Source organism: Heloderma suspectum, chromosome 1 (genome assembly GCF_057233095.1).
Source record: "Heloderma suspectum isolate Gila_16-S chromosome 1, 16-S_ref, whole genome shotgun sequence".
Taxonomy (NCBI): domain Eukaryota; kingdom Metazoa; phylum Chordata; class Lepidosauria; order Squamata; family Helodermatidae; genus Heloderma; species Heloderma suspectum.
In genome coordinates, this window is record NC_139458.1 from 243,044,738 (window position 1) to 243,188,916 (window position 144,179).

General features: G+C 45.3%; 3 protein-coding genes and 2 long non-coding RNA genes across 7 annotated transcripts in view; 2 read left to right on the plus strand and 3 right to left on the minus strand.

Annotated features, from left to right (window-relative positions):
• Positions 1-12,668: 12,668 nt before the first annotated feature.
• On the minus strand, positions 12,669-39,461 carry RHAG (Rh associated glycoprotein). 3 transcript variants are annotated; one of them, XM_084822519.1, is made up of 10 exons: positions 39,275-39,461; positions 32,988-33,171; positions 28,695-28,845; positions 25,474-25,621; positions 24,042-24,208; positions 21,572-21,709; positions 20,582-20,703; positions 17,222-17,295; positions 16,720-16,793; positions 12,669-12,878 (listed from the first exon to the last, which is right to left on the minus strand). In XM_084822519.1, the coding sequence occupies exons 1-10, from the start codon at positions 39,435-39,437 to the stop codon at positions 12,801-12,803; spliced, it is 1,299 nt and encodes a 432-aa protein (XP_084678645.1). In that variant the 5' UTR covers positions 39,438-39,461; the 3' UTR covers positions 12,669-12,800. The 3 variants fall into 3 exon arrangements, with proteins under 3 accessions (XP_084678645.1, XP_084678653.1, XP_084678662.1); XM_084822527.1 differs by lacking the exon at positions 39,275-39,461 and adding an exon at positions 38,906-39,042; XM_084822536.1 differs by lacking the exon at positions 17,222-17,295.
• Positions 37,937-39,721, plus strand: LOC146358880 (uncharacterized). Its single transcript, XR_014786111.1, has 2 exons — positions 37,937-38,136; positions 38,617-39,721. It is a non-coding gene; the product is annotated as an uncharacterized LOC146358880 (long non-coding RNA).
• A 16,090-nt stretch (positions 39,722-55,811) lies between these two features.
• On the plus strand, positions 55,812-58,169 carry LOC146358881 (uncharacterized). The gene is made up of 2 exons (XR_014786112.1): positions 55,812-55,899; positions 58,103-58,169. It is a non-coding gene; the product is annotated as an uncharacterized LOC146358881 (long non-coding RNA).
• A 5,418-nt stretch (positions 58,170-63,587) lies between these two features.
• Positions 63,588-87,936, minus strand: LOC146358882 (cysteine-rich venom protein Cau1-like). Its single transcript, XM_084808360.1, has 4 exons — positions 87,859-87,936; positions 73,620-73,714; positions 64,448-64,536; positions 63,588-63,760 (listed from the first exon to the last, which is right to left on the minus strand). Exons 1-4 carry the CDS (start codon positions 87,934-87,936, stop codon positions 63,588-63,590), a joined length of 435 nt encoding a protein of 144 aa, XP_084664486.1.
• Positions 87,937-98,769: 10,833 nt separating this feature from the next.
• The window catches only part of LOC146358883 (cysteine-rich venom protein TEL1-like), a 54,789-nt gene continuing 9,379 nt past the window's right edge, over positions 98,770-144,179 (minus strand). The window contains exons 6-11 of the mRNA XM_084808467.1: positions 129,496-129,609; positions 123,681-123,771; positions 121,998-122,143; positions 114,199-114,293; positions 113,343-113,431; positions 98,770-98,834 (exon numbers count right to left, since the gene is read on the minus strand). Of these exons, the coding sequence (XP_084664593.1) occupies positions 98,770-98,834; positions 113,343-113,431; positions 114,199-114,293; positions 121,998-122,143; positions 123,681-123,771; positions 129,496-129,609 (600 nt within the window). The remainder of the gene's footprint in view (positions 98,835-113,342; positions 113,432-114,198; positions 114,294-121,997; positions 122,144-123,680; positions 123,772-129,495; positions 129,610-144,179) is intronic.

Here is a 144,179-nt window from a genome sequence, read left to right on the forward strand (position 1 = left end):
GGGTCTCAGCTGCACACGTTCTCTGACCTGCAGCAACACAGAGACAGTAGGGGCACTAGGATTATTAATTCCTTAAGAACATTTTATACTGCTTTTCCCGACGCATTGCCTGAAACAGTTTTCCATTAAAAAAAAAAGCAATGACGAAAATCAAACACGTGAAAACAGATTAAAATGAAACAATAGTGGTTAACAACATAATGGAGTAAAACTAATCTTGAATGAATTATGAATTCCCAGCAAGGACCTTCTGACAGTGCTGGAAACAACGTGTGTTGAACATCTCTTTACAGTGATGAATGATGCCTACAAATACTTCCATTTTCTAGAGTGGGCAATGGTCCTCTGTAATGGTTTTCTTCCAAGAAAATGTTCTTAGGATGGCCTACTAACAAAGCCCACATTGGATACATGCAGATGTCAAGGCAGACGTTACCACTGAAACAGCTATACCTCAGCAGTAGCAACATCTCAGGTCTGACAAGTGGACATTTTCCATCCTCATTTCCTCCATAAGAGCATTTATGAGTAAACACTGCCTGTTTTTAAAAAGCTATGATGTGTTGTTAAGTATTCATTCTCACATCGTCAGCCACCTTGGAGGCCTGTTGTCAGGCAGAAGGGTAGACAATACATTTTTAAATCAATCAATTGATATTTTACCTGCAGAGAAAGGCATAAATGCATCTCTCTTTACAAATGTTCCTTCAGAGTCGTGAAAATGCTCAGGGTAGAATTTATATGGCTTCTCCCATTGAGATGCATCATGGAGTACAGAAAACAGTAATGGTATGATGTGAGTTCCCGGCAAAGTCAAAGGAAACTGGGATTTATAATTGAGCATAGTCCATTATGCCCATGACAATGGTCTAATCCTAAAATATAATTTTAAAATTCCACTCCAAATACTGATATGAGAATTCCCATATAGGGAAGATGAGATTTGAGTTTCTCAGGCAGAGAAATGTTGAAATTTAAAATTCTTTAAGGCAAAGATATTTGGTTTTTTTTCTGAATTACCTTTCAAGGGTCCCTTATACCCCAGTGCCTATGTCTGCAAAGAGATTCAGGATCTCTTCCAACTATGTAATCATATACTCTGATATTTCTGTAACTAAGGCTAACCCTATGGGTGCCTTAACACAATGGGCTGGTTTGCATGATCAGACAGCCCACTGTGGCTCATTTAAGCCATGGTGGGCTGTGGGCAGCCATTTTGAATATTCAATGCCTGGCTGCAGCTTGTCATGTCATGCAAACCCAGGGACTGTGGTTATGCAAGGGTTAAACAACCCATGCTCTGTTGTAGGTTATGCAAGGGTTCTTTAAATCACATAACCAATGGTCCCCAGGTTTGCATGACATGAGCCGTGGCCGGGAGTTGAATATACAAACCCCACCTGGCATGTGCCACAACCCACTGTGGCTTAAACAACCCATGTTGGCTGTTTTGATCATGCAGCGTTTTGATCCTGTCAATGGGTAGCCAGTACCATTCTAGCAATGTGTTTCAATGGGAGCTAGCGCGGTTCAAGAAGGCACTGGTGACTGACAGAGAGTACTCGCCTTTCCCCCACCCCCACTAGACAAGGGTGGGGGGCATGTGAGTGCTCTGTGTGGAGCAGGATGTCCGTCTATGCAGGAACTCAAAACAAAAAGGAGGCAAAGAGCTGACTTTGCTCTCTGTGGGAAATCCTATGGTGCTATGGGCTCCCCTAGACATCTGAGGGGCAGCAGGAATCTGTTGGGGTGTTAATTTTGGGAACCCACATCTTATGCTCAGCCTGCACGTATGTGTGAATAAACCTTATATCACAGAAATGCCATTAATCTCCAGTGATCTTCTAAGGAGACTGAATTCTGGGAAAGTGCCGGATCCTCTGAAACATGTCATTGCTCTAAAATGGCTGCACATGTGTAACAATGGGAAGCAAATCAATAAGGGTTAGCCAGTGCTAAACTGGCTGGAACTGATGCTCAACAGTTTCTGAAAAGTAAATTGCTTAATGTGTTATATCATAGGAAATAGGTGCATCATAGGCAGCTGAGCAAAGACTGGGAAGCATACAATGCAGTTAAATCAAGTTGATCACTTGTGGAACACAGTAGCCTTTAAGAGTAACCATCTACAGTGGTTGTGCGTGGCAAATTTGTTGGGATAATACTGGCGAATCTTTGAACTTTGCGAATTACTGCATGACATTTTTGTTCTGCATTGACATTTTTGTTCTGTGTTCTATCCTTGGCTGAGCAGACCCAACAACCTTCGTAATTTCTTCTTGGACAAACAACCCTTTAACCCTTTCCCAGAACCCTTATCTGGGAAAACAAACAACCCTTTAACAAAGATAAACTCCATGGGTTTGGATTTTGCAGTACTTTCTGAAAATATTAAACTCTGAAGCATATGGCTGCCATGAACGCAGTTCCCTAGATTTCTTAGGGGAACCAGGGCCAGAATGTGCAGTGGGACTCCCCCATACATTCACCTTTCAGTTGAGAGGGCAGCTTTTGGTGCACAAAGCTCTCCTTTCCATAGAAGAAAAGTAGGAGCTGTAGAGGGCTCTGGATCCATTAGTGAATAAATATACTTCACTGTTTTATAAACAGTGACAAGTAGTTTAAACTCACAATGTACTACAAAGGCAGGGAAAATACTAATGTTATGTCAGTTTCTAAAGATGGTAAGGATTCAGTAGGGAAGTTGCTAACTTGCCTAAACATGCCTCTACACAAGCAATTTACTGCATGCTTGTGGTTGGCCACTCACAGAAGTTTGCGGGTCCTTTACGTGACATCGTCAACCTCCGGGATGTCTCCTGCACCTTTCCCCATTTATCCCGCTATCGAAAAGATCAGAGATAAACTGGAATATTTAAAAAACACAGCCTATCGGCAGTGTGAAATGGCGCATGCTGGTGTAGCAGTATGAACTTGCCAAGGAAGGACTTTCCATGATTCAAACCATGTGTCTGCCATGTAAATGCTTGATTACATTTCTTGATCGGAGGGAGCACAGGGTAAAATGCCTCCCTGCAACGAAGGGAGACAGATCTTATCCCCCACCCCACCAAGCTGAGAATTAGGGGTGTACGAAACCCCGCTTACCTGGCTCCGCCAGGTTCTGCAGGTGGGGGGAGGCACTCCATCCCTCCCCCTCCGGAATCCTCGACATGGGGGGAGGTGCTCCATGCCTCCCCCCGGAATCCTGGCTGGCCGGCTCCGCTCCGCGGCCAAGCCACGGAGCCGCCGGCCGGCTCCAGCCACCTGCAGCCGGACATCTGGCTGCTGGGCAGTCCTGCAGGGACACAAATGGTGGCTGCCGTAGCCGCCGTCATTTGCGTCCCTGTAGTGAGCTGTGATGGGCTACATAAATATTTACGTAGCCTATCACGGCAGGGGGAAAACTCCCCCAGCGTACGCAAATGGTGGTAGCCACCGCCATTTGCGTACACTGGGGTTCCCCCCCCCGCCATGATAGGCTACGTAAATACTTACGTAGCCTATCACAGCCTCCGCAGGGACGCAAATGGTGTCCCTGTGTTAGCCGTGATAGGCTACGTAAGTATTTATATAGCCTATCACGGCTGTTAGAGGAAGACTCGGGGTGGGGACGGCGGGCACTTTGTCCCACATGCCTTTCGTGGGTTTGGGGGGCGGGGGCTTCGTTCTGTGATGTTTTTCGGGGGCCGAATGCACTGGCATTCAGCCTCACTGAGATCTGTCGCGGAATTCTGTGACATCCCTACTCAGAATCAACATCCTCTGTTGATTCAGAGCGCCCCATCAAGTTCAGTGGGGCTTATCCCCAAGTAAGTATGTTGAGGGCTGCAGAATTACAGCACAATCTTACATCTACTCAGAAGTAAGTTGTTGCTTACCTGGGAGCTGCAAGGAAATAGTACAGCACAAGTTAAGCGATGAAAACAAGTCTCCACTCTCCCACTCCTTTGCACAAATGCGAGGGAGGGAGGCGCTCCCACGATTCAAATCATGTGTTTGCCATGTAAAGGAGCCCCTCCTAATCCCGCAAAGAAACCCAAAGCAGAAAGCCCTGGTAAAGATGCAGAGGGTTTGTAGGGGGTTTGTTAATGCAGAGACACCATAAGAATTATTAGAACATACCTTAGTCTGGGCTGTGGGAAAACTAATTTTGCAGTAGAGATTTGGTGGTGCATAGCCATGGCCTTCCATTTCCTGTTTTTAATACCTACCAGGCCTTCTTCTTCTTCTTTTTTTTTTTTTTACAGTTTTTTAAATTGAATTTCAGTAATATTAACAAAGCAAAATAAGACAAAGCCTTACCACAATCAAAACTAAACTAAAACAAATTCCATCAGGATTACATCTTCTTACCATGCACTTATATTTTAATGGGTAAACAGAGGTCACATGTAATTCTTATCGGTGCTACTAGATATTTTATCAGAGGGACTCAGGATTATTCTTCATCTATTTTCTTCCTTATAGGAGCCATAGGGTTTTATAGTGTGAGGGAATCAAATATTGATGTTCTATTCTGTTCGTATATGCAATAAAGTCAAACCATATCACATAGAATAAATCATGTTTACTTTGACCCCTGGCCACCTTCAACTTGTGTGATATTTTTTCCATTATGGCAGTTTGCCAGACCATGGGACACCAATAATCCCTGGTAGGTGAATCCGTTCCCAAATCTAGCTATCGTGGATCTGGCAGCTACAAATAAATGAGTAATCAGCTCCTTACTATTTAAATCACTGGCCTCCCCTATACACAAATGTAATACTGCTAGAATTGGTATATGTGGGATATTTTGGTTTGTGATGTGGCCAATCTCTGCGGCCACTGCCCGCCAGAATGGTTGGACTTCTGCACAATCCCACCATATGTGCCGGTACATTCCTAACTCCTAGCACCCCCTCCAACACTGAAGAGAAATTGAGTGTGTCATAAGTGAGAGATGCCTTGGAGTCAGATACCACCCATGAACTATTTTCAGTGACATCTCTCTAGTTCAGGCTGATATTGATTTATACAGAGGCTTGTTCCATAGTTGTTGCCAGTCATAATCATCTACTTTAAAGTTCCAGGTTGTTTCCCACCAAGTTTTTTGTGGAGTAGTTAAATTGAATGTGAAGTAGGGGTGTACGAAGTACGACGTACTGTCAGAAAAAAGAGAAAGGGGGAATGAGTTGGCTGACAGAGGGGGTATGTCCAGAGCAGTTTCTCAAATTTCCAAATGTGCCCATGAGCCCCAAAAGGTATCCAACCTCTACCTTAGACACTGGGCTATTCAACATGAAGCTTTTAAGCCACCACTTTACTGAGGCTTCTGCTTCCAGATTCTTTGCAGGATTAAGATTGGTTCCTTTACACATTTTTGTCCAGGGTTTTTTCTTTCTCTGCCTTTCTATATGTCCTATTATTCAACCACTAGGTGGTGCTGTGGTGTAGTGGAATTGCTCAATTACACAAGATTTCTATGGTGTTACAGAGGCCATTGAGAAAATAATACCAGACTTTCCCTGTTAAGGAAAAAAAATGCAACAATAGTCACAAAGCACAGGAGAGGTCCTGGAGGATTATCACATCATGTAAAGGACCATGAGTGAGCATTCACAATAAAAGCCTCATGTAGAAAGGCTGATTTGTCTAAGGCAGGGGTGGACAGCCTGTGAGCTGCACGTGGTCCTCAAAGGTCACCTTTGTGGCCCATTGCGGGTGCCCTGTCCCCCAATTCCCCTGTCTGTGCCACTGCCAGCCAATTCTGCTGAGAAACAGGGTGCAGAAGGATGGTTCACCCCATGAGTCCTGTTTCCCAGCAGAATCAGCCTCCTACCAGCCCACCAACAACTGTGCTTTCCTCCTGCACCCTATTTCTCAGCAGCAGTCCTGATCAAGATTGCTGGGGGAGGGTGGAGAGGCTTTAACTCCCCCCACCGCCAATGATCCTGATCAAGATCGTTGTTTCCTGATCCTGAACAGAAATCCTGATCACTGGGGAGGAGGCAAGGTCCTTCTCCCCTCTATTATCCTGTCTGTGTGTGTCTGTGGTGTGTGAATGTGTGTGTCGTGTCATAGCCCCACACACCAGCCCTGCCCACTTGTGCAGCCCCTGAAGGATTTGCAGCAGCCAATGCAGCCCCCAACCCCCAAAGGTTGTCCACCCCTGGTCTAGGGTATTGCCTCAAGTGAATCACTTGAACTATCCAATTTATGGACTGTGTCCTACTATCCCCCCATCCCCTGGACACCAATGTTCTGTCTCCTACTCTCCTGTCTTTGTAAAGCAGGTTTAAACTTTTCTGAACCTAGCTGGAGGTTAGGAATAGCTGCAAGATTAGCTTCCTTACTGATAGTGGGTAGAAAAATTGGCATTGCAAAATCCACTTGGGTTATCATTTAACTACAACAAGTAAGAGATTTTTGAAAGTGTATCAGAATTTCCTGAACTCTTCTCCTGTTGAACCCCTTACAGATATGTTGCTACTAATGTAAGGAATTTTCTCCACATGAGCCAATCCAGACACTCAGATGGAGGAGAGTGTGCACTTTTGTGTAGCTTCATTTTCTTTCCTGAGCCGTGTGGAACCATGCACTCTGCAGATACCTTTCTCTGATGCATTCCACCACCCTATATGCCACATATGGATCTCTTTACATCCAGAACTTGCTCCATCACTGAGGCTGTTCTGTAAAGGTTTTCACTTTGTGACATGTGCTGCTTCTTGGTTACTTAGCAAATAGGGAAACCTACTGAATCTCACGTCAGCTGGCCTCAAAATGGGATACTGACTGCGAGAGGGGCCAAGGGCCTTGTTGCTACCAGTGCTCAGAGTCAGTGATCTCTATGTGGACAATACACTTATGGCTTTGTAATGTCTAACTGGCTAGCCCATGTTCAGTCATGTAACAAGGAGTCTCATGAAGGCTTCTGTGGAGCCAAGCAATGGCCTCCTTTGTTTGACCACAGCCAAAGCATGCCCAGACATGACCGCTTTTGAGTTCTTTGCCTGTACCCTATAACCCAGGTCCTCAGTGTGATCACAGGACTCAGCTACACAGAAGTGTCACATTGGCCTGCGATTCTCCCAGGGAGTTGGGCACGTTGCCTGTTCCTCGTGATCTACTCCTGACGCTGTCTCTCGCTCTAGGGCCAAACCCAAGCTTCCAGGCCCAGAACTTTCCTCTTGTTTGTGTTAATTACTGCCTTGTCTGCCCAGATACAGCTTCACTCCCTGTGAAATGCCCATTGCTGCATTTAGACAACTTCAGTGGAGCTCAGCTATCTGCCTGGGGTGCTTGGAGTGGGCTTCCACTTAATGCATGCAGCCACAATATTGGGGCTGCAGACCCTTGTGGGCTGATCCTCTTGGATCTACAGGGAGGCCTGTGTCTCACAGTGGGTATAAATAGCCGGACTATGATGTGCCATGGGCTTATCTCTCATATGGCCAAACTAAGCCAAGGGCCATTTGCTAAGGCATTGCTGGACACCCTCTGTAAAGCCCTCTGTTTTCTCGCTTCTCTGAAACACACAGATATGTCCACGGACTGTCTTTATCCCGATATCACTAAATCTGTTCATTCTGTCCATCACATGGCCAATCCTGTGTCACTGAAAGTTGAATTTTCTCCACTGTGAATAGGCCTTCCGCTGCTGCTTGGCCATTTCCCAAGCGCCCTCTCTGCTCCTTATTTGGCACACTGTAATTTATCACCTCCATCTTTCTTTGCTCTCGTGTTCCTGCTAGGGACCATAAGGGAATATGTTGCTGGTCCATGACTAAGGCTAGTGAACGACTAATCCTTTATTTATGAAAATAATTTTTGCATAAGAAAATGTTTACACTTAAGATTTATCTTTGCTCACCAGCTGGTTTGCCAACTGCTGAGTTATCTAGAGCAGTGGTGGGCAGAAAGTAGATCCTCCGATGCTTGGGACTTCAACTTCTAGCATTCTTTACCCTTATCCACATTGGCAGGGGCTTCTGGGAGTTGAAGTCCAAAGAATCTGGAAAACTACCTTCTGCCCACCCCTGATCTACAGAAGGCAGAACTCATCTCATTGATACATGCATTGGTTACAACCAGGCTGGATTACTGTAATGCACTCTATGTGGGACTGCCCTTAAAGCTGATCATGCATCCTCTGAGTGATTACTGCATGGCAGAGTCATGATGGCGGGTGGGTAGAGTCAGCACTGGCTGTGTAGTACTGTAGATTTTGCTGCCTCTAGATGCCTTGTCTTGCCTGGAATGTACTTTGTTCAGAGATATTTCTAGAAGTGAGGGGTGGGAAAAGGTTGGGTTTGCCATAGTTCCCCATTTCCAAAGATCAGTTGTGGGGAGTCTTGCTCTCAGAACAGCCCGCCCAAATTGATTTAGTGGAGAATGTAAGGTGTGGATAAACTAAAAAAGATACTGGAGATGCAATACCTATACATGTTCCTAACTTCTGAACTTAAAATCAAAGCACACTTGCAATGAGAATTTCAAAGTACAAGAGCATCTCAGGGCTAAAGTACATGCTACGCTGAATGTATAGCATGCAGTTGATCCTCACTGTTTTGTTAAACTTAGTGTAAGTGCGTGGGGCCCTGATCTGGATTGGGACTACTGTGTACAGGTAGGGGAGATTTAAACCTACCCATCCAGCCACTTTTCCTGCAAAATTCACCCCCTCCACACACACACACAACTTCAAAGAAAAAACTCCAGAATGTAGTCCCTGTGTGTGTGTGTGAAATTTGGGAGAAATGTAGCTGGATGGGAAGGTTAAAATCTCCCCTACCTGTGCATGGTAGTCCAAATCCACATTGGGGCCCTGCCCACTCAAACTAAGATAAACAAAATGGTGATGGTTAGATGCATGCTATGTATTTAACATAATGTGTAGTTTAGCCCTGAAGTTACATAAGAAATGGAACAGTAAGTGTACTAATAGTTAAAAGTAAAAGTTTTAAAACATTAAGGGTGTGATCCTATGGATGCTAGTCAGTGGCTAGAAGGCCATAGAATAGGTCGGTTCCCAGGAACTAACCTCAAAGCCCGGGCTCCGGGGTTGGTTCCCTGAGAACCAACTTTCACCCCCTCCCACACTGCCTCGCAGGCTTTGCACTTGGAAGAGGAGAATGCAGCGGCGAAAACGGGGCGTTCCTGGGGACGTGCCAGGGCGAGGAACTCAGAAATGCCGGTACAACACATCCAATGTGTCATCCGGCCGCCGCTTCCCCCACTCCGACTTCCTGCAGCTAGACAGCTGAAATTGGCTGTCTAGCCGCAAATGCAGGGCGGCTGAAGCACAGAGGGGACGATTCCATCCACACTTCTCTTGCCCTGCATTAGATAGGCAGTCGCCTCTGAGTTCGGAGGCAGCCACCTATCCTGGTAGGATTGCTCCCTAAGGCACACAGCATTTCAAACCATCACTAGATTACAGGCAATTTTGGAATATATTCAATCTAGAGAGGCTATAGACATTTTATGCCTAATCTAGGCATAAACAAGAGCAATAATCAAAAAACCTGAAAAACACAAGTTAGCAGATAACAATTTGAATTTACAAATAATGTTGCTTGTATAAAGATGCAGTCAGGAAATGTGTTCTTCAAGGCAAGAGGATACAAGTCCTAGTGATTCAGCAGTAGCAGAGATTTGAAGCTGTCTGCTCTGCTGAAACCAGCTCAGTGAAAAAATGGCAGTGCTTGGCGGAACAGAGAACAAAGGAAAAAGGGGAAGATCCCATAGGAGCTTTTTGGCCTTGCTTCATCACAGCTTTAGTTCAGCCCCACTCTTTTGGAAATGCAGTGTTTTGAGACAAGAGGGGTTGGGGAGAGGTTGACTTGCCCATTCAGCAGTTATTACATGGAACAAATGAGAAAAATCTGGACTCACAGCAAGATGCCAGCTTCTAAGTAACACAAGTCCCCGGTTGCTCTGCATGCTAGCAAGGTCTAGGGATGGGTGTATCTGTCAGTTTTGCTTTCTCTCACGTTTGAATTGTTTAAATCTCAAGGGTTTTTTGCCCAAAATATGGAAAAATTTGTGAATTTTGGCAAATTCTTATCAAAACCAAACTGAAACAAAATTCTTACCCACCCCTAACAAGTCCAGGATGTCTCCAATTCGAGCAGGACTTTTCTCAAGCAGTAAACCAGAGTTCCTTAGCAAAGTCTCTAGTTGGATTTGGGGCAAAGATCTTGGAAGCTTTTTAACTTAGATATGGTTGAAGCTGTTTAGCTTTGAAAACTGAGTAAAGTGGGGCATCATAGAGGTATGTAAAATCATGCATGGTTTGGAGAAAGTAGATAGTATCTCATAATACTAGAAACTGGAGTCATCCACAGAAACAGAGATTCAGGATAGATAAAAGGAAGTACTTTTTGACACAGCACTTAGCCCTCATCTACACAGGGGATGTACTCTGGCTCTACTGTGCCCCACAAATGATAATGGCATATGATATATGCCCCTCTCCATAGCAAGTGCAGGTATTCATGTTGTAAAACCGACTTTTTTTCAAACTCATTTTGTGACAGATTTTCCCATTGTGGTGGCTTCAGTGCAGTTTTGGAGTCTGTGTGATTTCACCTGTCTTCAGTGTGGGCTGGGGGTGGGGAGCAGCACTGATTGGCGGGAGGGAGTTTTGTCATGAAAGGGTGGATACAAGGAGAGGAGTGGGCTAAACATGCCTATGCGGAAGTAACCCATTGCCTTCCATTGCACTTCACAGGCAGAGAGGGGTTGCCTGCTAATTCCTTTGCCTGCTCTTTTTTAAATCTCCAGACCTGCGAATGTGTGCATAAGTTTAATGAGTTTAAAAGGTGATCACCCCCCAAGTGACCCTTACTCCCACCAAGAAAGGGTGGACACAAGGAGAGTGGGCTAAACATGCCTATGTGGAAGTAACTCATTTCCTTCAATTGATGACATTCGCTCTATTCATGGGATTCCGCCAACCCAGCCCCAAAGTTATGTGGTTTCAGCTGCCGTTTGCCCCATGAAAGCGGGTTTGTAAAAATATATACACTACTTCACTGGCTATGTATGCCACTGTAGGAGCAAATTCGAATTCATGAAAATCCAGCTTTAAATGGAGTCACATCATGAAGCGTCTCTGTGTAGTTCAACTATGGAATTTGCTAACACAAAATATAGTGATGGATTAGACAAATTCATGGGAAATAAGGCTATCAATGGCTACTAGTTACTGTATGATGTCTATATATTATGGCCATTATCAGAGGCAGTATCCTTTCTGCATTAGTTGTCCTACTCTGGACTTTTGAAAGGCATTTGGTTGGCCAGTAGTTGAACAGAATGCTGGATGAGATAAGCCTTTGGTCTGATCCAGCATGGCTCTTCTTACATTCTTATGGGAAGGTGAGCATACTGTGGGAAGACAGGATTGTTCTCTATGAGAAGACAGGGTTGTTGATATAAGTCATATGAACAAGACAGCTTGACTAGAAAAAGAAAGCCTATTTATTAAAAGGGTACACAACGGTATTTCCAGAACTTAGCTTTCCTATAAAACAATGTAAACATAAAACAATATGCACAGCATTTGCCATTTTATGATATATAATAGTGGATGCTTAAGAATATATGAAACTATCAATCAAATATGCTTTGGAGGTAATTTCCAGACTGGCAGGTCAAAGCCCTATAGGAAGATGGTCCATTTTCTTGGTAACCTCTTTGTGAAATCATTCTTTAACCACTTTTGTCATCTTAATCCTGAAGAAATGGCTTTAACAACACTTGACTCTACAGTGCTGGCTGATTCATATGTTAGTGATGTAAAAAGGAGGCTGATAGAAATGCTTTGGTGGCAAAGACAATGGAACCAATTACCTAGGGAGGTGGTGGGCTCTCCCACGCCTGGAGGCGTTCAAGACGAGGCTGGACAGCCATCTGTCAGGGATGCTCTGACTTGGATTCCTGCACTGAGCAGGGGGTTGGACTCGATGGCCTTGTAGGCCCCTTCCAACCCTACTATTCTATGATTCTATGACTCTACATGACAGCTGTGTGGTATTTGAAAGCCAGTCTCCCTGTGCACACTGACTGTAACTTCCCTTTTAAATAACATTTTGCTCAAGTCCCCAACTGACTTAGTCATTCAGTAGTTTGCAGGTTCTGTAAGGGGAATGGCTAAAAGGGAAAGTCTAATAAAATATGGGTATAAGCACTCCTTTGGACTTCAGGTTTATGCAAAATTATGCTTATACATAAACCTGATTGTCACAAATAGCCTGTTTCATGATTAGAATGCCTTACACACATTCTAGTACTGTTTCTGCTGTTATAACCACTATGACTACTCTGATATATTTCCATTTACTCTCACCATCACTGTTTTTTGTGACAATTGATGCAAAGATATGGTGGACAGGGATTAATTAAATTCAGTATTTTTTTAAAAAGAGGACAGTTAATTGCACCTTCTGGCTTCCTTTTAGGCTCTGTCTGATCTGCTCCAGTAGGTTATGGGTTAGGTTTTGGATTTATTGGTGATTCAGCATGTTTCTTATCAATGAGCCTTCTTTCAAAGTACTTTACTGCCAGGTTATGAGTGCATTAGAAGCTCATACTACAAGTAGGTTATGTACTGTGTCCTGTAAAGTCATTCTGCATATGTGTAATATTCAGAACACTTACCAAGAAAAAAAGCTAGATTACATTTTGCAGTAGTTTTATTTTTGCTGTAAGTCAACACAGATATAGATAGAACAATAATGTATGGTCCCGTTATTTCATCAGATATGTAAAATACCGCAAAGAAAAGAACAAATTGTGGAAAGTTCCTTCTATACTTCAACAGTGAGTTTATTTTGAACTTCCTGGTAGTGAGGATTACATTTCTGTGACATTTCTTCAATGGGAATCTAGGAGGGAAAAAGTTGAGACGTTTATTTGAGCAAATGACATTTCACCGGCTTTCACGCTATAGCAGTTATGTGTGTTAGCAGAAACATTTGTCCCTTGGGCAGGGAAATTAATTGGTAACAGAACAAAACTGCCTGGAATTAGTCAGCATTTCTGAGCTTGGTTTTTGGCCAGTTGTCTGTGCCAACTCAAAAGCTCCCTCCTCTAACAGCAATTATTCAGGGGGCTGGTGCTGACAGAATTGGAGCACAAAGGCCACTGAGAAACAGAGCGAAGTATCTGGTAAGCCAGACACAGTAAGCCAGACACTGAGAAACAGAGCGAAGTATAGGTAAGCCCTGGGCTATGCAATGATACAAAAAAAGGGAACAACCACCCATAAAATAGCCCATGGAGGAGTGAGCATGCTCAGTAGCCATGCGGCATTGAGTGTCAGTTGGAAAAGAAAAAGGGGAAAGAAAAACTGTGACCAGGGGTGGGGGAAGTGGAAAGCCTGCTTGAGCTCCAACAGTATCCTAACGGACAGCATGGTTGTCTGGCTGGAACCTTGAACAGCAGCACTCCTGAAACGGAATTTGCTGCAGGTCCCACTTGTGTTATTCTTACCTTCTTACTTGCTGAATGATTACAGACTGCAGTACACCAAGTCATAATAGTAGTTTTGACTTTCTGAGATGCTCTATCCAGAATTTACAAAGACACATAAAGGATTACTTTTGTCCCCTAAGGAAACATACTTGGCATAATATTGTCTCTATGATCTGCTCCTTTATCTATTGTATTTATTTGAACAGCTCTATTGACCTCAAGGGGGCTACCCAGAACCACAAAAGGAATACAACACACATGACACATTGAGAAAGAAAGGTTCCCCTCATACGTAGGAAAACCAAGAAGCAGGCATTTGTCTGGCTCCAATAATTATTCACCTAACGTAATTGAAACTTCTGGGTTCCTTTAAACAGACATCACCATTCCACTGGGCACAATTCTTCTCCACAAGCCAGGTGGGGCTGCAAAACCCCCTTCCTGAAACCTTAGAGAGCCACCGCCAATCAGTGTTGACAATACTGGGCTAGATGGACCAACAGTCTGATTCAGTATAAGGCAGCTTCCCGTGATCCTAGGCCCAAATTAAATGAATGGGAGTCTGCACAGGAAAATACCCAGTCAGTTAATAGCCCCTTATGTCAAAGTAGCCCTACATGTTTCAAAGGTTATGATTAATTTACATGGCTTTGATCAGCCCTTAAACCACTGAGATAAATGAGATCAGATGCCTCTGACTTTCAAGTGCAGTTCAGATACTGCTGAAATCTGTAAAAGTAGGTGATAGCAGTGGTGATGGATTAATGACTTCAGGGTGTTCTACAGCAGGAAATAATAATATGTCATTGCCTCCTGACTTCCACTAGTTTCTGACAGCAGGATTTCAAAAGAGAAAGCCATTTCAAAAGTAAAACGAACAACCACTTGCATAAAGCTGTATTCATAAACTGTGTATACAGATTTTCTTAAATGCAACTTGTAGTTTCTGTCAGTTTCCTGCTGTACAACGTGATATATGGAAGAGGTCTGATGCAATGCAGGAGTGGGCTAATGGCAGCCCACTCCCTGACTGTTTTGGCCCCCTTGAGGAATTCCAGATACCCACTATATGCTGTTCTTTTCCACCTGACTGAGGCAACATCTCTTTTTATTGGATCTTTAGAAAGAAAGATAAATTAACTTGTACATTTGGGGGAACATCTAGGGTGGTCTTCTTGAACCTGTTGCCTTCCAAATGTTTTGGACTTCAACTCCCATCAAACCCCAGCCAGTATGGCCTATAGTCAGGAATGCTGGGAATTGTCATCCAAACCATCCGGAGGGCACCAGGTTGGGGAAGGCTGATGTAGGGCCTGCCTAGGCCCCCTGAATTTGATGGTGGGAATGGAAGGAATAAACTAATCTTATAAACTAAGATCATGGCATCTGGCCCCATCACTTCCTGGCATATAGAAGGGGAAGAAATGGAAGCAGTGACAGATTTTACTTTCTTGGGTTCCAAGATCACCGCAGACGGTGACTGTAGCCATGAAATTAAAAGACGCTTGCTCCTTGGGAGGAAAGCTATGGCCAACCTAGACAGCATAGTAAGAAGCAGAGACATCACCTTGCCGACAAAGGTCCGTCTAATCAAAGCTATGGTTTTCCCAGTAGTAATGTATGGCTGTGAGAGCTGGACTATAAGGAAGGCTGAGCGGCGAAGAATTGATGCTTTCCAACTGTGGTGCTGGAGAAGACTCTTACGAGTCCCCTGGACTGCAAGGAGGTCAAATCAGTCCATCCTAAAGGAAATCAACCCTGACTGCTCATTGGAAGGACAGATAATGAAGCTGAAGCTCCAATATTTTGGCCACCTAATGCGAAGAGAAAACTCCCTGGAAAAGACCCTGATGCTGGGAAAGACTGAAGGCAAAAGGAGAAGGGGACGGCAGAGGATGAGATGGCTAGATAGCATCACGGATGCAATGAATATGAACTTGAGCAAGCTCCGGGAGAGAGCGCAGGACAGGAAGGCCTGGCGTGCTATGGTCCATGGGGTCACGAAGAGTCGGACACGACTGAACGACTGAACAACAACAAATGGAAGGAATGCCTGTGTCACTCTGTCTGCATTGCTCCTCTTCTCCTGAGATTCAGAGGCATGTGGTGGAGTTGACAACATGGCGCCAGATTTCTCCAGCCTGTTGCAGCCAAGCACGCTGGATACCCCACCTGCATTTGAGACTCCTTTTGTGTTGCTGCTGAATTCAGAAAGTAAAGATGGGGGAGGGGAGGATGGGGAGAGAAACAGAACCAGAAGGGGGGGGGGCAATTCCACATCACATTGAGTATGAGATCATATTTAAGGTGTCTCTAAAAAAGAAAGGGGGGCACTCAGGATTTGGACCATGGTGTATAGTCAAGGAGGGTTTAACCCTTCCCCCCTTTGCTGCAATTAAAATTCCCACACACTAAAATTGCAGTTTGCTGTGGGGTGGGTGGGAAGCAGGGTTTTTTTTTAACCCACATGTTAAAAGCAATCTTTAAAATTCAGTGTGTGAGAGAGATCTAAGAAAGAAAGGGGGAGCTGAGAAATGAGTTGTAGAGAGCTTTGTGGGTTGGGAAAGAAGAAACAGGAAGGTAACAAGTTGGGTGCAGAAAGACAAGAGAGCAGTATGTATGCACTATGAAGTGCAGAGGGGGAAGGGATAATGGAACGCAGTGAGACCTGTGGGATGGGAAAATAAAGAAAGGGGCTGGGAACTGAGAAATGGGGTGCAGACATGGGATGATGCAAACAAAAAGGAAGAGAGAGAAAGAAAAAAGCATGCACTGTGGGATCTAGAGTGGGAATAAGAAAGAGCAGTATGAGGTGCAGAAAGAAAAGGTGGGTAAATAGAGAAGGGGGTTAAAAGGAAAACAGTGTTAAAATGTTAAGAAAAGAGCTTTTCCATAGTTAACATAACAATGGAGGAGTGCAAAAGACAAAGTGACCTTCAGAGCAATTTGAGTTGTACACCCCTGCTTCTCACTAAAGCTCAACTACCATGTGGGATCTGCAGAACTCAAAGCGGAAGGATGCACATAGCAGATCACAATGCAGCTTACTATGTTCCAGGATTCTCACTGAGAACAATGAAATCTGTTAAGAAATTGGAAGCTCTTGATTGGTCTGGCTGGAAGGATGGACCAGAAGTAGAAATTGGTACTGAACTCCCAGTATTGCCCTCTAACTGTGCTGTACCATAAATCTTCAATCCCATGAAAGAAAAAACACATTTTTGCACCCTCCGCTTTATGATTATGTCTTACCTCCCAGTACACTGAGTCATCATAGCAGTTCTGATCAGGTGGCTGTCCCAAGAAAGGCAACTGTAGAATTAATCCTGCAGTGGGGAATAATAGTAAGTTATAAGTGGGAAAACCTCCTATAACAGATGCTATATAAAAACAATAAAATGGGATGCTGGAAAAGGAGGAGCTATTGTCTCTTTCCATTTCTGTAAAGGTAATGGGTGATAAAAATAGTGGTGATTAAAAATCACTATTAACAGTGTGATTTTTTTTTAAAAAGGCTACAGAAGCCCAAAAAACTTGTTATTTCATTAATTAGCACCTAAAAAGTAAAATATATGCTTAACATTAATTTATGTGGATGTTTTGTGTGTTCTTATGCATTTTTCAAAAGGAGGATGAAAATGCTCCTTCCTTTTTCTACCTAGTGCATTAAAAATCTTTTTTTCTACAAGACATTATCATTTCACACAGTGTTTTAAGATGACATTGATATGATATGGGGCTTTGTTTTACTGACCTGTGAATGCCCCTCCTACCAAAGCAATTGCAAGGGAGCATCCCAGAGCGGCAGCCTGCATCCCAGTAGATATACTGTAAGGTGGGGAAATAAAACGCAAATTGCATCACCTTTGTCTCTGCTGAACAGAGTTAGTTAGGTGCATTCTTTTATACATACAATCAAATTGGAGCAATGTGGCATATGGGAATTTCATTACAAAAGACATGAAACATTTTATAGTGGGTGAGGAACATGCACATTGGAAGTACCCTCTCCATGACTAGGACTTGTCCAATATTCAAAGGTCCCTCAAAGTTTTTTAGCTGCCAGTGATCTGTGGCCCTTTCCCCTGTCTTCATGACTTTACTGGTGCACCAAGTCTTGGGCCTTGACAGGAAAAAGGAAGCCCACAGTCAGTGGTAGTCAGCTCCTCTTGTCTTTCTGAGAAGTACTTGGCAGGGCAAAGGGCAATACAGGGAAATCTTCAACCTGTAGAAGCCCTTAGTAGCCTATATGATTTGTGAAAGGACCTATTATATCCAAAAGGGCACTGCGCAAGCCAATGGACTGCAATTTACTTTCCAGCAAAAAAAGATCAGGACATTTTCCTTCAAAAAATGCATTTCATCTCAGTCAGCTCATAAATTTTATGGTCTTAAGATTTGTTTTGTGAACTGCCCAGGGAGCTTCAGCTATTGGGTGGTATAGAAATGAAATGGAATGGAATGGAATGGAATAAATGAATGAATGAATGAATGAATGAATAAATAAATGGCAGACACTTATGTGTGATTCTCTCTCTATTAGTAGAGACTCTCTTGGCTCACAGTCTAAGGGGCAGCCTGATTCTATGCTGCCCTAGGCATCAAGTGAACACAAGTGGCTCCATTGCATCCCTATTCTCCCCGGCTCTCTTCACACCTGGCATTTTATCCCACTACAAACTGGTCCTTTTGATTCCAGATCCTTTCCGGGATTTACAGTAGGGATGTACGAAACACTTACCTGGCTCTGCGCTGGGGCATCCGCGGTGGGGGGGCTCCCCAGCCGGGTCCGCGTGGCTGCCTTTACTTTACGTAAATACTTATGTAGCCTATCATGACTGCCTGCAAGGACGCAAATGGCGGCTGCTACGACCGCTGCCATTTGCGGCCGCAGCAGCCCGGCCGCAGCCGGCCGGGAAACCAGCCGGAGCCGCCGCCAGAGCCACTCGAGGTAACCTCCGTCCCAGGGGGCTTCCGCGGGGGGGGGGGAGGCCATTCCACCACGGATTCCAGGGGGGGCAGATTCTAAAGAATCCGGCCTCACTGGAGTCCGTGGCGGAATTCTCTGACATCCCTAATTTATAGTGGCCGTGTATACAGGCATCTCTTATAGCACATCCCTCTGCTTTATACCTTTTCATGGCTGGGCGGAGCTGCACGGAACAATCAGGACAGAAGGGGGGTGCTGGCCCCATGCCCCTCCCCTCCCCTGATCATTGGTTCCTGTAACATGATTGATGGCTCCGCCCGTCCCTCCACTCCTCCACAGCAGGAGGGAAGTTGGAAGCAGTTCTAGTGGCCTGGATAGGGGGCCATGGAAGCTGGTCCCCTCCTTGAGAGAGTCTTCTTGGTGGCTTACTCTGAAGTTGCTGGCACTGCTAGTCTTTCTCTGCTAAATATGTCAGTGTGTGATGGAATTAAATGCAGTATATTGCTTGCACTACTGAGTTTGGAGGGTATACCGATTTCCGGGTTCCCAACTACAGAAGCTGGGAAATCCACAAATGAACTTCTATATGGTCAATACACCAAGCCATCCCTAGCAGCCCCCCACCCCAGGTGACCGCTTCACGGGGGACACCTTCTTTGTTAGACCCAGCTTGCTTCCCCCCTGCCTGCACTGTTGTTGCTCTTCCCCATTATTCTGGCTTCCCAACGACCTTGTAAGGTGGACTAGGAAAAGAGATAGTGGCTGGCTTTCTCTCTCTCAATCTCTCTCTCCCCCCCCCCATGCTGTTGTTGCTGTTCCCCCTTATTCTGGCTTCCCAACGACCCTGCAAGGTCGGTTAGGAGAGAGCGACTGGCTAGGTGGGAGGGAGTACTATGGAAAACCTCCTCAGCATTACTGCCACATCTAAAACAACTCCACACCCAAAAAGGAAACGATTAAAAATGACAATTCAAAGCTCTGCGTGATGAATTTATTCAGGGGAGGAGAAAAGGCACTTTTAATTCCCATTGAAATCCTAACCGTCAAGCTTTTCTCCAGCGTGGCTGAGAAGAGAGACTCCCCCATCCACCCTGGGAGGAAAAAAGCCCATTAATCTGGTGAGCAAAAAGGAGAAGCAGCAGTCAGTGAAGTCAATGGGAGGGGGAGGTTCAAAGTAAATGCATTGAAGGGGATGGGAGACTTTAGGACTGCTGCTCTAAGTAGACTTACAATGCACTCCTGTGCATGCCTACTCAGAAGCAAGCCACACAGATTTCAATGGCACTTACTCCCAGGAAAGGAAAGCCTTACAGACAATGGGTTAACTCAGAAGGGGATCTTGGAGAAGCATTTAGGATGTTTAACCACTTTACAGTTCAAGCGCCCGTAGTGGAATGGGAGAGAGGCAGAAACGGTTACTGGAAGTGTGGTCAGAGGCCTCCCCCCCACACACCAATTTGTTGTCATGACAATGTTATTCAACACTGCCCAGCAGCACCCCCTAGCACACGCCCACACAAAGCACAATAAAGTGCTAAAGGGGAAATAATACACAGGGGGGAAATGGCGATTTCAATCGCAAGCACAGAAAATGCTGGGTTTTCCCCGTTCTCAGATAACACGGGAAGAGGAAGGCGAAGTTGTGAGATAGCAGCAGGACAGCAGCATCATCATTTAATGCTCCTGTGAAAACCAGTGATTAAAGAAGAATGATCCTGCTAAAAAACCAAGGTGTGTAGAGAGCCCACATCTCTAGTGTTTCATGCTCTCCCAAAACCGCCTGTGTGATGCAATGGTGCCTAAGAGGTGTTTTCCCGAACAGTCTCATATCAGAAACACAGATGGCTACTGCTGATGTCCTAGCTCAGGGAATGGAGCCAGCTCCTGCTCTGCTGTAGCATTATTGGCCTAGTGTCTGATCCATGCAATAATGCTGCTGCTGATACTGCTGTGTGGGAGAGACCATAGGTTCAGGCTGAAAAATGAACAGGAAATCAAAAACAAAAATGGTTTCATGCATTCTTGGTGGACTGGTTGTTTTGTCTTTTGTCAAAATATAGATTAAAATCCAGTTAAAGCATCATTTTATAAGCATGTAAGAACTATCAGAGATTCTATGCCTAAGTAAAACATTTTTGCAATCCACTTTGTGGGGGTTTAAAATTTAATAAAATGAAAACTCACCGGGGGTTGACCTGTATCGCAGCTGCAATGATACTTGCAATGCCCCCCAAAACACCAGGTAAGCCATGCAGGTTATGGACGCCACAAGTGTCTTGAATCTTCAACTTTGAGGCAAAGAATGGCTATATGGCAGGGAAAGATTTTTCTGAGTCACTTTAAAATGGACTATCTATTAAAAATATATATAGATTGCTCTTCCTTCTTCTCCATATCCTTGTTATACTATAAAAAGACCATGTCTTATACAATGTACAAATGACACTGCTATATTTTGGGGTATCATCTGTATTAATGATTCATTTGGAGTTGTGCTCCTGCTGAGGAATGAGGATAGGCTACAGCTATCGGTTCCCCTAAACAATAAGAGTACTGACTCGGAATCCAACACTGTCTTGCTGGCTAGGCTATGGACCCGGGCTACCCATGCACCTCATCCTGGTCAGAAACACAGGTTGTACCAGGTCTGTGTTTTTGCAATAAGGCAAATCCCCAACATGGTCTGAAGGACATTTTCTTCTCAACTCCAAATACAGAAATCATTCTAAGTGATCGCTAAGTGTGAGCATAATCTATCCCACAAATCTTGTCAAGGATATTTGAAAACGTTTTCAACTCCTAATCTCCCCACACAACAATGTGTCCCTAAGCGTGGCTATCCCTGAGGCCCCAGAGGAAATGAAGAGAAACCCTTCTCAATCTAACAGGTGACAACTGAGATACCAAAATGGTCCAAATTGGTCCTGCTGAACTTTCCCTGACCCAGTTCTAATCATTTTTATATATAACCAGTCTCTGCCTGCCATAAAGCAGGAGAACCCTTGCAGCATGCGCTACAGCAATAATCAAATAAACTAACAAGCGTGGCTCTGATCTTAGGTATCCTAACATAAAATTAATAAAGCCTACTCACAAAGTCAGTGTAGCATATACAACAAGCATATCAAAGCTGGGATCCATTGTATTGACATTACTTTAACAAATAATACTCACAGTCACGTATTTGAATCCGATAACTGAGATTATTCCAGCTATGCTGCCAATTAACATGGCGCCAAAGGGCAAGATGTTCAAGTCAGCACAGGAACCCACAGCGACTCCTCCTGCTAGGGTAGCATTTTGGATGTGCACCTGTCGGAGGCATGCAATATTGACAAGTGGGGGCTAAGCTACCCTGTTAAACATGTAGCATGCAACTTAGCCTCTCTTTTTGACTTACAAGTAAGTGCATGGGGCTCTGATCCAGATCGGGACCATCGTGCACGTGCAGGGGAGATTTCTTCTCCTCAACTGCTTGTTTTCTTAACACCATCACCACCACCACCACCCTGCCCTGTACACAGAGGCTAAAGAAATAAATAACGCTTCCATTGGAAGATAAGACCAGTAAAACTGAGAATCAATTTGCTTTTAATTGGCTATTCCTGCATTCAGAGTAGGGCTTTCTGTTGAGGCCAAAGAAGGCAATTTCCAAAAATGGCACTAAAGTATACAGTAGAAATAATGCACAAGCTGGACTTGGCATCCTCACATTACCCAGGGCAGGACATATGAGGCATATGAAAGCTGCCGTATATATAGCCACACCAATCAACAGATCTCTGGAAACAAAGTTCTATGCTAGAACTACTACTAGAGCTCCATTTTTCGGAGATGCAACCTGAAGCCTTATACAGACAAAGCATACAGCCTGCCACAGATTAGGCAATCATTTTTTCAGTAACAGTGCACCTAGACCAATATTGTCAGCTTTGCCCTTTGGCACCCTTATAACTAGAAGGGACTGGTTTGAAAGTGGGAGTTTCACACTTGCTAAATATGCACTCTGCCTGGGGTGACCAGAGGGAAAGGAGGACAGGGCTGCTGTACCTCTAAGAGTTGAGGAGAAGTGGCATCTTCAACATGTGTAGCTTTTCTTACTCCTCCATGACAAGCAGCACCTGCCAAATTACCTCTTCTACACAATGGTATAGGGGCCCTGTCTTTGGGGGAATCTGGTCACCCAAATGCTATCTTTGAGCTATCGCCCCTGATTATCTGGGAGCAGCAGTGCTAGAACGGTGCCATTCCTATGCCTGTGACTTCAGTGTGGTGGCCACTGCTTTCTTATCTGCTCTGTTACTGCAGTACAGTAATGTATTGGGTGACATCAGGAACGTGAGAAAATCATTCCTTTTTATTTAGTTATTTAAATTATTTATATCCCCTTTTGAAAAACATTTTTCTAAGAGCCTTAACAAACTCTCTTTAATAATAAGAGAGGGTGTGTGTCTGTCTGTCTATCAGAGCCATAACACCAAGCTAGACGCCTGAAATGCAAGCATACCAAGGGGATCCTATGGGTGTGCCTCTCAGAGTTGTTTTGTTTATAAAACAAATTAATTGTAATTAATTTAAATATGTCCATGTGGTTGAAGCCAGCAATAACATTTTCAGCCTCTGGGGGCAGACTTCTGTACCCAGAACATAGTTTTGCTATGTTTGAAGCCAGGGGAGATTAGTAGGCTGAGGGACAGAGTTATACAGCTGCTCCCTCCCACTGCTGTAGGGTAGCCCCCATCCCCTGAGTAATGGCGTGGATAGACCTCTCCCTTAAGGAACTACAGAGATGCACCAAGGCAGGAGCGATGCCTGCAGGTGCCTGCAGACATGGCTTCACTCAGAAGGGTGGGTGCAATGTGTCCAACTCTGACAGCTGTGTAAAAGTTTACTTACAGCCTTCACAGTATCAAGTTAAGGGCTATTCCCACCCATGTGAAACCAGGTCCATTTGCTAGTAATACTAATATAATGTGGCTTAAAGTGAATATCCACAGATTAATGCAGAAATGCTAAGGAATGAACACATATAAAAGGGACATGGAATAGAAATAGACTGATTCATCCATCCCTAGTCCTAGGCCACTTAGTGGTTTAAAGGTTAATACCAGCACTTTAAACTGAGCGTGAAAACAAATTGGCACCAATGTAGGATTGGTGTAATATGACCACTTTGCTCCTGCAAGCATCCTGGGGGATGCCTTTCAACCAGCCTGAGTTCTAAACTGTCCTTAAGGGCAGCCCCGTGCAGTCAGCATTGCAGAACTCCATTCTGAACGTAACTTGTCCACACAGTTATCCACTCTGAGCTGAAACTAGCAGTGCTACATCCCACAAGCAACTTGTATCAAGAGTTCAAGAGTTCAAAAAACTGGTACTTCCAATTTATTTGTTGATATGCAACCTTTATCTCTCCAGCAAGGTGTGTCACACCTTGACACAATGACACAAACATCTGTGGAAAACATGAATCCTTATGCCCATTTTTAAAACTCACTTAAATCGATGCAAAACAACCCCTGACTTGTGAGGCTACAGCTGAGCTTCTGAGAAACCCAACTGAACCCCTATATAAAGAACTCCAGTTAATTGTGATTGATATGCATGGATTAACTGAATCTCTGGAGTTCAAGATGAAGCTTACCATGTCCAGTTTGCCTCTGTGTTCAACCAGGATGGAGGTGGCAAATGTTGTGAGTGTGCATGCTGCCAAAGAGAAGTATGTATTGATGATGGCTCTTTGCTGGGCATCTCCTGGTTCTGCAATTGCTGAGTTAAAACTGGGCCAAAACAGCCAAAGAAAAAGGGTACCTATAAAAATACATTTTAAAAATCAGAAAACAAAATGCCACTAACTTCCCCTCATATTTTTAAAAGGACATAGCAGCAGAGGAAACTGGCTTAAAACCAATTGGACAGTTTCCATATAGCACAATATTGTCTACTCTGACTGGTAGGGGCTCTCCAGGGTCCCAGAGAGAGAACCTTCCCATAACTTGCTACTGGATCCGTTTAAGTAGAGGTGTTAGGGATTGAACCTGAGATCTTCTGCATGTAAAACATGTCCTCTACCACTGAGCTGAGGTCCTTTCCCATAATTGTTTTCCAACTCCAGATATCATACATCTACTTCCCCCACCATGTGGCCTTAATGAAGCCTTAGTTGACACAAACCTCTATGCCAATGTAACCACCTGAAATTCCATTGTACCAGTATGCCAAAATTGGTGTAACCTCATATTTAGTGAATTATGTCAGCCTAGCACTTACACTTAATCCCAATACTTATTGACTACTACTGCACACCTTAGAATTATGCCACGTGTCCCTATTGGAATCCGGCATTCCATCATTAGATAGAGAGGTGAGACAACTGAGAGCCAGCTAGTGCTATAACTATTAAAGCCCTGGATAGTTTTTAAATGTTAAAAGCGCTTGTGGATAGTTGAAAAGTAGCAAGCTTTTCACATTATAAACCACCCTTTTAATCTTTAACACATCATCAACATGTAAATGAATAAAAATCTCGAACAAAATTATTCCAAAATCACTTATTAACTGCTGATAAACTGAAGTATGTCATCAAAGTATAGTAAGAAGCAAGGAGAGGGGCAGAAGATAACACTAATTTTAGGGGGAAGCTGGATGAAACGAATTTACTAGAAATAGGAATCTGGGGGGAAAATATTTTCAGCACATGTGGGGCACTGGATTGATGGTTCAGAGTTTGCTGATGTCTCAGGTAGGGCGCCATACAGCTGAAGTTAATTATTCTAAAGTCCCACCAATGTTGATGGAAGAATTAAGTGCATGCCTAAATTCCTCCTATCAAAATCAGTGGGACTTAAAAGGCATGCCCTGGGCCCATACAGTTCCTTTGTACTGGCCTAATTACTTGATTCTCCTGACTAATTGGTTCAGAACAGTGACCAGACAGAAAAAAATATACGAAACAGAGTATGACATTGCTTATGAAAACAGAGAGATTTTGCTGCTCATCTTCATGATGTGGCACTGTCATTCAGAAGTGGTGTCATGAAAATTGACCTATAATAGATGCCAAGCCTCTTACTCACCAATCATAGCAAATAAGTCTGAGTGGTAAGAAGAGCCTTCATTTTCATGTCCATTTTTCAGATTGGGCCGGTATAGGACTCGGGCTACAGCCAGACCAAAGTAGGCTCCAAAAGCATGAATGACCATGGATGCTCCGGTATCAGTGGCCTGCAAAATGACAGAATTAGCCTCAATGGTTAGTTGCAAATTCTGATATAAAGCATGAACCCCCATCTTAAGGCCAACCCGCCCCGAGTAAATATTACAATTGCCATCTTAATGGCATCAGTAAAAATGACTGTGTATACATGGGACTCATCTTTTAAAAAATGAGGTTTTTACAATTCTGCTGCTGAGGTAAGTAATCTGGTTCCCTCCAGATGCTTTGGACAAAAACTCCCAGAATCCTCAACCAGCATCACCAAAGGTCAGGGATTATGAGAATTGTCATTCAGAACACCTAGAGGGCACCAAGTTGCCTTCCTCTGTTCTAAGGCCATGGTGCCACTGCACCAGTATAGGTATGCAAAGGGGTCTACAGCAGTTGCTCCCCCCCTGTTGCTACAGATGATGCCAGCACAGGCCTGCATAGTGGAGGGGTGAGTACATCAAACCCCCTAGGGGGTTGGACTAAATGGCCTTCAAGTCCTCTTCCAATTGGCTGCTGATTGTACTGCAGCCCATATATATATAACATTGCACCTCCATAGTCTTTCTTTAAACTGGAGGAAGAGGTTGCTGAGAAGTGTTTTGTTCTGTTGCATTAGGCTCCTGGAAGTAAAAACTGAAGGGGAGTTAGGTCTCAATGATATTATTTTTGGATTTTAAAAAAAATGTTTTTAGTGCAAAGTTGTTTTTAGTTATATGTTGCTTGTATATACTGTCCGTATGCTTTTATGTAAATGGTTTTTAAACTTTGTATATTGTATTTTAATGTTTTAACTTTTGTAAACTGCCCAGAGTTTGTAAACTGCTATGGGGCGGTATAGAAATGTAATTAATAAGGAGGAGGAGGAGGAAAATGCGCCTTTTTCTTTCTTTGGGGGCTAGGAGAAAATTGGTTTTTGGTAAATTATGGGCAGGAAAAAATAAAACTAATTTTGGGGGAATCTGGATGAAATGCATTTTTTAGAAGGGGGAATCTGTGTGGGGGTGGGGGAATATTTTCAATACATGTGGGGCACTGGAGTGACAATTCAGAGTTTGGTCGTTGCATCAGAACATAAGAAGATCCTTGCTGGGTCAAACAAAGTGGATCTAGGCCTGCACTGTGTTTTTGTAAGTGGCCCGTCAGATGCCTCTAAGTTCACCAGCAGGGTATGAAAACTATGCCCTTCCCCTTGTGTGTGTGTCCCGACCACCTGGAATTCAGAGGTAAACTGTTTTGTAGCATGGAGGTTGTTGGCTGTGAGCTTCAGTTATTTAATTTAGATAGCTCTGCTGTCTTTGCCATGAGGAAATTTAGGCTTTTCTCTCTCTGGGCATCTCTACAACAACCTAAAATCCTGCATTTAAAACAGTGCTTTCTTAAATGCAGTATCACAACGACTCCCTTTTTCATGTGCTTCCTTTCCCCCCACCCCTTCCCCCTCCTTCTCCCCATATCTGAGTCTTCCATTATCTGTCATTGATCTCACTCCTCTTCTTGCCGCTTTTACTCTTTTCACAGAGGAAACTGAAGGGGAACACAACGGGGTAATTTGATACCCCATTGGACTCGATGGTCTTATAGGCCCCTTCCAACCCTATTATTCTATGATAGCTCACTATCTGAGATCTATTTAAAAATGGAACAAAGGACTTGGATAATCACGGTGTCATGTAAAGAGCCCGCAAACTTCTGTGAAGGAGCAATCTCAATCGCAGGATAAAAGCTCAGTGTGAAGGAGCTCTCTGACTCTCAAAATGGATTCTAGACTAAACCACTTTGTCACTTTGGATACGGAGAACAATTCTTGAATGATCTGACTCCAACAATGGAAAAGAAAATACAAAAGAGTTAGCTATTTAGTGTCAGCATTCTGAGGAAAACCAACTTTTTACAGAACTTTTACAGAACTTAATCTTAACCAATCTGATACAAGCTTTGAAAGATCAGGTGTTCACATAAGAGATTCATGACAGAAACACCAGCACCATCTTCAGGACACTATTCAAATCACTGGAATAACCATAATGCCCAGATGCTCATTTCTATTTAGACGGGATGTTTTGGATCCCTGAAGAAGGCCCAGTTATATGATACAGGGCGGAAACACTACTTCAAAGAATATATTTCAACATCCTGAGACTTTGACTCTTCATTCCGTTGGGATATAAATTTAATAATAAATTTAAAAACAACAACGAAACATCAGATTTGGGCATCAGGTGAACTAAAATTCAAACTATTAATTTGAGGTTTGGGTCTTTAAAAGAACTCTCCCTGGGAATGTCATTTAGTCACAGCAGAGTGGGCACATCTGTTTGCCTAAGTCCATCAGATTTTGGAAATGCTAGACTGGGTCTCAAAATGTTCTTCTGGGTAGTACATGAATAAATCTTGGATGTGAATACTTTCCTGTGATATATACAGAATGGGTGCAACCCCAGCCCAAAGTTTAGCATAAGTTATTGATTAAAACTGAACATTAAAATGTTAATCTGGATAGTACTGGATTGTACACACTGCTTGGATTCAAATACAACTGCATGTGCAGCTTGGTTCTGTTGTTACCAAGACCTTGTGCTGTTGCTGACAGCAAGCAATTCCACATAGCCAATAGTGAGAAAAAGGAAACCCAGCTGAGCTCATGGTACATACTGATTCATTGATGGCCTCTGTCTTTTGATATATCATAGCACAGACTATCAAAGGCTCAAACTACACATGACAAAGCATTACACATTTCCCCCACCATTAAAAACACCCACAACCATATCAACCTCAGAAGAATGTAAGTTAGGGTGGAGCAGGGCAAATGTTCAACTCGACCACTCTCCCACATATCTTCCCTACTGTGAGTCTTCCTTATAGAAAAACTACTATACACCACTGAAGCCAAAATATTCCACAAGGACAGGGCAGACGGAAAGGGAGCAAGTGTAAGCAGAAAGTCTTGTGGCACACCAGACCAGACCAAACCGATAAAGCTGACAGACACAGAGGAGAGGTTCCCCCTATAAAGCAGCATTTTGATGTGGGTAGAATAGAAGTGAACAGCTTTTCTTCCTGAATATATATGTCTCAGAAAATCCCTACCTCTAGTATTGACACAACAAGATGTTCATTGCAAGCAAAGATGGTAATTTCCAAAATGGCCATGATCAGCATCTGGACTGGACTTGTTTTTCCCAGGAGAGCTCCAAATGATATCAGGACAGTTGCTGTGCTGAAGTCTGCATTGATCATACTTCCAATGTGAAGAGGGAAAGAACACAAATAAAGGCAGGTTAACTATGAGGTCATGGATGTGCCTGGGCCCTGAGAATGGAATGAAAGCACACGATGATACTCTTCTACAAGGGAGCCTAAGAATCACAGCTCTGTAAGCTGCCTGGATGGTTGACTATGTGGGACTGTATGAAAGGGCCAAACTACACATTACATTATTCATGCTTTTTCAACCATGCAGTGGTTGTAAAAAATACACACAAACATGTTTGTGGGGCATTTTACTACCCCAAGCCATTTTTCAGTGTATCCTGGGGTGGTAGTTGCCCCCACAAACAAACATGCATCTGTGGTATCAGAAGAAGTATATTACAAATGAAAAATATTAGAAACATATCACAAGCTGTCAAGGTAAAATTTTAGCTAAATTTTTTATTGCTAATAACGAACATGTTTAGACATTGTGGGGTATTTTTCTACCCCATAACGAATTTGTCTCTGGTAAGGTAAATGTTCCCCAATAAAATCCCAAGGTTGGTTCCAACTTACTGGGTTCCTTCACACGGAGTTTTTATCCTGTGATTGAGATTGCTCTTTCACGGACGTTTGTGGGCTCTTTACATGATGCCGTGACCCTCCAGGGCATCTCCTGCACAGCTGCACTAAATGCCCTTTGTTCCATTTTTAAATAGATCACAGTTAATGAGCTATCAAATTACCCCGTTGTGTTCCGCTTGAGTTCCCTCCGTGAAAAGAGTAAAAATGGCAAGAAGAGGAGCGAGATCAATGAAAGATAATGGAAGACTCAGATATGGGGACGGGGGTGTGTGTGTGTGGAGAGGAAGCGCTTGTAAAGGGAGTCAGTGGTGATCCTGCATTTAAAATGGAAGCAGAAAGCCCCGTTTTAAATGCAGGATTTTAGGCTGGTGTAGAGATGCCCACTGACTCCCAAAGTATTTAAAACTGCTTCCCAGTTTTCTTTGCAAAATCCATGGGACATTTTTATACACTCCGTATGTTGCATGGTTTGGGGGATATAAAGATACCCCAGTGGCAGAATCAATTGATTCTGGGAATATTTTATGCTCCGCATTGAGGTTTTTTTTAATTTTTTTCCCCAGAAAAAGAACACTGGCAAGTGGCAAGAGGCTGAACATTGGGGGCAATATGCAGGTGATAGAAAACAACAATGTTGTGGGAGGATGATATTGTAGGTCTACTTCTGTGTAAATTCTGCAATGAAAAGTGCATTTGGGGTAACCTCTTTAGGCACCCCATTTTAGAAGGGTAAAAATAGTGTGCTTAAGCTGAAGGCTACCTTTTAGCTGACGAAAAGGCAGGCGTGGGCCACCAAAGCAGGGCCCCAGGGCTCCTTTTGCTTCAAACTAAACAGTGCCCTTAACTTAAAGTATATCTGCCCCAAGTGCCAAACCAGATGTTATAAGAAATACAGAACTGGACTCACTCTGTTTCTTGACCCTCTCTTTCTCCCTTATAACATCTGAAACACACAGCATGATCTGGCATAGTTGTATAATTCATCACCCTGCAACTTCCTGTCATTGTTGGCTGCTGTTATCTTTATTAGATGCTACAAGGAAGAGAGGGAGAAGAGACAAGGAGCAGCTGCAAGTAGCTCTTTGTGTTTTATAATGTCTAGCCTGGCCTCAAGGTCAATATGTGTAATTAAAAAAAAAAGATTGATAATATGTTAGTTTAAAACAATCAGTAGGAATGGTGCAACCACAAAATTTCCAGGCTTTGGTGCAATCCTCTTGCAAGTCTTTTTCATTGACATACCCATGACTGGACTTCCTTGCAAGAGAATCCCTCCATCAGAATGTTGTCTGTTTCATTTCCTTCATGTCAAATGAGGAAACTGAAATGGATTCAGCTTTTTACATTCATTGGAGACATACACCACTTGCACAAGGAGAGTGTGCTGCCAGCCTTCCAAAAATCAATTTAATCAAAAAAGAATTTTTTGTACAGAAAATGGAGGACTTAATTAGGGTGTGAATCAAAAGCTTTGCTGATGTTTGCTAGTTTTTTCGTAGTTTAGGCTGCAATCCTATATCCACTAACCTGGAAGTAAGCGTGACTGAACTTACTTCTAAGGAGACATATAGAGGATTTCACTGTTAAAGAACTAAATGAGTTTTCCTGCATTTACTGGCTGTAGTACTCCTATAAAATTTAAAATCATAAATTTTAGAAAAGCATAACATCAAAGTTTTAAGAGGTGTACTAAATGAAAAGTAGATGAGAGGAGGTGTTGTGTTATTAGTTACTACAGGCTTGCCCTTTAGCAAAGACACTGGGCTGGTTCACATGAGGGTGGCTAATAAGCCATGGTGGCATGTTAACCACCTTGTATGTGCCTGTTGTGTGCTGGCTGTTTTCCCTGATTAGTCTTGCCAGGCACAACTTGTTGTGTCGTTCAAACCTGGCAAGGGTGGCTTATTGGGGTTGTTAACAAAGCGCCCAGAACCCATGGCCTGTTGTAGGGTTGTGCGGTGGTTTGGTAACCTTGCCTGGTTCAGATGACACAAGAAGCCACAGTGGGGGGCTTGAATCAGCAACCTGGAGCCCGCAGGTGCCGCAACCCACTGTGGCTTATAAGCGAACCAGGTCACTGAATTCACAACCACAATTGAAAAGAGGAAAGAAATTTGGATTCCTTGCAACAGCTGTGAAGCGGCTGGTCGTAGCAACCAGATTAGATGCTGCATGAATACTGGTTTAACTGCAGTTCCTTCATTTGATATATTGTGTTCTTATTTATTGAATTCAGTAGTTTCACAATATACTTTATTTGGGTCAACATGAGCAATTTACGTCTGAACAAATTCTGGGAAGTTCATTTATTGTCCAGTGTTTTAGTGAAAACTTTTGTAAAATGCTGGAAACAATGCAGATTGGGTAAGGGTGCAATCCTATGCATGTTTAGCCAGAAAAAAAGTCCTACAACTCCTAGCATGCCACAGCCAGCCATGTCTGTCTGTGTGTCACACTCACATGCTATTGGAATTCCTCTGATATGATGGAGTACATAGAATATTGAAAACAATGGGAAACACTGCCATGAATTCCAAATTCCAGAGGGTTAACCATATTAGTCAGTTGTAGCTGAAACAACCAAGTGCCTTGTTGCACTTTAACGTCTAACAAATGTATTATGACGGGTAACACATGCTACCCCTGCCGCAGCCCCCCACCCCACCCCCAGCAATTCAGTAAAAATAACAATATGTTTTTTGAGGGGGAAAAGGCATCTGTAACAGTTGCGGAGTGCCAGAAGTGTTAGAATTAGCTTATTTGCAAGCTAATTTTGGCCCTTTTAGAACTCCATAGCTGCTACAGAGCTCAAAAGTGGCAAAATTAGCTAGTAAACAAGTTAATGTTGACCCTTTTTGTGCTCCTTAGCCACAACAGATGGCATTTAAAAATTGTTTTATTTTATTTATTTTATTTCTTTGCACCTGCATGGGGTGTGTGCCCATGGGGCAAAAATAGCCCCCATACCTCCCAAAGTTGCCCACCCCTGTATTATGACATGAGCTTTTGAGAGATGCACATCAGATGCATGAAGTGATATTTAAGTTGGCATATTTATCTTTTTAGGAGATCTGTACACCGCCCTTCATAACACATCTATGTTCACAATAGTAATTTATAAACAACGAAGTACCATAAAACAACAAAGACAATAAAAGAACTTAAAAGTGCCAGAATGTAGTACACAATACCAGTGTTTTGTAAAACGAAACCCTTAAGAAATATGTATAACAGAAACATTTTGTCTTAGCGTCTAAAAGATAAGAGTAGGCAGCAGGAGTGTATCTTTAGGGAGTGAGTTCCATAACCAGAATGCCACAGCAGAAAAGGCCTTCTCCCTGGTCACCCCATGCATTATCTCTACTAGTGGGGGTACTGAAGGGCCTCACCAGAAGACCTTAATGTCTGGGCAGTTTGATATGGGAGATAGTGTTCCTTAAGGCACATATTGTACCTACCAACTTAGAATACATCTGCTGGTGGCCTCTAGCTTACAAAAATGTGTACCATAATAATATTGTTAACTTTTAAGGAGCCACAGTACACCTTATGAATCCTAGTGAGCTTTCCAGTGGAGGAGGCTTCTGGTGACTGATCCCTTACCTTTTGATGCCAATATGGATTTCATTTGATGTCATATGCCAAAATCCTTGTAGTAGGATGCCCCACTGGAGGCCCAAGGCAGCAATAAGAAAGGTGTTACCAACACTGCTGAAGCCATATTTCTTCAGGAAGGTCATCAGGAAACCAAACCCAACAAATATCATCACATGAACATCCTGAAAGACTGGAAGGAAAAGAAAGACAACAAATATATTGGGCCTAAGATTGGCTGCATCTATTTAGATGTTAGAACTGTGTACTTATTTGTAATTACCTACCATAATAACCAAATTTTTCAAAAGTAGGGTCAATCATTTCTGATAACAATAATATTGCATTTCCTCTATTTCCTACGTTGAGGCATACCATTACTTATGTGGCCAAAACAGCACCACTCATGCACAAAAGGGAGATATCAGCAGGCCCAACGTTTGCAAAAGGACAAAAAGAAAGAAAGAGAATTGGGGGGGGGGGACCTAAAGTAGGGAGGCAAAAAGAGCACAATGAAGTCTGAGCATACTCAGTTGCCATGGAATGCAGAATGACTGTGTGTGTGTGTGTGCGTGTGTGTGGTAGGGACAGGAAAATGAGGAGGGAAAGGCGAAATGGAATGGAGTATCCTGGAAAAGGGCATGGCTGGCTGGAACCATGTACAGGAACATTCCACATTGCAACATTTAGTTGCAGGCCCCACTTGTGAACAGACTATTCTCAAACACAGAAGGTGTACCAAATAACCAGGATTGTCTGAATATCTGTCTTTCTGGGGAGACATTGAAACATACTTTAGAAAAGATAATTAACAGACATATTTTTAAATTATCATTTGCATGTGTTTTAAAACTCCCATCCATTCACACAGAGGGAGCCCGATAAGTATCCTTCCTATTGCTTTTTGCGGCAGAAATATGGACATCTATTGGAACAAGCCCTGCCACATCCTGTGTGAGGCAAAGAGGCCAGGGTTATTCAGTTCAAGGTTATTCAGTTCAAAGTTATTCAGCCTTTGCCTCTAAAAGCAAGGGGAAATTCTCTTGCTAAAGCTTTCAAACTAGAGGAATTAATTAGTCATAATTATCAGTTAAATTAAACAAGTTTGCATGTTACTAGGGGGGTGTCTCCACCAGCGATTTACTCTGAGCTGGCTGCGTGTTGAGGTTGTTAGGGATACATGATGTCATCACCATCCAGCAGACTCCCGGGAGCTTATCAGGGAAAAAACGGATTTCCTGAGACTGCTTAAAGTCCAATTCTTTTCCTTAAGTAGGGTTCTCCCTGGTATAGTTGCTGTGTGCAGCAACTGCCCAGGGGTGTGCCTTTCACTGTGACCCCAATCAAGGGGTGTTTCTGTGTGTTTCCTTTCCTGTCCCTGCACAAACCAATTAGTGTCTCCTCAGAAGTAACTCCCATTGTGCTCAATGAGACTTGTCCCTTGAATGCCCACATCAGAATGTTCAGAGATCCCCCTCAATTGTATTGGCACAGTTTAAAGCAGAAATTCCCTAAATGCTTTAAAGCACAATCTTGAGGCTCCGATTCTCTTTTGTTTTGTTTATTGCCTTAGGAAGTAACCACACCTTCACTATAGAGATCCTAAACAGCATCAATGGGGCCTGGCTTCCCATCCCTATGTTCTCCCCCCACCTTTCCCAGCACAAGCATATGTGTGTCTACTCGGAAATAAGTCCCATTGCACTCAATGAGGCTTGTTCCCAAAATGCACCCTCTTGAGTTGCTGAGATTATCAAGACACAGAATGTTTTATCAAAGGAGAAACGGGGGGGGGGGAGCCTGGATGGGGGGAAGCTTCTCCTATTGGTTGAACAGCCCCTGCCAGTCAGATGACATTCACTCCCCCCACCGCCCACACACACACCCGGAGGTATGTTCTGTAAAGCGACTTAGAATGGTGCAATTCACACGCCCGTGGAGCCCTGCATGGACCAAAGCTGGCTCCTTGAAAAATGCAGATAAGCCACTCCTTCTTTCTCCTTCCGTTGTCGTGGAGACAGGGCCTATGTGTTTTTTGAGATATAGATGTCTTTAGAGATATTGAAGAAAGCTGGAATCTTATAATTTAATAAACAAATATTATTCATTGTTAGACTTTTTGGGAACACATCTCTAAAGTTTTCATTTCCAATTTTAGTGATACACAGAACAAAACAGGCTTAAGTTGCAGTGTTCTGGCCCCTGGGAGGGCTTGATCTGGTTTTCTCAACTGGTCAGGAGGATGGTGATCTGAAAGTGGGGGAATTAACATCTGTTCCCTTGTCATGGTCGGATCACTTCCTACTGAGGTTTAGACTCTTGGCAGCCTTTCCTCTCTGCAAGGGTGGGGGACTGATTAAAATGGTCCACCCCCAGAGACTAATGGATTCCAGAGGGTTTGGGGGGATTTTCCTGCTGGTATGGCTGGTGCTCTTGCCGAAGCCCAGGCAGCTCTATGGAATGCAGAGATGCCTTGGGCGGTTGACACAATCTCACCCAAGTGCCCTCTCCCTCTGAGCAGAGCCCAGCCAGCAACATGGTATATACCTGAGCTGAGGGCAATGAAGCAAGAGGGGAGACAGCTAGAACGCAGGTGGAGGAAAACTCGTGCTGAGTCTGACCGAACACAGGTTAGAGCTCATTATCGAGCCTACTCTGTGGCGGTGAGGGTGGCAAAGAGACAGTTCTTTTCCACCACCATTGCATCCTCTCAGTGTCGTCCTGCAGAGCTTTTCCAAGTTCATGGCCTGTTCCATTCTGAACCAGGGAGAGAGACTGTGGAACCCTCAGTAGCACACTGTGATGAGTGGCACTTTGAGGATAAAGTCACTCACATTCATTATGAATTGCACACCATGATTAATGCAGTTCCATTGGTAGAGGTGTTCAGAGCACCGTCTGGTCCAGTTTTATTGGAAGAGTTTCAGTTATTGAGCCTGAGGATGCAGACAAGGTGCTTGGCCAAGTCCGGTAGACCACTTGTGTGCTTGACCCTTGCCCTTCATGGCTTATTAAATCAAACAAGGAGGGGTTGTCCGGCTGGGTCCAGGAGGTTGTAAATTCCTCCTTGAGAGAGGGAGTGGTGCCTGCCGCTTTAAAAGAGGCGGTAATCAGACCACTCCTGAAAAGCCTAACCTGGTGCCAGAGGATGTTAACAATTATAGGCCAGTGGCCAACATTCCCTTGCCGGGCAAGGTGCTTGAGCGGGTGGTTGCAGGACAGCTCCAGGCACTCTTGAATGAAACGGATTGTCTCGATCCATTTCAATTGGGCCTCAGGCCTGGTTTTGGAATGGAAACTGCCTTGGTCGCCCAGGGGGATGACCTCTGCTGGGAGAGAGACAGGGGGAGTGCAACCGTGTTGATTCTCCTGGATCTCTCTGCGGCTTTCGATACCATTGACCATGGTATCCTTCTGGATAGGTTGTCTGGGTTGGGAGTTGGAGGCACTGCACTACAGTGGTTCCGCTCCTACTTGGATGGCCGATTCCAGAAGGTGGTGCTGGGGGATTATTGCTCTGTGCCATGGTAATTGTGCCATGGGGTTCCACAGGGCTCTGTTTTATCCCCCATGCTGTTCAACATCTACATGAAACCGCTGGGGGAGGTTATCCGGAGGTGTGGGCTGAGGTGTCATCAATATACGGATGATACCCAGCTCTACCTCTCATTCTCATCAAACCCAGGTGAGGCAGTGGCTGTTCTGAATCAGTGCCTGGGCAAAGCAATGGACTGGATGAGGGCCACTAAACTGAACCTCAATCCAGACAAGATGGAGGTACTGTTAGTGCTAGTTCGTCTGCCTGACTAGGTGATATTCAACCTGTTCTGGAGGGGGTTGCACTTCCCCTAAAGGATCAGGTTCATAGTTTGGGGGTGCTCTTGGACCCAGAACTGTCACTTGAGGCACAGGTGAACTCAGTGGCATGGAGCACTTTTTATCAGCTTAGGTTGGTATACCAACTATGCCCTTATCCAGACAGAGATAGTCTAGCTACAGTTATCCATGCTCTCATTACTTCTCGTCTGGATAACTGCAATGTGTTATACATGGGGCTGCCTTTGAAAACGGTCTGAAAACTTCAGCTAGTCCAAAATAGGGCAGCAAGATTGTTAACAGGGACTGGCCAACGAGATCACATTACGCTAGTACTTTTCCAGCTGCACTGGCTGCCAGTCCATTTCTGGGCCCGATTCAAAGTGTTGGTATTAACATTCAAAGCCCTAAACGGCTTGGGGCCAGGTTATCTGAAGGATTGCCTCCTCCCATATGTGCCTGCCTAGATCCTAAGATCATCCTCAGCGGTCCTTCTCCGTGAGCCCCTGCCAAAGGAAGTGAAGTGGGTGGCTACCAGGAAGAGGGCTTTTTCTGCTGTGGCACCCCGGCTGTGGAATGAGCTCCCTCGAGAGGTTCACCTGGCACCTATGTTGTATTCCTTCCGGTGCCAGGTGAAGACCTTTTTATTCTCCCAGGCATTTTAGCTTCCTAGTGTTTTAGCTTTGGTGTTTTAAATCTGTATTTTAAATGTCTGCATTGCTGCTAGGTTTTATTCTGGTTGTATTGTTTATTGTGGTTTTGATGCTTTTATATTTTATATTGCTTTATCCTGTGCTTTTTGGTTTTAATTTTTGTGAACCGCCTAGACAGCTTTGGCTATTGGGTGGTATAGAAATGATATACATAAAATAAATAAAATAAATTTAATTATTAGAGAGAGATGCCTGGACATACTGGGTTGGATCCAAGGAACCATGTGTAGAAGGAGAACATGCATTAGTGTTGTTCCATGATCTCTTACACCAGGGCTCGGGGAATATTTCTTGTTGTGCAGTGCCACAATGTATTGAGTTGTGTTACATTAGGCAAATACAGACTGTAGGAGGAGCCCATTAAAAGGTCTTGAGAGTGACCCATCTTATGAGAGAGCTTGTATAAATGGAGGAACCCCTCAAGATCTGGGATCACTTTCCTCATGCAGTAGTCTTCTGCTAAGTCCGAAGCAGCTCTTCAGTAAACAGGAGGCAGCTTTGGCTCCAATGCATAGGGGTTTTTGCAGGGCATGGCTGGCAGGAAGGAAGGAACCGTGAACAGGAACACTCCACATTTCAACATTTTGTTGCAGACACTACTTGTGAACAGACTGTTCCGAACACAGAAGGTGTACCAAATAACCAGGATTGTGTAAATATATGTATTTCTGGAGAGATATTGCAATATATTTTAGAAAAGATAATTAACAGACCTATTTTTAAATTATCATTTGCATGTCTTTTAAAACTCCCACCCATTATTAAAGTTGTTGGTGGTGTTTTTTAAGAGAGAGAGAAGAAGAGAAGAAGCCTGATAAGTATTCTCCCTATTGCTGTTTGTGGTAGAAATATGGACATCTATTGCAACAAGTCCTGCCACATCCTCTGTGAGGCAAAGAGGCCAAGGTTATTCAGTTCAGCCCACTTTGCCTCTAAAAGCAAGGGGAAATCCTCTTACTAAAGCTTTCAAATTAGGGGGATTAATTAATCATAATTTAGAGATATTGAAGAAAATGTGAGGTCTTATATTTAATAAAGGAAAGCTATTATTCATTGTTAGACTTTTGGGAGTACATTTCTAAAGTTTTCTTTTTCATTTCCTATTACAGCAATATATAGAACAATTTATTTAAAAAAACTAACAGCCTTAAACTGCTAACCTTGCCATTTCAAGAGGAAAAATGGTCTTCATTAATGCCAGCAAGTTACAAGACATTCAGGTATAAATTTCTTTACTGTTTTAATCTGGCAGGTCGGTCCTGTGTGTGAGCCAGCAGGAAGACAAGATAAACATTCAAAATATTAAATGAGAATCCTCTGTGAAGTCATCCAATACAAAAGCACAAGGACTAAGGACTAAATTTCAGCAAACCTTTCAGAAATAGAATAAGATCTGACCTGGAACAAAACTTCAAATGACTTCTTTGATAAGAGGAGAATTTACCCACAAACCTCTGGCGTATACGACATTATTTTGCACTAAGCCAGCTATGTAGAAACAATGCGCTTCAGTTAGAAGACGCCTTTGACACTCTGATGGCACTCTGATATGCTATCAATGTATGGTGTAAAGAGTACACATTGGAACAGATGACAGCAAGCTCTCTGACTTTAGCAGATGAATCTGCGGTTGTGCACAGTCCTGCAACAATCCAAAGACCCACAAGCTCTACCAGAGAGGGCTAATAAGCCAGCTCTGGTTTTGCGCGGTATAAAAATGTAACAAAATATATACATAAATATAAATTAAAAGATAACAACACTTACGTGGGTATAACAGGAATTCAACTGGGATGCTGCTCGGACTGCTCTTTGTCTCATATTTTACAAATATCCCAAACAAAATGATGATGGCCACCTCCAAAATAATGGCAAGTACAGGAAATTTGATCCGCATGGTGGTAGAGAAAGAAGAATGTGTGTTGGCCATTCTTGCAATAGTTTGCAAAGGAGTGATAATGAGCAAGAGACTCGTCGTTTGTCTTCAACTGGATTGCATCATAATGACACGTCAACAATGACCCTTGTCCAAGTGTCAAGCCCACTGAAGGAGGGGCTTAACTTTACAAAGTGCTTCCCGTTCAGAAACTTTCCACTTACTTATCTTTATTTTAGGATTTATATCCTGCCTTTCAAAAACTTTCCCAGAGTGACAATATTCTATTGGATATATAATGCCAGGAAATTAAAAATAAATCAGGTGACTTATCCTTACATTGTTTTTAGAACATATTGTTATTTCTAACTACCTTGGCTTACATCTTGTTAATAACTTATAAAAACTAGCAACTAAAATGAATTCATGTCTAAAATGATTACAAGTGCAGAGCTATTTGACTCTCCACGGGATAAAATGTCATACTGTTTCCCCAACCATATGTTCCCATAGATAAGACAGAATTAAAACCTTTTCATCAAGTAGAAGCAATATTTTAACCCAAGATGCTACCTCTAGTAAACGCAAGTACCTTATTTTACTTTCCAGTATTTAAGTATGGTAGAATGCAGACACAAGTATAAAAATAGATGTGGGTAAATAATGTTTTCATAAAGTGCAATCCTATGCATATATAGGAAAAATACTCTTACAATTTCCAGAATGCCCCAGCCACCCATGCTGGCTGGGAAATGCTGGGAGCTATAGGACTTTTTCCTGTTTAAACATGCATAGGATTGCAGCCCAGAGTGAAGTAAGGTAGGTGAGCATTCTGTGAAATGTATTTACTGTAAATAAGGATTTATTTATAGTACGTGAATTAGGGATGTCGGAGAATTTCTCCACGAATCTCCGGGAGACCGAATGCCAACGCATTCGGCCCCCTGAAATTGGTGGGGAAATTCTCCGACACCCCCCACCCCCCCGGGATGGGACTTACCTCGCGCGAATGTCCCTCGCGTTGGCGGGTCCTGGCAGCGGTTTGGCGGCGTGGCGGCGGCGGCCGGTCTTCCGACCGGCTGCTGCCGCTGCCATTTCCAAGTAAAGTGTAAAAAAAAAAAAAAAAAGTGATAGGCTACATAACGATTTACGTAGCCTATCACGGCTAGATGTTCCAAGTCAGCCGTGATAGGCTACGTAAATCTTTATGTAGCCTATCACGGCTGACTTTGGGGGGGGGGGAAGCGTGTACGCAAATGTTGGCGCCCATGGGCGCCGCCATTTGCGTTCCTTATTTGGGCACGGGTAGTCTACGTAAAGATTTACGTAGACTACGGCGAAAATAAGGGCAACGCAAATAGCGTTGCCCTTATTTTCGCCGTAGTCTACGTAAATCTTTATGTAGACTACCCCTGCCCAAATGAGGAACGCAAATGGCAGCGCCCATGGGCGCCACCATTTGCGTACGCGCTTTTTTTTTCTTCCAGTCAGCCGTGATAGGCTACGTAAAGATTTACGTAGCCTATCATGGCTGATTTTGAAAATCTAGCCGTGATAGGCTATGTAAATCTTTACATTGCCTATCACGTGTGTATGGGTTTTTTTTACACTTTACTTTTTTCTTTCGCGGCCGGGGAGACAGGGCGCTCCCCCCCGGCCAGAATTTCGGCGGGGAGGGATGGGGCGCCTCCCCCCCAGCCAGAATTTTGGCCGGGAGGGGCAGGGCGCCTCCCCACCCGCCAAGAATTTTGGGGGGAGAACCGGAGCGCCTCCCCCCCCCGAAAAAAGCTGCGGGACCAGGTAAGGGACTTTCATCCATCCCTAAAGTGAATCGATTTTGCTATTATTTGGAAGAGTCTTTTACATTTCAATTTATGATAATGTTTTTGTTACTTCAAATTAGATTTGGCTTGGAAAATTACTGACAGTTGACCTTTTTTGTTTTTGTTAACAAAAACAATTATTATATTGTGCATGATTCAAACCAGAGATTATAGCACATTGACCAGACCAGAACCAAATAATTATTATTTGGTGGCGCTAAGAAATGTGAACCAAACTGTGATAAAAACCTTAAACTGTTTCTCTCACAAGGGAAATAAAAGTTATTTTCAAGTTGTGAGTTAAAATATTTTTATGTAATGCCTTAACTTCCAGATGCTTCAGAACTATGATGTCTTTATGGCACTTACTTTGCTTTAGAGCCTATTCTAACCATTCATGAGGTCAGTTGGTGTGGCAGAAAACACATCCAGCATTTGTCTGGAAGGCTGAATGGCCGTGAGTTGGTAATACCCTATTCAGATAATTTATTACAACTTAGTGATCTGTGAATTCTTAGGAGAATCAAATGTACCACTTGAGCTGGTCCGTGAACAGATGAGTTATAGAGAGTGTGCTTCCAGATGGCTCTACCAACCAAAAGGCATTGTGCAGCTATTCTGTCTTTCCCCCCTTAACAGTTTTTTTCTGGTAAGAGAAAAGATGGAAGCAGAAATAGGAAAACATGGGAGAGTTACGAGTAGAAGACTACATTATCTGGACCCCTGTAAAATTGTATGGATAAGGCAGGGCGATGGCACCATGAAAGCCTTGTCTGGAAGCAGCCTAAGACTGCAAGTAGGGATGTCGGAGAAATCCTCAATGGAACCAAATGAGTTTGTAGAAAAATACGCCTTTTTTTTTAGATGGCCCAAATGTGCATTTCCCTAATAGGCAGAAGCATGAAAATGCACATTTGGAGGGGAATTTGCACATGTGCAAATGCAAATTTGCACAAATGTGTGTGCGTGGGGAATCAGATTCCGCCGATGGAAGGATGACGGAATGAAAGGCGCCTGACAATCCACGAAACACAGACAGAGCAGACTTGCACAATCCATACATCCCTAATTCCAAGTAATAGTTTCCTGGAAGCTTGTTCATGCGTGCCAAGCGCGGTCCATACATTCCCCTGACTTGGAGTGAACAACAGAAGGAGGCTGTGGAAAGAGCACCTCCAGCGCCTTCGGTGTCACCTCGGTGAAGTTGGCAGCAAGGTCTTTATGTGTATTCTCCATTGGCTGGGAAGAGCACACACACTGCCTACCAGTGCTGGCTCCAGGTTTTTGGAAGCTCTCAGACACCACATTCTCAGTGCCCCCCACCCACCCCGGAAGAGGCGAAACAAGTAGAATGAGAATTCTCTTAGGCTGCGTCCGACCTTCCTGGACATTCCATGGAACATAGAGGTGGCAGCACTGTTAGGACAGTGGCCTCTCTACTGATCTTGGGGCCCTGGCAAATGGCCAAGCTTGCCACCCTCTGGCCCTGGCCCTGCTGCCCACTCTAGCAAAGAGGCCTCCTAAGTTGCCTTATATTGAAACTGGACTTGGTATTGCTTCACAACTGTTTGTGGTGATTTAGAGAATAATGGGGGGGGATTACCCCTGGCTCTCTCCACAGCAGCTAGATGCAAGAGAGGGGCAGCAGGCAGTGTCAGAAGTACAATGAGAAGGGGGTCCTACCTGGTGCTGTTGTACCATTGTGGACCTTTCAAGAGGACCTGGGCCCTGAGCTTTTTCATAGGTTGCCCAGTTATTAGTGCAAATTATGTATCTACTGTAAATTAAGGCCTAAAATTAGGATCCAGATGTGTGGACCAAGGCCAGTTACACATAGGTTGCCGAGTTAGCACAAGCTAGGGAAACGGTATACCATACAGGAGTGGCACACTACTTGGGGTGGAAGGAAATGCGCCCCTGCAGCCCCTTTCTCCCCCTCTCTCTGCTGCTCACCCCATTATGCCTCACTTCCTCAGAGCGAAGCATGTGGGTGAGGTTGCCATGGAGATTACCTGTGCCACCATAGCACAGGCAATCTCCAGGACCACCTGGCCCGCCACGCCTTGCTCTGAGGAAGGACCCATCAGAGTGAGGCATTTCAGGCCTGGTGGGCCCTCTGGAGAGCTATGCTGCCCCTCTGCTGTGGCATTGCCACAGCAGGAAAACAACTGTGCTGCTCTCCAGAGAGCCCACTGATGCCTTACTTTGAGTGGTCCTCAGAGTGAGGCATTCGGTGGGCAGCTGTTCTGGAGAGCCGCACTAGCATTTGCCATAGCGAGAAAGCAACTGGTGGGGCTCTCCAGAACAGTAGCAGGGGCTCCTCCTCATGAGGGAGGGGTGTATGTGATTCACTGGCCCTACCCCTTGAGGCAATGAGTTCACACTGCCTCCATGGGAGGGCCAGCTCTGGTACCCTACTACTAGGGATGTACGAATGTCACTTACTGTTTCGTTTCGTGGCATCCACGTTGGGGGTGAGGCACTCCGTCCCTCCCCCCGAAATCCTCACTGGCCAGCTCTGCTCCACAGCAACTCTGCGGAGTCACCGGCCGGGGCCACCCACAGTGACATCCAGCTGCTGCTGGGCTGTGCAGGGATGCAAATAGCGGCCGCCGTAGCCACCACCATTTGTGTCCCTGCCTTTTGCCATGATAGTCTACGTAAATACTTACGTGGCCTATCACGGCCTCTGCAGGGGCGCAAATGGCGTCCCTGCGTTAGTGACAGGCTACGTAAATACGTACGTAGCCTATCACGGCATTCATGGGGAGGCGAATGGCGGAGCTCTGTTCTGTGCACATGCAGGTGGGGGGGTGGGGAGCTTCGCTCCACCACAGATTCCGGGGGGACGAATGCACTGGCATTCGGCCTCCCTGGAATCCGTGGCGAAATTCTCCACCATCCCTAACTACTACAATGGCACAGCACATGCTTAGCATACAGGTTCAAACCAGGGATGGCGGAGAATTTTGCCATGGATTCCAGGGAGGCCGAATGCGCTGGCATTTGGCCTCCCTGGAATCCATGGTGGAGCGAAGCCCCCCACCCCCCCACCCTGCGAAATGCACGTGGAATGGAGCTTACCTGCTGCCTTTCGCCGGTGCTTTGCGAATGGCGGCTGCGTCTCCGGCCACCATTCGCCTTCCTACGAATGCCATGATAGGCTATGTAAGTATTTACATAGCCTATCATGGCTCATGCAGGGACGCCGTGATAGGCTATGTAAGTATTTATGTAGCCTATCACGGCAAAAGCCAGGGACGCAAATGGCAGCGGTTACGACTGCCGCCATTTGCGTCCCTGCGCAGCCCAGCAGTGGCTGGATGTCGCCGCGGGCGGCCCCAGCCGGTGGCTCTGTGGAGTCACCGCGGAGTGGAGCCGGCCGGTGAGGATTCTGGGGGGAGAGACGGAGCGCCTCCCCCGCACCGTGGATGCCACAAAACAAGATGGTAAGTGACATCTGTACATCCCTAGTTCAAAGTCTAGCAACCCCAGTTAAAGCGCTGTCCTTTCAGTGACCTGGAACATAATACAGGGGAGCAGCTTTTGCTTTCTTAGATTATTTATGAGAGTTGGAATGGCCCAAACAAGTCAATTTATATTAAAGTCAATGGAAAGACTCTCATTAATTCTCAGTTCACTCTGGACTGGGACTTATGTAAACAATATGTGGTGTGCCAAGTTTTCTAAATGTATAAACAATAGTTGTATCCTCTAATTCTTTTTCTGATCTGGAATAGAGTGGTAAAGGTTGACACAGGGGATAAAATCAGCATTATCAGAAAATAGTGTAATTAACCACTGAGAGGCTACCCTAAATGGAGATCAGGGGACAGACAGGATTGGCTCAAAGTGTATGCCACTGCATGTGGCAAGGATATTGCACATGCAAAAACAAACAAACAATATTTTGCCAAGTCTTCTACAGTTTATGCAGCAGGAAAATGAAGGGCTTTTTTGTTTTGTTAATCACACTGGGAAATCTAGTGTGTCTTTCAGCAGAGTTGCTTTATATAGAGAAAGCGTGGCAGCACAGCATTAATATTGCAGGCAATAAACACAGTCAGTTTAAAAGAAGTTCAAATCAATTTACTTTATTAGTGCTTTTATGTACCTCATCGGAGAAGGTTACCTAACCCTGTTTAACGACAAGAACCCCTAAGGTTGGGTGCATGAGTGTAAGTAAGCAAAGGCATGCAATATGGCTACTTGCTTCCTTTCCAGAAGGAGCACGTAGTACTTGTTCCAGAGGCAAGAGGAGAAGGAGGAAGAGGAAGGAGCAGCAAACTGATCAAGCTACAGGACATTCTCTATCACCCCCTCGTGCTGGAAGCATGAGGAGTTGTTCCTGTTATCCAACATTTTTAAGACACCAAAATAGGGGTACAGAACCTCAGGCCAGGGGCCAAATCCTGTCTGCTCATACATGTAGTGCTAAATTGTGTAAAAGTGCCATAAACTAGGATTAGGCTCATGTTCCAATGCCAGCAAATTACCCTTTCTTTCTTCATTGCTTGGAAGCCCTTTGGCAATCTCAAACAGGGGTGATCCATTCAAATGCAAGGTAGTGTTTTGTTTTATTGGATTTTTGAGTCTCCACTCCCCTGGTTTTGATTATTAATTCCACCCATGCTCATTTCCAACAAGGCCTGCACCAAAACAGCGCAAATGAGTGAAAAGAGAAACTCTTCCTTATTTGTCAAACAGGTTTCAGCTGTCACGTGTGTGTTGTACTCTTGTGCAATGAATTAACTGTGCAATGAATTACATCACAGCCTAGTGCCCCATTTTCACTGCTGTTCTACATCTCTTAGCTCAGAGAACCGCTCGCTTGACACACTGGGCTCAAGTTCAGCTTCTTTTTTGCTGTTTTATATGGGATAGGTAAAGCAGGGAGGCTACAGCCAGCTTGGGAGCGGCACATAATAAATGAATCCAGAGTGTAATGATTCAAATATTTAACCAGACTTCAGTGTTTGCCGGTTCATCAGCAGGCTGGCACAAGTTCAACACTATATCCTGCCCTTCTGTTCAAGGACTTTCCTAGCATAGTTTGTGCAACAATCCCAAAGCTACTTTTGGTTTGAATCTGTTTATATGATCTTCCACTCTAGCCCCCTGGGTCCCTCCTAGCGATTCTTCAGCCTACAGAGACTTCTCCCCAGGTTGCAGTCCTCTCACTCCCTGCCTGTGCTTCCCTTTTTAAAAAGCCTTACAACAGTGCCCAGTTTCTGGTACAATAGTGCCCAGTTTCTTTGTCTTGCTCAGGGTGAAAGGAATAGCTGCCCATATAAAACAATGGAGAAATTCAGGATTTTAACCTGTGACTGGGAACTAGCACATCTACCCAGAAACAAAAGATAGCAGCAAAGAGACTCTCCATAACATTCCCTAATACCTTCTGTAAGTCAGGTCTTATTTCATGTGAAAAATATTAGACGACATTTAAAAGTGCCATGTGTCTGAATGCAGGCTGGTGGAGCAAAAGACTTCTGCATACAACTGGGTGTTGGATTTGGGCTAGGAGGTGGCCTCAAGGGGTAAATTCAGTGGATTGACCTGTGCTGCAAGACGAGAGGTGTTCTGAGTGGTAGCTCTTTCGTTGGAAATTCAAACCAGATGCACTCACACTTCTGTTCTGCAGTATTAACAGTGGACTACATACAGTAAGCCTCTCTCTCCAGCCTTTCTCCCCAACTTGGAATATAGGGAATCATAGAATAGTAGGGTTGGAAGGGGCCTACAAGGCCATCGAGTAGACTATATATGCATTTATAGACTGTATATGCATTTGGAACAGACATTGGCAAAGCAATTACTAACTCACTTTAAAACACAAAACCAATATTTTAAAAATAAGAATAAGACCCATTTAGGGTGGTGCACCAGCTGCATCCTGTCCTAAAAATATGAGGTCTAGCCAATGATTTAAGTAGGGCCTGCCATGCAGACCACATGAGGCCCACCAAACCATTTCTGCCAGCCAACCAGTCCCCGCGGCATCTGCCACAGTAACAGCACTGCCTATCCCTTCTTTGTTCCCAGTCTTTGATGAGAGATTGGAGATAAGAAAACAATTGGGATGGGGTCTCTGGGATCCCACAGCAGTTGGGAGCGATAAAGCAGCAATCAGGGTGGGGTTTGCTGGGGTCAGGAGGAGGCTACTCAACCCCAAAGCAGCCAGGATTGCTGCTTCCTCAGCCTCCTCCCTTCTCCAGTGTGTGCGTGTGTACGTGCTCATACTCTCTTTTGGGAATTTTCCTGTAACCTTAGCCAGTGATCCTGCCAAGGCCCTGGTCACCACTTAGAATTGATATGATCGCTCCCAAACGTCCTCAACCTAGTCATAGAACCATGTCAGCCCCTTGGTAGCCTGAGGAGCAAAGGGTGATGAAATGATTGTGTCAATGATAAGAGCACAAATGGTGGAAGAATCATAATGAATACGACCAAACAAGGGTCAGAATCCATTTATGATCCTATTCTGTGGCAGTGATGGCGGTGAAGAAAACTTACTCCTCTGCCACTGTTGCATCTACTTAGTGTTGTCCAACAGAGCCTTTTCTGGTGGTTAAAGGCCTCTTGGCTCTAGAATACAACCACTGAAGCTCTCAAATGTGCACAGTTTGCTGGACATTTTGTAGATAAAATCACTCTTATCTGTGCCAACTTGGATGCCATTGTTTTGAGAGAGTCTGAGATGGACAAATGTAACATGTAGTTATGTTATGGATACCTTTCACAACCTGAGGATGTGGACAAACTGCTTGGAGGACTGAGGCCACATTCTTTAGATCCCTGTTCATTCTGACTTGTGAAATCTGCCAGTGCTGGGCTGGGTATCTGGACCTCTGAGGTGCCAGTGCCTCCTTGAGGGATGGTGAAGTCCCTGCAGCAGTGCTGAGTCCCTTGTTGAAGAAAACAAATTTAGATCCTATGGTTTTGCATAGCTACCGCTCAGTGCCAAATTTGCCATTTGGGGGTGTAAGGCCCCAGGCCTGAACCAAGCTATTAGTAGTTTTAGAGGGGCTTAGATGATCCATAATGCTTTCTGACTTTGGTTCACTTGGCCGCTGTTTTCCCTAACAGGCCTCTTGATTTACTAGGATGAGTCAAAGGTTGATAGCGCGGCCTCAGCACATTCCATACTAACAAACTGGAGTGTCTTATCAGGATGTGCCTGAGGACTGAAGCTGGTTTGCCTTAAAGCTGCAGGGGTCTGTGCTGGGAAAGCTCTGATTGTTTCCCTTCTGACCAAGCACTGTTAGCCTATGTTGGGAAAGTTGTAGATGAATGCTAAATAATGCTAGGGATGTTGGAGAATTCTGTCACGGACTCCAGTGAGTTTCCAGTTCCAGTGATTCTTTAGAATCCGGCCCCCCGGAATCCGTGGCGGAACGGTCTCACCCCCTGCCACCCCCCGCAATCCACCCTGGAATGGACCTACCTGGCGGCGGATGCGGCGGTGGCTCCGGCGGTGGCCACGGGTTGTCTTCTGGGCTGCTGCGGCCACAATATACATTTTTAGTTATGTTTTATTGCTGGTATCTGTTGTTTTATGAATGTATTATGAATGTTGTTGCCTATTATTATTGTTGTTGTTATTATTAGCATTTTACTGTTGTAAGCCACCTTGGGAGGACTTCTGCCCTGCCCTAAAAATATTATAAACAAACAAACAAACCAACCCTCTGGTAACACTGGATTTGGCTCTTGGGGCCAAAAGGTTTGTGCACCTTTGCCTTAGTTATATCAAAATTGGATTATTGCAATGTGTTCTGCATGGGGCTATCTTTGAAAGTGGCTGGAAACTTCAGCTGGGACAGAATATCGTGGCCAACTGCTGACTGGAGCTACATATCAGGAGCATGTTACTCCTTTACTGCAACAACCTCACTGGCTTTTGGTCTGTTTCTGGGCTCAGTTTGAAGTGGTGGCTATGACCTTTAAAGGCTAAATGGCTTAGGACCAGGACATTTGATTTCTATGGGCAGCTTTGGGGGAGAAAAAGGTTTATGTGTTCAGAACCACGATTCTGTCACAAGACAATGAGTATAGTTATTTTGAGATTGTCTCTTTTCTGTGAGGAAATTGGCAGCAATCTTCAAGCACTGGGCCACAGCCAGGAAGTTAGATAGAATCTTGTCCATAAATAACTTCAGTAGTCACAGGCAGCCTTAACCATTTTAGGGTGCTATCCTATGGGGATAGGTGGCCACCTCTGAACTCGGAGGCGACCGCCTATCCAATGCAGGGCAGGAGAAGCACAGAGGGGATCGTTTCCTCCACGCTTCTCCTGCCCTGCATTTGTGGCTAGACAGCTGATTTCAGCTGTCTAGCTGTGGGAAGGTGGAGCGGGGGAGGAGGCTGCTGGAAAGACACATAGGATGTGTCATACCAGCATTTCCGCCTTCCTTGCCCTGGAGTGTGCCCTGGAACGCCCCATTTTGGCCGCTCCATGCTGCTCTTCTGGGTGTGGAGCATGGGGCCATTCCGCGCTGCCTGCGAGGCAGTGCAGTAGGGGGGCAAGGTCAGTTCCTGGAAAACCACATATCCTATGGCTGTCTAGCCACTGACTAGCGGCCATTGGATTGCTCCCCCCAATGTTCAGCAGACAATAAAATGTGGAAATGCATTAGTCTGAAACACAGGTTGTTCAGATTCAATTCCAACACTGCCTACAGGGCTGTCCTGCCTCTGCAAAATAATAATAGAAGCAGTTGTAGTAATTGTAATAATTGCATTGGGAGCTTTTCCAACAATTTTGTGATCAGTTTTTACTAGACGAGCATGTACAGATTCTTCTTCTGCTATGGAACTTCCAAAAATGTTTATGTGAGAGCTACTGGGTAAAAATTCCCCTCATAATTAACTAGACAGTCCACAGCAAGCTGTTCACTAGAGATAAGGGCTTTCTTGTGTATCACTATGTATCTAGGGGAAAGAGCTGAAGAACTGTTTGGCTCTAGACTCATCAAGGGTGGGGACACCTTCATTTTTTACCACTCACATGCTTTAGTTTCTATCCAAATGTTGCATCTGGTATTAAGGATGAAAGCTGTGAGTATCACCATGGATACAGTCTTTACCATAGGTCAGTCTTATTCTGAAAGGGGCGGGGGAATGAAAAGCTCGAAGGCCTGCAAATAATTCCTGCACAAGGTAGTGGATGCAGAAAAAAATCCTACAAGAAATGTGATTTGAAAAGATATCTAAAACTCTGGATACTGGCATTCCCTATTTATTTATATTATATTATACTCTTATATCACTTAATATAGTAACATCTTGAAGCGGATTTGGATTTAGAACCTACACTCCATTGAAGGATTGCCTTTAGTGGTAAAAGAGTGTGGGAGAAGCTCAAACATTGGAGGGAAGGGAAGGAATGGGAACATTTTACGGGGTGCAATCCAGGGACTTACGGGTTCCCAGCCTGGACTGGAAGCCCATTTCCATCATAAACATCGAAAGCCAAATTCTAGATCAAAGTTGAGCTTATTTATGTAAACTTTGCCTCCCACCCCCATTTCTGTCTATCTATCTGTATGGGTTCTCCAAGATACAGAGGCTTCATGGTAGAACAAGCAACATTGTGCTGGCATCATGGAGTGGGGCGGGGTACGTACTTACCTGGGAATAAGTCTCATCGAACTCAGTGGGGCTTACTTCTAAACAGGCAAATACAGAATTGCACTGTTCATGTACGAAGATTAAATATATTTAAACGTTACTCAAACGGAATTAAATGTTATTTAAATTTAATTTCAGTTGAATTATTTGCCCCCTGAATTTCCCTTTCCATCTGACATGTGCACTTGATATGTGCCACGTGTACTTGGTTTGAATTTGTTAAGTTACCTTTACCGCCCTAACGAAATTCTACCCAGCACACAGTTTGATAGCGTTATGCAGTTAAAGTTATATAGTGCTACATTTTGAAGCATACATTTAGGTTCTCACATTTATATGTTTGTGTTCCAAGCTGACAATGGTGGAGCTTGTTCCCAATGAGGCAGATGTCCCACTACCCCCCCCCCCAACACTGGAGGCCTCAAACTGTTCCACCATCAATGGCATTGCTGCCATTTGTAGATGGTGTTGGACCATCAGCCTCTTCAGGTTAGAGGCATTGCCACCAGTTCCAGTGCCCAGGAACACTTCTACAAATAGTGACATAACAACTAAAACACACTCAGGGTGTGTGAAAATGTGCCGTAAAACTAAAAAAAGAAAAACCCACCGTAGGATTTATAGTACTTATTTCCCCACTGGGGTGAGCTCTGCTTCCTCCCAATAACAGGTGTACTAATTGCCAACCTGGATACTGATTCAGTAAGGGTGCAAGCCTATGTATGTTTAGACAGAAAAAAGTCCTACAACTCCCAGCATTCCTCAGCTAGCCTGCACTTTTTTGTAGGACTTTTTTCTGTCTAAGCGTGCATTGGATTGCACCCTAAATTGTCTTCCTCCCCAACTCTTGAGGCAGGACATCTACCTTTTCAAGAGATTTTATGCTGAAAAAGGTGTTTGTTACTGAGCATATATTAAACAGAAAGATTTATATTGTTATCTACAAAACTCAATTAAACACATTTTAAAAGAGAAAAGAAAGAAATTTGAACAGAATATTCTTGCCTTGTTTTATTAACACACACAAACAAACACACTCAAATGTATGAAGTTGAAAATAAAAACTCCAGAAAGAGAGACTGGAGAGGCCTTGTGGCCTCCTATAAGTTAACTTCTCTTTTCTGCTGGGGTGGGAGAGGCAAGGTAGGGATACAAATGCAACCAAAAAAGTTCAAAAACAGATACATTTATTTGCAAAAATTGGGAGCTGCATGGCATGGCCAGCCCAACAGCAGTTGTCTTCCTAGAACTTCCCTACGCACAGTTGGGGTGCATCTGGAAATAAAGGACCATTTTTGTTTTAACTCTTTAGTGGCACAGACATTTCAAGGCAAGAAGCTTTTTCTTTTTTGGCCCGGAGGGACTCCGTGTCTGGACAACGCACTTTAGGAAAGATGCAGACAAGCTGGAGAAGGTTCAGAGGAGGGCAACGAAGATGATCAGGGGACTGGAAACAAAGCCCTATGAGGAGAGACTGAGAGAACTGGGCATGTTTAGTCTTGAGAAGAGAAGACGGAGGGGAGATATGATAGCGCTCTTCAAGTACTTGAGAGGTTGTCACAGAGAGGAAGGCCAGGATCTCTTCTCGATCATCTCAGAGTGCAGGACACAGAATAATGGGCTCAAGTTACAGGAAGCCAGATTCCAGCTGAACATCAGGAGAAACTTCCTGACTGTTAGAGCGATACGACAATGGAACCAATTACATAGGGAGGCATTCAAGACAGGGATGTCAGAGAATTTCGCCACGAATCTCGGGGAGGCCAAATGCCAGCGCATTCGGCCCCCCAAAATCAGTGGCGAAACAGTCTGCCCCCCCACCCCCCCGGGACGGGACTTACCTTGGGCAAATCTCCCTGGCTCCAGCGGTGGTTCGGCGGCAGCGGCCAGTCTTCCGACCGGCTGTCGCCACTGCCATTTCCAAATTTTAAAAAAAACAACGTGATAGGCTACATAAAGATTTACGTAGCCTATCACGGCTAGATTTTTTAAAATACCGTGATAGGCTACGTAAATGTTTACGTAGCCTATCATGGCTGAGTTAAAACAAAAAACAAAAACCGCGCATATGCAAATGGCGGCGCCCATGAGCGCCGCCATTTGCGATCCTTATTTTGGCATGTGTATTCTACGTAAACATTTACGTAGACTACGGTGAAAATAAGCGGAACGCAAATAGCGTAGACGCTACGCTATTTGCGTTCCCCTTATTTTTGCTGTAGTCTACGTAAATGTTTACGTAGACTAGATGTGCCAAAATAAGGAACGCAAATGGCGGCGCCCATGGGCGCCGCCATTTGCGTATGCGCGGTTTTTGTTTTTTTAAAAAAAGCCGTGATAGGCTATGTAAACATTTACGTAGCCTATCACGGCTGACTGCAGGGACGCAAACGGCGGCGGCTATGGCCGCCGCCATTTGCAGACCCGGCCGGCCAGGATTTGCGGCGGGAGAGACGGGGCGCCTCCCCCCCGGCCAGAATTTCGGGGGGGAGGGACGGAGCGCCTCCCCCCACTGCGAATCAAATTTCGTAAAAGGTAAGTGACTTTTGTACATCCCTAATTCAAGATGAGGCTGGACAGCCATCTGTCAGGGATGCTCTGACTTGGATTCCTGCATTGAGCAGGGGGTTAGGCTCAATGGTCTTGTAGGCCCCTTCCAACCCTACTATTCTATGATTCTATGAGGCTCTGAAAGCACTATGCTCCCCAAGCAAGCTCATTCCACAAAACAGAGCCACTGTATAACACCTGTTTCTTAGCAGAAGAGAAAAGAAATGTGCACAGATAAACAAAAAGATCAGCCAGTATACCTCCTGCCTCATGTGGTGAATCTGGCTTCCATTTAGGGATTGACAAATCTGTCCATTTCTCTTCCTCATGCATTCAACTTTTTTAAATCTCAAATTCTTTCCATCCAGAAAGTGAGGAAATTTACAAATCTTGGTAAAGTGTTATCAAAAACAAATTGAAACAAAATTTTCACCCATCCCTACTTCTCTTCCTCATCTCTTTTAAAATGACATGCCACTGCCTCAGTAGCAAATGCCAATTTCCCTTCCAGTTTGGCCTCTCTCATACTTCTGGTGGGCTGTCTGAGCATCACTTAAAGTACTGTTTTGTTTATTTAATTTTATATTTATAATAGTTTTATATACTATTTCCTTCCACAAATGTGGCACTCATAGTGGCTTCCAGAATAAAATAATGCAATAATATCAAAACAAATAATCACAACAACACTTATAAGCCAAAATTCAATTAAAGCTACAATAACGAAGCATTCCAAATCATATCTGTGCAGTGAAATAATATGAAATGCACCCCTGTGGAAGACTGTGGAGGACTATTTTTACACACCTCCTAAAGACTGAGAGTGAGGTGGGGAAACAGATCTCATTGGTTAGGGAGTTCCAGAGCATAGGTACCACTACCAATAAGGCCCTGTCCCATGTACCAGTGAAATTAACTTAAGCTGGGACATAGAGGAGAACCTCCTGTGATTATCTCAATGGATGGGCAAGATCATACAGAAGCAGGTGAGTCCATTTAGTACTCTTGTCCCAAAGTAGATATAGCTTTTGAGATTACAACCCACGCTTTCAAGGGTTTTTGGAAACAAAAATACTTGATCAATGCAGAACAAAGAGTATCAAAGGAATATGCTGCAAATAGTGTTTCCCCAATAGCAGCCTGAAAGCAGTGTTCAGCATGAGTTGTCATTTCTGAACATTTTTCAAAGGCAGCCCCAAGTAGAGCCCATTGCAATAGTCCAACCTGGATATAACCACAGCCTATGTGATCATGGCCAGATCTGCCTTCTTAAGGAGAGGTCAATGCTGGTGCACCAGCCAAAGCAGCCACCTGACCACAAAGGAGCAACACCAGACCAGAAGCTCCCCCAAACTGCAAACCTGGTCTTTCAAAGGGAGCGCTATCCCAGCTCATCCCTTACAAAACAGGGCTCACCCATGCCTCCACTATTTGTAGCTGAAGGTTATAGGACTTGCAAGCACCCAGGGTCACTGGCAGGAAAAGGAAGCAGGAGTCACAGCTGACGGCGTGTTAAGTGTCCTCCATCTTGGGCTGCAAAAGGCAGCTATAGCCCAGGAGACTTAAGATTGCCTTGCAGCTGGAGACTATGAGTGCTATCAGTGCAGCTAGTGCCTAGGGATGGCCAACTCTGCCAATTTTGGTTTCTTTCAACTTCTCAGTTTTTCAACCTTAACTTCATCTCAAACTCTGAGAATTTCTCCAGTCCTAAAGTCTGTCCCAAACTCTGAGATTTTTTTTTAAAGTCTGGATGAGAAGTTATAAGCATTTTTGTGTCCATCTCCTAGTACATACATTTTTTTCTAATTTCTACATTTCTGCAAACAATTTTCCTATTGCAATTTTGAGCATTATTTTCACTAATATACATATTTTTATACAGATGTTTTGATTGGAGAACTCTATTGCAAAATTTGAAGAAGTGCGAATTTTGAAGGATAGCTGAGTTTCTGTTCACATAATGGTTCGAAAATGCAAAATTAGGTAAATTCACATTAAATTGTGAATTGGTTTCTTCCCCATCCCTAGTAGTGCCCACAATCTTGGACTGCAAAGGTTTTCTTTCTTTTAAAAAGATATTTTTACCTCACTCTTGCTATGTTGTACAAGGTGGCTTTTCGTCAAGGTTTTTCAATAGTTTGACTTAAACAGTTGAGCAGCTGAACTGATTTATGGGCCAAGCAAATGTTTCCCTAAAAGGAGGCCTCAGATTGGGGGTGGGGCAGAAAGATGGGATTTCTTCTAAACAGGTTCTGCCAGACATGGCCTCAAACACAGTAGAAGGGGGCAGCAAACAAGTTTCCAAGTACACAAAGAAGATTATAACACATCTGACTGTGTCAGTATTAGGTTTTGCTTTAATTATTTTCTTGCTTTTAAATGTTTTGCTTTTTATCCCTCATCCAGAGAAATCTTGCTCAGTCAGCATACAGGGAGGAAAGAACAAAAACATCTGTCTCTGGGGAAACATGCAAGCTCTTCTCTACATCTACCAAGGGAGACATGGTGGGGTATGTTTATGGCTTCTGATATACTAACACTTGCACCCATACCTACACAAGCTGCCCATAGTCTTAAAAATTATCCCAGCATAGTAGACTTCCTATTCTTATAATGGATTCCATCAGATTTGTTATCTAGAGTGAACCATTACTGGGAAATATCCCCCAAAATAGAAACAGGTCCTCAGATATTTAAAAAGAAAGTGAGCAAATATTGCCTTTCTGCAGAAGATGCACGTCCCTGAGAGAAAGGTACATAGATTACAAAAGCACTGGGTAGGTTAAACACTCAGCACAGGGGTCTCAATAGAGGGTCTCAATGGCCGCCGCCATTGCAATAAAAGAAAAAAAAAACGCCCCCTGATAGGCTACGTGATGATTAACGTAGCCTATCACAGCTAGATTTGCAAAGTCAGCCGTGATAGGCTACGTCAATCGTCACGTAGCCTATCACGGGTGACTTTAAAAAAAAGTGTGTACGGATAATGGCGGCCCCCATAGGGAGCCACCATTCCCGTTCCTTATTTGGTCGCTGTAGTCTACGTAAAGATTTACGTAGACTACGGCGAAAATAAGGGCAACGCTATTTGCGTTGCCCTTATTTTCGCCGTAGTCTACATAAACGTTTACGTAGACTACAGCGACTAAATAAGGAACGCGAATGGCAGCTCCCTATGGGGGCCGCCATTAGCGTACGCGCTTTTTTTCTTTTCTTTTTTTAAAGTCACCCGTGATAGGCTACGTGACGATTGACATAGCCTATCACGGCTGACTTTGCAGATCTAGCCGTGATAGGCTACATGAATCGTCACGTAGCCTATCAGGGGGCGTTAAAAAAAAAAAAAAAAACTTTCGCGTTTGCGGCCAGGCGAGGCAGGAAGCCTCCTCCCCGGCCTGAATTTCGGCCGGGGCGAGGCGGGAAGCCTCCCCCCCTGGCTGGAACTTCGCGGGGGGAGCAGCGAAGCGCCTCCCCCCCACCGCGAACGTCCTTCGAGAACAGGTAAGGGACTTTCGTCCACCCCTATGCTAACCTCAGCTTGTTCTCAGCTTTTGCCTTCCTGATACCATCCCTGCAGTTCTGTGCTACTTGCTTGCACTCTCCGTTTGTAGCTTGGCCTTCCTTCCACTTCCTATATGTGTCCTTTTTTAGTTTTCAGGTCATTCCTATGTGAAGCCACATTGGCTTCTTCTGTTGTCTTCTGCCTTTTTTCTTGTTGGAATTGTTTGTAATTGTGCCTTTAGAATTTCCTTTTTTAAAAACTACCCCCCCCAATCTTGAACTCCTTTTCTCATTAGAGTCACTTGCCATGGGAACTTACTTATCATTGTTCTGAGTTTATTAGAATTGGCTTTCCTAAAATCCAGGGTACGTGTTTGGCTACATTCGGTTTTGCTTCCTTTAGAACCAAGAACTCAAGTATTCGAATTATGGTTAGATGATAACACATTCAAATCACACCATAACTCTTTGAGCTATGCACAGTATTATCTCCTAATATGGCACACGGAGGGCAGCAAATCCTCCCGATATGGTACAAATGTTACAGAGCTTCGCAGCATTTCACATGTGTTTACCCTACTGTTTGTAAAGAATCGCAGCTGCTTTGGGAGCTATGAAGACTACCTTAGATCTCTGAGGTTCATCCATCAAAAATACTCCTTAGAGTAGTAAACTGGACCCTTGAACGTTTCTTCCACTTTGGCATCCAAGGAGATGCCAACAGCTGGAGATGTAGAACACCACGTGCTAATTTTGCCTGCCTCTTCTGGGAGTGTGCTGCGATATGATCCCTAATTATGTTTCAAAGCGAGTGCTGATCACCCAGAATGGGCAGCCCTGGAAGCTTTCCACAAATAAGCTTTCTGCAAAGAAGCAATAAGAATGAATATGATCTTAAAGAAATCCTATCAAATTCAACTTCTCCATGCTATATAGGCCACGTTCCTTAAAAGAGGGAATGTCTGAAGAAAAGAGACCCTGGTTGTACAGGGCCACCCTCAGTGCCAAATATCTCAAGTCACCAGATCCCCTGAAACAAATCAAGGGCCAAATGACATCTTACATCTCATACCCCATGAATGAAAAGAGTGAGGGAAGTTAAATTTTAAAATATCTGACAAAGTGTCTTAGAATAATTTTAGGTAGACTGAGGAGTAGAAGATGAATTCTTCCCTCTTTATTTATTTGCAGTATTTTTCCTCTGTTTTTCAGCCCCCCTCCCCAGAAGGCTCCCAAAGCAGATTACACTCTCCCTGTCCTCAGGCTTTCAACCTAAAAGGTATGACACAAAAGGAAAAGGTATTGGGAGGAAAGAGGAAAAACTTATGTACAAATTCTTAATTTCAAAGTTTTTATAGGTGTTCTTTCTGGCAGGAAAAGGCAAAACAAGCTCCATGCCGCTGTTTCCTTCTCTGGCCAATGTATGGGGCTAGGTTGGGCCACCATTGCACTCCTCTCTATCATTAACACCATGTTTTATTTTGTTATTCTTTTCTCCACCTTTCTTCATTTTTTTTTTTTTTGCATATTACAATAGACAAATCAGTCCATGTAAGCAACAACTGTAAATTGTTTATACAGGTGAGCTTTGGATTGAGCCAAATCTCAAACTGAATCAGTATGATTCAGATGGATCCAGGTGATGTCTAAATTGAAGTAAGCCTCTTTTGAAGCCGACCAAATCTGAAACTCCTGAAGATTTGGCATTTGGAGGGACATAAAAGATGCAGTGTGTTTCCAAAAACTGATACATTTTCCTCCAAGCTCTCCATAAAAGAAAAACACTGGGGTGGCAGGAAGAGGATCAACTATACTTTTGTAGCTGGCAGCTCTAGCTTGTAATCACAGTGAATGGCTTTACCAGGGCTGCCCAGTCCTGATGTTTTGAGGGATGGATGTTGAAGTAATATAGTAATATGCAGGGGAACATGGATGTGAATGTTAGTCCCTGCCTCTAACAGTCCCACACTCCCAGCTGTCAGATAGACCTTTGTGCATTGAGCACAGAGGTCTATAAAGGCTTCTGTAAGCATGTTCAGCTGTATGCACTTACTGATAAGTGGTTCATGGTCACGGGAACTCTGTAAGCATGTTCAACTGAACGTGCTTAAAGAGCCCTTTATAGGCCTTTGTGCTCAATGTGTGAAGGTTTACAGTCAGGTGCACAGGGACATGGGGGGGGGGGCTTACATGCCTGTCCCCCTCCACACTTTTGCCCTACATTTGTTGTTGTTGTTCAGTCGTTCAGTCGTGTCTGACTCTTCGTGACCCCATGGACCATAGCACGCCAGGCCTTCCTGTCCTGCGCTCTCTCCCGGAGTGTTCTCAAGTTCATATTCATTGCATCACTGATGCTATCTAGCCATCTCATCCTCTGCCGTCCCCTTCTCCTTTTGCCTTCAATCTTTCCCAGCATCAGGGTCTTTTCCAGGGAGTTTTCTCTTCGCATTAGGTGGCCAAAATATTTGAGCTTCAGCTTCATTATCTGTCCTTCCAATGAGCACTCAGGGTTGATTTCCTTTAGGATGGACTGATTTGACCTCCTTGCAGTCCAGGGGACTCGTAAGAGTCTTCTCCAGCACCACAGTTCGAAAGCATCAATTCTTCGGCGCTCAGCCTTCCTTATAGTCCAGCTCTCACAGCCATACATTACTACTGGGTTGCCCTACATATGGGCAGGCAAATATCTGCATAGGGATTAAGATTTTGTTTTGTTTTGTTTTCTGCTCTGTTGGAACCAAAATCACAGGAGGGGCTTGCATGGAGCTTTAGGGCCACCACTATGCTGTATGTTATTTCCATAACAATTGTCCACAAAAAACATAGGGCAATAAGCACATCCATTTTTGTTTTGTTTTTTGATAGCCCCAAACTGTAAATGCTGCTCTTGCACAAAGCTCCCTTCACCTATTAATCTGAAACTCAGCATGCCTGTCCCCTTAGAAGGGGCAACTATTCCTGCAACTTTCAAACAATTCTGCCTAAAATTGAAAAGGTTATTGGCAGTGGTTTTTTTAATCCTAATTTAAAGATACATAGCACAAAACTCCATGTGGCTATGGGTCTGAAATGTGGCTGTCATAATTCCTTCATAAGGGATTAATATGACTGTAAATTTTATCCAATTCAGACAAAAAGAAAAAATGAAGGCATGAAGATTTGAATTTTTGGAGGCATGAAGATTTGAATTTTCAAATCAAGATTCGGCCTCGGACCCAACTTAAATTGCTGTGAGCCAGATTCATTTTCCAAATCACCAAAGTGGGGTTTGAGTCAAATATTGTGGTTGCTGCACACCCCTAATGGTTTAATATGTAACTTTAAAGATACAGGACTTAACACATCAGTGATCTGAGAGCTGAACTACATGTTCCATTAGTCATGTAGTTTGTAGCTCAGGTCTGTCTTAACCCTCCCATGGGGGTGGGGGGTGGGAGTGTACATAGTGCCACACCAATGAGGGGTAGCATTGCCGGGGGGAGGGATAGTGGGAAGGAAGATTTAATCCTCTCCTTCCAAAGTGCAGTAGTCCCAGTCCAAATCAGGTCCAGACATGCTTAGAGTAGGGTAAAAAAAATACAAGCTTCAGCTACATGCTATGCAATTAGGGACCATGGGAATGGAGGCTGATAAAAGTTCTGCATCACCAACTGTATATTTGGGAGTGGGTTCTTTTATTGATAAAATTGCAATTAAAACCACCCTTTAAGAAGTGATAAATAACACACGAAAGTGTCCCCCAGTGACAATGCCAGCTGCTCTCCATTTGTGGCAGGGGAGCTGTTCTGGGTAAGAAGAGACCTGTTTGGTTTTTTTTTAGTTGTGCTGCTGCTGCTGTGTTTTCTCTGTTTTGTTCCCCCCCCCCCCGCTGCCTTTTCCCCTTTTGGGTCAAAATCATGCTTTCCAGAGTGTGCCCTTGAGTTGCTACTGAATGAATGTTGGATACTGAATAGCCAAGAGTTGTCAGGCTGCCCACTCTGTTCCATGTGGCTTAATGCAAGCTTTAACTGTGATGGTATGTGGCTCTGAAACTCAGAGTTCTTCCATGCTGGCATTTAGTGTTGAACAGCCATGCTTTGTTCACTCACTTTCTGTGGGTCATATATATGACATCATCATCAAACCATGTTCTCCTGTGTTCTTTTTCCTAATCTGACTAAATCTGACTTCTGTGGTTGAGCCCACGTTGCTTCCATTGATGAATTGCTCTTACCATTAAGATGTTTCTCCTAATGTTCAGCTGAATTCTAACCTTAAGTCCATTAAGAATTCTTGTACCTTAAGTCCATTAAATCTAGTTCCGCCCTCTGGGCAGCAGCAGAGAACAAGTCTTTTCCCTCATCAATTTGCACATTTGCATGACACACTAGCCCATGGTGGGTGACTAGCCATGCACTGTGGGTTGTTTTGCGAATAACCCACAGTGTATGATTAGCACACCTGCCAGACGACTGGGCAAACAACCCACAATGTATGCCTTGTTTGCCCCATCAGTCCCCCCCCCTTACACCTTTTTTGCCCCACCCTGCAGGTTAAAATCACCAACTTACCTGAGGGGTTCCCATGCTTTTATTGGTGGACTAGCCCCTTAACAGGATCCCCCATTTGGCACCCCACTCCCCCCTGCCCTCCCCTCTCCTCCCCATAAAAATAAACGCATGTTCCCATTTAACCCTAAAGATTGCTCTTGCAGCCTTGTTTTGAACAGCTGTCACAATGAAACAGGTTGAGGGATCTTTCCAGGGAAGGGGAACGCTGTGCCCAGCACCTCAAAAAACAGGTGCTGGGGACTCGATACATGAGGGGCAAGCTGGTATCCTTCAGTTTCCCATGTGTTGTACACATGCACATTAGTGAAAACCCAAAGGAAAAAAAAGAAAAAATGAGGGCAGAGGGGACATTTGCGATATTCCTTGTACATGGGAAAGTGCAGAATTTCCCCCTCCCTCAGTCCTGTTTTTGCACAAAAACAGGGGCAGGAAAATGTTTTTAAAAGGGCTTGGAAGGGGGATTTGGCAGGGGTGAAGGGGATGGGTGACAGCCCCTCCATGGTCCCATTTGGTCACCATTGGAGGGGCTGTTACTAACAAAGGGAAAAAGGTATGGGTAGCAGCTTGGCCGCCACTGGAAACGGTGACTGCAGCCCCTCTTGGCAAGAGTGGCTGAGGTTTCTGCTGCTCTTGCTGAACGGCTTGCTGCCTGATGCCCTTGACCCATGTGATGGGTTGGCATGCCTGGGCTTGCATGACATGCCAACCCATCATGGGTAAAACAAACCCTACTGCAGATCATTGGTTATCAGGGTGGGTTGTTTGGGAAAAACAACACACCCTGATAAAAACGGTCCAGGTTCGCACAACATGCTAAGCCATCAAGGGCAGTCACCCATGATGGGTTAACATGTCATGGGAACCCAGTCAGTGTGATAGCCCTCAGATATTTGAAGAGTGTATCATGGTCTCCTCAGTCTTTTCTTCTCCAGGCTAAACATACCCAGTTCCTTCAACCTTTTTTTTCCAGAACTTATCTTCCATACCCCTGACCCTGTTCCAATCTGTCCATAATCTTCTTAGCATGTGGCACCCATAGTTCTCTGGTTGTCAGGGCTGGGAAAGCTGTACAACATTGGAGGTAGGGATAATCCTACTATCCCTTTCAATATGTGGACCCCATCACATAAGTAGCACATGAAGTGAGGTACTGTTTCTACATAATTGTAGGGATGTCAGAGAATTTTGCCACGAATCTCGGGGAGGCCGAATGCCAGTGCATTCGGCCCACCCGAAATCGGTGGCGAAACGGTCTGCCCCCCTCACCCCCCCCCCCGGGATGGAACTTACCTTGGGTGAATCTTCCTGGTGGCGGCGGCTCTGGTGGCGGTGCGGCGGCACCACCATTTCCAGTAAAAAAACCAAAAAAAACATGATAGGCTATGTAAAGATTTACGTAGCCTATCACGGCTAGATTTTTAAAAAATACCGTGATAGGCTACGTAAATGTTTACGTAGCCTATCACGGCTGAGTTAAAAAAAAACAAAAAAAACGTGCGTACGTTTAAAAAAAAAACGTGCCCATGGGCGCCGCCATTTGCGTACACGCGGTTTTTTTGTTTTTTGTTTACTCAGCCGTGATAGGCTACGTAAATATTTACGTAGCCTATCACGGCTGACTGCAGGGACGCAAACGGCGGTGGCTACAGCCACCGCCATTTGCGGACCCGGCCGGCCAGGATTCGGGGGGGGGCTAGGGACAGAGCGCCTCCCCCCTGCCAGAATTTTGGGGTGGAGGGACAGAGTGCCTCCCCCCCCGGCCAGAATTTAAGGGGGGAGGGATGGAGCGCCTCCCCCCCTGGCCAGAATTTCGGGGGGAGGGACGGAGCGCCTCCCCCCCACCTCGAATCAAATTTCGTGAAAAGGTAAGTGACTTTCGTACATCCCTACATAATTGTGAAGTTAGAATTTGGAATTATTTGTACAGTAATTAAAAATTTAGCTTTAAGTTGTTCAAAACACTTTGTAAAGCACAACAATAAATAAATGCAAACAAAAAGTGGACTTCAGAGTTAATAAATTTAGCTCATTCTCTACCCAAAGAATCTTTGGAAATTCTTAAAAAAATACTTTTGGAAGTGCTTTTTTAATGCCAATAATGTCACATGCCATAGTTTGACCAATTTGAGAAAATTGTGGGGGAGGTTTCATCCTAATGCTGAATTCCTATCTTCATTTATCTCAAGATCAGTTGTTGGGTTTTTGCAATTACAGGCGGCTTGGCACTTGTTTCCAAACAAGTCTTTATCACAAGGGTTTTTGAACATTTTCAGCACTGAATCACAGCCTTTCATAGTGTTCACATATTTGCACAAGCTGACTGAAAGGAATAAAAGGAAATCAAAGTTAGATGCAAAAGTGAAAAATCCAACCATTATTTAAATCTTACTATTTAAATGCACACTAATCTTACATCAAGCTCATTTACGCTAAGGATTCAAAATATCTTTCAGGTCCTGTCCTTGAAAATATTCAGAAGCTAAAACTTATGCAGAATACTGTGGCCCATTTACTGGTAACTCATTTAAACAGGGTTAAATCCCGTCACATGAGCAGAAGTCTGGCTGTGCAATGGAAATTCCCCTTGCTCTCCTCCATGTCTGTAGCCCCTTGCACAAACCAGAAATCTGCTCCAGAGGTTACCCCAACCCTCTGGAGCAGGTTCACGGGTGCACAGGAGGCTGCAAGGGGAAGGGGAAATTGACTTTGTCAATGGTTTCTGTTCCATTGGTGGATGGCCAAGTGTTAGATACAATCTCCCTCGTTGTCCGAAGTGGCCTTGCTTAAGGCTCTGTTCCCACAGGAGGTTCGTTCTGCAGATACTCAAAATATGGTCCTAGGCAGTCCGTAAATGAGAGAATTCACCTCCACTGGGAAGTTCACAAGGACAGGCCATGAACCCCAAAGAGGAATGAGCTTCGCAAGAGATTCTGAAGTGATTTAGTACGCTGACCGCTACTAATTCAGAAGAGGATTAATACTATCCACAGGAGTTGCAGGAACTTACTGCAGAGTTTATCCTCACAGTTGTTAGGAAAGTCTCCACATGGTGGGCCTTCTTTGTAAGGTGTTAGCAATTGTTGTAGTATATTCCCTCTGAAATCACAGAGCAATGCAATATGTTGATTGTCAAAGTACAGTTCTTAAAAAATAATGCAGAATGACTTTGAAGCTTGCACAGCTTAATAGTTTTTGGGTGCAATCCTATGTATGTTTAGACAGAAAAATAGTCCTACAACTATTAGCATCCCTCCAACCAGCTATGCTGGCTGGGGCGTGCTGGGAATTGTAGGACTTCTGTCTAAACATGCATAGGATTGCACCCTTAATAGAGCTAAAATTACTTTTTAATTATTGATTTAGGGAGCAATCCTATGTCTCCCAGATGCAGGATTGTTCAGTTTTCTGGATCTGAGCTCAAAGACAGGGCTGTGAGCTCCAAGCAGGAGCCTGCACTCACCACCCCCTCCCCCTCATAGCCAGCGGGGAGAGAACTGGGCTGGCTACTTGTCTGTGCTCAGTAAATGGAATGTGGAGATGGGGGAAAGGGGGCATTTCTGGGGGCGGGGAGGGGAGAAGACCAGGGCGGCGGGCATATGCCTTTTCCTATCACCACTCCAGCCTCCTTCCCTCCCCTTCCCTGAAGCTTCTGCACTCAGGTGAAATCGCCTGTCTAGTTTAAATGAAGCTCAGGAGGATTGGATACACGAGCCTGTCAATTTGGAGGCTTGCATGTACACAGAGCACAACCCATAGGATTGCGCCCTTAGGAGGGAAGGTAGCAGAGCACTTTCAGAGAAGAATTTTCAGGCATGTTGTGATTAGGGATGTTAGAGAATTCTGCCATGGACCCCCGGAGTCCGGGGCAGAATGGACTACCCCCCCCCAGAATCCCCCCAGGACAGACCCTACCTGGTCGTCAGCAGGTCTGGTCCGTCCAGCTGCCCTCTGCCGTCCACTTCTGCTTCTCTTTGGATGCAAATGGCGTCCAGCGTAGCAGATGCCATTTGTGTCCCTGCCTTTTGCCATGATAGGCTACGTAAAGATTTACGTAGCCTATCACAGCAAAAGGCAGGGACGCAAATGGCGTCTGCTATGCCATTTGCGCCCCTGCCTTTTGCCGTGATAGGCTACGTAACGTTTCTCATTTGAATCATACCTCAATTAGGAAAAAAAACATCGCGGAGAAGCCCCAATTCTGCAAGGATAACACCTAGGGATGCACGAAAGTCACTTACCTGGTCTCACAGCTTGCTTCGCGGTGGGGGGGAGGCGCTTCGCTGCTCCCCCCGAAGTTCAGGCCGGGGGGGAGGCTTCCCTCCTCGTCCGGCCGAAATTCAGGCCGGGGGGGAGGCTTCCTGCCTCGCCCGGCTGAAATTCAGGCCAGGGAGAAGCGCCACGTCTCCCCGGCCGCGAACTTCAAAAGAAAAAAAAAAACACCCCTGTGATAGGCTATGTAACAATTAACATAGCCTATCACGGCTAGATTTGCAAAGTCAGCCGTGATAGGCTACGTTAATCATCACGTAGCCTATCACGGGTGACTTTAACATTTTTTTTAAAAAAAGCGCGTACGCAAATGGCGGCCCCCATAGGGAGCCGCCATTCGCGTTCCTTATTTGGTCCCTGTAGTCTACGTAAAGATTTACGTAGACTACTGCGAAAATAAGGGCAACGCTATTTGCGTTGTCCTTATTTTCGCCGTAGTCTACATAAATCTTTACGTAGACTACAGGGACCAAATAAGGAACACAAATGGCGGCTCCCTATGGGGGCCGCCATTTGCGTACGCGCTTTTTTTTTTTAAGTCACCCGTGATAGGCTACGTGACGATTAACGTAGCCTATCACAGCTGACTTTGCAAATCTATCCGTGATAGGCTACGTTAATCGTTACGTAGCCTATCACAGGGGCGGTTTTTTTTTTTTTTACTTGTAATGGCGGCAGCGGCAGCCGGTCGAAAGACTGGCTGCTGCACCCGCCCCTGACGAAGACCTGCCGAACCGCCGCTGGGACCTGCCGCCGGGAGGGACATTCATGAAAGGTAAGTCCCATCCCGGGGGGGGGGCGGGGGCGGGGGGGCGGAGAATTTCTCCCTGAACAACCTTTGGAGGACCGAATGCGTTGGCACTCGGCCCCCCGAAGTTTCGGGGAGAAATTCTCCCCCATCCCTAATAACACCTTAATTTTTTTTAGGGATGGGCGAAAGTCCCTTACCTGTCCTCGAAGCTTGCTTCGCGGTGGGGGGGAGGCGCTTTGGTTCTCCCCCCGAAGTTCAGGCGAGGGGGGGGAGGTGCCCCGCCTTGCCCAGCTGAAATTCAGGCCGGGGGGGAGGCGCCCCATCCCTTGCCGGCGAAATTCAGGCCGGGTAGAAGCGCCCCGTCTACCCGGCCACGAAAAAAAAAGTAAAAAAACACACACACACACACACCCATGATAGGCGTAGCCTATCACGGCTAGATTTCCAAAGTCAGCCATGATAGGCTATGTAAATCATCACGTAGCCTATCACGGCTGACTTTGAAAAAAAAAAAGCGCGTACGCAAATGGCGGCTCCCATGGGGACCGCCATTTGCGTTCCTTATTTTGGCACGTCTAGTCTATGTAAAGATTTACATAGACTACGGCGAAAATAAGGGCAACGCAAATAGTGTTCCCTTATTTTCGCTGTAGTCTACGTAAATGTTTACGTAGACTAGACGTGCCAAAATAAGGAACGCAAATGGCGGCGCCCATGGGCCGCCGCCATTTGCGTACGCACTTTTTTTTTTTCCCCCAAAGTCAGCCGTGATAGGCTACGTGACGATTTACATAGCCTATCACGGCTGACTTTGGAAATCTAGCCGTGATAGGCTATGTAAATCGTTAAGTAGTCTATCACGGGTGTTGTTTTTTTTTTACCGCACTTTTTTTTTTTATAATGGCGGCGGTGGCGGCCAGTCGGGAGACCGGCCGCCGCCCCCGCCCCCAACGAACCGCAGCCGAACCGCCGCCAGGACCCACCGCCCAGAGGGACATTCGGCCACGGTACGTCCCATCCCGGGGGGGCGGGGGGCCGGCGGAAAATTTCCCCAACATTTTTGGGGGGCCGAATGCCTCGGCACTCGGCCTTCTGAAGATTCGGGGAGAAATTCTCCGCCATCCCTAATTTTTTTTAAAAAAACAACCAGAGCAGGGGATAGGAGCAGGTAAAAATCTCATTTGAAGGGATACAACAACCCCCTGCTCAGTGCAGGAAGCCTGATTCCCAGTCGGTCGCCCATCCAAGCACTGACCGGGGCCAACCCCGCTTAGCTTCCAAGATCAGAAAAGCACGCACACATCCAGCCCTTTGCTTGTTGCTGAGGGAATGGGGGCTGCTGAGGAAGCTATGCGATTGGTCGCCAGAAGAAGACATGGGGCCGTCGAGAGCTGTGACTGGACAGAGGGAAATACAAACACCGCCACATATGGACAGGTGGGGGAGGGGACTATGACCGGATACCGTAGCGAAGGCGGAAAATCAGAGCACATTAAGGGGAAATACCGGGATATTAGGGTATTGAAAGCGGGAGCACGGAAGTGGGAAATTCCGGTTCCAATTCGAGGCGGCTACTGCGTAGTGTGAAAGGCGGGCGGTGAAACCTCATTGGAAGCGGAAAAAGGCGATAAGTGTAGATCCAGCCTAAGTGTGTATAGGATAGCAGCTTTTATTTTCTTCTTAGTGGACTATGGAATCTTTAGTAGCTATGGGTTTCTCCTCTTGTGTTTGTTTCCCAAATTTCATGGGCAAAGAACCAGCTTCTGAGAGTCCCACTGAGCTCAGAATTAGATTTTTTTTTAAATTTACCCTCCCTCCCCTTACTCCTTTTCGCAGCGTTTTATCAAGGTTTCAAAGACTAAACAATATTATATATTGGACTTTTCCCTGAAAAGTCTTATTAATTTTTTTTTAATTTTTTTTTACAGAGTAAATGATTATATATAGCTGAGGAAAAAAGGTTTTCAGGTGTGTGTGTTTTTAGCTGTGGAGTAATGGGGTGGGGGAGAGATCTGTGCCTTTGCATGTGTGAAGAATGAACAGGATGTGGATGGATGGGTGGATGGATGTGACAGAAGGGTGTTTGTTGCATTTGTGTGAGAAAAAGAAAGAGATTTAGGTTATTGGGGGTGATCCTAAGAGAAAGATGGTGGGGATAGGCTATGCAGGGAGAGTAAGATTGTGTATGTGTGCATATGGGTGGTGATTAGGGCTGGCTTGAATCAATGATTCCACCAAAAATTCAGGAGATTGGGTGAGTAATTCATTTAGAAACGTTTTAGAGAATTTATCAGACCCATCTTTATTTCTGTAAATGAATTCTACCTGTTTTGCTGTTTGTAACAACAATGCCTGAGGGGATGGATGACCAACAAAGAAATTTGTAATCCAGTTTTGTTTGGTTGCCTAGGCAACTCTTTCCCCCTGTGATCTTTGTTCGCCACAACAGCTCTATTTGCATAACACTAACGGGCAAGTTATTTTGCAGGCTGAAGAATGCAAGTGGCTACCAAGTACACGTGGTAAGTGATTCAGATTTACCATGTGTACTTAGGAGGAATTCTCATTGGATTTAATGAGATTTATGTCTTAAGTAAAGAGGGCTTGAGTTGCAGAACTTGGTCACTGACACAATGTTGGTTTCAAAAATGTGAAAGGAAAAGAGTTCCAGAATGTATGTTTGGTGTAATAAAGGTATTGCTCAAATATGAACTTTGGGGAATTTTCTTTGCTTTTAGTAAAAATAACAAAGAGTCTTGTGGCACTTTAAAAAGTAACAAATGTATTATGGCATAAGCTTCTCCTTGCAGTCAAACATATACAGCTGCCATGGAGGCTTTCCTGTGATCTTGCACAGAAAAGATCTGAGTATATTGCTTTGGGGTGGGTGGGGGTGGGTAAAGATCTCTTGGAATCAAAGGTATATTGCCTCCAAACATGGACGCTGTCTCCAGTGGGTGATGATCTCACAGAGAAGAGATCTTACTGCTCTGTATGTGCGTGCGTGTGCAAAAATGTGGAGGGGGAAGGGAGAATCTCTTTCTTCCCCTTGCTGTCAGAGGTATACTGCCTCTGAACATGGAGGCTCTCTCTGGTGAGATCTCCAATAGAGATCTTCCTCTTTAACATGATGTTCCATAAAATTTAGCCAGAGATGGACTATCCCCATTGTTTCCAGCCAGAAATTTCATTGATCAGTCAAATGAGAAATAACACTTACAGTCAATTTTTTTGCAGATGGCTGCAGTGATTCATAATCACCACATTTAGTTGTGAGTCAGTCCTATTGGACTCACTGGGAATTATTTCTGAGTAAGCAAGATCTGTGTCATGGATCTTGACCATTAGCATGGTGGTGGTGTTTTTAAAAAATGTGAATGGAAAAGGCGCAGTGTTTAAAGTATTACTCCACTCCCTAATTGATCACACACAAGTTTTAGAAAGCTAGCAATTTTTTTTTACAGTCGGGAAAAGTTTCAAGGTGCAGATCAGTGGCACCTAGCTATGCTTCTTGAGATGCAAACCTATGCATGTTTAGACAAAAAAAAAGTCCTACAGCTCCCAGCATTCCCCAGCCAGCCATGCTAGCTGAGGAATGCTGGGAGTTGTAGGACTGTTTTTGCTGTCTAAACATTCATAGGATTGTGCCTTTATAGTATTAATAGGTAGATCTACTTTTTTATTTTTCTCCCATTCCACTCAAGGCTATTAACATCCTCAAGGCTATTAATGATGTTAATAGTCTAGAATGGCTAGCTGGCTGGCTGGCAGGAAAAGTCTCTTTGCATTTGAATGCTGCTCTGATCTGATCCCCCGCTGCCCCCAATAATTTTACCTCATATTTCAAAACAGCCTATTTCAACCATGTAAGAAACAAAAGCGAATAAGTCCTTGTCAATTTGCGCCAGCTCTAATAGTGATCCAGGGAGATAAAGTCTGTGAATGTCTGTTGGGTGATTATCTGGAAAGAAAGAGAGAGACTGGGTGGGGTAAGTTGGCTCACTGAGAGAAAATGAGAAAATGAGCGAATTCAGAGTGAATTGAACAATGTATTAGGGGGTGATCTGTCTATGAATTTATGGAATTCATAGACTGGGGAAACAGTTGTTTTCTGAGTGACTAACAAAATATTACAATTTCAAATCATAGATTCAAATACAATTTTATAAAACATCATTTAAACAATTACAGAAAAGAAAAACATTACCAAGAAAAAACACAACCCATATCAAACTACAGATAATACAATCCCTAAAACATTTATCCAGAGGGATAAACACCCACATTAGAAAAACAGTGTAAAAAAGAATTGAAAATATTATATTTAAAAAAGAGTGGCTGGGTGACCAGTCAGATGGGCGATTAATAAATTTAATAAATAAATAAATAAATAAATAAATATATTTAAAAAGCCTCTGAGAATAGAAAAGCTTTTGCTCAGGGCCAGAACGACATTAAAGCAGAGATCAGATAAGCCTTTCAGAGGAGGGCATTCCATCAATTAGGAGCATTGATGAAAAGGCCCTTTGGGGGGGGCACCCACCATATCTCAGCATGGGGGGGGCTTGGAAGGGCTTCGTTGATTATTTCAGGGTCTGAATAGGGAAGAGGCAGTTCTCCAGATGCTGCAGCCCCAAGCCATAAAGGGCTTTAAAGGTCAAAACCAGGACTCTGAAGTGGGCCAGAAATGGCCTGCAAGCCAGTGAAGTACTAATATGCTTATAATGTCCAGTCCGAGTTAGCATTCTAGCAGCTATATTCTATACTACCTGTAGTTTCTGGACCACTGAACCTGCCACTCCCCCACAACAGCCATTTTATAACTGGCAACAAAGCCATGACAGCCATTTTGTGACAGCGGTCACAACATTTTCTCAAAATTCCAGATGTTCCCACAAGCTGAAAAAGATTGCAAACCTCCGCAGCAGATAAGCCAATATGCCATTTTAAGCAGTGCTGGATCTCTGATATCAGGCAGAATGATATCAAATGAATATTTAAACAGATGGCAACTTGAAACAGTGGCGGCAGCAAACAGCGGCAGCAAGGGACAAGGTCTCACCGGGCTTCGAGCCCCAACAGGATGCTCGCACCATCCCTACACACACACACACACACACAGGGATACAGGAAGAGAGGGATGGTGGGCAGGGAATCAGCAGAAACAGGCAGAGTTTCTGCTCCTCCAGTGAGAGCCGCCATCTTTAAGAGCAGGGAAACAGCACAGCGTTCAAGTGTGAACTGAGCTCGTGCATTCGATCAAGAACCACAATAGGGAAAATGGATGAGTGTGGATAATCACGTTTTAATGTGAGTGCGTTTAACCTGACAGGACCCCGACTTTGTTGCAATGGCGGGCACAATGTAGATAAGCCCTGTGTCTGTGTGTGTGAATGCTGGGGCAAGGGGATGTGTGCATGCTTGTGTGAATGCCTTGGGGGGTGAAGGAGGGGGTGTCTGTGAGTGTATGCCTTTGCGTGTCTGATGGAGGGGGTATTGTCTGTGTGTTTTACCATGGGTTCCTGCCGGCTTTCCAAGGGATCATCATTATTATTATTACATGGATGGACTGTGGATACATACAGAACATGCTGCCCGTGCTTTCTCTTGGGCAATCCAGTCCTCCTGACCTGTGAGATATGCATAATCTGGAATTTTGTACTGTGCTGCTTCTGAGTAGGCCTGCTTTGGTGGATGCTTTGAGATGGATATACAAAGGCATGGATTTTGTGATGCATTCAGAACTTGTTCCTGTGCAGCAAAAGCTGTTTTTCTGTGTGGCTCTGAGGATATCACCTATTATTTTCAGTATTATCATTATCATTGTTAAAGTCACTTGAATCTCTGTGAAATGGGAGTTGTTGCTGGAACACAAGAACATGGGTCCACAGAAGTACTTTTGTGTGGCTGAGTGATTTCCCTGCCCCCTCCTTTGCACTGCATGTTTTGTGCCTCAGTTTTCCCCTTTCTGTAGTATGGGTTGCTGAGTCTTGGGGAATCAAAGCGTGCTCCACATCCTCTGACCCCCTTGGCTCTGTCTCTTGTGACCCTCCCTCCACCCACCAGTCAGACTAACCACCAACCTTCACTGAAAATGTGCAAAAAATCCATACAAATTTTCATGAGGATTTTTTTTTTAATTGCAAACTGATGTGGAACAAGGATGAAGCAAATTTGTGCAAAATGCAAGCATACTAGAATGTGGAACAGATTTGTCAGTCTCTATCTCTAGGATTCTCTGTGGTACGAGGGGATCAAGCAGGACATTTCTCTCTGCATGTTGCCCCCCTTTTCCCTAACACTCCCAACCTTCTGTAGGACCTTCCTAGATCATTTGTGTTGTGTTTGTAAAGGTGTTTTTTTTTTTTTTCATTTGCAAACTAATGTACATCTGCACACCCATAGAATCCCCTAAGTGGGCAGAGAACCCTACATTGTTTTTGGGTGTCCCCTTTTGCTTCCAAATTTATAAACACTCCATCACTCAAATGTTTTGCCCACCTTCAGTCTAAAACAATACAGTCTATAATTCAATCTCCTCTTTGGGGGTAAATTGTAGAATGGCTCTAGAGTGTTTATGACCTCTAAAATTATTGCTACATGCTGCAGTTGATAATCAGTTTAATGGAAATACCTATAAAAGTATATATTTCTCCTTATTGGAAAAAACCCTAAAATACCGGGGAAATATTTGGTATTGAGGATATCAAGGATTATTTATTCTTTTAGAAAAAACCTCAAAATGTTAACAAAACATTAAAAAATAATCCCCAAAGAGTAACGTTTTGTGTTTTGGAAACATTCAGTGCTACAAAAAATCAGAAATAAAAAATAGTTCCTTAACTATTCTTCTACCATATCTACAAGCCTGTTCATGATACCAACTGTACAAATGGTGCATTTCCTTTGTAATGTAGACATTATGGTTTGCTATAACAGTTACAATTCAGCTATTTCTTATGGGTGCTGGAAGCCCAATATTAAAGTGGAACTCCTCCTACTCCAAAGAACTTCTGTTGAGCAGCAGACTGGGGCACGGATTCTTTTGCACACAGAGATGTTTCCATAATTGAAATGAATGGACAGAGGAGCTCCCTGCGTGTATATGGGCTCATGAAGAAGGCAAACTAATAACATTTTATTTAGAAATTACACTTACACAGGGCAGTAAGTGCACAGGTAAAAAAACAGGAATGTATTCTTTGGGCAGAAGGCATATCCACATCCAACTTGTTCTGAATTATGCCAAACAAGCTATTCACAGAAGAAAAGAAATTAAGCAGGGTTAAAGACTTGGCCAGAACAGAAATTATTATAATTACACTATCATAGAATGGTATAAATATAAAGAAATGTGTTTGATGGCACCCTGAGTAACTTTTTAGAAGCTTTTTATTTTAAAATGGCATAAGCTTTCATAGGCAACAACCTACTTCATCAGATGCTGAGTTGGAACTGGGGAAAATAACAAGGAAACATCAGTTAAAAGCTGAACAAGAGGAAACATTCTGAAGTTCTTAAAGGGACATTCATACTACAAGTTATGCAGAACCTTTTTAGTGTGTAAAGAAACCAGAATCTTCATTAAACCCCAGATTAATGCAGTCAAAGTTCTATATGAATGTCTCATATTCAGTGCAGTGGTGGCTGGTGAGGAGGAGCTGCATCCACCCCCACCCCTGCAAATATGCTTGCGGGGGAGGGTCCCCTAACCCTCCTCACTCACAAACAAACAGCTTGGTCCTGACTGACTTGGAAGAACCACTCAGGACAAAATTGGGGGAATGAGGGAGAGCATTCCTCCCGGACACCCTGCCTTGCAGTCTATAAGGTTGGAGTAGGCACACAGGGGACAAATCAGAGATGTGTGCACGCTCACTGATCCCTTCAGCAGGAAGATAGAACACCAGAAAGAAACTATTGGACCTGCTGCTGCTGAATGCTATGCAAGCGACTGGAGCACAAGCAACACATATAATTTGTTGTGTAATGGGCTCCAGCTGGGAGGGCACTGGCCAATGAGAGGGCACTACACACCATCTGAAATGATCCAGCCCTAGTTCCAGGCATCCACATGATTTGGCTTTCCTAGGAACAGTGAGGTGTTCCGGAGAGATTAAAATGATCACCCAATGATTTGTTAGTGTTCTTGCTCTTTATATCCAATTTGTGATCATTGAGCGGCCTGAAATATAGGTTTGTTTGCCCAGTGTAAACTGCTGGTGGACATTTGATGCATGATATTAAGTACATTATGAGCCTTGTGTGGTGCGGAGTGGTAGGCAGCAGTATTGCAACCAAAACTATCCCCACAACCTGAGTTGGATCCCAACGGAAGCTGGCGCCCAGGTAGCCGGCTCAGGTCGACTCAGCCTTCCATCCTTCCGAGGTCGGGAAAATGAGTACCCAGCTTGCTGGGGGAAAGGTAGTCACGACTGGGGAAGGCAATGGGAAACCACCCCGCTATAGTCTGCCATGAAAACGCCAGCGCAAGCGGCGTCCCTCTAGGAGTCAGCAATGACTCGGTGCTTGCACAGGAGGAACCTTTCCTTTCCTATTAGTACATTGCATTGGTAGGCATACAGGTATAAATGCGACGGATTTGATGGATAGGCCACAGTGTTACATACACAGTGTTATCTAGGTAGACTAGAGGGCAGAGTTAATATTTAGGTCTGTTACAAGTCTTGTGCCTGTTGGAAAGTCTGGTTTGACTTACAGCAGAGTTGCTTTATACAGAGAAAATGTGGCAACACAGTATTTAGTACTGGAGGCAACAAATGCAGGCTAGAGCCAGTTTAAAAGAAATTTAAATCAACTTACTTATTAGTGCTTTTATACATATCATCAGAGAAGGCTACCTAATGTTGTTTAACTACAATCACCCTCTTCAGCTGGGTCTGTGAGTGTAAGTAAGCAAAAGCATGATATGGTTACTTGCTTCCTTCAGGGAGAGAGCCGCATGATACTTGCTGTAGAGCCAAAAGGAGGAAGAATGGGGGCGGGGGGAGCAAAAAATAGAAAGTGATCCAGCTGCAGGACATTATCGCCTCCTAGTGTCTGGAAGCATGCAGAGTTGCTCCTATTATCCAACTGTGCCTTGTTATGAATTAGGCAAGATGTACTTGTCATTGTTCCTTTTATGATAACTGAACACCCTAAGCTGTGTTCTGATGTAATCATCAGAGGTGTGTTGTTTACACTGAAGTAGTTTTATTTCACTGGTAGACTAGAATCTCAACAACAGAGGCTCTTCCAGGCATGCAATAGGTTTTTCTAAGTCTTCATTTCTCTCGACCACAATGAACTGGGCTCAGCAGAGGGAGAAGAGAAGAAACATGGATGTGTGCATATATATGCGGTTCAGACCTTAACAGCTCTTTAGATCCCAACCTATCTATACTACAAAGCTTCATGCAGGTAGGATAACAGAAGGTTACTCAAATAGCCTCAAGATCAGATATTCTGTGCATTTATTTCAACAGTTCTCTTACTTTATCATATTACATGCCAGATATTGATGTATATTCTTCATAACTGAGCATAGGGAGCTATTTCTTTCTTTGGGTCAACTGCCCCAACACCATACTTGAAATTAGACTGTGTATTATACCACATTTTGATTACATTTGACCAGGAGCTAGGATAATTTGCTTGGAATAGATTCTGAGTACAGACAATTCCTGAAATAACAACATTTTAATCCACCCAGTAACCATTGTTCTCTGCGCAGATTAAAAACAGAAGAAGAAATACAGTTTGTGTATAAGTATGGATACAGAAAATCACTTGGTACAAATTCATTAAGAGTTTCTGCTAACTTGCCCAAAGAAATGGCATCCCTGTGGGCATAAGATCACAGCCCAAACTGTAAATAAAGAGTAGCTTAGGATGCTGTCCTATGCATGTTTAGGCAGAAAAAGCCCTACAGCTCCTAGTATTCTTCAGCCAACATGGCTGACTGGAGAACGCTTGTAGTTGTGGGACCTTTTTCTGTCTAAACATGGTGTCCTTAATATGTTTAAATGAGGGTTATATGTTTGGTTAAATGCTGATAAAATAAAATGTAACTTTAAAAATTGTATTAAAAAAATATAGGCTCATATCCAATGAAGCTGTTCCACCTCCACTGGTCCCGTTGCGCTCCTAGGACCCACCACTTCCACAATGGTGAAGTGGCACTTCCCAAAATAACACCAGAAATGAGTGGAAACATTCATTTCCAGAATGGGACTGGTCAGTGGAGTGCCCTTCCAGAAACAAGCATTTCAGCTTGTTTCAGCTTGCCGTTGGAATTGCTAGGTTCCCATTGCACTAGTGGGATGGCCTGCTAGCATCTGATCAGTATGGGATACTGCCCATAGAAAATAAACAATACAAAAAATGTGAAAAATATTTACATTGCACAAAAACACATACAAATCGAAGTTCAGATTTGTTCCTAGAGCACTCTCATTTTGTCCACATGCCTCCATTTTGTTTCACAGTTTTGTTTCACAGTTTTGTTTCACAGAATAGCAAGGAGAGACAAGAAGGCCTTCTTAAATGAACAATGCAAAGAAATGGAGGAAAACAATAGAATGGGAAAGACTAGAGATCTCTTCAAGAAAATCAGAGATATCAAGGGAACGTTTTGTGCAAAGACGGGCATGATAAAGGACAAAGAAGGCAGGGACCTAACAGAAGCAGAGGAAATTAAGAAGAGGTGGAAAGAATATACAATAAGAGGTGTATAGAAGAACTATACAGGAAAGATCTGAATGTCCCTGATAGCCATGACAGCGCAGTCACTGAACTTGAGCCGGACATCCTCGAGAGTGAAGTCAAGTGGGCCTTAGGAAGCATGACTAACAACAAAGCTAGCAGAGATGACAGTATTCCAGCTGAGCTATTTAAAATCCTAAAATACGCTGCTGTTAAAGTGCTGCACTCAATATGCCAACAAATTTGGAACACTCAACAGTGGCCACAAGACTGGAAAAGGTCAGTTTACATTCCAATTCCAAAGAAGGGCAACGCCAAAGAGTGTTCAAACTACCGCACAATTGTGCTCATTTCACATGCCAGCAAGGTGATGCTCAAAATCCTACAAGCTAGGCTTCAGCAGTATGCGAACCGAGAACTACCGGAAGTACAAGCAGGGTTTCGAAGAGGCAGAGGAACTAGAGATCAAATCGCCAACATTCGCTGGATCATGGAGAAAGCAAGAGAATTTCAGAAAAACATCTATTTCTGCTTCATTGACTACGCTAAAGCCTTTGATTGTGTGGATCACAACAAACTGTGGCAAATTCTTAAAGAGATGGGAATACCAGACCACCTTACCTGTCTCTTGAGAAACCTGTACGAGGGCCAAGAAGCAACAGTAAGAACCAGACATGGAACAACCGATTGGTTCAAAATTGGGAAAGGAGTGCGACAAGGCTGCATATTGTCGCCCTGCTTATTTAACCTATATGCAGAGTACATCATGAGAAACGCTGGGTTGGATGAATCACAGGTCGGAATTAAGATTGCCAGGAGAATTATCAACAACCTCAGATACGCAGACAGTACCACCCTAATGGCAGAAAGCAAAGAGGATCTAAAGAGCCTCTTGTTGAGGGTGAAAGTGGAGAGTGCAAAAGCTGGTTTGAAACTCAACATTAAAAAAACGAAGATCATGGCATCTGGCCCCATCACTTCCTGGCATATAGAAGGGGAAGAAATGGAAGCGGTGACAGATTTTATTTTCTTGGGCTCCAAGATCACCGCAGATGGTGACTGTAGCCATAAAATTCAAAGACGCTTGCTCCTTGGCAGGAAAGCTATGGCAAACCTAGACAGCATAGTAAGAAGCAGAGACATCACCTTGCCGATAAAGGTCCGTCGAATCAAAGCTATGGTTTTCTCAGTAGTAATGTATGGCTGTGAGAGCTGGACTATAAGGAAGGCTGAGCACCGAAGAATTGATGCTTTCGAACTGTGGTGCTGGAGAAGACTCTTCCCCTGGACTGCAAGGAGGTCAAATCAGTCAATCCTAAAGGAAATCAACCTGGAGTGCTCACTGGAAGGACAGATACTGAAGCTGAAGCTCCAATATTTTGGCCACCTAATGTGAAGAGAAAACTCTCTGGAAAAGACCCTGATGCTGGGAAAGACTGAAGGCAAAAGGAGAAGGGGATGGCAGAGGATGAGATGGCTAGATAGCATCAGTGATGCAATGAATATGGACTTGAGCATGCTCCGGGAGAGAGCGCAGGACAGGAAGGCCTGGCGTGCTATGGTCCATGGGGTCACAAAGAGTCGGACCTGAGTGAACGACTGAACAACAACAACAATAACAACCTGGACTAAGTGTTCCTTTTGGAAAGGGTTCTGATTTGCATCCATGCTGCTCATGGCTCTCCAACCTCCTGGCTGAATGCCCATTTTTGCCCCAAGGAATTTCTGTTGCACTCTGGAAATGGCCGATCCTTGCACTCCTGTCTCGTGCATGGCCTACTATGGCCTGGGAATACCCAACCTACCTTCCTTTAGGGTTTAATCTGCTACTGAAAATTCGCCCCTTCCTTTCCCCATTCTTCTCAGCAGGCTAAAGATAAATCAGTTTTCCTTTCTCCCCTGCTTGATCTTTTGAATCACTCTGCCCTCTTCCTCAGTCCATTGAAGTGCAGCTGCCCTTGGTTCACACCCACTTTCCCACTCTTCCCCTCATTTCTGCTATAGTTTTTGGTACCCTGACCATGGTTTGGTCTTTCTTGCCCCTTATCTCTGTTCCCTGGGTTAAGTCCTGAAGGCTCGGCTCTGATTTCCCTTCTCAGGAACCTTATGGTGACACTCCACTATCTAAACCAAAGTCCCCCAAAGTTATTCATGCTGTGCTCCTGCTAATTTGGTAAAACTAATTTGGTAAAATGTTAGTTTCTGAGCCAGCTCTGCCAGACTGACAGCACACTGTTGTCTGGCAGGAATAGAGCCCAGGTTGAAGAGGTGAGAGGTTCCCCTCATGTCAGACTAAAACTCACCCTTTCATCTATTGTTCCTGAAGGGCTTACTCCCCAGATACAGAAGTAGGTTCACACACATGTGGAGACATACCTGTCCCAAGCAAGCATTGTAACAAATTATACCTCTTCCTCATAAATTCAATTTAAAAAGTACTATTTACTCAAAAAGTCACAAAACATCTGCCATCACCATAAATATAGAAATAATTGTGCCAATGTCCATACTTTAATCAACCATTCTTTTAAAGGAGGAGGAGTTGGGTCAAGCCCCCACCCCTGCCCCACATCAACAGTCTTGCCACTGTTACTGAATTCCAAAATATCACTCCTGGTACTCTTGATGTACCAACTTGGCAAAGAAACCAAATAACATTACATGGGATTAAAAGCCATTATGTAGCTTAAGATATGACTCACATCTTGTGACTTTCACATACTGTCTGAAAGAGCCTTTAGGGTGTCGCAGTCATAAAAACTTAATTAAGTTAAGTCCTATGCACGCTTAGACAGGAAAAAGTCCTGTTACTCCAAGCATTCCCCCAGCCAATTTCTAAGCGTACATGGGATCACACCCTTAGCCTTACTGCACTTTCCATCCATAGTTAGTTCCTTTCTGGAACTGGTTCTTCCTCAGCATTTTCCAGGAGCTTCTGTGGCTTGCTTACTAGCTTGCTTACTCCACGTCTTAGCAAAACAAACAAACAAAGTATCAAATTTTAGCTATATCACAGCAAGCATCCTGCTACAATGGAGTGCACAGAGCAGCTAAAATCCCATCTGATGTTTGGTGAGGAAAGGAGCCTGATACAAGAACCGCAACTTCCCTTCCTCAACAGCCAATCACCAGGAGTTCAGCTTTTGAAAAACATGTTCTGCGGCAGAGCATCTTGTGGCATGTGCAGCTCCCTATCCGGCTAGGGAGGCATGCATAGAAACCCCATGCACATTTTCCCTAGCTGTACTGGCGGCACGGAATGTAGCACACGGGGCAGTATGCAAGCCACTTACATGAGCATCCTTTCCCTTAAACCGCTTAATTTCTGACATAAATTCATTGGGCAGGACACAGCCATCTTTAAGCACTTTACGCATTTTGGTGGGAGAGATTTAGGCATATGCTTGGCTCTTTACCCTTGGACTGAATATTTCTGGCATTTAATTTTGCCTAGATTGTGCATACTGTAGGCTATGTGAATATTTACTGGCAGAACCGGCAAAGAGCAGGAATGCAAATGGTGTCCCCTACACCAGATGCTATTTGTGTCTGCAGACCAGCCGTGGCCGGAAGTCCGGCAGTGGCTGGAGCCGGCTGGTGGCTCCGCAGACTCCCCGCAGAGCAGAACCGGCCAGGGACGATTCCGGGGGGAAGGACGGATCACCTCCCCCCCCCCCAGCAGATGCCCCAGAACGGAACTAGGTATGTGATCCGCCCACCCCTAGATTTATGTAGCCTATCACGGCAAAAGGCAGGGACGCAAATGGTGTAGTGGACGCCATTTGCATCCCTGCTCTTTGCTGTGATAGGCTATGTAAATCTTTACATAGCCTATCACGGCAAAAGGCAGGGACACAAATGGCGTTCTCTACGCCGGACGCCATTTGTGTCCAAAGACAGGCAGCAGTGGATGGGACAGGCGGCAGCGGACAGCAGTGGACAGCCGGTGGCAGGTAGGATCCGGCCGGCGCGGATTCCCCCGGGTGGCGGAGGTGAGTCTTTCGTTCTGTGGCAGACTCCGGGGGGCCAGATTCACCATTTGAATCGGGCCCCAGCATTTCATTGGAGTCCGTGGCGGAATTCTCTGCCATCCCTAAGCCTGCCTACTGGTGCTGCTCGTCCCACCAACACCTCTGCCCCCGCCAAGACCCCTTAGAAGCCTCATATTGGGCTTCCTTTGACCACAGTATACAAACAAATGGTGTAATGCTTTGCCCACTATATATTATACATTGTATAAAATGTATAATGAATGTGTAGTGCTTTGCCCACTATATTGTGTAGGGATGGACAAAAGTCCCTTACCTGATCCCGACACTTGCTTCGCGGTGGGGGGGAGGCGCTCCGTCCCTCCCCCCGAAATTCTGGCCGGGGGGGGAGGCACCCCGTCCCTCCCCTCCGAAATTCTGGCTGGGGGGGAGGTGCCCCGTACCTCCGGCCGTGAAACCTCCTCTCCTGCCGGGATGCAAATGGCGGCAGCCATAGCCGCCGCCATTTGCGTCCCTGCAGTCAACCGTGATAGGCTACGTAAATGTCTACGTAGCCTATCACGGCTGACTTAAAAAAAAAAGCGCGTACGCAAATGGCAGCACCCATGGGCGCTGCCATTTGCGTTCCTTATTTTGGCACGTGTAGTCTACGTAAACATTGACGTAGACTATGGCGAAAATAAGGGCAATGCTATTTGCGTTCCCCTTATTTTCGCCATAGTCTACATAAATGTTAAGTAGACTACACATGCCAAAATAAGGAATGCAAATGGCGGCGCCCATGGGCGCCGCCATTTGCGTACGCGCTTTATTTTTTTCCCCAAAAGTCAGCCGTGATAGGCTACGTAAAGATTTACGTAGCCTATCACAGTGTTTTTTTAAAATCTAGATGTGATAGGCTACGTAAATCTTTACGTAGCCTATCACGTTTGTTTGTTTGTTTGTTTGTTTTACTTGGAAATGGCGGCTGTGGCAGCTAGTCGGAAGACCATCCACAGCCGCCGCTGCACCGCCGCCACACCGCCGCCGCCAGGGACATTCGAGCAAGGTAAGTCCCGTCCTGGGGGGGGGGGGCGGCGGGGTGGCAGACCGTTTCTCCACCAATTTCGGGGGGCCGAATGCACTGGCATTCGGCCTCCCGAGATTCGTGGAGAAATTCTCTGACATCCCTAATATTGTGTGGACTTGTGTGTAGTGCTTTGCACACGGACACGGTACACCTTCAAAAATGGATGGTCCTTTCCCTTCACAATCAACACCACAATAGACACAGCTTCAGGCTAATACAACTTTATTTTGCTAGAGACTATCCTCTCTACAAATCCAGATTCAAGGAAACTCTCACACTGCCTCAGGCCCTAACAACTAATCAACAATCTCTAAGCAGAGGAGATGAACCAGTGGATACAGACATTGCAGGCAGTTTGCAGGCAGCTCTTTGCAGTGATGCCCCTCCCTTAGGGTGGCTTCTTCCTACATTGGCTTCCAAGAGTGGCTATCCAGGCAGAGTGTCAGCCCTGCCCCTAATTTTTCCCACTTGGTTTTGCAACACACCCTAGCATCCCTTAAGTCATGCCCCTCTTCCTCCTCCTCCGAAACGTGGATTCACACAGTGGAGTGAGGGGGCAGAGACTCAGCCTGTACCCTCTGTTTGTCAAGGTCATCAGAGGAAACCCTCCCAGCATCTAGGTGCTCTGGAGGGTCCACCCACCATGCCTTGATCTAACAGTTTTAACTCTGACTCAGAATCGGAGCTGTCAGACATCTGAAAAGCCTGGGACTCATCCCACACACGTGAGCAAAAGAAAAGGAGATACAGAAAGAAAAACTACTGACAAGCTAAGCGGGGAGGCGGGAAGGGAGTACGCTATAAAGCCTAACAGAAGAGAAACAGTTTTGGTTTATTTGCTTGTTTGTTTTTTAGAAAGTAGGGATGGCGGAGAAATCTGCCATGGACTCCAGTGAGGCCGGATTCTAAAGAATTCGCCCCCCCCCAGAGTCCGTGGCAGAACAGACTACCCCCCCACCCCCAAAATCCCCCCAGAATGGACCTACCTTGTGTCGGCTATCCAGTCTGTCCGCTGTTGGGCTGCTGCGGCCGCAAATGGCAGCCAGCATAGCAGCCGCCATTTGCGTCCCTACGCTAGGCTGTCATAGGCTAAGTATATATTTACGTAGCCTATCACGACTAAAGCGGGGATGCAAATGGTGTCATATATGTAATTATGTAAATATATATGTAAATATATACGTAGCTTATCACGGCCTAGAGTAGGGACGCAAATGGCGTCCCTTATGCAGGATGCCATTTGCGTCCGCAGCAGCCTGGCAGCAGATGGAGGCCCTGCTGCGTATTGGCCTGGTTGGCAGCTCCACGGACTGGCTGCGGAGCTGGCCGGGCAGGATTCCAGGGGGAAGAACGGATCGCCTCCTAGGGATGGGGGAGAATTTCTCCCCAAAACTTCGGGGGGCCGAGTGCCAACGCATTCGGTCCTCCGAAGGTTGTTCGGGGAGAAATTCTCCGCCCCCTGCCCCCCGGGATGGGACTTACCTTTCACGAATGTCCCTCCCGGCAGCGGGTCCCAGTGGCGGCTTGGCAGGTCTTCGTCAGGGGCGGCGGCGGCAGCCGGTCTTTTGACTGGCTGCTGCCGCCACCATTACAAGAAAAGTAAAAAAAAAAACGCCCCTGTGATAGGCTACGTAACGATTAACGTAGCCTATCACGGCTAGATCTGCAAAGTCAGCCGTCATAGGCTACGTTAATCGTCACGTAGCCTATCACGGGTGACTTAAAAAAAAAAAAAAGCACGTACACAAATGGCGGCCCCCACAGGGAGCCGCCATTCGCGTTCCTTATTTGGTCCCTGTAGTCTAGGGGTGGACAAAAGTGACTTACCTTTCGTCGAAGCTTGTTCGCGGTGGGGGGGAGGCGCTTCGCTGCACCCCCCGCGAAGTTCAGGCCGGGGGGGGAGGCTTCCCGCCTTGCCCCGGCCGAAATTCAGGCCGGGGAGGAGGCTTCCCGCCTTGCCCGGCCGAAATTCAGGCCGGGGAGGAGGCTTCCTGCCTCACCCGGCCGCAAACTCGAAAGTTTTTTTTTTTTTAAACGCCCCCGTGTTAGGCTACGTGACGATTAACGTAGCCTATCACGGCTAGATCTGCAAAGTCAGCCATGATAGGCTACGTTAATCATCATGTAGCCTATCACAGGTGACTTTAAAAAAAAAAAGCGCGTACGCTAATGGCGGCCCCCATAGGGAGCCGCCATTCGCGTTCCTTATTTGGTCGCTGTAGTCTACGTAAATCTTTACGTAGACTACGGCGAAAATAAGGGCAACGCAAATAGCGTTGCCCTTATTTTCGCCATAGTCTACGTAAATCTTTATGTAGACTACAGGGACCAAATAAGGAACGCGAATGGCGGCTCCCTATGGGGGTCGCCATTTGTGTACGTGCTTTTTTTTTTCTTTTCAAAGTCACCCGTGATAGGCTACGTGACGATTAATATAGCCTATCATGGCTGCCTTTGCAGATCTAGCCGTGATAGGCTATGTTAATCATTATGTAGCCTATCACAGGGGCAGTTTTTTTTTTTTTTTTGAAGTTCGAGGCCGGGGAGACGGGGCGCTTCTCCCCGGCCTGAATTTCAGCTGGGCGAGGCAGGAAGCCTCCCCCCCGGCCTGAACTTCGGGGGGAGCAGCGAAGCGCCTCCCCCCCACTGCGAAGCAAGCTGCAAGACCAGGTAAGTGACTTTCGTGCATCCCTATCGCCTCCCCCCCTGCAGACCCCCCAGCAGACCCCGGTAAGTTGGGGTTCATACACCCTTATTAGAAAGATAAGAATTGAAATGGGAAGGAATACAGGAATTGAGAAGGACGGGGGTGGGGGGGAGCCAAAGAACAAGGCAAGGAAAGTACTTTCATGGGCTTTTTGTTTGTTTTTAAATAAAGAATCTAGCAAAGAAAGAAAGGGAAGACTAACAGGGATAGTTGAATTGAGAAGGGCTGGGTGGGAAGGAAGAAGAATGACAAGTGAAGCTGCAGTAGAACACACACACTACACAGATCTAGTTAGCCACCTGTCTCACACAGTGAAACGAAAGCAGCAGATCTCCTGTTAAATACAGCATCCTCCTGCCCTCCACCACCACTGTCACTGATTGGAGACTGCTGGGTTAAGGTCAGCCTTAATCTGGCAACTAGAGTTGCCATTTGCCAAGGCTCACAATTTCTCCCCTCCCTCCTTCCCCTCTCCATCCTCCTCCTTGCCCGCTTCCTGATCTTTTGCAAGTTGATACATTTTAGAGACAGGCTGTCTGGGCATCAGAATGGCTCTGAATCTCCGATGTGCACTGAGGTGCTTCGGGGGCGATCCATTTCACTTTGGACCACCTTGGGGCTGTTCTCATCCACTTCGGAGCTCAATGAAGCACCCCAGAAGCACCCTGATTTGCTTTTGGATTCAGCCCCAAAGCGATCCACAGCCCTAGTTTGAAGCTGGCTGGTTGCAGAATAAAAACCTCATCTGGATGACCCTAACGTACCACACAATGGAGAACCGTTGTCAGGATACACTGATGAGGCCACCGACAACATAGTGGAAACCAAGGATGCTGGAGAAATTCGCTTGGTCAACCTTTTTAAGTGAACTGACCTAATTTGCACTCCCTGGACTAATATGTGGATCGGAACACAGCCGTGCTTTCGACTGTGCACTTCTCCAAATTTTGCAATGCAGTTTTTGGCTCAAAACGTGGATATAAAAAATGTGTATGTTAGGGAAAGTTGTGTACAAAAATAAATGTGAATTTTCTTGTGGTCAAAAATATATATATTACAAAATGATGTAGAAATTGGATGAAATTGACTTATGATTAAATGCATGCAGAACTGACATGGATTGGATATAGACTGAGTCATACATCCTCAGTGAAAACCTAGGACAAGGCAGGGGGCGGGCAACAGAGGAGCATTAGAATCGGGGTTCAAGACATTGAGAAGAGCACGCAGATTTGCAAAGGTTGTGGGTGTGCCTGGCCACTGTTGTGCACGCACGCACGTGCGCACACACACACACACATATTGCACAAAATGCTAGTTTTGCCCCCTGGAGGCTAGTCCAATTTGCCCCAAAGAGGAGAGTCAACTTCAGCCTGGGTCCAACTCGATTTTATTGTTTGCAAACACTTCGACAAAGGAGCTCACGCTCAAAAGCAGAGTCGACCCTGGGCAACCTCCGCGCTACAGTTTTATCACTTAGCTTGCATTCCTCAGCCAGCGTGTTACTTTTGATTGGTTGCCAGCGGTTTGCCTAGCAACCTTATCTTAGGGTTACTGTCTGTTCATTCCAGCTCTTACAATGCTGCACCTGCTTAAGGCACATACAATGGCATTAGGTTACATTTTTTTACCACACACACACTGCTTCCAACCCCCTCAGTGCATTTCACATGAATTGCAGCAAGTCCCAGAGGCCTCTGAGCTGTGTTGCCACTCATTTTGCAAAGAGAGAGATGCCTCCTAGATTGGCATGCAAGTGTTTTGTTCCCTGCTTTCATCCTGGCTGGTACCCGCTTCCCCTGCTCTGCAGAGTGAGCATGTCACCCAGATGTCCATGAGCAGTCAGGAAGGAATCTGAGGCATGTTCTCACACAGCACAGTCAGCTTTACTTTGCTCCTAGCTTCCTTGGCAGCCCTGTCTTGTCCTGAACTTCCTTTCCAGGGCAGCTATTGCACCAGCACACCCAGACCTAACTCTTAGCACTACTCTTCCATCTTTCCAAGAGGTGTGGTTTCCACATGTGCCGTTACAAACAGGTAAACCTATCACCACTTGGCACAGTTCCACTATTATCTGTCTGATGAGGGCTATTTTATTACTGCCTTTATTTTTTAATCAGTGTTCTAACGAGCACTAACCTTTTCAATTGTATATATTAAATTAAAATATTTGTGCAATAACATTTAAATGAAAGGATTTTGAAAAGAAAAAAATATTTAAAATCATTCTGCCTTTCCAGTCACCACCACTTTAGCAAGGTTTTTTGAAAAACATAAACTCCCTCCTAACACACTTCCAATTCAAAATTATACCTAGAACGATATATTTGAAAACATGTTTTACAAGTCATGACAGGAACCAGCAATTAGGCTTTAATCAATAATCACTACACAGCAGATTAGTAATTGATTTTTTAAAAAGCAGGAAAAAATTGTGTGTGTGTTTTATAAAAAGCTGCTTCTGCCCACACAGCTATATCATCTTCATTAGTGTGAATGGAACTTAGCACAATGCACGTGCAGAAAAGCAGAATAGCGCATCTCCTGGTATCATCCTGTCTGTGACAAGATCTGCTGGGCAGGCCTTTTAGTTATAACATCACTAGATAAACTTTGGACTTCAGGAACCCATAATAGAGCCTTCTCAGCGATGGTACCCTGCCTGTGGAATGCTCCCCCCTTGGAAGTTAGACTTGTGCCACTATTGGTTAGCATTTAGCACCAAGTGAAAGCAGTTCTTTTCTGCCAGGCTTTTTGATTTTTGATCCAGCTTGGGCAGATTTGGGGGGCCCCTGACCCGCCTCGGCCCTGAACCCAAAGTGGGGTTCACATGGTGAACCCTGCTTCAGCCCCCCAATGCCCTCACGCAACCCCCCAGCTCCTTACCTGGGCCGCCACTTCCTCTGCTGCTGCCTCCGTTGCCACACACCTCCTCCTTGGTTGCGCCGCCTCCACCTTCATCTTCTTCTTTGCCGCCGTGGCCCGCTGCTGCTGCCACCATCGTCATCATTGTCGTCTTCTTCACCGCCACCGCCTCCTGAGGCCTGGATGTGTGGCGACTGGTCTTCTTCCAGGGAGTCACCATTTTTAAAATGGCAACCTCCTGGAAGTTCCAGGAAGTTGCCATTTTAAAAATGGCGACTCCTTGCAAGAAGAGTCGCCGCATGTCCAGGCCTCAGGAGCTGGCGGCGGGTGGCGGCAGGCAGTGGCGGCGCATTGCTCCTGCTTTTGCTTCTGCTTTCGCTGCTGGCGCCACCATCTCCTGAGGTAGTTGCAGCTCTTATCTTTGGTTCTGGAGCATCAACAATTGATTATTTTATCATTTCCTATAATTTGCTAAATTTGCTGATTAGTTGCAGGGTGGCTACACACACTGAGCGTGATCACCTCCCTTTAATTGTACTCTTAAACCCTGAGAACCAGGATGTCCATGCGGATCTTGAACCCCTGTTCCATTCAGAAGCTGAAATTAGAGCCTCGCGTATAAGATGGTCAGCCAAGTCAGAGGAAAAGTTATCTTCATTGTTACTCTCTGAAAGCTGTCTCAGATTGTGGGATACCTTGTTAACTGCAAGATCCCCGCAAAATGTTTTGGACTTGTATCAAGAATTGGTCTAACCCTTGCAAAATTGTATTTATATTGCTACTTCATTTTGCTGGTCTTGTGACTGTAATAAACTATTACTTCTTGCATTTGCAGAAAAACACCTATACCTGGTATCCCTCCCCAGATGCCTCTGGCATGTGCATCTTTTGCTATGGGATGGTGGCTCCTTTGATTGGCTGTTATGTTCTACCATTTACTCCTGGCCTATTTCCTCCCCTTCTACATTTGGGTAATCAAAAACGTTTTCATTTTCATCCCTTTGGATACTTCCCAGCTCCTGTCAGCTTCCTCTAGAGTTTAGTTTAAAAGCTGCTCTGCCACGCTTTTTATGTTTAGCACCAGCAGACTGATTCCATTTTGGTTCAAGTGGAGTCCATCCTGGCTTGTCCCAAAACGTTCCCCAGTGCCTAACAAATTTGAACCCCTCTTCCCTGCACCACCGTCTCATCCACGCAGTGAGACTCCTCAGCTTTGCCTGTCTAGCTGGCCCTGAGTGTGGAACAGGTGGCATTTCAGAGAAAGCCACCTTGGTGGTCTTGGATTTCAACCTCCTACCTAGCAACCTAGATTTGGCTTCCAGGACCTCATGATTACATTTCCCTACTACATCGTTGGTACTAACATGGACCACGACCACTGACTCCACCCCAGCACTCTCTAATAGGCTATCTAGACAGCACATGATATCCGCAACCTTCGCACAGGCAGGCAATTCACCATGCGATCTACACACCCCTCACAAGCCCAGCTGTCTGTGTCTAATGATCGAATTACTCATTACTAGGGATGGGGGAGAATTTCTCCCTGAAACTTCGGGGGGCCGAGCGCCAGCGCATTTGGCCCCCCGAAATCGGCGGTGAAATTATCCACCCCCCCGCCACCCCCCCCCCCGAGATGGGACTTACCTTTCACGAATGTCCCTCCCGGCGGCGGGTCCCGGCGGCGGTTCGTCGGCTCTTTGTCAGGGGCGGGGGCGGCAGCCGGTCTTTCGACCGGCTGCCGCAGCCGCCATTACAAGGAAAATTTAAAAAAAAAACCACCCCCGTGATAGGCTACGTAACGATTAACGTGGCCTATCACGGCTAGATTTGCAAAGTCAGCCGTGATAGGCTACGTTAATCGTCACGTAGCCTGTCACGGGTGACTTTGAAAAAAAAAAGCGCATACGCAAATGGCGGCCCCCATAGGGAGCTGCCATTTGCATTCCTTATTTGGTCCCTGTAGTCTACGTAAAGATTTACGTAGACTACGGCGAAAATAAGGGCAATGCTATTTCCGTTGCCCTTATTTTTGCCGTAGTCTACATAAATCTTTACGTAGACTACAGGGACCAAATAAGGAATGCAAATGGCAGCTCCCTATGGGGGCTGCCATTTGCGTAAGCGCTTTTTTTTTTCAAAGTCACCCGTGATAGGCTACGTGACGATTAACGTAGCCTATCACGGCTGACTTTGCAAATCTAGCCGTGATAGGCTATGTTAATCGTTACGTAGCCTATCACAGGGGTGATGATTTTTTTTTTTTTCGCGGCCGGGTAGACGGGGTGCTTCTACCCGGCCTGACTTTCGCCGGCGAGGGATGGGGCACCTCCCGCCCAGCCTGAATTTCGGCCGGGCGAGGCGGGAAGCCTCCCCCCCCTCGCATGAACTTCGGGGGGAGAAGCAAAGCGCCTCCCCCCCACCGCGAAAAAAGCTGCGGGACAAGGTAAGTCCCTTTCGTACATCCCTACTCATTACCAGAAGCCCACCTGCTCCCGGAGGCACATCCTCAGTGTGAGAGGATATTTATTTGTCTTCTGAGGAATCGGTCCCTTCTAAGGGATCATTTTCTTCTTCCTCAAATGACGCCCTCCTTCCCAGAGACTTGCATTCTCTCTGACAGTAGAGAAGCTGCCACCCTGGAGGTGGGACACAGCTACTAGGTCCCTGAAGGCCTCATCCACCAACCTCTCTGCCTCTCTTAGCTTCTCCAGGTCAGCAGTCTTGGCCTCAAGGGAACAAACTTGTTCCCTGAAAGCCAGGAGCTCATTACACTGAGCACACGCCCACGACTTCCATCCAGCAGGTAGATAGTCAAACATGTAACGCTCAGTGCCATATTTATGTATTTAATTTATTACTTGCCCATCTGGCTGGTCACCCAGCCACTCTGGGCAATGTACAAAGTATATAATAAAACAGTTTAAAACAATACAATTCTACAGTAAAAACATTTTCTAAAATACCCTAACCCACCCCAAATGCCTGCCTGAACAACCACGTCTTTAATGCATGGTGGAAGCTCATTAAAGAGGGGGCATGGTGGAGTTCCCTAGGGAGAGAATTCCACAGAGTGGGGGCCACCACAGAAAAGGCCCTCTCCCTCATCCCCACCAGTCTAGCTGTCCTGGCTGATGGGGCAGAGAGAAGGCCATCCGAGGCTGATCTTGTTAAGCAGCCTGTCTGGTGTTGCTGGAGGCGCTCCTTGAGATAGGCTGGGCTGGAACCATATAGGGTTTTAAAGGTCAAAACCAGCACCTTGAATTTGGCCCGGAAAACAACTGGTAACCAGTGCAACTCCTTCAGCACTGGGGTGATGTGATCTCGCCGGCAGCTGCCTTTCATCAGGCGAGCCGCCGCATTCTGTACCAGCTGCATTCTGTACCAGCTGCATTCTGTGCAGCTTCCAAACTGTCTTCAAGGGTAACCCCACGTAGAGTGCATTACAGTAGTCTAAATGAGAGGAAACCAGGGCATGTACTACCAATGGGAGCAGATGGTCGGGAAGGAAGGGGTGCAGCCGCCGTATCAGATGGAGTTGATACAGTGCTGTCCGGCTCACAGCTGACATCTGAGCCTCCATGGACAGCTGGGAGTCGAAAATGACCCCCAAGCTGCGGACCTGGTCTTTCAAGGGTAGCCGTACCCCATTCAACACCAGGTCAACATCCCCCAGCCGCCTCTTGTCTCCCACCAAAAGTACCTCAGTCTTGTCAGGGTTCAGCTTATTCCTCCCCATCCAGCCACTCACCATCTCCAGACATTTGGACAGGGATTCTATGGCCAACCTTGGTGAAGATTTGAACGAGAGGTAGAGCTGCGTGTCATCCGCATATTGATGCAACACACCCCAAACCTGCTGATAGCCCCCAGTGGCTTCACATTGATGTTAAATAGCATTGGGGAGTGGATGGAACCCTGTGGCACCCCACAAGTGAGTGGCGATGGGTCCGAAACCTCCTTTCCCAGTGCTACCCTCTGGTACCTGCCAGAGAGGAAGGACTGGAACCATCGCAATATGGTGTCTCCAATGCCCAAACCCTCCAGGAGGTCCTGGAGGATACCATGGTCAACGGTATCAAAAGCTGCTGAGAGGTCGAGGATAACAAAGAACAAACAAATTCACCCCTACCCAGAGCCCTCCTCATATCATCCACCAAGGCGACCAAGGCCATTTCTGTCCCATGCCCAGGCCTGAAGCCTGACTGAAATGGGTCTAGATAATCGGCTTCTTCCAGGTGTGCCTTCAACTGCATCGCCACCACCCGCTCAATCACCTTGCCCAAAAATGGCAGATTCGAGACTGGGCAAAAGTTGTTCAGAACATGGGGATCCAAGGGGGGCTTCTTTAAGAGTGGTCTTATCACTGCCTCCTTGAGGGCTGATGGCATCACTCCCTCCTCAAGGGAGGCATTCACCACTGCCCTGATCCCCTAACCCAGTCTTTCTTTGCAGCTCCTAATGAGCCAAGATGGGCGAGAATCAAGTAAGCAGGTGGTCGGCCGTACAGATGAAAGCACCTTGTCCACTTCATCAGAAGGAAGAAGCTGGAACCGATCCCACAAAACCGGTTTGCCACAGGCCGCCTCTTGCTCACTAACTGTATCCACAGTGCATGGAATAACACTCTTAATCTGATCAATTTTATCTGCAAAGTGCCTTGCCAAGGCCTCATAGGAGGCCTTAGAATGCTCCAGTGGTTCCAGAGCCACTGGACCGACCAGGCTCCGGACCACTTGGAACAGCTTCCTGGGACAGCACTCTGCGGATGTGATAGAGGCAGCATAATATTCCTTTTTTGCTGCCTTCACCACCACATGATAGGCTGAAGATACAGCTCTAGTTCATGGCTGATCGCCTTTGGAGCGAGACTTTCGCCACCGGCGCTCTAGCTCTAGCCGTCTCACCTCCTGTTTCAGAGCTCGTAACTGCAGATTGAACCATGGTGCAGTCCGAGCCCTGTTCAGGGGGAGAGGGCATTTCGGAGCCACACGATCTAATGCCCCAGTGATTGTGGCATTCCAGCCACCCACCAGGGTCTCAACCGAGTGGCCATTGGCGTGCTCCAGAGAATCCCCAAGCGCGTTCAGGAATCCATTCGGATCCATAAGATGCCTGGGGTGGACCATTTTAATGGGTCCTCCACCCCTGCAGAGGGGCTGTGGAACCGAGAAGTCTAATGTCACCAGATAGTGATCTGACCATGACAAGAGGGTGGTGGATATACCCCCGACTTCCAGATCACTCCCTGCTTCTCCAGAAATAAACACAAGGTCTAGCGCATGAAAGTCTAGCTACATGGGTGGGCCCAGTTAGAATATGGTGCAGCTCCCAGGAAGCCATGGTCTCCATGAAGTCCCGAGGTGCTCCTGTGAGGATGGCCTCTGAATGTACGTTGAAGTCCCCCAACACCAATACGTTAGAGGACTGAACATGTACATCAGAGACCATCTCAAGCATCTCGGCCAGGGAGTCAGTTGTGCAGCGGGGTGGACGGTACATGAGCAGAATCCCCAGACTGCCCTTCAGGCCCAACCTCGAGTACATGCACTCAGCAACCTTGGTCTCCCGGAGAGGGGGTCTGGTGAAGACCAAGGACTCTCTGTAAATAACAGCCGCTCCCCCTCCCTGATCCTCAGCCCTCGGCTGCTGTGCATACGAAAATCCGGCTGGACACATGGCCGCCAGAGTTGGAGCAGCGGCCTCAGCCATCCAGGTCTCCATAATACATGCCAGGTCTGCACCATCATGCAGTATCATGTCATGGATGAGGGATGTTTTCTGGGTAACAGACCTGGCATTGCAGAGCAGCAAACAAAGGCCGGAAGATGGAGTCACGCCTCCCCCAGCCATCCTTTGGCTCTGGACAGGCCCGGAATAGGGGACAGATATTACACATCTCCCCTTTGCTCCCCTCACCTGGCATGGACTGCCCCTCGCGCTCCACCAGTGCCTGCTGCCCGGCCTCGGTATGTTCTGGCCCCCAACACTCCCCCCCCGGATAGTGCTCCCCCCCCCTTTTGCTGGCTTTCTACCTTCATAACTGTTTCTTTATTTGGGTGTGTTTTCCCTGGAAAATGTAGTTGTTTGCTACAAGAAGGTGGGGAAATTATTTATAGTTAATTATAACTATAATTAACTATAATTAAATTAAATTATAGGGAAAAACTATAATCCCTCGCAAGTGTGCCTCCTTATATACATAGGCCCTGCTGCAGCAGCAGTGAATCTGATTGGAGGGCCTCGTTTGAAAAGCAAGGGATGCTGTGTGTGAACTCTTGATCAGCGCTGGCTTTCAGTGCAGAATGTGGGTTGTCCCTAAGGAATAATTTGGATGGCCCTAAGTAGGATTATAACTGCCAGCAACAATATGGTTATCTATAACAGTGGGAACTCTAGTCCCTGATGGCCTAAACTCAGGGTTTTCAGCTATGAGGAATTATTTAAACAATCTAGCTTTATTATGAATTAAATCCAAACAGGGGAACCAAGGAGATTCCAACAGATGATGGTGCAAGTAGGGATAGTCTTGGATTTGAAGCCAGGGGGTTTGGAAGATGCGAGTTCAAACGAAGTGGGCCTTCCAGCCACTGAATTTCCTTTCCTGAATGCTTAAAATCTGAGAACTCATGAAAGGAAGTTTTGCAGTGTTTTTCCCCACCTTCATGCAAGTGGATGGAGCTAATTCACATTACATGGAGGGTGAGAAAACCACGGCAGGGGCAAAATTGGAGGGTGTGGGAGAGAGGACCAACAATGTTTTCACCCACCCCAGCGTAATGTCATATGTTTTCCTATCAGATTTTTCTCAATAGGACTATCACAGCTGATTGCCTTGAGATATTGACCTGGCAAGAGTCTTGGACTTAACAACGGAGTGCGAATAGGCAGGGATATTCATATGATACCTACCTTTCATTGTTAGAAACTAATAGTTAGACAGTCGTCTTTAAATCTTCTTAATAGCTATGAAATATCTAACAGGGAGCATGCCGTTCTTACCACAGTCCTAGTAGGGTGGCCAGATGCAGAAGAGGGCAAGGCTTGCATGGCAAGCTGCACCTGCTCCAATTCAAATTAAAGGTGCAGGAGTACTGTCCTCTTTTGCATCTGGCCATCCTAATTCCCAGATGGGATTATGTAATTTCATTCTCTGCAAAGAGAAACATTAGAGACTGCAGTTTTCAAGTGAGATAGAGCTGAGTCTAGGGGCTCTGTAAGGTAACAGCAATTTGGATGCTGGCTGCCTTTCTCTAGAGATCTAAAGGGGATCTTCTCAACAACGGAATGAGAAGCATGTTGGAGTATGATCTGGATTTTCATGGAATCGGCTTTGGTCTGTTAGGGACACACAAAGCAAGAAAAGCCGAGTGTACTATACCTTTAAAATCCAGTTTTCATGGATCACACAGAGTTTGAAAGGAACATACCTCCAGGTGGGGTGTGGGTAGGGATGTCAGAGAATTCCGCCATGGATTCCAGTGAAGCCGGATTCTTTAGAATCCGCCCCCCCCCCGGAATCCATGGCGGAACGGCCTCCCATCCCCCCCCACCCTGCGGAATCCCCCGGGGACAGAACTTACCTGAGGCGGATGCGGCGGCAGCGGCTCTGGCAGTGGCTCTGGCGGCGGCTCTGGCGGCAGCTCCAGCTGGTCTCCTGGCCGGTGGCGGCCGGGCTGCTGCGGGCCGCGGCCACCATTTGTGTTCTTGCAGCCGTGATAGGCTACATAAGTATTTACGGAGCCTATCACGGCAAAGAGCAGGGACTAGGGAAGGCGGAGAATTTCTCCCCAAATCTTCGGGGGGCCGAGCGCCAATGCATTCGGCCCCCCGAAACCGGCGGTGAAATTCTCCGCCCCCCCTGGGACGGGACTTACTTTTGGCGAATGTCCCTCCTGGCGGCGGGTCCCGGCGGCGGTTTGGCGCAGGCGGGGGCGGCAGCCGGTCTCCCGACCGGCTGCCGCCAACGCCATTGCAAAAAAAAAAAACTAAAGTAAAAAAAAAACACACACCTGTGCATAGGCTACGTAAGGATTTACGTAGCCTATCACGGCTAGATTTCCAAAGTCAGCCGTGATAGGCTACGTAAATCGTCATGTAGCCTATCATGGGGTCTTTTTTTTTTACTTTTTGTTTTGCGGCCGGGGAGATGGGGTGCTTCTCCCCGGCCTGAATTTCGGCCGGACGAGGCGGGAAGCCTCCCCCCCATCGCCTGAACTTCGGGGGGAGAAGCGAAGCACCTCCCTGCCACCGCAAAGCCAAGCTGCGAAAAGGTAAGTGACTTTCGTACATCCCTAGCAGGGACTAGGGATGTACGAAAATTCCGCCACGGATCTCAGGGAGGCCGAATGCCAGCACATTCGGCCCCCTGAAATCGGTGGCAGAATGACCTGCCACCCCCCCACCCCCGCCCCGGGACAAGACTGACCTTGGGTGGATCTTCCTGGCGGCGGCGGCGGCGGTTCGGCGGTGGCGGCTGCAGCGGCCGGTCTTCTGACCGGCTGCCGCCGCTGCCATTTCCAGTTTTTTTAAAAAAAAACCTGATAGGCTGCGTAAAGATTTATGTAGCCTATCACGGCTAGGTTTTTTTTAAAAAAACGTGATAGGCTACGTAAATGTTTACGTAGCCTATCACGGCTGACTTTAAAAAAAAAAACCAAAAAAACGCGCGTACGCAAATGGCGGCGGCCATGGCCGCCGCCATTTATGTTCCTTATTTTGGCACATCTTAGTCTACATAAACATTTACGTAGACGAAGACAGCGAAAATAAGGGGAACGCAAATAGCGTAGCGTCTATGCTATTTGCGTTCCCCTTATTTTCGCCGTCTTAGTCTATGTAAATGTTTACGTAGACTAAGATGTGCCAAAATAAGGAACACAAATGGTGGCGGCCATGGCCTCCACCATTTGCGTACATGTGTTTTTTGTTTAGTCAGCCATGATAGGCTACGTAAACATTTACGTAGCCTATCACGGCTGAGTGCAGGGATGCAAACGGCGGCGGCTACGGCTGCCGCCATTTGCGTCCCTGCTAGCCAGCTGGCGGCTCCGCAGATTCCCTGCGGAGCACAGCCGGCCGGCCAGGATTCCGGGGGGGGGGAGGAATGGAGTGCCTCCCCCCCAACCATAAACATAATCCACGAAAGGTACGTACCTTTCGTACATCCCTAGCAGGGACGCAAATGGCGTAGTGGCCACCATTTGCGTCCCTGCTCTTTGCTGTGATAGGCTATGTAAATACTTACGTAGCCTATCACGGCAAAGAGCAGGGGTGCAAATGGTGTAGCGGACGCCATTTGCGTCCCTGCTCTTTGCCGTGATAGGCTACGTAAATACTTACGTAGCCTATCACGGCTGCTTGTAAGGACGCAAATGGCGGCCGCAGCAGCCCGGCCACGGCAGGAACTCTGGCTGCGGCCAGCCCCAGCTGGCAGCACCATGGAGCCGCTGCAGAGCAGAGCCGGCTGGGGAGGATTCCAGGGGGGAGGGATGGAGCGCCTCCCCCCCACCATGGATGCCCCGGTGCGGAGCCAGGTAAGGGATTCGTACATCCCTAGGTGTGGGGAGTAGAACTGAACATCATCAACCTGGCAGAGGCTGCTCAACCAATGAGAGAGGCTTGTTTCTCCGCCCCTGTCCAGGCTCCCCACTACTACTACATTATTATGAATGGAGGGCAACTTATTAAATAAATTAGTAACTAATAAATTATAGAGGTGTACGAAATCCCCTTATCTGGCATCCAGGGGGGTCCACAGCAGGGGGGAGGTGATCTGTCCCTCCCCCCCAGAATCCTCGCTGGCCTGCTTCGCTCCGCGGCGAATCCGTGGAGCCGCCAGCTGGCCCTAAAGTGCCAGCGATATTGCCTCCATTGCCGTATCGCTGGTGGGCCAGATTGACTGCAGCTGCAAATGGCATCCGGGATGCCATTTGCGGCCGTAAAGGCCTTAGTGTAAGGTAAATGCAGCCATTTACGGCTGCATTTACCTTAAACTAAGGCCTTTATGGCCACAAATGGCGTCCCAGATGCCATCTGCGGCTGCAGTCAATCCAGCCCACCAGCAATACGGCAATGGAGGCAATATCGCTGGCACTCTGGAGTCAGCCGGCAGGGAGGATCTGGCCGGCGAGGATTTCTCCAGGAGGCAGAGGTAAGCCTTCTGATCCTCCATGGACTCGGGTAGGGGAGCTGATTCTTTTGAATCCGGCCTCACTGGGGTCTGTGGAGGATTTCTCCCCCATCCCCAATAAATTCGTAACAAATTTATGCAATGTTATAGGGGAAAGGATTAGCCCCTTGTGTAGGGCCTCATGGATGGAAGTTAATGTTATCCTTTGATTTGAGATATAAGTCTGTGTGGAGTTCTTCTAGTGCGTAGGCTATGGTAGATTTTTTTTAGGGTTAAAACTCATGAAAGAAGAGTGAAGAGGCATGATCAACCACCTGCCATGCGAAATAGGGATGGAAAGCTGCCAAATTTGCCAGGCTGGGAAAGAATGGGCCAGCTAGCAGCAGTGTCGAAATCCAGCAAGATCAGTCAAGGATTGGAGGAGATAGGAGCTTCTCAAGGAAAAACATTTGTATTGAGGGAAGTCAGTCATGCCTGAGTGAAAACAGCTGAGGGAAAGCCAGGAGTACGGGGGTTAACAGTTCAGCACCCATAGCCTCTACCCCATATCCCACTTCCCATTTGTTCCACCACCCCTACCCTGTGCCATTGTCAGCAATGAACGGGGTAACAGCTTGAGTGCTCACTGGCAGAGAGGAGGTTGGGATGTCATACCAGATAGGGAGAGGAAAGCCAGCGCCCAGCACAACAAAAAGTTACAGTTTGGCCCCCACTGGGTTGCAGCAGCACAGCAAGGGCAAACAGCCCCCTTCCCCTATAGCCTCCACCCCATTTCTACCTGGCTATAGGAGTACAGGAGGAGTTAATTCCAGTTAGGGATGGGGGAAATCACCTGAGTCTGCCCTACGCCCCACTCCCTGGACCCCTGCCAGCTGCCTGCTCCTGCTCGCGCTGGGACGCGAGCTGGCCTGTTGTTCACAGGAGCCCGGCGAACAGTCACCCGCTTCCCTGATGAACCACTTCCCAGTTGGCCCCCTGGGAGCAGCTGCGTCTCTCTCTGCCAGGCACCAGCCGAGGGAGACAGGACTGCTCGGCGGCAGCGGGATGGGAAATGGCTCCTCAGGGAAGAGAGGGACACAGTTGTTGTCGGCAGCTGCAGCAGCAGCAGGGCGGGAGCCGAGAGGGAAGCACCCGGGGGCTTCCCCCTGGGTTCCCATCCTGCCGCCGCTGAGCAACCACGCCTCCCTCTGCTGGTGCCCGGCGTGGAGCGATGCAGTTGCTCTCAGCGTGCTGACTAGGAAGCGGCTTGTCGCGGAAGTGGGTGCCCGCTCACTGGGCTCCTGTGAACCAGTCTAAATAAAGGCTTTTTAAACATTACCTTTCATAATGTGTTCCTTGAGTCTTCAGAGGAGCTGCAGGAGTGATGTCTAAATTGCACTGAAGAAGTGGATATATAGCAGGAACACTTTCTTCTCTGGAAATGAGTGCTATCAAAAAAAAACACCACACACAGGAAGAAAGAATGCCAAATATATAATTGGTTTTAGGGCTTTAAACTTTCATCAGGAAATTAGTCGACTACAGCTTAAGTTGATTAATTGGTGGAAGACAATTTTAAATTAGTGCAGCTATGGGTTAAGGGCATATTTATTTGTTTTGTGATTTGGTTTGGTAAAGGAAATGGAAAAGATGGCCTTTCTTTCCAGCAATGACTTGTAACTGATTTATTAAATTGCATTTCTTCTGTATCCCCAAAACAGCCCCATGTTGAAATTTATATTTACTAGATCATTTAATTGTTTGATCAGTTAAAGAGCAGATTATTAATCAAATAAAATATAAGTAGATTTATACAATCTGATGAGAAAACAGAGTATAAATAAAATATATTTAGGGCCCAATTCTATGCATTCTTAGCCAGAAAAAAGTCCTACAATTTCCAGCATGCCCATGCTGGCTGGGACATATTGGGAGTTGTAGGCCCTTTTTCTGCCTAAACTTGCATAGGACTGTGCCTTTAATCTCTGACTACTCTATTTGTTTTCAGACTTTCAAGGGTGCAGGTTCACAGTGCTGTAGCTCATGGTCATAACTGGTTGTTGCTTATCTACCTATAGATTGGTCAATTGCCTGGAAGGGACTTAGGTGAGCTGTAGCCACTTAGTGCATACAATAAGATGTGCTACACAAGTCTTGTCAAAACCACATGCAAGAGATGTACATGCAAGCAGATAGACATTTGGAAAAGCCGAAAGGTCCACTGCCAGGCCCAAATGACCACCACATATTAGCCCACCTGACAATCAATGTTATGTCTCTGTTTGTGTCAACTAGACTCAGGATGCCTGATTACTGTATGGAAACTACCTTGGCTTGGCTTTGTCTGACATGTTTTCAGTTGACCATCCTTGACCATGAATGAATAAAAACACATGATGGATATCAGGTTGGACATTCAGTTCTCAGTGTTGGGGGTCACTGTTCCCAGTGGTGAATACATTGTGTACATTAAGGATTATTTGATAAGCAATGTAATGCTTGCTGATATTTCCTTACCACTTATGCTTTTTTAATATAGCTTCAAAGTTTTTGACATTTAGGACATCCACATTTGTTATGCAGAGATGAAACAAAGCTATAAAGTGGGTACATGGTAGTAAGGTACAGTGAAGCATGTTGATAAGTACATAACTTTAAAAAGAAGGATAAAAGTGCTTTGTTCACCCTCACCTCCCTCATTTGATCCAGCTAATAGTTGCCACAGTAAGGAGCAGAACACCCACATTTTACCTAACGAGAAGTGGACAGATATAAGAGAACCCCTAAAATACAAAGCAGCCACCAAAACCCGAAGTGTCACACACCCACCCTCAGTCACGTGCCTGCGCAGCTGTGCATTTAAATATAATGGTAAAAAAAAAGAGCAGAACGACTGCTGCAGTTTACTTCACTTCCACGGCTATGGGTCAGGGCACACAGGATTTTTCCATTGGAGAAGTCCACAGTAAATCGCGCATGTACTGCAGCAGAAGCTAATTCACAGCTGCAATGCTGCGCAGTTACGATGGAGTGAAGATTGAAAGCGGTGCCATGTAGATGGCTCCCTGGCCAAGCAAGATCTGAGATGGGAGGATACTTTGGTTGATACAGCAGCCTCAGATAAGAACTCATTGGTGGTACAGTTTATGGCACAGGATTTGATGTTAATTGTAGTAAATATTTATATACCACCAATATCTTCTCAAAATGATACTCTTGATGTTTGGCTGCATTTGGAACATCTATTGGAGGAGCTGAGTATGAGGTTCCCCAGTGTGCTGATTATATTGTTGGGTGATTTCAATGCCAGAATAGGAACATCTTTGATAAAAGTTGCTGAGCAGTGTAAACCAAAGGCTGGTTTAGTATGTTTTATAGCATCCACTCTGATTGCAAAAATTAAACTTTTTCCACCCAAGGAGAATAGCAATAGTGATGATGCTTGAAACAGGTTACGCAAAATTGCTGATAGTAAATGTTTATATACCGTCAAAGAAATCCAAGAAAGAAAATATGGGCTATTGGAAGAGTATGTTTTGGAATTGGAAAGTCTACATACCTCTGGTTAAGTTTTAGTAGCATGAGATTTTAATAGGGATGTACGAAAGTCACTTACCTTTCCGCGGATTATGTTGATGGTGGGGGGGGAGGCGTTCTGTCCCTCCCCCTGGAATCCTCGACGGGGGGAGGCGATCCGTTCCTCCCCCCCGAAATCCTCCACGGCCGGCTGTGCTCCACGGCAGTTCTGCAGAGCAGCCGGCCAGGCCCAGCCAGGCCAGAGCCATCCGCAGCCGGATTTCCGGCCGCGGAGGGCTCTGGGAAAAAACAAAAAACAAAACCGTGTACGCAAATGGCGGTGGCTACGGCCGCCGCCATTTGCGTTCCTTATTTTTGGCCATCTTAGTCTACGTAAATCTGGTTGACTAATACCAGATGTCATTTGTGTATGCACGTTTTTGTTTTTTTGTTTTTTAAGTCAGTTGTGATAGGCTACGTAAAGATTTACGTAGCCTATCACGGTGTTTTTTTAAAATCTAGCCGTGATAGGCTACGTAAATCTTTACGTAGCCTATCACGTTTTTTTGTTTTGTTTTTTTTTAAAACCTGGAAATGGCGGCGGCAGCAGCTGGTCGGAAGACTGGCTGCCGCCGCCGCTGCTGCCGAACCGCCGCTGCCGGACCCGCCGCCAGGAAGATCCGCCCCAGGTAATTCTCATCCCGGGGGGGGGCAGACCGTTCTGCCACCGATTTCGGGGGGCTGAATGTGCTGGCATTTGGCCTCCCCGAGATCCGTGGCGGAATTCTCTGACATCCCTAGATATGATTCTCCTGGAAGAGCAGTCTTAGCATTTAATTTCATTGGAGTTTTGAAGATATCAGGTAAAGTAAATCATATCATGTCTACGTAAATCTGGTAGATCTCTGGTGCTATGAAGCATAATGTTAAGAACGTTCTGGTTGGGCCAAATTAATTTAGTGATCATCAGCCTTTGATTATTGAGTTGGACTCCTTCTTTTAGTTAGTTAAGTGCTTAAATAGGAGATGCCTAAATTGGACCATGGAGCTGAATAAAAATATGTGTTAGGTATGAGGTGTTAAATGTTCTGGAGTTTAGGCTGTGCGCTTCCAGGGGAATAATAGAAATCTATTGGCCTTTATAACATCAGTGTCTCTCTTAATCAAATCGACCCTTTTTGGTTTAAAATCACATATGTAGCTGTAATCTATATAAGGGTCCTCTGTGTCTTTAAACTATTCATGTTTGTCATGGCAGCTGATCCTGATTTCTGCTATATTATGTTATCTGTTGGTATCCCTTCAGGAACAGCCATAGCTCTCTTTTTATGGCCTCTTGTCTCTCCAGTGTGATTGCTTTGAATACTTTTGATAAGATATTTTCTAGACTACGTCATGCAGAAAACAGCGCATGATGGTAGTTAGGTATACATTGTAACAATTTGTTTTGTTACTTTACAACTTTAGGGATATGATTAGGGATGTACAAAAGGTACTTACCTTTCGCGGATTATGCTGATGGTGGGGGGGGAGGCGTTCCGTCCCTCCCCCCGGAATCCTGGCCGGGGGAGGAGGTGCTCCGTTCCTCCCCCCCCACCCCAGAATCCTGGCCGGCCGGCTGTGCTCCGCAGCGATTCTGCAGAGCCGCCGGCCAGCTCTGCCAGCAGCTGGACATCCGGCCGCTGGCTAGCAGGGACACAAATGGCGGTGGCCGTAGCCATCGCCATTTGCGTCCCTGCAATCAGCCGTGATAGGCTATGTAAATGTTTACGTAGTCTATCACAGCTGATTAAAAAACAAAAACAAAACGCGCGTACGCAAATGGCGGCGCCCATGGGTGCCGCCATTTGCGTTCCTTATTTTGGCACATCTTAGTCTATGTAAACATTTACATAGACTAAGACGGCGAAAATAAGGGGAACGCAAATAGCGTAGTGTCTACGCTATTTGCGTTCCCCTTATTTTCGCTGTCTTAGTCTACATAAATGTTTACGTAGACTAAGACGTGCCAAAATAAGGAATGCAAATGGCGGCGCCCATTTGCGTATGCGCGGTTTTTTTTTTGTTTTTTTAAGTCAGCCGTGATAGGCTACGTAAAGATTTACGTAGCCTATCACGGTGTTTTTTTTAAATCTAGCCATGACAGGGTACGTAAATCTTTACGTAGCCTATCACTTTTTTTGTTTTTTTTTTTTTAAAACCTGGAAATAGCGGTGGCGGCAGCCGGTCGGAAGACCAGCCACCGCTGCTGCCGCCGCGCCGCTGCTGCCACCGCCGCCAGACCCGCCGCCGCCGCCAGGAAGATCCGCCCCAGGTAAGTCTCGTCCCGGGGGGTGGCGGGGGGGCAGACCGTTCTGCCACCAATTTCGGAGGGCCGAATGCGCTGGCATTCCCGAGATCCGTGGCGGAATTCTCTGACATCCCTAGATATGATTCTCCTGGAAGAGCAGTCTTAGCATTTAATTTCATTGGAGTTTTGAAGATATCAGGTAAAGTAAATCATATCAGTAAACCTCATCAGGTTTGCTTTCATTTACTATTCATTATTTCATTTCTTTTATGTTTTGTTGCAAAATAGAACATAGGAATTAGGAGGATCAAGGTTGGCTGTCATCTTTAACAGATAAACAAAATAAAGATAATTGGTCTATTATTCTGAAGAAGAATGAAAACAAAAATGCAATCCAGAGTTTTCATCGACAGCTGATGTGTATATATGTTCAATGTATCCTTGATCATATGGTTCCTGACCAGATAGTGATTTGTCTATGAGAACAGACTCATCAAAGGCTCCTCTACCCATAGATCACCTTCTCCCATTCCAGTATAGAAGACCAAATCCAATCTGTGTCTTGCCACATGTGTTGGGCCAGATATTATTTGAGACAGGCTCATGGTTGTCATGGTGGCCATTAAGTCCTGAGCTGCTCCACACAAGACAGTTTCAGCACAGACGTTAAAGTCTTCCAAGACTATAAGGCTTATTAAACAAATCTTGGGGTTCTCAACATCACCTCTGTCAGCTCAGGTAGAGAGACCATTAGGACGATACATAAACAGAATCTCCATGTTGGCTCAATTATCCAACACCAAGAACATACACTCAAAACTGGCCAGCTGCTGAATGGGGTATCTGGGCCCAATCTACACTCATGGTTTGTCACGCTTCCAAAGAGTTTCCCCTCCCCTGACGTTCACGCTGTATCGTTTCTGAGCTGCAAATTTTATTTGACCTGTTATCATATTCATTTCCCTGTAATACCATAATGTACAAGTAGATTTCCATTCATGTGGTCCAATGTTTCACTTTGGGTACCAGATATAGGCGTGGTGTGCTCCTAAACCTGTCCTTATACGGTTGATCTCGTGTTTGCCTACTGGCCAATCACAGCTCTCAATGCCTCCATCTGCTCTTCCGGCAGCTTCTAGCATCTGCAGCTCACTTCCCTGTGTGTTCACCCATAGTTCTCACTCCTCTCTGAGCTAATTTTTTTTTATATAGTACTTTATTCTCTTTGGACCTTCAAGGACTTGGAGAGTGTCTAGGGACAATCTAACTTCATTCCAGGCAGGCAGCACAAGGTCCTGCTTGCACAGACATATGTGCAGACAGAGAAACACACACACACACACACACACAGAGGAGAAAGGGAAGACGACAGCTTAAAATACAGCCATGTACAGATTCTGATCTTCATATTGTGCCAAAAATACAGCACATGGAAAGAGCAGTCTCTCCGAAGCTTCAAAGTTTCAGAGAGTCAAGCTGACAGGAAAAAAAAGGTAGCTTGAAAATCATCCTGGGATGTCAATCCATATTTCCTTGATCCATTGTCATCCAAAGGCTACTACACTGCTAAAAAAAAAAAATGGAGTGGATCTACAGATGTGTTTAAATCCGTTCCATCTCTGTTTTGTGCCTTGTTAGGCATCTTTAATCTTGTCCATGTTTTGCAAACCCCGTTTGCAAACTCCAGGAGGTGCATTTGCCTGTGCCTGCATCTTTTCAAGGAGGGAGGGAAATCCCAATGAAAGCAAATTCCCTTCAAGGACCCTTTCTGATTTGGAGGTGACAGAGACTGCCTTTCCCACCCGAAAAAGGAGACCCCCCCTGCCCCCCCATCAAAGCACAGAACTCATCTTTGTCCAAGTATGCACACTAAGAATCCCAGATCTGCTGCTTCACCTCAAATGGTGTGAAAAATCAAGAGGATCCTTGCCCTGGAGCCCTGCTTTTGCACCATGGCTGCGCCCATGAGTGGCACATCTGTGATTTTCCTGGTTCAGTCCATGGAGGCAGATGTGCTCTGTGATATGATGGTGTTTGGGGGGGGTGTCTTGTAAAAATCTTGAGGATCACTGGGGATCCCTGCCTCAGATCCCTGCTTTGGGGCTGTGGCAGCACACATGGTGGTTTGGGGGGTCTCCCCTTTAAAAATCATATGAAAAAATGAAGATCCTTTTTTGATTTCATGGATCCTTGTTTTACTTTCTTCCCAGTGTGTTTACTCAATGTGCCTACAGCCAATGTGTTTACTCAGAACTAAGCATTGCTGTGTTCAGTGGGATCTCGGAGAAATCTTGTGGAATTTACAGCTTAAGCCTGTGCATGTCTACTCAAAAGTAACTCCTATTGATTTCAATGAGAGTTACTCTCAGGTAGATGTGTATTAGATTGAAGGCAAGAATGCTGTCAATGGGTGTTTTTCCTCTCTGCAGGCAACCTCCCAGCAAACAACCTTTCTGGAACGCCCATGAAATTATATGGAATTCCAGGAACTGCACCTTCTTGGCCACCTCGGCCAGGGTAACCCAGAGCAGAAGCAATACTGTCCAGTTTCATTCCAGAGAGGCTTCACTGAGTCCCGTGTACACAGGCACAGGCGCACACACACGCAGGAAAACGCCCGCACGCACGCCCGCGCGCCCGCACGCACGCACAGAAAATAGGGAAGACTGACAGCTAAAAATACAGCCAGCCATGTACAGATTCTGATCTTCATATCATGCCAAAAAAAAAATGCAGCACACAGAAGGAGCAGTCCCTCCAAAGGATTGACGTTTCGGAGAGTTAAGCTGGCAGGAAAAAGAAATCACTGGGGCCAGGTGCCGAAACAGTCAACGTTGAGGTCCGTAGAACAAGGAAGGAGGGGGAGAGGGCTGGGAATTGGGAGAACCAGTAAAAAAGAGACTGCTCCCCTTCTGCGATCCACCCACTTCTACCACATTGAAGACTCTCCAATTGAACAGTATGAATCAAGGTTACGGTTTCAAGGAAGTATTGAAACGGGGAAACGGACTGAGTGTGAACAATGACATTTTAATATGATTAGATTAACAGTGGTATTCTACTGGCTTCATTGCGATTACATGCCAAGTCTAGATTGCCCCCCTGGTCAAGGAGATGGAATATTTATGGACCAAAGCTGCCCTCCCTCCCTCTCAAGCCTTAACTGGTTTTGCACCCCATACCCTGGAAGACACATTTTGGTTTACACCTTCCCTTCATACAGCCAGGTCTCTGTTATGCACATCAGGTGAGTGTTTTCTTCCTGGTGCAGATCTCAGATGATCATCCCCTTCTCCCTGACTAACCTATTATTTATCAACAGTACCTTGCGACTTGAGGGGACTACTGAAAGGCCACCACTGTTATGCAGGCTGGGCAATGGGCTGAAAGGCAAGATAGCACATAGCTGTCAAGACTTGAGATGGCCTTCCCAACAGTTGGCATCTCTGTCCCCACAACCATCATAACACTCCCTTCCCATTGTATGGTGGCCCCTCCCTCCCCAACACTCTCCTCAGACTCTTCAGCTCTGCTCAAACCCATGCTGGACCCCAAAGACACCAAAGATTAACTGAAAACCCAGTTTACTCCTGCTCCATGTTGTTCTAGCTGCTGCATCCTATTCTGTAGCATTATTACGCACATGGTCAAGGAACATCTAATTACTTTGAATGAGTTCAAATCTCCAGGGCCAGATGAACTGCATCCTAGAGTAATAAAGGAACTGGCAGAAGAGCTCTCAGAACCACTGTCTATTATCATTGAGAAATCATGGAGGACGGGTGACGTGCCAGATGACTGCAGAAGGGCTAATGTTATCCCTATCTTCAAAAATGGTAAAAAGGAGGAACCTGGGAACTACAGACCAGTCAGTCCCTGGGGAAATTCTGGAGCAGATGATAAAGCAATCCATCTGTAGGCACCTTGAAAACAATGCAGTGATTACTCAAAGCCAACATGGATTTGTCAAGAACAAATCCTGCCAGACAAATCTGATCTCATTTTTGGATCAGGTAACCTCCCTTGTGGAGTGTGGGAATGCTGTGGACATCATATACCTCGACTTCAGCAAAGCTTTCGACAAAGTGCCCCATGATATCCTGATGAGCAAACTAGCTCAAAGTGGGCTAGATGAAACAACCATCTGGTGGATCCACAGTTGGCTACAGAACTGGACTCAAAGACTGTTTAGCAATGGGATCTTATCAAACTGGGAAGAGGTAAAGAGCGGGGTACTGCAGGGCTCAGTCCTGGGCCCAGTGCTCTTCAACATTTTTATTAATGACTTGGATGAGGAGGTGCAGGGAATGCTTATCAAATCTGCAGATGACACAAAATTGAGCGGGACAGCTAATACCCTGGAAGGCAAAAACAACATTCAAAGTGATCTTAATAGGCTGGAGTGCTGGGCAGAAAACAACAGAATGACATTTAATAGGGATAAATGCCAAGTTCTGCACCTAGGAAAAAGAAAGCAAATGCACAGTTACAAGATGGCCTCAACAATACTATAAGTGAGAAGGATCTTGGAATTGTTGTAGATCATAAGCTGAAAATGATCCAACAATGTGATGTGGCTGCAAAAAAGGCAAATGCTATTTTGGGCTGCATTAATAGAAATACAGAAGTATTCCAAATCCCGGTAAGTACTAGTTCCCTTCTACTCAGCACTGGTTAGGCCTCTTCTGGAGTACTGTGTCCAGTTCTGGGTGCCACACTTTAAGAAGGATGCAGACAAGCTGGAGAGAGTTCAGAGGAGGGCAACAAAGATGATCAGGGGACTGGAAATGAAGCCCTAGGAAGAGAGACTGAAAGAACTGGGCATGTTTAGCCTTGAGAAGAGAAGACTGAGGGGAGATAGGATAGCGCTCTTCAATTATTTGAGAGGTTTTCACAGAGAGGAAGGCCAGGATCTCTTCTCGATCATCCCAGAGGGCAGGACACAGAATAATGGGCTCAAGTAACAGGAAGCCAGATTCCAGTTGAACATCAGGAAAAACTTCCTGACTGTTACAGCAATACGACAATGTAACCAATTCCCTAGGGAGGTAGTGGGCTCTTCCACACTGGAGGCATTCAAGATGAAGCCAGACAGCCATCTGTCAGGGATGCTTTGACTTAGATTCCTGAAATGGGCAGGGGGCTGGACTCGATGGTCTTATAGGCCCCTTCCAACCCTACTATACTATGATTCTATGATTAAACTAAATGGGCATCTGATTGGCACCGGGATGGGAGACCACTGGGAGTCCCATGTAAACGACAGTGAGCTTTCTAAAAAAACAGTGGGATATAAGCCTCAGAAATATACCTGGCAGGAATATGTCATCTGACCAGGGGGGGGGGGGAGTGGGGAGGCCCTCTTCTCAAGACATCATTGTGCAAGGCTGCAAATTCATTGTGTGTGAGAGAGGGAGAGGGAGAGAGAGAGAGAGAACTGATGCTGGAGAGTAAGATTGGCTCTTTGAGCTGTCCCCTCCCTTCCAATGGCCTGAATCTGATTTCTTTTCCAAAACTAGTCAGCTACACTGTTCAGAGCAATGCCTCTTTTCTGCCAGCTTCAGGCAGCACTCTAGTGAGGCCATTTACTACTTTCTTGTTCATTCACTTATAAAATGTATTTTAAAAATTCATTCAGTTACACTTTATTTGGGAGAAAAAGGGAAATAGTATTTGTGCACTCACAATCTATCATAAAATGGAGATAATATTATTTTTAAAGCCATGTTCTCAATAACTCTCATCACCACACGAAATGCTTGCTGTAATGACTTGGCCCTTAACTGAGCTGATTTTTCTTTCTCAGATGTTAGAGAATTAAGAGCAATCATGAACTGGCATCAGTTAAGTTCCAAAATGTATGTGTTTGGCAAAATTACTTTCATTTCTACAACCAGCAAAACGTCCTGAGGCAAAAAAATAAAAGAAAGAAACTTAACACTTCATGCCCAATAGCGTTTTTAAGTTTATTTCAGCTCTTGCTTAATTTAAGCAATAAAACAAAGCAAGAAAATAATGGAAATGCCATTCTGGAGTTCCAAGCACATTTCAGTTAACATCCAGCATTCAGAATAAGGACTAGTTTACTGAACAACATATAGCACAGCAGATACTTCAATTACTGCTTTGCCAACAACTGAAACCTTGAAGTCAGAATTTGGTGGGGAAAATACTGGTGAACATTTTGCAATATTCAGATACTTAGCTTTGAAGGATTCAAAACATTTTCTAAAGCAGTGTAATAAACCAATAAAAAGAGGTGTTGATAAAGTTATCTTCTTTGCAAATGACTCTTGAAAATGCTGTTTTTTTCCACCAATAATTTCAAATGCCAAATTCTGACAAAGTTTAGGGGAAAAAATAAGTTTGCTTTTCATGCTTTTTTAAGCACTGCTTTTTTAATTGTCTTCCTCAGTTAAAAAAAGTTATATTAAAATCAATCTTGTGTTGCTCATGTGTAAATTACAGAATCCCTGATGGGCATCTACAGGTGGCTTTGCACATATTTTGGATTATTGTATTTTCACAGGAAAACAAATTTATCACCTCTCTGCAGTTCAGTTTTTCGTCAAAATAGTTGCATGGCTTGGCTGCAAGGAATAAACACAAAACGAAGTTAGGTGCAAAAGGAAACACCACTTCCAAAAATATTTATTACTCTCCCCTCTTGTTTGCACAATACATTATATAAGCTTCCTATGAATTGACTTATATTTGCTTGCCTCTTTGTGAAGCACTCTGTCCTAAAAGACAGGGCCCCTGCCATGGTCATTTAACTATTAAGGGCACAATCCAAGGGGTTGCACTCTGGGTACTCATGAGCCCCCAGACTTGGAGGCTTATGGGTATCCTAGGCAGAGAGGGAAGCACCTCACACCTCCCATGCTGCCTTTTAGCTGGACAGGAGATTTCACCTGTCTAGCGGAGGCTTTGGGGAGGGCGAAGGAAGGAGGCTGAAGCAGCAATAGGAAAAGGCGTAAGCCAGCTGCCCCAGCCTCTTCCCCCCCTCACGCCCAGGAATGCTCCCTTTCCCCCACCGCCACACTCTGTTTACCAAGTGCGGAGAGGCAGCCAGCCTGGTTCTCTCTGTGCTGGCTATGAGGGGCGGGATTGGGGAGCACGGTTTCTGGCTCCAAGTTCGGAGCCCTTTCTTTGAGTGGATCCAGGACTCTCAAAAATCCTATGTCCCCCAGACACTGTCTAGGGGACATAGGAATGCTCCCTAAATTTATTTCTGTAACATACTTTATTTGGATCTGTCCTTGAAAATATTCAGAAGTGGTGGTGCATAATGCTGTACCCAACGTAGGAGTAACTGCAAATCGAAGGAACGATCTCAGGGCTCAACTCCACTGGCTTCTTGTCTGTTTCTAAGTTAAACTGAAGGTGTTAATTGCTGTAATTCCTTCCAAGAACTTTCCAAGAGGGGCCAGTCTTCACTGCAGTGCATTGAGATTTGTTTTCAGCTTCTATCTGCTTTTCCTGAAATTGGCTTAGCTCCATCAGGGGCATACAAAGCAAGAAAAAGCGGACTATGCACCTCCCAAATAAACCGCTGTCACAGGTCACACTGCACTTTCATCTGCCTTACTTTTGGGTAGGTCGGGCAGAGCCCCCCAGTTGAAATGATGTCATCAACCACCGGTGAGAGGCATGTTACCCGCCCCCCTTGCTCCCTGGGTGCATCAGAAAAAGCAGCAGAGCCTTCTAACCCGAAAATTTCCTACACTCCCACCCAGTGTGTGTGTGTCATCAAGAGATCTACTTGTCTGCCTTCTTTCTGCACAGGAACAAGACTTCCACAGCCAGATAGAGCCATACTGTGATATCGCCCACACAGAATTGTTCTAAATCCCTATTGCGATATAGTGATTTAGAGCTATTCCCTATCTGTGAAATTGCTATTGCAGGGCTTCAGAGTGGTGAATTTGGTTGTCTTTAGGGTTTCACTAGTATTTTGTACAATTGTGCTTCAGTGTTTCCTGTTTTTCTCTGCCTTTGGTTGTCCACTTTCCTAAGCCCTTGAAATGAAAAGTTGGTGGGATAGAGAAAGGAGTAGCAGCCCTGATTCCACCAAAGCACACCGTAATGAGACCCCAAAGTAGTGTGATTTCGACACCAGTTCAGTGTTTTCAGGAGATTTGGAGGGCTTAATCTGGAAAAGACTGCAGGAGAAAAGGGAAACACAGAGAAAAGAGCTGTAGGCTAAAGCCCCACTGGCCTTGATCCCCAAAGGACACACCACAGCCCAGGAAGGAGCAAAAGGGAAGGGGGAATACAGCTGGCAAGTTCCCAGTAACGAGAAGCTCTAGTAGAGTAATTTCAACGTTGTGGCATGTTGCAACAGCGATTTAGCGATTTTCTGGGATTTCAGGGGATTACAGGGTTAAAAAATGATCAACTGGGGCAGGGAGATAGAAAATTCAAGGAAGGTACAGAGAATGAAGCCTCCAAAGTGAGCTGCCAGAGGTGTGATATAGCAAGATAGTGGGGGGGAAAGAGTGAAGGCTACTTTGAAGCCACGCTATCTCAGGACTGCAGTCTACTACTGAAGAAAGAAGACATGTGAATGGCAAAGCAGAGAGCACTATGGAGAGGCAGAAACACTAGTAGGGCAAATAACTACTGTGGGGCAAGGAACCGGACCTGCTTCCTTCACACGCTACCGATAAGTGGCAGCAAATCAAAACAATACTGGGAAAAGGGAAGGCATCACCCACTGACTGAGGTCACAGCCACCTGGCTGAAGGACACACTGCTGGCACACCCGTCAGGTTGGGTTTAATGAGGAGGAATGAGGCACACTGCAGCTGAACTGCTTGGGAGTCGCATTTAAAAAAAAACACACACAGTAAACCTCCTCTCCGAAAATGCAGAGTTTATAGAGGGAAGCAGCAGTGTTGCTGCAGATTGGTGACGACATCATGTGTCATAAATGGCCTCAAACTGTTTCCCCTCTGCACGTAAAGATTAGCCCAAGGTCTTGCTTTAGGGTTCTGCTTCTTTGGGAGGTCCATTGCGCAGTTGCTCAAAATATAGCCTTCTTTGACCTGGTTCACATGATCACCGCAGCCCACCATGGCTTATTAGGTATGGTGGGTTGTAGCACCCATGGGCACCAAATTGGCAATCCACGGGTGGTTTTAGGGTTGCGGGTGGCTTGTCAACCACCCCAACAACCCACCTTTGCCTGGTTTGCACACAGCAAGAAGCTACAGTGCAACACTGCTGTGACCCAAATATTCAGGATGGGGGCTGCCCCTACAATGAAAAGCCTTGTGGAAAAATTCACCTGTGGCGGCTTCTTGTTACGTGCAGACCAGGCCTTTGTCTGCAACCCTAAACATGGGTACTCACAAATAAGATTTTCAGTGGAGCTTACTCCCAGATAAGTGGTACAGGAGTGCAGCCTAAATGATAGAATTTACTCCCAGGGAAACTCACCAGACTAGATCATGATATAATGTTAGATGACTATAAGAAATAGCACAGATGACTGCCCACCTCCTCCCTGCAAAGGCCCTAGGTGTGCAAGAGATTTGAGTTATTTACTACATTTATCACTGCTACTTTAGAAGAGGACTAATATTATCCAAAGAAGTTGTTTTATATCATATCACCAATAACTTACTGCAGAGTTTATCCTCACAGCTGCTAGGGCACTCTCCACATGATGGGCCTTCTTTGTAGGGTGTTGCAACAGCCTCTGCTAGGTTTCCTCTGAAATTGCAAAGCAATGCAATCTATTGATGGTCAAGGTACACTTCTTTTAAATTATAAGGATACCACGCAGAATGACTTCAAAAGCCTAGGGCCAAACCAAAAGCTGCAGGTTTGTTTGTTCTTTAAAACTTTAAGTAGCAGCCACATGGGGGGGAGGGGGAGCTGATTAGGATTGCCAAATTGCAGGCATAGAAATTATTTCCTGCCAATAGTGTATTACCTTCTTAAATCAATAGTTCAAAAGTACTTTGAGCTCTGTTTGTCCCCCCCCCCCCATCCCATATAAGAATTTGCCTCCCCCCACCTGGGTGACTTCTGTGTGGGGACGAGTAGTCCTGCAAAAGGAGAGGGTATATTCAGCTCAGCTTTCGTTTTAACCATTCTTTCATATTCACAAGTCTCACCTCATCTCAACTGTATCTAGATTACAACCTGTATATTACTACAACCTGTGCTTTGTAGTGGAGCCATCATAACTTGCTAAATCACAGGGCTTCCCTCCAAGAGGATTTTGCAATAAATTTTGTATGGGTTTTGGAAATCCAACATGAAAGTTGAACTTCCCCTAATCCCTACGCATAAGAACTGCTCCACTTATCTTCCAGGTCAGCAGATTGGCAAGTGCATTCCTCCCCTTGTACACAGATCCATTTCCTCTGTTGAAATGTATGGGAAAGCCCCAGCACACAGTATGTGCATCACCACACATATTGGGCTCTTGAACATGGTAAATTAAGAACATTTTATCCAGTAATGATACTTACACAGGGCAGTAAAGGCATGCATACAAGAAATTGTACTCATTATGTTCGCAGAAGGCAAGTGCACATCCAACCTTATGTGAATTATACCAAATCATCTATGAAAATAACAAGAAAGAGTACATTAACATTACATTGTAATGCAGAGTCCAAGTTTGTGTAATCTTTGTAATAGAAAGCTAGGGTTTTTAAAGTAATATGAAGTATATCCAATCAGCTTCAAGGAGAAAGGATTCTTCTTAAGCCATATAATGTAAATTTTGAATTACATTTTGATCTTTCTCATACCCTACACAGTGGCAATCCTGATTTCCTGGCAATTGTAATGTATGCTACTCATGTTTCTCTTTTTAGGCTTAGATGTGAAGCATTTTAGAATGTACATGTAAAAATGTAATGGGTCTCTGGCTGAGGAACAGTGGTAGCAACTGACTACCCCGAGTGATAGCTTGGTAGCTGTACACATGGAATTCGAGGAGGGACCCTCACTATGAGAAAAGAGCTGGATAAGGCCTACATTCATTCCTAATTGCAGCTGCTTCCCCTGGTTTCATCCAGATTAATGGAGTGTTCAAATTTACTATAGCGTATTGCAAGTAGCTTCTGGTACAAACTATTTCAGTCCTGAGACACAAAAAGAAATAAAATTTTTTTTTACTTGAATAGCAGGGCATTGCTGGGAACAATTATACCGAATTTTCTTTGGCAGCTTGGCTGCCATTTTCTTTTTTTCCTTAAAAAAAAGTTTAGGTTTTACTGTAATTTAAACCAAACAATACAAACAATACAACTCTGTGTCTGAGTTTCTTTCAGATAGTTTGCTCATAGAAGGGATCACTACAATGAAAGAACATGTGGGTAGTTCCCACCTCAGCTCATGAGTCAGAACTGACTTCCTTGTGATAGTGCTGACCAATATTCTGCTTCTTCCACATCAGATATGAATCTGCCAAGGTGCTCTTCTGTTATCCTATTGATTTGTAAAAGAAATAAACTTGCCAAACTGAAAAGTAAGTGTCTGGCTTCATTCGTCCTTTAGTTAGGCAAATATGGTGAATTCTTTTTCTGCCATGTTGTTGTTCAGTCGTTCAGTCATGTCTGACTCTTCGTGACCCCATGGACCATAGCACGCCAGGCCTTCCTGTCCTGCGCTCTCTCCCGGAGTGTGCTCAACTCCATATTCATTGCATTGGTGATGCTATCTAGCCATCTCATCCTCTGCCGTCCCCTTCTCCTTTTGCCTTCAGTCTTTCTTTCCCAGCATCAGGGTCTTTTCCAGAGAGTTTTCTCTTCGCATTAGGTGGCCAAAATATTTGAGCTTCAGCCTCAGTATCTGTCCTTCCAATGAGCACTCAGGGTTGATTTCCTTTAGGATGGACTGATTTGACCTCCTTGCAGTCCAGGGGACTTGTAAGAGTCTTCTCCAGCACCACAGTTCGAAAGCATCAATTCTTCGGCACTCAGCCTTCCTGATAGTCCAGCTCTCACAGCCATACATTACTACTGGGAAAACCATAGCTTTGATTATACGGACCTTTGTCGGCAAGGTGATGTCACTGCTTCTTACTATGCTGTCTAGGTTTGCCATAGCTTTCCTGCCAAGGAGCAAGCGTCTTTTAATTTCATGGCTACAGTCACCGTCTGCGGTGATCTTGGAGACCAAGAAAGTAAAATCTGTCACAGCTTCCATTTCTTCCCCTTCTATATGCCAGGAAGTGATGGGGCCAGATGCCATTATCTTCGTTTTTTTAATGTTGAGTTTCAAACCAGCTTTTGCACTCTCCTCTTTCACCCTCAACAAGAGGCTCTTTAGATCCTCTTCGCTTTCTGCCATTAGGGTGGTATTGTCTGCATATCGGAGGTTGTTGATAATTCTTCCAACAATCTTAATTCCGACCTGTGATTCATCCAACCCGGCGTTTCTCATGATGTACTCTGCATATAAGTTAAATAAGCAGGGTGACAATATGCAGCCTTGTCGTACTCCTTTCCCAATTGTGAACCACTCGGTTGTTCCATGTCGGGTTCTTACTGTTGCTTCTTGACCCTCGTACAGGTTTCTCAGGAGACAGGTAAGGTGGTCTGGTACTCCCATCACTTTAAGAATTTGCCACAGTTTGTTGTGATCCACACAATCAAAGGCTTTAGCGTAGTCAATGAAGCAGAAATAGACGTTTTTCTGGAATTCTCTTGCTTTCTCCATGATCCAGTGAATGTTGGCGATTTGATCTCTAGTTCCTCTGCCTCTTCGAAACCCAGCTTGTACTTCCGGTAGTTCTCAGTTCACATACTGCTGAAGCCTAGCTTGTAGGATTTTGAGCATCACCTTGCTGGCATGTGAAATGAGCGCAATTGTGCGGTAGTTTGAACACTCTTTGGCGTTGCTCTTCTTTGGAATTGGAATGTAAACTGACCTTTTCCAGTCTTGCGGCCATTGTTGAGTGTTCCAAATTTGTTGGCATATTGAATGCAGCACTTTCACAGCAGCGTCTTTTAGGATTTTAAATAGCTCAGCTGGAATACTGTCATCTCCGCTAGCTTTGTTGTTACTAATGCTTCCTAAGGCCCACTTGACTTCACTCTCTAGGATGTCCGGCTGAAGTTCAGTGACCGCACTATCATGGCTATCAGGGACATTCAGATCTTTCCTGTATAGTTCTTCTGTGTATTCTTTCCACCTCTTCTTAATCTCATCTGCTTCGGTTAGGTCCCTGCCTTCTTTGTCCTTTATCATGTCCGTCTTTGCACAAAATGTTCCCTTGAGATCTCCAATTTTCTTGAAGAGATCTCTAGTCTTTCCCATTCTGTTGTTTTCCTCGATTTCTTTGCATTGTTCATTTAAGAAGGCCTTCTTGTCTCTCCTTGCTATTCTCTGGAACTCTGCATTCAGTTGGATATACCTTCCCCTTTCTCCCTTGCTTTTCGCTTCCCTTCTTTCCTTAGCTACTTGTAAAGCCTCATCAGACAGCCAGACTTTCTTGCATTTCTTTTTCTTTGGGATGGATTTCGTTGCTGCCTCCTGAACAATGTTACGGACCTCCGTCCATAGTTCCTCAGGCACTCTGTCTATCAGGTCTAATCCCTGAAATCTTTCCTCACCTCCACTGTATATTCATAAGGGATATGATTTAGGTCATACCTGAATGGTTTAGTGGTTTTCCCTACGTTCTTCAATTTAAGCTGAAATTTTGCAACAAGAAGCTCATGATCTGAGCCACAGTCAGCTCCAGGTCTTGTTTTTACTGACTGTATAGAGCTTCTCCATTTTGGCTGCAAAGGACATAATCAATCTGATTTCGATATTGACCATCTGGTGATGTCCATGTGTAGAGTCGTCTCTTGTGCTGTTGGAAAAGAGTGTTTGCTATGATCAGCGTGTTCTTGTGGCAAAACTCTATTAGCTTTTGTCCTGCTTCATTTTGTACACCAAGGCCATGCCTGCCTGTTATCCCGGTGATTTCTTGACTTCCTACTTTGGCATTCCAATCCCCTATGATGAAGAGGACATCTTTTTTTGGTGTTAGTTCTAGAAGGTGTTGTAGGTCTTCATAGAACCGATCAACCTCAGCTTCTTCGGCATCAGTGGTTGGGGCATAGACTTGAATTACCGTGATGTTGAATGGTTTGCCTTGGATTCGTACTGAGATCATTCTATCATTTTTAAGATTGTACCCCAGTACTGCTTTTCCTACCCTTTTGTTGACTATGAGTGCTACTCCATTTCTTCTAAGGGATTCTTGCCCACAGTAGTAGATATGATGGTCACCTGAATTAAATTCGGCCATGCCTGTCCATTTTAGTTCGCTGATTCCCAAGATGTCGATGTTCAGTCTTGCCATCTCATGTTTGACCACCTCCAGCTTACCTTGATTCATTGATCTTAGTAGTCTATAGATATTTCCTCTGTATCCTTCCAATGCTTTGCTAGAACACACCTGACAGTCACTATCAAGAATAAAATTAACTCCTTATGTGATATTTTCTCTTTCTCCCAATCAAAAATATTAAGAAGGGCAATTGTAGGGTCTTTTGATATATGTTGCCCCATACCTGAGGCAATCTCTTGAAAAACTGTAACCCAGAATATTCTCATTACTGGGCACGTCAACCACATTATTGCATGGAATCCAGTGGGTGCTTATGCCCATGCCGATTCTGTTGTGCAAGTGGTGGGTCCTGGCAATTCTGTTGCGCAAGCAGGACCCACTCCTCATGCAACAGAGATTTAGTGCTTCCCAGAGGAAGCCCTGAAACAGTTGAAATGCTGCTTTCTCAATTGGGGCAGGTTGGCAGAGGTCCCTTATGTGGGCTCCACTGACTGACCTGCCCTGTTCCAGAAATGAGCATTTTGCTCACTTCCAGTTGCCCCAGAAGTGCTAAATCTTTGTTCTGCAAGTGGTAGGCACCACTTGTGAATGGAAATTGGTGGGGTGCAAGAGAATCGGCAGAGACATAAGCACCCAGTTGGATTCTGCTCATATATTTATTTTTATTTATTATATTTTTGATCTGCCCAATAACCAATACTCTCTCAAAGGATTACAAAGAGCTAAAAGACTGAAATGATATACAAACAGTTAAAAATATAAAATATAATACAAATATTTAAAAGAATAAAATACAAAACAAAACAAAAAGCACAGGAATAGCCATAAAAATCTAGAACTCGATCTCTAAAATCTAGAACTCGATCTCTGAAATGCCTAGGAGAAAAAAAAGATCTTTGCCCAGTGCTGAAAAGATAGAAGCGTAAGTGTCAGGCAAATCTCGGGTGCCACAACTGAGACGGCCCTCTCTCTTGCAGCCACCTGCCTAGCTTCCTTTGGCAGGGGCACCCAAAGGGCATCTCTGAGGACGACCTAGTGTGCACTTCCAAACATGTGCATCCCCCCCCCCATGCATTTTCATGCTCTAGCCTATGGGGGTGGAAGTGTACACCTGGGGTGCATTCTTGCAAAAGTGCACTTTTTTTGTTTGAAAATGTGCACTTTTCCCATTAAAAAAAAAAGATGCTTATATTTGAGAGCAAGAATGAGGCAAGTTGAGCAGCAAGGTGGAAAATGGAAAACCTCAACATGCTCAAACACCGCTTGTTCTCCCATCCCTACTTTAAAGGGCAACACTAACACTTGGATTAGGCTCAGAAATAGACTGACATCAGGATTGCGGTCAGACCGGGGACGGGGAACTCTGCAGCAGACAAGACGGGTTCTGCCACCAAGTTCCCTGGAATGTCAGGCGGAGCTGGCTGGAGGATCAAAGGGGAAGGAGGGGGGAAATAACACATGCCAGCCCCTATCGTCTATCAGGTGCACCAGCCACACACTGTGTTGTTATGAAGTACCCCAAAATTCTGCTGATCTGGGAAAATGTGGCCTGTATCCTGGATTGGGGATGTCAGAGAATTCCGCCACGGATTCCAGTGAGGCCGGATTCTTTAGAATCCACCCCCCCCCCGGAATACGTGGAGGAACGGCCTCCCACCCCCACACAGAATCCCCCCGGGACGGAACTTACCTGGGTCGGATGCGGCAGCAGCTATGGTGGTGGCTCCGGCAGCTCCGGCTGGTCTCCTGGCCAGCCGTGGCTGGGCTGCTGCAGCTGCCGTTTGTGTCCTTGCAAGCAGCCGTGATAGGCTACGTAAGTATTTATGTAGCCTATCACGGTAAAGGCACCCACGCAAATGGCGTAGCGGCCGCCATCTGCGTCCCTGCTCTTTGCTGTGATAGGCTACGTAAATACTTATGTAGCCTATCACGGCTGCTTGCAAGAACGCAAATGGCGGCTGCTATGATGGCCACCATTTGCGGCCGCAGCAGCCCGGTCGCAGCCGGACCTCCGACTGCGGCCAGCCCCAGCTGGCGGCTCCACGGAGCTGCCATGGAGCGCAGCCGGCCGGGGGGAAGGATTCCAAGAGGGAGGGACAGAGCGCCTCCCCCCCCCCACGGATGCCCTGGCGCAGAGCCAGGTAAGGGATTCATACATCCCTAATCTGGATAGGGACTAGGGGGTTTTGGTCTTGGAGAAGGGCAGAAAAGCAGGTCCCATAAGATATTGAAGTCTTGCACAACCCAAGAGGAACTGTGGAATTCTTGCATAAACTTTATGGCCAGCCACTGTGCTCTGATTGCCTTAATTCCTCTATTTGGAAATACTTGCCAAACACTTGCAAATTTCAGATCTTGCCTCAGGACAACCACAGAAGCCCCAACCATGAAAATATGTTATGCTGATTTCTAACCTTCCTGTTTAAGTCAAATAGAAGGAAAAATAAAGAATTCAATGTATTTGCAAGCCCTAAGACCCTGAAAACCCAATATTGTGTAAGCAAGTACGCCTATATGACTCTTTTGTCACCTTTGTTTAAGACCATCACCCAAATCCCCCTGGCTATCTTGTTCACCTGGACTTGTGAAAGCCAGAAATATGCACCCATCAAACTCCCATCTTTTCCACACATCAGGAAAGAAAGAAAATCCCATTGTCTTCTTTCTTCCCTTAGTGTCTGACACCAAAAAATCCATTTTCCAGCATCCTTGAGTAATCTTGGAAGAAAGACTTGTTTTGTTTTATTCTGTTTACTACATCCTGAGAGAAAAAGGATAAAAACAGCAACCCAGATTCATAGAACATGCAGAGAGGAAGAGAAGGAAAGAGGACTCCTTCCATCCTTTCTGCTCAGAAGGGCAATCCCCCCCGCCCCTTTCCTCCCCTCTTTCTCCCCTTCTTTCCCAGAGAAGGAACTCAACAGAGCTTCCCATTACTTCACAAGTCAGCAGATAAGGAATGGTACACCTTTGCATCATGTTCTATTTTCTTCTCTTTTCCTCCCTTTTCCTATTCCACCCAGTACCAAAATCCAAAACTCCTAGGCTTTAGCTCTTTCCCCATCCACATTCTCCTCAAAACCCTGCTCTTGCTCTCACCCCTCCTCCAAACTCTCTCACAATTCCCCAGAGTCAGTTTCTCCCCCATTCAAATATCAGTCTGAAAGTTTCTTCTTCCCCCCCACGTCCTCTCCCATCCTCCATGATCAGCTACACATACAAATACACACGTACACACACACACACACACACACACACACACAGGATTTTCTATGCACTATTGACTTTAAATGCTTGTCTTTAATTTTCTGAGTGTTAAATGTATGATTCTAATTCCTCAAATGTATATATAGTTCTAATTTCCCTGATGCGTGATTTTAATTCATTTTAAATGCTTCTTTAATAAATCAAAGAATTGCTTTCAAAGAGCTTGTTGTGGCCTCTTACTCTCTCAACTTTTGGTGGTATCAGGTTTGCCTAAGCACTCAGAATTGAACACCAAAAGATCCCTCAGGCATGTGTTTGGTTTACACATATGGGATATGCACATCCATGTAAATTAAAGCATACTTTGTAACAGTATGTTGTTCACAAAACAACCCACCATGTGTAGCTTGTCACCCATCGTGGGTTGGCATGCCATATGAACCTGCCCATACTCCTGTTTCATAACAGCAGAAGTTAGTTACGTTAAACTAAGTGTTTCAGCATAAAGGGCTGTGACAAAGGTATGTGGGCAGGGGGTGGGGGGTGGGGGAAGAGAAGCTCTGATGTGTGCTCAGAAATGCTAATTTACAGCTAAGCAGTTCTTCATATCCCAACTTATGTACATTTACAAAGCTTCATACAAGCAGGATATCAGACAACTTACTTAAATAGTATCAAAGAGCAAATATTCTAGACACTATTTGCAGTTTCATATGTTTCATTCTCAAAATATCATAAGCCAGCTACTTCTAATGTCTTTGTTCATACCTGAGTATAAAAATAAATGTCTTTCCTTGGGTCAATTGCTCCAACTCCATACTCAAAGTTAGATGCTTTTTTATTCCATGTGTTGATTACATCTGACCAGGAGGTGGTATAAGTTGCTTGCATCCTAGTCTCACCACATAAAATTCCTGAAATATGAAGAAATTTGGTTGTACAGGTCACTGTATTGAACTGAAAACTACCCCCCCACCCCCAAAATCCTAAATATAAATATTTATTACATATTCCAATTTTTTATTAGTCACAGGAACAAGCACTCACAAACAAAAGTACACAAAATGAAAGCAACAACAGAATATTAAGCAGAATATGAAAGCATAACGTGGACAGAACTAACTACATGCGTGAGAAAAACCGCTTTAGATTACATAATTCACTTAAGGAAATCCAGCAGTAAAAAATGTGTCCTTGAATTCCATACTGAAAGGGTCAAGCAAATGTTAACTGGAAAGGAGTTCCACAAAGCTGCGGGGGCTACCACTGAGAAGGCTGTCTAATGTGGTCACCATCCTAACCAATTTTACTGGGAGACACATGAGCAGGACCTCCAATGAAGATTATGGGCAGGGCCATATGGGTGAAAGCGGCCCCAAATTGTTTATGGCCTTAAAGGTTGAAATTTGGCCTGGAAAAGCATCAGTAGTCAGTGTCACTGGCACAGAAGTGGTGTCATATGTTCAGACTTTCTGTCCCCCATTAGCATCCAGGAAGCCACATTTTGTCCCAACTGAAGTTTCTACACTGTCTTCAGAGGCAACCCCATGTAAAGCACATTTCAGTAGTCCCTGTGTAGAGATAACTAAATTGCACAAGCCAAAAGCTATCCACAACAACCTGTCTAGCTACCTCCACCTTGAACCTAGTCATAACTATGACACCCACTTTAGTGTGAATGTGAGTGATTTTACCCATAAAATACAAGGCAAATTGGTCACAGTGAGTTTCTGATGGCTCCATCACCTCTTCCACTGGATCTCTGGGGAGAAGGCAATTCACCACCCAAAAGAACTCAGCAGGCAGGCATGGTGCAGATGCAACGGTGGCAGGAAAGTTAAGATTCCTGTGCTGACATCACCATCCTTTAAGTGGCTGGATGAGCCTGATCTCGTCTGATCTCGTAAGCTAAGCAGGGTCAGCCCTGGTTAGTACTTGGATGGGAGACCGCCTGGGAATCAGGCTTCCTGCACTGAGCAGGGGGTTGGACTCGATGGTCTTGTAGGCCCCTCCCAACCCTATGATTCTATGAAACCATGTAGCCTTAGGAATAGCCTAACGTATTTAAGTGATAGTTGTATTGTTGATTAAAGCCCTATTCAGGCATTCTGATTCTGAATCAAGTGGAGAACCTCCATGGATAAAGGAGGCTCTCCTCTTCAGAAAGCTGCCATACACAAGTTCAGGGCAACAAAAGTGATAATGGAGGAGGGCAAGGCTAGCACACTCCCTCTTCTCGTGTGTTTATCCTACACAGAATCAGGATGCCTGAATGGGGCTTATATGCTGTTAAGACATTAGAAGTGCCAAGTACCTACATGCTCCTCAGTCATCCCAATGCCTTTGCAGTCATGCTGCAGCAGGCTATACCCAAGCAGCTTTCCCACCTGGAAGCTCTTCCAATTCTTACTTGTATAATAAGGCATACGTTATTCTAGTCACTTCACTTACCATCCACCTTTCGCTCATCTCTGGGAAACCTTCTTGGTTGACATTTTCTGGTCCATTTTTTAGCAGTCTCAGCAGCATTCTCACTCCATGTCTTAACAAAGCAACAAAAAAGGTGTGTGTGTGTGTTACATTTTAGCTATGACACCCCATTACAACAGAGCAGATATTTGGCAGGAGATTGAATCCAGACCCCAACTTCCCTTCCAAAACAGCTAATCACCAAGATTTTAGCTTTTTAAAAGAGGCGCCAACGGGCACAACTCTAAGCCAGTGGAGGCTGGTGACTCTGATGTCAGTGGGGTAATGAATCTACTCTGGGTTTCAGTCAGAACCAGTCAGAACTCTAAAGCAGCTGTCCAAGATGTGGAGCATATGCATTCTCCTTACAGGACTGTAGTCAAAAGATTTAGCACTGAATACAGAGAGAGCCATGGGCAGTCTGCAAACAATTTAAATGAACATCCTTTCCCATAAAGTGCTTAATCTCAAATTTACTAGGTATGATTCAGCCAAAGCTAGACACTTTACATTCACACCCATTTTCAGTGGGAGGGATTTGAGTTTGAGCATACCCCACTTTTGCTGAAATAAACATGTCTTGACACCTTTTTTCCCTATAATCATAGAGGTGAAAGTGTTCTTGAAGGCCATCTAACCCAATGCCCTGCTTTGATGCAGGAAATCCAGAGCTGCAGCATCCTCAATAGATGTCGGTCGTACCGCCGCTTGAAGACCTCCAGTGGAGAGCTAAACACTCTACTAGGTAACTGGTCCCACTGTTAAACTGCTCTCTTATCATCAATGTTCTCCTAATGGTCAACCAAACTTTACCTCCTGTAACTCAAGCCTATTAGAATTAGTCCTGCCCTTTGGGGCAGCAAATCTTTGCCCTCTTTTAAGTGACAGTCTTTCAGGTATTTGAAGTGTACTGTCATGTCCTCCCCATCCCCCAATCTTATATTTTCCAGGCTAAACATACCCAGTTTCTTTCCTCGTAGCACTCCCCCCCCCCAACCCCTATCTTAATTGCTCTCTTCTGTTCCAGTTTGTCTACATCTTTCTTAAAGTACAGTGCCCAGAACTGGACATAATACTCCATATGAGATCTGACTAATGTGGAATAAAGTGGAACTAAATACTTCCTGGGACTTGGAAACTATGGTTCTACTAATTACATAGTTACACAGAGGGATGAACAGATCAGTCTGCTTCTGATCCATGTCAGTTCCACATGTGCTCATTCATAAATACCTTCTGTCCCGTTTCTGCATTAATTTGCTACTATCTGTACAAAAATGTGTATTTAAATACATATTTTTGAATGTACTTCCTTAAATACACATTTGTAAATGTATTTCTCCCCAAGCACACATTTCTAAACATATTTTATCCTAAAATATGCGTTTTGGTAAAAATTTTGAGCCAAGGACTGCATTGAAAACCTAGAAGTGCAAAATCCAAAGGATAACTACATTCTGACCCACACATTGGACCTGGAAGTAGTCCTACAGAATGTGGACTGAACAAAGTCCTTGAGCATCCCTAGTTACACATGCTGCTTCCAACCCCCTCATTGCATCTCACATCAATTAATGCACACCCCAGAGGCCTTGAGTGTTGTTCTCACTCACTTTGTGAAGGGATGGGGGAATGCTTGCCAAGCTCTGCAACTCCACTTTGCTCCAAGTTTCCATCAGCCATCTCTAGTTTTAGTCTGTGCTTCCACCTTAGGGCAGCTGTTCCAGCTGTGCTTCCCTTCCAGCAGTTCTGCATACTGACCCCCCACTTTCCTCTTCCTTTTGTGTATATGTGCATTTTTGTGTTTGAGTGACTAACAAAACAGAAATATTAAAACCTTAAAGCAAGATTTCAGCTTCCACCAAATATCTACATTTGTACACACACACACACACACACACACACACTTACACAAACAGGTACATACACACATTACAATAAAGAATATGAATACAACTGAAAAACCAAATTCTTCATTTATTTAGGTTGCAATCTTAAACCCACGTATCTGGGAATAATCCTCATTGAACTCAGTAGGACAGTAGACATCCAGGCCTGGTATCAAGGGTCGGCACCCTTCAGCGTTTGTCAAGGGACAGAGTCCCCCAAAGGACCCATCTGACGGGGCCTTGTAGGCTATAGCCAGGATTTGATTAGAAGTAGCCTGGAAGGGCTTGGGCCTAGTCAGCCTCTGGAATGTCAGAATCTGCGTGAGCTTATCTCTGTCAGTGTTCTCAGAGCAGGGCCAGGGGAGTCACCCAGCTCCCTGTCCACCTCCTGGTCTGGCCTTGGCAGGCAGAGAGGCTGGAAGCTGACAGAGGTGGGGTGGGGTTTGCAGAAGGGTCACCCAGGCTGAAGTGTCACTGCTGGAGGGCTGAGCAGTGACGCCTTGTTTAGACAGGGGACTTGCTGAAAGGCTAAAGGCCCTTGTCTGTCAAGGGATCCGGAGGGGGTGTCTTACAGTCACGCCTTCCCTTTTAAACTGATGCAAAGGCGAAGAGCCTTTGCTAGGAACATCTCGTCTTCATTGCCCGAAGCCTTCTATGTTTGGATCCATCATCTGGGCTTTTGGAGGCACTCTGCACATGGACAGGAGCTTTGGATTGTTAAGGGCTTGCCATGAAAACTTCTGTGAGGCTTTTCATAGACTTGAACTCTCGCTGCTGTGGATTGTGTGTGTCCGTTTTGTCATCACCTCAGCATACTGGCAGGCTGGGTTTGATCTACAACTTTTGGACTTTCCTCTGCCTGGACGTATGCAGTGTGAAGTTACCAAAAGCGATGGCATGGAACTCCCTGCATGTCTGGGTTTATCCTTCTTTGATAGGCCTTGACCATGTAGCCTGGAGTTATCAACAAAAGATTCAAAGTTGGACTCTCTATGGGTGTGGTTAGTTTAGGCCCTTCAAGAAGTTATCCCTTGATTGCCTGAAGGGTTCATTCCAGGAATCATTCCCTTTCCATGTCCGGGATTGGAACCCTGTGAAAGGATTGCCTGGGTTAGGTACCCAGGAATCCAGAGTCCCTTCCGTTGTGTTCAGAACTGTGGAGAATGACAATGGGGAAACCACGTTGAGGATCTCAGTCACGGTAGTAGTGTTTAGGTTTGGACTGTTCTGGAATTACAGTACATGGAGCCTATAGCTACTGACCATCAGTTATATGATTTCTGAAGAGCGTAACCATTAAGCTTTTGCTGTGGGATTTCCTGCGGTAAAGAAATCTCACTGATTTGGGTGTCTGGTGTCAGATTGCCTGAGCGTGTGAGCTGAGGGGGATCAGGAAGCCTGACACCATCAGTTCATTGCCCAATCTCCCCTCTCCATCTCTTCCCTTAACTCCTCTTACCTTGTTGAAGTGGACACCATCAACAGCAAAAAAAGAAAAGAAAAAAGAAGCTGGCCTCACTGGCAAATGCTGCCACTGAGCTCGCCATTTTAATTTCTCTACAATGTTTCAGGGGTCTCTTTGGAGTATCACTCCAGAGCAATGACCCCAAATGCATTGTGGGAGGATTAAAATGGCAGGCCCAGCAGCAGACCTTGCCAACAAAACTGGCACTTTTGCTGATGCTGGCACCTGCTTCAGTGAGGAAAGGGGAGACAATTGGAGCCGCAGGTGGCCTTGCCATGGGAGGCCTGCCAAGGACCTTGCAAACCTGCCACCAGTCCTGTGCAGAACGGTGCCGTCAAGCATATCTCCAACTACTCATCGACTTTCTATAATTTAATAACTCAGCTGAGTTATTTGTTGTTGAAGATGAGTTATTGGTTGTTGAATGTGTTCCTGTATTGGAAAGATTTATCTGTATAAACCACCCCTCCTACATTTCCCTAATCTAACAGAGAAGAGTTTTAAGCATTTCAACATGAACCAATATTTAATTTCCCATGAAATCAGCATCCGCGTTTCTGTATCTCTCTCTCACTCCAATGTTGTGCTAATAACATTTTTGTTGACAAAATGATACACAATTACATAATTTCCATTTCCTGCACTTCTATCCCATGGTAGGTGTTTTGGCTGTGCTCCCTCTGCCATCAGCTTTGCATGCTGATCCCAACTTCCCTCTTCCTTGAGGCTTACAAGAACTACTTGCATGAAAAGTGAAAGATGGAAAGAAAAGGGCAGGATCACTTAAGTCATCTCCTCAGGAAAGGAGAAGAATCTCATGGCTACCTGGATATGCGGCTAGAAGCACTTCCCCCAGTGTGTGTAAAAAGGGAAAGGACACCTTTGTAAAGTTTTCTCAGAGAGTGATCGAAGTCAGGTTGCCAGCTTTTGCTTAAAAAAAGCAAGCAAACAAAAACCTAGTCCTGTGCAGAGAAGAGATAGGAGATGGAGCCAAAGCAGAATCTGGCAGGCCAGAAGAGGAACAAGATAGGAAAGGGATGTAATTTGGTTGGTCATGGACAGAGCTATTATTACTGGTTGGCAACCTTAGGCCTGAAGCCAATTAATCCATATTGTAAAGCACCAAGAACTGTAGTAGTGATGCTGGTAATGGCTACAGTGATGAAACTACAGGTGGAGGGAATCAGATCCTAGATCCTAAAGAGGGGCAAAGCAGTTAGAACAGCCTACAAAAATGGGTAACCCAAACAGCGGGCTAAGAAAGGATGAGGATGAGACAGGTTCAGTCTTGGTGTTGTATTATGGGGCATTTGCCAAGGCCCACTCCCATCAGGGGGGCCACCACTGAGTGCTTGCCATTACAGCCATCTTCCCTTTGCTTCCCAGCTCCACCCAATGCTCAGTGTGCGAGCTGCTGCCCCTTCTACCACCCCTTAGCACCTTCCAGAAACACCTGATAGTGAGCACAAGGGCTGCCACTGCCCAGGTTGCCCCCCTTTATTTGCTCAGGTCAGAAGAAGGGCCAGGGATCCACAAGCCACAGACAACTGTGACACATACACTCAGCAACAAATGGTGCCGAGAAGGGAAGGTAAAAGGAGTGGATGTGGACCAGGTGGATAGCACCCGGGTTATATGTTATAACTGGCATATTGTGGTTATATATCTGCCAAATTATATATCTGGCAAAGAGGGCACCCTCCCCATGAGGTATCTTGTTCAGGGACAATAGAAACTAGGAGTCAACAGTAGGCAGAGGCCTGAAAAAGCAGTGGGTCAAGGGAGATGGGGGTAGGCTAGGAAAGGAGGGTTAGAATTGGCAGTGGCCCAGTACTATCAGGGAAAGAGGAGTAGGCACAAGAGGAAGTGGAGAGCACAGAGAGAGAATGGACAGAAAAGAACAGTGAACAGTTGGCAGGAAGTAACATCAGGGATGAAGAAGGGTAAAGTTCACATACCGGAGGCCTCCATTTTGGATTTCATCTATAAAACTGGGCCTGAGTTCTGCTCCCTGCCCAGCACGACACACTTTGGCACACCTTTCCTAGCAGGTCATCAGTGAAAGTTGGTGCTGATGCTGCTGGAGATGTGGAATATTCCAGGGCCTGGGAGTGAAGTTTCAGCTACCTCCTGGGCAAAGCTCAAGAGACACCATCAACTCCACCATACCTGTGGCTGAGCTCTGCTCTCTGCCTGGCCAGTCCAGCCCACAATTAAGATTGAGGCGGAAAGCTGTAAACTGCTCTGATCTCATAGAATACAGCAGGATATAAATCAAACAAATAGACAAATTATCAATCAAACAAACAAACAAACAAAAACATGTCCAGGAAGCCTTAAGGTCTGTATCATTTTGGAAGTTATGAAGGGGGAAGGTTTGTTTGAATGGTAGGCTTTTCAAAAATATTTATTAATATTTAGCAATTAATGACTAGTATCTTACCATTTTCAGCATATTGCTGGCAGTTGGCTGCACTCCTCTCCTAATGGCATTAAATTTGTCAAGAATTTCTGTCCTTTGTTCATCAGAGAGATCACCCACTGCACCTGGATATTCCTAAAGTTAAAAAAAAGTTATGCCAGGGATATTTTTGGTTTGCAAAATTCCACTTCTCTCTATTTATTATGAGCCTAATGTACAGTAAGTGTTTATATTAATATCTCATTAGGCTATCACAGCATGCTAAGATCTTAATCTTTGATGTCGTGTAGATCAACAGGTATCTAACCCAACCTGAAATCAGATTCAACATATGAATTCCCTCACTTTCAAACCCATTTTGCCCAACCTCAGAGACCAATCGTACATTACCCATATAATAAGAAACTCAGTGGTGAAGGGGCTTGTGTAACTCAGTGAAGCCATAAGCTATGCCGTGAAGGGCCACCCAAGACGGACAGGTAATGGCAGAGAGTTCTGACAAAATGTGTTCCACTGGAGAAGGAAATGGCAACCCACTCCAGTATTCTTGCCAAGAAAACCCCATGGAACGTATCACAAGGCTAAAAGATATGACGCCGGAAGATGAGCCCCTCAGGTCGGAAGGTGTCCAATATACTACTGGGGAAGAGCAGAGGGTATTTCCAAGTAGTGCCAGAAAGAGTGAAGCGGCCGCTGGGCCAAAGCCGAAAGGACACTCAGCTGTGGATGTGTCTGGTGGTGAAAAGAAAATCCGATGCTGTAAAGAACAATATTGTTTAGGAACCTGGAATGTCAGATCAATGAATCAAGGTAAGCTGGAGGTGGTCAAACATGAGATGGCAAGACTGAACATCAACATCTTGGGAATCAGCGAACTAAAATGGACAAGCATGGGTGAATTTAATTCAGGAGACCATCATATCTACTACTGTGGGCAAGAATCCCTTAGAAGAAATGGAGTAGCACTCATAGTCAACAAAGGGTGGGAATACAATCCTGGGATACAATCTCAAAAATGATAGAATGATCTCAGTATGAATCCAAGGCAAACCATTCAACATCACAGTAATTCAAGTCTATGCCCCAACCGCTGATGCCGAAGAAGCTGAGGTTGATCGGTTCTATGAAGATGTACAACACCTTCTAGAACAAACACCCCAAAAAGATGTCCTCTTCATCATAGGGGATTGGAATGCTAAAGCAGGAAGTCAAGAAATCACTGGGATAACAGGCAAGCATGGCCTTGGTGTACAAAATGAAGCAGGACAAAGGCTGATAGAGTTTTGCCAAGAGAACATGCTGATCATAGCAAACACTCTTTTCCAACAGCACAAGAGGCAACTCTACACATGGACATCACCAGATGGTCAATATCAAAATCAGATTGGTTATGTCCTTTGCAGCCAAAATGGAGAAGCTCTATACAGTCAGTAAAAACAAGACCTGGAGCTGACTGTGGCTCAGACCATGAGCTTCTTGTTGCAAAATTTCAGCTTAAATTGAAGAACGTAGGGAAAACCACTAAATCATTAAGGTATGACCTAAATTATATCCCTTATGAATATACAGTGGAGGTGAGGAATAGATTTCAGGGATTAGACCTGATAGACAGAGTGCCTGAGGAACTATGGACTAGGGGTGCACGAAAGCCACTTACCTGGTCTCGCAGCTTGCTTCGCAGTGGGGGGGAGGCGCTTCGCTGCTGCCCCCGAAGTTCAGGCCAGGGGGGGAGGCTTCCTGCCTCACCCGGCCGAAATTCAGGCCGGGGAGGAGGCGCCTCGCCTCGCCCGGCCACGAAATAAAAAGTTAAAAAAAAAATGCCCCCGTGATAGGCTACGTGACGATTAACGTAGCCTATCACGGCTAGATCTGCAAAGTCAGCCGTGATAGGCTATGTTAATCGTCGCGTAGCCTATCACGGGTGACTTAAAAAAAAAAAAGCGTGTACACAAATGGCGGCCCCCATAGGGAGCCGCCATTCGCGTTCCTTATTTGGTTGCTGTAGTCTACGTAAATCTTTACGTAGACTACGGCGAAAATAAGGGCAACGCAAATAGCATTGCCCTTATTTTCGCCGTAGTCTACGTAATCTTTACGTAGACTACAGCGACCAAATAAGGAACGCGAATGGCGGCTCCCTATGGGGGCCACCATTAGCCGTACGCGCTTTTTTTTTTTTTTTAAGTCACCCGTGATAGGCTACGTGACGATTTACGTAGCCTATCACGGCTGACTTTGCAAATCTAGCCGTGATAGGCTACGTTAATCGTCACGTAGCCTATCACGGGGGCGTGTTTTTTTTTTAACTTTTATTGGAATGGCGGCAGTGGCAGCCGGTCGAAAGACCGGCTGCCGCCTCTGCCCCTGTCGAAGACCTGACGAACCGCCGCCGGGACCCGCTGCCGGGAGGGACATTCGTGAAAGGTAAGTCCTGTCCTGGGGGGGGGGGGCGGGGGGCGGGGGGCGGGGTGTGTGTGGATAATTTCTCCCCGAAACTACTTCGGGGGGCTGAAGACGTTGGCACTCGGCCCCCCGAAGTTTCGGGGAGAAATTCTCCCCCATCCCTACTATGGACGGAGGTCCATAACAGTGTTCAGGAGGCAGCAACTCAGTCCATCCCAAAGAAAAAGACATGCAAGAAAGCAAAGTGGCTGTCTGATGAGGCTTTACAAGTAGCTGAGGAAAGAAGGGAAGCAAAAAGCAAGGGAGAAAGGGGAAGGTATATCCAACTGAATGCAGAGTTCCAGAGAATAGCAAGGAGAGACAAGAAGGCCTTCTTAAATGAACAATGCAAAGAAATCGAGGAAAACAACAGAATGGGAAAGACTAGAGATCTCTTCAAGAAAATTGGAGATCTCAAGGGAACATTTTGTGCAAAGACGGACATGATAAAGGACAAAGAAGGCAGGGACCTAACAGAAGCAGATGAGATTAAGAAGAGGTGGCAAGAATACACAGAAGAACTATACAGGAAAGATCTGAATGTCCCTGATAGCCATGATATTGCGGTCACTGAACTTGAGCCGGACATCCTAGAGAGTGAAGTCAAGTGGGCCTTAGGAAGCATTAGTAACAACAAAGCTAGCGGAGATGACAGTATTCCAGCTGAGCTATTTAAAATCCTAAAAGATGATGCTGTTAAAGTGCTGCACTCAATATGCCAACACATTTGGAACACTCAGCTGTGGCCACAAGACTGGAAAAGATCAGTATACATTCCAATTCCAAAGAAGGGCAATGCCAAAGAGTGTTCAAACTACTGTACAGTTGTGCTCATTTCACATGCCAGCAAGGTGATGCTCAAAATCCTACAAGCTAGCCTTCAGCAGTATGCGAACCGAGAACTACCGGAAGTACAAACGGGGTTTCAAAGAGGCAGAGGAACTAGAGATCAAATCTCCAACTTTTGGTGGATCATGGAGAAAGCAAGAGAATTCCAGAAAAACGTCTATTTCTGCTTCATTGACTATGCTAAAGCCTTTGACTGTGTGGATCACAACAACTGTGGCAAAGTCTGAAAGAGATTGGGGTACCAGACCACCTTACCTGTCTCCTGAGAAACCTGTATGAGGGTCAAGAAGCAACAGTAAGAACCAGACATGGAACAACCGAGTGGTTCACAATTGGGAAAGGAGTACGACAAGGCTGCATATTGTTGCCCTGCTTATTTAACTTATATGCAGAGTACATCATGAGAAACGCCACGTTGGATGAATCACAGGTCGGAATTAAGATTGCCGGGAGAATTATCAACAACCTCCGATACGCAGATGATATCACCCTAATGGCAGAAAGCGAAGAGGATCTAAAGAGCCTCTTGTTGAGGGTGAAAGTGGAGAGTGCAAAAGCTAGTTTGAAACTCAACATTAAAAAAACGAAGATCATGGCATCTGGCCCCATCACTTCCTGGCATATAGAAGGGGAAGAAATGGAAGCTGTGACAGATTTTATTTTCTTGGGCTCCAAGATCACCGCAGAGGGTGACTGTAGCCATGAAATTAAAAGACGCTTGCTCCTTGGCAGGAAAGCTATGGCAAACCTAGACAGCATAGTAAGAAGCAGAGACATCACCTTGCTGACAAAGGTCTGTCTAATCAAAGCTATGGTTTTCCCAGTAGTATCGTATGGCTGTGAGAGCTGGACTATCAGGAAGGCTGAGCGCCGAGGAATGGATGCTTTCGAACTGTGGTGCTGGAGAAGACTCTTACGAGTCCCCTGGACTGCAAGGAAGTCAAATCAGTCCATCCTAAAGGAAATCAACCCTGAGTGCTCATTGGAAGGACACATACTGAGGCTGAAGCTCAAATATTTTGGCCACCTAATGCGAAGAGAAAACTCTCTGGAAAAGACCCTGATGCTGGGAAAGACTGAAGGCAAAAGGAGAAGGGGATGGCAGAGGATGAGATGGCTAGATAGCATCACTGATGCAATGAATATGGACTTGAGCACGGTCCGGGAGAGAGCGCAGGACAGGAAGGCCTGGCGTGCTATGGTCCATTGGGTCACGAAGAGTCGGACACGACTGAACGACTGAACAACAACCACCAAGAAGTGCTTACCTCATGTAGTGTTGACTTTGAGGGTGATACATAGTGCCTCCTGTTTTTGGTAATTTTCAGACTTTTGAATGCATTCACATTATTTCAGTGCTGTTCTTCTGGCTCCTCCTCCTCCTTTTTCTCCTCCTTTTCCATCTTTGCCCTCATAATCCTCAGCCTCATTTACCCACATTGCCACTATTGCCTATGGCAACCCACAATGGGTCATAATGTCACAATGATGTCGCAGCTGGTGTAGTGGCATCACTGATGCTCACAAGCAACATCATAGCCAATAGGATGGAAGGGTGATGTAGGCTAAAGAGGCCAAAGACCATGAGGTTAAGGATTAAGTTTAGTGCCAAGAAACTCAGTGAGCTGAGTCCCCCCCCCCGCAAAAAATAGTGTTTCTTTATCTCTTTATAACTTTATTCTAAGAAAATCTGCATCACTATTCCCTGCTCCCCTCCCCATTCCACCTCACCCTGCCCTCCATGCTTCAATGTTCTGCCCTCCATCCCTTCCTATTTCTTGCTTTCTCCCTTCCTCTGTGCATATAGGCAAAAGCCAGCACATTCATTTGGCCTTCATGAATGGGGCTCATGCGGTGAGTGGGCATGTTTTCCAGCTACTCACCTCAGCATTCACTCCCTGTTCCTTCCCCACTTTCCTCCATGAGCACACACATGTAGCATTTTTATTTTTCTGTTTGGGTTTTTGAAAGATGCCCCTTTGGGATTTCCCAAACATGTGGAGGCCTCCCTCTCTCTCTGTGGGTGCTGCCATTTTGGCCACATAAGCAACAGCGTTCTACCCTGCACAATGGAAATAGAATGATCTGGGGAGGAGAAGGCCATCATCCATCATGACAAGTGGGATTTATGAGAAAGTGTTGCAGTGGGGATTCCTTCTGTTCAGGATCCCTGATCCTGACACTCCATTACACACATACACACACTTTAACTCCCCTCTCTCAACGGTCAGTGAGCATTCCATACTCACAGAGCATGTTCAATCCTCAGTTTGGGTTTTAGTTCCCTGTGGGTTTTTTTTTCTAAAGATGTTTGGTACTTGTTCAAACTTGGGGTACCCCAAGTCTGCTGATACTTCCCTTTTGTGCATGGATGATGCTGTTTTGGCTACATGAGCAACAACATGCTATAAGTATATAGTAATGATGGAGAATCTCTGGCCCATGGGCTGCATTCAGGCTGCAAGGCCCTGGTGGAACCCCTCCCTGTCCCAGAGCCCTGCCCCTCGAAGAAGGGTGAGGGGAGAGGCAAGCCATCTCCATACGGAACAGCCATCTCAGGGCTTTGCACCTTGAAGTGGTGGGTCCCAGAGGCTCTGCTTGCCCCTCAGTCTTTCTGACAAGCGAGCAAAGCTGGCTCCGTTGGGAGCTACTGCCTTAAGGCATCTGGAGCACCTTGAAGTGGCAGTTCTTGAAGGCTCTGCTTGTCCCTCAAGGTGTCTGGAGTGCTTTGAAGTAATGGTCCCTGAAGGAGCAGCGAAGAGGGAGTTGCTCTAATGGTGTGCATGAATAGTGTGTGTGTGTGAGGGGGGGGAGAGGGGGGGCAGAGGGGGAGAGGGGTGTCCTGACAGGAAACTGCTGGCATACAGGCCCCAACACACTTCCCAGGTGCCAGTGTGGCCCACTAGCCCCTTGGACAGCAGAGAGGCTAGTGGGGCTGGCCACAATGAGTGTGGCCTGGCAGGTGTACTTGTTATTTCCATGGTCTGGATGCCTGAAACGGGTCCAGTTAATTGGACATTCTGTTTGAAAGAAGTTCTGTTTAAGTCTAAAGGCTCATACCTCTCCTGGAGATAGTTGCAGCACAGCAGCCAAGGGCAGGAGGACAATTGTAAAAAACATTTCTGGGGAAACAAAAATGATGAGCAAATGTAATTAGAATCCTTACTTGCTTAAGTAGTTTGTGCCCATGATGCAGTGCAACCCTAAGCAGGTTTTACTCAGAATTAAAACCCACTAGTATGCATGCTTGTGATTGGAGCCTTAGAGTGGATCCAAACAATGTTCCTCCCCATCCCCCTACCCCACCGTGGGGTGACTTGCCTGCCCTCACTTTATGGTGGAGACCTTCTGTGCACAGTGGCTCTGCTAGGGTTGGATGTTGGAGTATTTGCCCAGGACCCCAGACCCTCCAGAGGAGACAGTTGTGGCAGATAATGGGGAGCAACAGGAGCAGGAAACAGGTGCTGGCAGGGGCAGGGCTGAGGCCTGATGTCACATAGTGCCCTTTCCCCCTTTTTTTTGGACACTTGGCCAAGCAGGCGCACTGCACTGCAATTGTGCCTATTGCCGAAGCTCCAGCCACCTCCACCATCTTCATTTCACCAGAAGACGTGCCAAGGGGCACTCAGGAAAATGGAGATGGCTAGAACTTCAGCAGCACGCGCTTCGCTGCATAGCACGCGTACCTGACCTAGTATTGAAGAAAAAGTGTGTTGGGGATGGGGGCGGGGAGGACCACTGCCTGGTAAGCTAAGCCTGGTAAGCTTCGCGGGGGGGGGGGAGTAGACCAGCCAGGGTGCCATGACAAGAGGGACAGGGCAGTGGAACACATGGGTGGTGGAGAGAAGAGTGGCAGTTGCAGGACAGCAGCTATGGGGCCCCTCACAGGCAGAGGGGCCCCATCAAGCCTGGCAGAACTGCTGTTGTGCTTGGTTCACTATATTCAGCTCACCTGCCAACTTAAATTGGACAGTACAGGGCTTGAAAGAGGTCTGCCTGAATGTGGGACTCAAGCAGAAGTTATTTCAGTTGAGTCTGCCAGAAGTCAAGAATGCCCTCCTTGAAAAACAGGGCAAGAACAGAACAAACTATTTTAACATAATGGCATCCAGCTTATTCAAGAGAGTTTGCCAAGTGGCATGATGATAGTAACATCTGAAATATATATTTATAAAAATGCAAATACTCTTTTACCATAGTTTTGTTAAAATGCATGTAATTTGAATTTGCAGCTATTAGCTGGCAAACTGAATTTGCAGTTATTAATGGGTTATTTCCTAGGCCACATCATTTTTAGATGTACTCCAAAAGGGACAAGATTCAGACAAAATTAATCACTTTAAACTGTCATTGGTTTCAGTGGGAGTGAGTCAAGCACCTACTCAAATCTCCCTAGGTGAAATTAGTGGGATTTAGAAGCACTGAATGATGGCAGGATTGTACCCAAGATGTTTTAGGTGTGAGTGGAACAACTTTGATTGCAAGCATCTGTATCAGAGAGGGAACCATCAGTGAATCATGACCGTACACCAGCAAATTTGTAGGAGAAACACATTTTGGTGCAGGTTGCTTTTCAGCCGTTTTTGTATAATTTAGGGCTTTTCTACATGAGGCGTTTGTTTTGCACTCATCATTCCCTACTCGTGGTTGTTTTTTACAGGTTCTTTAGACAATGTCAGGACCCTCCAGTTTTACTTCTGTTTGCAAACAGCACTTTCTGCGAGTTTGTTTTAGAGCAGGGAAGATGTGGTATTTACTTGGAAAGTGAAAGAAAGCAGGATTTCCTCTTGCGTATTTACACGAGTCCACTATACCACAGTGCCATCTATACATTATATAGTGGAAAAGCAGCAAAGGAAACGCTCCTTGTGTAGTGCTCGTATCTCAGTTCTACAATAAAACCGAAAGTAGATGTGGCAGATTAATAGCTGATTAAGTGCCTTGTGTAGAAAAGTTCTTAACCATCCCGGTGAATGAATGCTGAGGGGCAAACCTGGGGTTGGCTCTTCATAAACTCTGAAATGGCTCTTAATTCTCCAGTCCTATGCATTTTACCTCCAAATGTATTTGCATGTTATTCTAACTGCAGAATTTGTAGTTTTCAGGTCCACAGCCTGCATGGTTTGGATGCAGTTACAGCTGCTTCCAAGTAACAACATAGTTATCTGTAGTAGCAGATGCCTCAGCCCGAGGGCTAAACTCGCATTTTTCAGGTAGCAAAAGAAAACATTGGCAACTCAGTTCTAAATACAATGGCCCAGTTTGCATGTGACACGAAGCTATCACGGGTTAATTAATACACGGGGTCTAGCAAAACATGTGGGTGGCCATTTTGGTTATTCAAGCTGTGAGTGCAGCTAGTAGTATTGTGTGAACCTGTCAAGGATGGGTTGTTGGCATGGTTAACAAAATGGGTCCTTCTAGGGTGGTGGGTGTTTTGTTAACTGCGCCAACAGACCAGTCCTGCTGGGTTTGCATGACACAACAAGCTGCAGTCATGGCTTGAATAATAAAAATGGCCACCCACACACCCAAAGCCACGGTGGGCTGTGGTGCTTATGTGAACCAGGTCAATGATTTGGTGAATTATATCCCACCTTCTGTCTATGCCTCAAGGTTGCTAAGCATACATTAAATAAAAGCTGTAATAACAGCAATAAATAAAGCAGAAGATTAAAACACAACAGTGAGTTAGCAACTAAACCCCCATCAAACTGTAGTTAATCCAATAAAAGGGAGAAACACTTATCTTAAAGCATTCACATGCCATTAAAAGCCTGAGATAACATGAAGGTCTTCAACTGGCACTGAAAAGTTAATAGTGAGGAAGTTCCATCACTTAGGAGCCACCACAGAAAAAACCCTCTTTCCAGAAGCCACCCACCTAACTTCCAAAAGCAAGTAGTAATGGATGAGGTAAACCTCAATGCCTACAGTAGATGAATATCTCATTTTAATAGTAAATTTAAAGGTGCCTTCATATATAGCGATAAGTGAATAATTTTATGCTTTACATTACCTTTTTCTATGTGTTCTTTTCTGTCTCTTCTGAATAGCAGAAGGAGTTACATCTAAATTACACTTGAGAGGTATTTATATATAGCAGGAACATTTCCTGCTTGGTAAATGAATGCTCCCCCCCCCAAAAAAAACCCTAGATCTGCACAAATCAGCATGTTTTTAAAAGTCTTGTAGTTTTGCAAGAAATATGTCTGTAAAGCTCACCTGTGATGTTCTATAAGTGCTTTTAGAAAACCATTTAACAATTTTTAAATAAAGTATCCCCTTTAATCCTCGGGCACAGGTTTCTAGACATAGCAGAATTACAAAATAATCTGAGAAATTAAGAGAACGTAACATAAACGTTAAGAGAAAAGTTTAGCTGTACTGTGGTGTGGTGTGGTGCAGCTGAAACTGGGCTGGGAGTGAGGGAGCCTGGTGAAAGTGTGTCTTCATCAGAGAAACACAAGGAGGCATCTCTGCATCCTCTGCCTTTGATGGAATGAAAGGCTTTGCAAGAAAAGTTGTGAATATTTTATTGTTACTATTTTCGGCTTTGCTTCGTTTTATCTAAACTGCCTACGAATTTGATTTAAGGGCAGTACACAAATGTCTACAATAAATGAATGAATGAACTTTTATTTCAGTAGGATTACACCTGGAAGGAAATAGGAAGCCAACGCAAAGACCAAAGCACGGATGTAACATTCCTCCAGCTATCTCTCTGGTTCAAGGATGAGTTCCCAATCCCATGAAGTATTTTCAGAAAACTATAGCATTATTTATTTATTTATTTATTTAGCATATGGCACATATTGCCAGGGAGTCTACAATGTTTTTACACGGTAGATGTTCTGGTGCCGGTAGTTGCTAGTCTTTGTTGCACTGATGCACCACAAGAGGGCGAGCTAGCTTTGTATCAGCTGGCCAGCAGCGTTCTTAGGGAAGTCGGCTCATCCGGGCTTTTTCTCCACTGCTCCTTCGCCTATCGCGTCCAGGCAGATCCAGCGCTGCTTCCTGCTCCCTGCATTGAGTGCTGCCAATGTTTCCCCCCACCAAAATGGGGGTACCTATTTATCTACTCACAGATGGTATGCTTTCGAACTGCTAGGTGGGCAGGAGCTAGGGATGAAATGATGAGAGCTCACTTCCGTCACACGGAGCTGGGCTCGAACCTTTGGAGTGTTGACCATTTCTGGCCAGCAAACTCCAGTGTCATTAAGCTGCTGTGCCACTGTGTCCCCAAAACTATAGCAAATAATGAGACTTGCTATTAATTGTGTTGAATGGTAAGTTTTCATCTTTAAGCTTTTAGCATTCCTGAACTAAGTTTGTCTTGTTCATAGTAGGGATGTTAGAGAATTCCACCACGGATCCCAGGGAGGCCGAATTCTAGTGAATTTGGCCCCCCAGAATCTGTGGCGGAATGGACCCCCCCACCCCGCGAAACCCCTGCGAAATGGAGCCTACCTGGCTCCGGCTGCGGCTCCAGCGCCGGTGGCTTCGGCTCCAGCTGCTGCCGGGCTGGTGTGGACACAAATGGCATCCTGAGTAGGGGACGCCATTTGCATCCCTATGGTAGCCCGTGATAGGCTACGTAAATATTTACGTAGCCTATCATGGGCTATCATAGGGATGCAAATGGTGTCCCCTACTCAGGATGCCATTTGCGTCTGCACCAACCTGGCAGCGGCTGGGCCCCCCGCTGCGGGTTGGCCCGGCTGGTGGCTTTGCAGCCTGGCCGCAGAGTGGAGCCAGGCAGGATTCCAGGGGGGAGGAACGGATTGCCTCCCCCCCATCGAAGATTCTGGGGGGAGGAATGGATCACCTCCCCCCACCTGCGGAACCCGGCGGAGCCAGGTAAGCGGGGTTTCGTACACCCCTCGTTCATAGGTGAGAAACTACACATGGTGAAAGAAAGCCCAATACACAATGTGGTGTTCTTGTGGTGGGGCAAAGTTGGCACAGGACTTGCTGGATCCACAGCTCCTTGGTTCATCTGAGAGGGCCCAGGGTCAGCCCCTGTTTATGCCCACCTGCAGCTAGTGTAACTAATTTCTCACTGTTGAAACCAATGTGGGGGCATGATAAAAAAAAAAACAACAACCCAAAGACCTGTGCAGGAGAAAAAATACTACGTCTACCCCCACCCCAAGCCGGCAGGGCTTTGGAAGTGGCTGTCAATCTGCCACTTTGTCCCCAGCACATTTAGGATTGCACTGTAAAGCTTTAGTTGATTAATTATGGAAATCAATTTTCACTGGAGTGGCTATTTTTAAATTCTTGCACTGCTGCTAAGTTTTATTGTGGTTGTATTGTTATATTGTGGTTTTAATGTTCTATATATTTTAAATTGTTTTATTGTGTGCCATTTGGTTTTAATTTTTGTGAACTGCCCAGAGAGCTTCAGCTATTGGGCAGTATAGAAATAAATAAATAAATAAATAAATAAGTATAAATAAATAAATAAATATGAGAACCATTAAGGGAACATCTCTTAATTCTATTCTGAGTTGTGCAATTAATAGGGAATGGAAAAAAATATTGAAGATGGACTTTTTTTCTTAATTAGATTCCCTTCGGTATGTCTGAGGTCAATGATGGACTGGAGGAGGGTAAATAAGCTGAAATTTAACCCAGAGAACAGGGCTGGCTCCAGGTCTGTGGGGACTTTAGCAAAGTGCTCTCTGGTGGGCTCCTTCCTATGTTGGTTAGTCCCTAGCTGTGGGCTTGCCTGACCAGTAGCAGCAGGTACATGTTAACTTTCTCCCAATGCCCCCAATGTAGCATTGCTCTGGGGCATTATGGGACAGTGAAATAGTGGCCTGCACTGATGGATGTGCCATTTTAAGAAATTAAAATGGCATGGAATGACACTACACCAGGAGCATAATGGAAATAATAGTGGGTCACAGACACAGCTGCTCAGAGCTGACTGTAGAGCCAGTGGGTCCTGCTGGGGCCCTTGTAGTTACCAACAGTGCTGATTGCTTATGTTGGGCTGGTCATAAAGGAGTCTTATGCCAAGTCAGACTACTGGTGTCACAGGATTGAACAGAAATTGCTCAGCACCATTTTCTGGAACTGACCCTACAAGTAGGAGCAGAACCACAGTTTCCTTGTGCCTCAAACTCCAAAGAAGGATACTGGAATCAGGGTTAGGCAATGTGGCACCTATAGGCACCGATGCACCCTCAGACACTTTTTTGGTGCCCACGAAGTGCCCTACTCCCCCTCCTTTTTTTAATAATCAAATTTCTTACTGGTAGCTGGGATAGCTTCAAAGCAAAGTGAGGGCCTCTAGCTGCTCCCATCTTCTTTTTCTATGGATGCCTCTGGGCCACATGTGGGGCTCAGAGCCATCCTTAGGAAATGACTATGGCAGGTGGCTGCAGGCCAATGCTTCCATCTGTGGGGCACCCATTTTGTGGTGGTGCCCAGGACATTTTCTCAAATTGCCAGATGTGCCTGTGGGCTCAAAAAGGTTGACTACCCCTGGTGTGTGTACACACACACACACATATATATATACCAGGTGGCCCAAAAGTAGGTATACAGTTGTTCAGAATGTTGATGGGAGTGGGAGAGAATGTGTGAGTAGAAGATGTGTTGGTGGAGTCAGAATGACAGTTGGGAAGAGTGAGTGACAGGGTGACAGTTAAATCAGTTAAGTGTAGGGAGTGAGGGGAGTGAGGCCCTTAAGTAGGTACACAATTGTTTAGTTGTTTATTTTTTTTTACTGATATTGTGAATGATGGCAGCGAACTTGAGTCAGGAACAAAGAAAGTGGATTCTAAAGCAGTACTGGAAGACTGAAAATGCTGAGCGGGTGCACACAGCATGGCAAGAAGCGTTTGACACTCCTCCACCAACACGTCTGACAATTTATCGTCTTAGAGATACATGTGAAGCAACAGGTGCAGTGGCTAATGCACCGAAATCTGGATGTCCTAGGACGTCTATGACAGAGGAAAATGAGATGAGAGTCACTCTGACATTTGTGAACAGTCTGAAAAAGTCCACACAACATGCGTCTAAGCAGCTATCCATACCTAGAACGTCCTTGCAACGCTTAATGAGTAAATTGAAATTGAAGCCGTACCGTCCAAGACTGTTACATCGTCTTCTGGAGGACGACCCAGACTGTCGGTTGCAATTCTGTGAGATGATGCGCGTAACCAAATCTCTAACGAACCAGACCTTCTTGATAAGATAATCTGGTCAGACTGAACTTCTTTCAAGTTGTCAGGCCATGTGAACAGACATAACTGTGTGTATTGGGCAGATGAAAATCCTCATTTGACTATCACATCTCAACTGAACCAGCCAGGCATCACAGTGTGGGGTGCACTGTCCAGCGAAGGTGTTGTAGGACCGGTTTTCTTCGATACAACTGTGGATAGTAACAATTACCTAAACATGTTACGCGATGTGGTAGTGCCACAACTCAGAGCCAGGGCTAACTTCGCCGAACTGCTCTTCCAAAAAGATGGGGCACCTCCTCATTATGCTTTTGCAATAAGGGACTATCTTGACAACACCTTCCCACAGCATTGGATCGGACGATGTGGCAGCATTGAATGGCCGCCACATTCACCCGACTTAACACCAATGGACTTATTTTGGGGGGGTGTAGTAAAGAATAAGGTTTTTGAGAGGAATCCCCGGACAATGGACGAATTAAAAGAGTTCATCTCAGAAGCATTTATGGACATTGATGCAGACTGGAATTTGTGTCGTACTGTGTGTCACAGTGTTCTGGACAGGTTTGAGGAATGTTGCAACATTGATGGAATACATTTCGAGCACTTACGAGATTAAACAGTGTTAAACAAATGTAACTGTAATAAACAATGTAATAAAATGCAAATAAACTATACTGTATGCCTACTTTGGGGCCACTCTGTATATATACACACATCCACACACACACGTATTCATATTCAATCAATCAGTTAATGGGTTTATCATTTAAAAGTCAGGGTATTCGTTAATTAACAGAGCAACCCTATGCTGTCTGGAGGAGCGCTCCGATGTCAGATGCTCCAAAAATCCAACACACTGCTGGCAGATGCCCAGCAGAGGCAAAGGAGCAATGGAGACGATCTTCGCTTCTCCATCCACCTTTCTGCTCCCATTTTTTAGGAGACGTGCTTTTGAGTGCATCTAGTGGAGTCGTGGGGACAGGGACAGGAGCTGGGAGGCTTCAAGATGTTCCATATCTTCAGTGTCTCCCCTCCCCTCCTCGCCCCTTCCCCCTCATTTGCATCCTCACTTGAGCTCAGAGCTCCAACCTCAGGTAAGGAAGCTACTGTAGTTCTTTCTGTGATACTGCCAGGGGGCCGGGGGGAGACACACAATCCCCATTTGGATTTCCCCTTCCAAGGTTGTAGCAGTATTTATGGCCTCACTGG

What these genes read in the sequence shown, in the direction of transcription:
- LOC146358882 (XM_084808360.1), bottom strand. Translation starts at nt 87,936, where the DNA reads ATGACGATGGTGGCAGCAGCAGCGGGCCACGGCGGCAAAGAAGAAGAT. An exon ending in GCGGCGCAACCAAGGAGGAG is followed by an intron (nt 73,715 to 87,858) that starts GTGTGTGGCAAC and finishes TTCTGTGAATAG; the next exon opens with CTTGTTTGGCATAATTCAGA. An exon ending in CTGTGAGGATAAACTCTGCA is followed by an intron (nt 63,761 to 64,447) that starts GTAAGTTCCTGC and finishes TATTCCTTTCAG; the next exon opens with TCAGCTTGTGCAAATATGTG.
- RHAG (XM_084822519.1), bottom strand. Translation starts at nt 39,437, where the DNA reads ATGGCCAACACACATTCTTCTTTCTCTACCACCATGCGGATCAAATTT. An exon ending in AGACTTATTTGCTATGATTG is followed by an intron (nt 24,209 to 25,473) that starts GTGAGTAAGAGG and finishes GTATTTTTATAG; the next exon opens with GTACCCTTTTTCTTTGGCTG. An exon ending in GGTAGGAGGGGCATTCACAG is followed by an intron (nt 16,794 to 17,221) that starts GTCAGTAAAACA and finishes TCCCCACTGCAG; the next exon opens with GATTAATTCTACAGTTGCCT.